Below are 144,179 nucleotides of genomic sequence, written 5' to 3' on the forward strand. Positions count from 1 at the left end.
CTTAACCAGCTCTAGTTCCTGGTCCTCGAGCCTTATATACCTTTCTTTTTTCTGCCATCACTTCTGGGATTAAAGGCATGAGTCACCATGCCTGGCTGTTTCCAGTGTGGCTTTGAACTCAACAGAGATCCAGATGGATCTCTGCCTTTGGAATGCTAGGATTAAAGGTGTGTGTGTGCCACCATTTTCTGACCTCTATGTCTATCTAGTGGCTATTCTGTTCTCTGACCCCAGATAAGTTTATTAGGGTGCACAGTATATTGGGGGACACAATATATCCCTACACCCTGGTCATGAGCTCCTATAGCCTGCTTCAGACACAGGAGATATCTGGTACATGTTTCCTAAATAAAATCTTCACCAGCATAGGTGGAAGAAAGGAACTGACTCCCACAAGCTGTTCTGTGACTTTCATGAATGCACCTCTCTCTCTCTCTCTCTCTCTCTCTCTCTCTCTCTCTCTCTCTCTCTCTACACACACACACACACACACACACACACACACACACACTAAAATAAACAAATAAATGAAAGTTTTAAAGTAAAAAAATTGAAAATGATTCATAATTGATTTTAAGCACAATGCATTCAAGGCTTTAAAAAAACAAAACCCTGTCTAATAGCAACATTAATTGAAAAATATCCTAATAGTCATCCAAATATTCAGCCTACCACTGGGCTAAAATAGATTGCTCTTGTTAGCAGTGCATAATTTTGAAATGTCTGATCTCAATTCTTGACCAAAGGAGGTGATTTTCCAGTTTTAATGTCAGTTTTCAATGTGTTAATTGATTAATATTAAATGGTACAATTGGTTTTTAACAGATCAGAGGGGCTGTGGAGAACATCAAAATGTACTTTCTCTCTATTTGGTCCCCATTCCACTCCCTCAAGGGTCAATAGTGGTGATTGTTTCTAAAGCAAACGTACTCACTGAGTATTAAGTGACTAGAAATCTGGGAATAAGTCAACATTTTCCATGAGAGAGAATGAAGTCCAGATTCCTTTCTTACCAGACAGGTGTTCTATCAACTAAAACTAAGCCATGTACAGACATTGTATTTAAACATTCATGTATAAAAGGCAAGCTCTCTGAAATCTCATGGGGGGTGGGGGTGGAATTTGCTAAACTTGCTGAAGGCTTTGAACAGATGTGGAAAAGACAAAATGTAACCCAAAGTTACAAGAATCTTAAAAAAAAAAATCACATAACTGCTGTTTTATAGGCATCTGCCAACATTCATATTGGATGACTCATTGGAAGTTTATAAAATAAAAACGGGTAAAATATGCATAAATCCTTACACAAGTGTGGTTTGTTTTTCCATGTTCTTACGGCTGTTACAACATTTGTCTTAAAACAGATAAGGTGCCTGAGAGAGTAACCATTTAATTCAAGATGAATGTAAGCTTAGCTGTGCACTTCTTCAGCGAGTGAGTTGGGAGGGGGCTGGCTGAGATTGTTGATGACATAGAAATAAGCACGGGGTGGGGGATCCCAGTACCCAACTCCAGAATAATAGGGAGGTAAGCTCCTTCTGAAAGGAAGAGAGGGCCACTGTAACTGATCAAACGTAATCTGGATCTCTGCCTCTGATTCCATCACTTGCTGGGTGAAGCCGCTCTGATGACAGCTGGGCTGAAAAATGATCTATGAGTATAGCAGAATATCATTAGGAATCATTTCGTTGACTTTTTTCTTTTTTGCTAGTCACGTTAGGCTCTGCCCTAGGTCTCTGAGCTGTCCAGACTCTGGGTCCCAGCCCTCCAGGCAGTGTCAGGGGTGGGCTCCTTCTCATGGTATGGGTCTCAAGCTGGACCAGTCATTGCTTGGCCACCCCATAATTTCTGTACCACCTTTACGCCAGCATATCTTGTAGGCAGGGCAAACTGTAGGTCAGAGGTTTTGTGGCTGGGTTGGGGTCCCAGTCCCTCCACTGGAAGTCTTGCCTGGTTACAGGAGATGGATGGCTCAGGCTCTATATCTCCCATCCCTAGAAGTCTTAGCTAGGGTCACCCTCATAGATTGCTGGGAGTTTCCATTGCACTGGGTTTCTAGCTCATCCCAGAGATGCTCCCTCTTCCAGTTATCTTTCCCAGGACTCTCTCCTTCCATCCTCCCCTCACCTGATCCCCCCTGTTCCCATTGCTGACTCACACCATGCAGACCCCTCCCCCCATCCACCCATGATGTCTGTTCTATTTTCCCCTTCACAGTGAGCCCTTCCTTGTGACGTAGCTTCTTTGGGTCTGTGGATTGTAGCATGATTATCCTTTATTTTATGGCTAATATCCTTCTATAAGTGAGTACATACCATGTTTGCCTTTCTGGGTCTGGGTTACCTCACTCAGACTGACCTTTTCTAGTTCCATCCATTTTCCAGCAGATTTCATGGAAACAGATGCAGAGACCCATAGCTAAACATTAGGCTGCCCTAGGGAAATCCTGTGGAAGAGAGGAAGAAGGATTGTGGAAGCCAGAGGGGCCAAGGACACCATGGGAAAACACACAGAGTCAACTGACCTGGGCTCACGGGGCCTCCCAGAGACTGACCACCAACCAGAGAACTTGCACGGGACTGACCTGGGTCCTCTGCACATGTGTTACAGTCCTATGGATAGGTCTTCTTGTGGGACTCCTAGCAAGAGGAGCAGGGGCTGTCTCTGTTGCCTGCTCTTGGGACCCTTTCTTCCCACTGGATTGCCTTGTCCAGCCTTAATAGTAGGAGAGGAAGTTCCTAGTCTTGCTGCCCCTTGATATTCCACAGCTGGCTGATAAACATAAAGGCTTGCACTCTTCTGAAGGGAAGGGAGAGAGAGGCAATGAGAGGAATGGAGGAATGGTGGGGGGAGACATGGACTTGGGGGCTGAGACTGGGAGGAGAGGAGGGAGGGAAGGGAAACTGATCAGGCTAGGAAAATTTATTTATTTATTTATTTATTTATTTATTTATTTATTTATTTATTAGAAATTAAAAATTAACAAAAAAGTAATTTGGACATATATTTAATCACAAACAGAGAAATCCTTCTGAATTGGGCTGCTAGGAGAGCAGAGGAGGCTTCTATTTACCAGAACTGGGTAGAAACACATCAGGAACATACGGCCTCACACCACCAGCCTTCAAACCTAAACCAACGCTCACCAGAAGATGAGTGAATGAACACCACCAGACACTGTCCACATGCTGCTGGGTTTATATGGCATCATCCACCTGGGAATCTGGTCACTAGAGAGCCAGGTTTTGAACTACAACTGTTGCTTTTAGTGGAAAGGTTTGATATCAAGTTCTAACTCTTATAGGTAACCTAATATTTATAAAGGAATTTATTTTGGCTTTATATTAGGGAAATAAGGCACTCACGACTGTAACCAACAACTAAATACCACCATCACCACTAGTCATTCAAGCTGATGTCACCAACTTTCTAACATTGCATGCTGAGATCACACAGCCCTGTGAGCATCATCCTACCAAAAAACACATGACCTGAATCTAACCACATCATACACTGTGACAAAACATCTATGACCCGAAAATGAAGTGACTAAGTTCTGACCTATCTTGTCCATAGTCTTAAGTTAAAGTTTTCAATGTCCTCTAATGAACTTTTGTTATAACCTCTCCTTATCTCTTATTTTATTAATGTAGGTCTTCCCTCTCTTTCTTTAGTCAGAGTAGCTAGGAGCTCATCAATCTTACTCACCTTTTCAGAGCACCAACATGTTTAATTGACTCTACCCACTGGCCTTTTCATTAATTTCTGTCCTGACAGTATTTCTTGCCACTTGCTGCTTCAGAGGTTTATCTTGGTCTCATGATTCTAAGATCCTGAGGTGCATAATTAGGTTATTTATTTCAGGTCATTCTGATTTTTTTTAAATATAAGCACTCATAGCTTTTTAAAAATATAAGCATTCCCCTTTAAGCTGTGCTTTCATTTTCATATGATACTAAAATTTTTTAATTTTCTCACCAATTTTTTTCAATAATTCACTGTTCATTCAAGAGTGCATTTTTCAATCTCCAAAAGTGACAAAGTCTTAAAAGACATGTAAAAAGTAAATAACATCACAAATTAAAGGAGCTTTAAGGAGAAAGTGGGGGCCACAAGCACTGTGTATTCCCAGCATAGATGTCTGCGGAGAAGGTAATGGCTTCTAAGAAACCTAGATGTGGGTATATGATAAAATGGAACTATAAAAATAAAATGATCAGTTGAGGAGATGGCTCAGTCATGAAGAACTAAGTTCAGATCCCCAGCACCCATGCAAGAAGTCAGGCACATACCTGAAATCCCAGGCCTGGGGAGACAGAGAGGGGTGATCCCTAAAGCTTCTGGCCCATCCTAGTCAAACTGGTGAGCTCCAGACATAAGTGAGAGACCTTGTCTCTGAAAATAAGGTGGGCAGTGGCTAGGTAAAACACCCAACATATGCATGTACACCCACCCACCCACCAAAAATAAAATAGCTCCTAAATTTGATAAATGTACTACAATTATAAGAAAAAAGTGTTCATTTATAGGAGGCTCCTGTTCATGTACACAGAAGTCAGACAACATGATGACTCTGACTATTCTCAAAAGGTCTGGAAGTTGAGCATGTTGGCACACACCTACAATTTTAACACCCAAGAGACAAAGGCAGAAGGATCTTGTATTTGAGGCTAGCCTCAGTTACATAGTCTTTTCCAGGTCAACTTGGGCCAAGACCCTTGTCTCAAAACAGCAAAAACATTTTTAGGTAGATATAAAAATGAATGGTTTGATAATGCATGCATGGCGAAGTGTTATTTAGTGAATCTGAGTGCAAATTTCACAGAAGCTATTTATGCTTCCTTTGCAATTCTATACTAAGTTTAAAGTTGTTTTAAATTTCAAAGTGTTTAAACTTAACTGTCTTAAAATATGAGATTATTAAATCCTGAGATATAAGAAGAATTATCATTAATTCCCAAACACACTATCGTGGATAATAGGGTTGCTGAATTATACAATAAGGGGAAAATACATTTATCTCTTAATAATTATGCAGACAATAATAACAATTCATTAAATAGTTTTAAGTGTTCATATGCATGTTTGAAATGGATATTTTTCAGAGTTCTCTTCTTCTACAGTAGTGAACTGGAAACAGCTGAAGAGCAAGGGTGTTTTGAGTGAACACCATCAAGCCCCTCGGGGGCAGAGAGCTAAACTCTGAATATCACGACTCTAAATATCCATCACTATTCCCAAGCTGCTGTCAGACTCTGCATCACCATCCTACACAAAGCTTCAGAGAAGCTACCAGTTCCCAGGTAGGCATCCCAGTCCACACCTCTCTCCTGAGCTGCAGATCCACAAGGTCACAGCCAACTATGAGGCCCTGTTTGTGTGCCTGACAGACATCTGCTCCTGCACCTGCCATGCTGAACTCCTGACATCTCCCCTCCAAAAGTCAGACTTTCTCTGTTTTGACAATAACTAACCCCTCCCAGGAGATCCCAGCAGGAACATGGTGATCACCTCTGTATCCTACATTGTTCCACCCACCCCCATTCTATGAGTGGTCAAGTCCACTGACTCATACTCTAAAACAATGGTTCTCGCCCTGGGGGTCGCATATCAGATATCCTGCATATCAGACACTCACATTACAATTCCTAACAGTAGCAAAATTAGTTATGAAGTAGCAATGAAATAGTTTTATGGTTGGGGATCACCACAACGTGAGAAACTATATTACAGGGTCACAGCATTAGGATGGTTGAGAACCACTGCTGTAAAACCATACAATCTGCTCACATCTCCTTCCTCCATCCAAGAGGAAGGCAAGAAATCAGTGCTTAAAGTGCATAAATGCTCTATCATATTGCTTGGGGTAAAAATCCAAACTCTGCCCTCATAGCTCTGTGACCTTAAACAAGTTATCTTGCGTCCATGGGCCTCACTGACTTCACCTATAAAGCTGGGACCAATCATGACATCCATTTTCAAGATCCGTGTGTGAGTCCTCAGTCATGTTACAAGTTACTGCTGGTTTTGCCCCTGCTTCAGCCCCGGCCATCATCTGTCCACAAGAAAAGCCTTTCCCTGGTCTCCTCAGTCCTACCTCTGTGCCTCCCAAACCAACGACTAGCCCATCTGAGCACCAGTCAGTCTTACAGAAGACTACTAGAAGCATGGAATTCCCCTGTTCAGTGTTTATCCGTGCTTTCTCATAACTCAACTAAAATGCAATTGTTTTCAAATTCTACATTCCTCAGCATGACTGAGTCTACTATTTCTCCAACTTCTGATAACTGGAGATCACGTGACAGGCATTCACTTACCACGGTGCTACCATTTTAGGAAAAAAAAAAAAAAACTCTTTGAAAATAAAAGTGATAATAGGTATTGATGAGTGAAAAGTGGGATATTCACCAAGGCATTCAGCTCCAGGTAAACTGCTAACATCCAAATGCACGTGGTTTATTTTCTTATATTTTATCCTAAATAATCTATAAAATCTCAAATCACAATGACAGGCAGACCATGAGGGACAACAATCTGGAGTGAATCTGCCAGAGAGATCATAATTTAATAGACTGGAGGACCCCGAAATGCTAGTGTAACTTTCACTAAAGGTCATTGTCAAAACTCTCTCAGGTTCTCAGTTGAAGAGCACACCACACATCTGAGCTTCAAGATGAACATGATTTACACCCATGTACAGTCTGGGAGGCCTTTTTTTGGAAATATTGTAGCATTTATATGCTATCAATATAATTTCTATTTTATCAATGTCATTTCTATGTCATCAATATCATTTCTATGTCATCAATATCATTTCTATGTCATCAATATCATTTATATGTCATTAATATTATTTATATGTCATCAATATCATTTGTTATCAATATCATTTATATGTCATCAATATCAATACCATTTATATGTCATCAATATCATTTATGTCATCAATATCATTTATGTTATCAATATCATTTATTTATATGTTATCAATAATAATCATTTTGTCTGAGATGTGAGAAGAACATCATCATGTGCTCATGGGAGGAAAAAAAAACACATCAAACTGAGCAATGGAGCCCTTTCCCATGTTGGTCCATCTTTGTGACGCCTTCTTTCTTTTTACCCTCCTCATTGAAAGCCAGGCTGTGGTAGCTTTCAACACTAGACTAGACTGTTCGAGATTCCAGCATTACAAAGATGCAGCTCTTGAGGGCTGGAGAGATGGCTCAGAGGTTAAGAGCACTAACTGCTCTTCCACAGGTCCTGAGTTTAATTCCCAGCAACCACATGGTGGCTCACAACCATCTATAATGAGGTCTGGTGCCGTCTTCTGGCCTGAAGGCATACATGCAAACAGAATACTGTATATATAATAAATAAATAAATAAATCTTAAAAAAAAATATGCAGCTCTTAAGCAAACCACTTGAAAACACAGTTTAGTGACACACTGCAGTTATGTCCAGATCTTTGTGAAAATGTACTCCATCTCTTTCCTCACTAAAATAATTTGCCAGCCCCTCCACCTCCACATCTTTATTTTTCCTTTTCATTAGACCATCCCAATAACATTAAAAACATGCTATTATTCTTTCCATTAAACAAGACTCTCCACACTCTCTGATAACTCCCTAATTCTTTCCAAGCAAGTCCATGCCATGATTTAGTCAATTCTATGAAAACCACTGTTGTCAAAGCACCAGGGTTACAAAACCCAGGCATACTCTGAAACATCAGCAGTGCTGCTTTTAATTAACACGTTAAAATTATACACATTTATACAGGGTATTATCTGAGATTTTATTGTTTGTTTTTTATTTTGTTTTTCCCCCTCCGGAGCTGAGGACCAAACCCAGGGCCTTATGCTTGCTAGGCAAGCGCTCTACCACTGATATCTTATAACATAGACACATTGTGTTCAAATTGGAGTGAGTGTGGCTAGCGCTTCCAATACACATCAGTCATTTGTGGTGAAAGCATTCAAAATTCTTCTAGTTTTTTGTAATACTATTGGTAAAGAATAGGGGTTTAAGCCCAGCCTAATGATGCATGTTTTAAATTCCCAATACTTAGGAAGCAGAAGCAGGAGGATGGCCATAAATTCTGAGCCAATCTGGTCTACATAGAAAGTTCTAGGCAAGCTGGGGCTGCATAGAAAGGCACAATCTCAAAAAAAAAAAAAAAAAAAAATGAGGATTGTTTATTTGGCTAATGGTTTTTAAGGTCAGTGTGAACATCTGTTCAGCATCTGGTAGAGGCCATTTTGCTGTTTCACAACACGGTGGAGGGCATCATATGCAGACCAAGCAAGGATTAGCCCCAGTTCCTCTTTTGATTCTGAAACCATTCAAGCACCACGGCCCACACCCTCATGACACTATGTAACCTTGACTACCTCCCAAAGACCTGTCTCCAAACAACATAGCATGAGATTTGGGGGTAAGTTTCAGACACATGAGCTTTGCAAGGAAGTACTGATACACAGCACCACTTGGCCTGCAGGACACCCCTCTCTTGGGTTCCTCCCTGCTCCCCTTCGGTCTGTGTTATTCCTCTCATTTGACAAGGTTTCTCCGTTCTCTGGGGATGTAGTGACCTCCTGTGTCCACCTCCACTCACTGGTCTAACAGAAAACACCCCCATATACCGAACTTGATCCTGCCTGTCAATCTCCATTCACAACCTCACCTCATGGAGATACCATCTTTCCAGTGGCTCAGGGCAAAATCTCACAAGTTCCTCCTTCGTTCCTCTTATTTTCTCAAAACGTGTACCTGATTCTCCCATCTGCCACGCCACTAACATCCATAAGACCTCTCTCTAGCCACTTCCTCTGTTCCCTGTCTAATCCTAACTACCACTGAATCTCACCTGGATTACTGTGACTGTTTCCCTCACATTCATTCTAGAGTAACACAATCAGCCATATCCCTCCTGTGCTCCAGCCCTTTGGGAGCTTCTGATCAGCTCAGCTCAATTACTTCACTCCGTCTACCACACTATCCCTTGCCCAGAGTGTCCTGCTACAAGGGTGCTCAAACTTTCTAGAGATGCCTTCATATGAGGGCCTGGGCGCTGGAGAACCCCTGCCTATAGCATCTTCCCGAGGTGTGATGATCGTTAGACTTTTAGACTTAAAGGCCCCTCTTCTCTCTCTGCCAGTTATCACCATCTAGCTTGGTTTCCTTATTTGTCTATAGCTCTCATCACCCAAAATTTGTATGTGTTTGCTATGTCTGTTACCTGGCTCCCTCCTTCTTCCCTCTAGAGTTTAAGCTCCACAAGTTCAGTGATAAGTCCCATCTGATTCGTTCACAGCAATATCCCCAACAACATAGTGGGTGTTCAATGAATGTCTGTTGTCGAAATCAATAAATCCGTCATAAACCATTCCTAGGCACTTTCTCAACTGTGGTGCTTTAAATAAGAATGGTCCCCATAGGTTCATGTGTTTGAGTACTTGGTCCCCAGCTGGTGGAACTGTTTTGGAGGGATTAGGAGATGTGGCACTAGGGAGAAGCTTTGAGGTTTCAAATGCCCATATTATTATTGGTGAAATTATTAAGGCCACTCCATGTAGTTAAAAGGGAGATTTATTTTGTGGGGTAACTTACAAATGAAGGGATAGGTTGTAGGGTCTGGCAAAGGTATGGTGCAGTCTGGCGGTGTTCTCTGGAGAACTCTGCTCAGTCTACCTCCTGTGTCCAGCGTCCCAGCAACAAGCGAGAGAGCCCTCCTCTCTATCTTGGGTCTTCTGCTTCCTCCTCCACCCCGCCTTGTGGGCATGACCATTACCGAAGCCTCAATGGGGGTTGGAACTTCCAGGCCAATGCTGGGATGGCATATCGTTTCCAGATCTCTCTCTCTCTCTCTCTCTCTCTCTCTCTCTTTCTCTCTCTCTCTCTTTCTCTCTCTCTTTCTCTGCCTTGTGCTTGTGCTTGTGGATCAAAATGTAAGCTCTCAGCTACTGCTCCAGCACCATGCCTGCCTGCCTGCTGCCATGTTCCCTGCCATGATGATCATGGACTCTAACTTTCTGAAATTTTAAGCCCCAAATAAACACTTCCTTTTATGCATTGCCTTGGTTGTCTTACTGCAGCAATAGGAAAGTCTCTAAGATACCAACCCAATTCTACAAGTTTGAAATCTTCTAAACAATTGATTATCAATAATGAGTTTTACAAGGTGTAAAGAGCAAGCACATAAGGTCTAAAAAAAGACTCAGACTTGAATCTCAGCCTCGTAGCTAAAATTCCAGCTATGTGACTTTGGTCCTGAGCATTCATTTCCATTTAAGAACAAGAAAAATCATGATGTGTGTCTTTCTGTTGTTGAAAAGATTTACCATTTGTGATGACTATTCTTGGCTATCAACTTGACTACATCTGGAATTAACTAACACCCAAGCAGCTGAGCTCACCTGTGAGAGATTATTCTCAATTGGATCTTTGGAGGAGGGAAGACTCATGCTAAACCCAGCCCACACCTTCTGGTGGCAGCCTATATAAAGGACATGGGGAAGGGAAGCATTTGCTTTTTACCTGTTTTTTGCCCTCTCTCTTGCTGGCAAATTCATTTCTTTCACTGATATTAAATCCGAATTCTTCAGGATTCTGATACATACTGAAGACCAGCTGAAACATCCAACCTCATGGACCAAAAAGTTATTGGATTCTTGGATTTTTTCTGTTGGGAGCCAGCCAGACATTATTGAACTAGTCAGACCATAGCCTGTAAGCCACTCTAATGAATCGTGTGTGTGTGTGTGTGTGTGTGTGTGTGTGTGTGTGTGTGTGTGTGTTGTGTCTGTCTGTCTGTCTGTGTCTGTCTGTGTACAGCCTATAAACCACTCTAATAAATCCTGTGTGTGTGTGTGTGTGTGTGTGTGTGTGTGTGTGTTCTTTCAGTTCTGTTTCTTTAAAGAACTCTAATACACTGTTGCTCCTTACAGGCTGTGAGTGAGCTCTACTTCCTTCTGCCTTCCTTCTTGATCACAGGGAACTAAGTACTCCCTCTATCTGATAAAGACTGAGCAAGAATGGTGGAGGATTTTACTAGGTCAAGTGGGATTTATCAGCCAGGTTTCAAAAACCAGAACAATACCACCTATAAATCTCATAGAGGAAGGAGGTGGCAGCTGAGCAGAACCTACCATGCTATATGTAAATGTTCGCCCACTTCCTCATAAAGCATCCTTCTAGTTCTTCAATTTCCTAGCCTTTCTTATCATGACTGAGTGGAGCTGTGTCATGCTTCGATGCCAATCAAGGGATTACTTGAGGTTATGAAAGGCTTAAGAAAAGTCATCGGAAAAATCTATATTTCTACAAGAGTTTATCAGACCAATTGAACTGTTACTTCATTTTATGGAGTCTGCCTGTTTCAGTCTATCCAGACCGCAGAAGGTTAGCTAGTCGGGCTCCACAAATCCCATGCCCTCAATAGGATTTTGAAAGGCCACATTTACTACAAGGAAGCTTTTTCCAATGACATAAATGACATACTGAGGACTCAAACACTTTTTTTTAAAGCTCTCCAGGCCAGATTCTAAGCTTAAGCATTATAGTGATCCTAGAAGCGTGAGATTGATGTTGACCTTGTAAGTGGATGTAACTATTCCCCTAGGATTCCACACCTTCATCAAGATAGCCCAGCAACCATATCTCTTATGTTTTCATGGTATAAAGAATATGATATTTTAATTATTTTAAGTACATATCATGTCCAAAATATATTTTGGAGGAAGGAAGAGAGTGGACAAAATGGTATTTAGTTCTCCCACTCTACTCACCAAAGGTAACAAAGACACTCAACTTAGCTTTATATATAAGTATAAACCTTTATATCCAAAATAAAAGGAAACAAATGTTTCTATTGTATGCTAGATTTAGCTATTAGGAAAGAGAAAACACAAGGTCACCTGATCCACACTCTACAAGTCAAATATCCGTAGCTGAAGATGCAGCTGTTCCATTCAAACCATGAAATTTCACCCCTACATCTCAGTCCTGTTCAGAGTGTGTGGAAGGTCAGGGAAATGAGGAAGAAGCATATTTAGCTGCCACCCTTGGTTAAAGAACAGTGGCATCAGCTGCAGAAATCCACACAGCCAAGTGAATGGTACAAATGCTGCAGCCACCAGACTCCTGGGTTCTACAGCTTTCAGCTACATGAGCTCACTCTCTGTGTGTTAGTCCACCTGCCTGGAAAATGACGGCTGTGGATGCATCTCTCACAGGGCTTTGGCAAAGACTAGATATATTAATGTTTGCAATCCGTGGTGGCACAGTAAATAATAGACCATTAGCCGTTGCTGGGGCAATGATAACACCATCCCAGCATGACTATTGACACTATTGGGATTTTTAGTAGTCATGCTCCTCCTACATCAAAAATCAAGGATTTCCTTTCTCTCTTCTGTCACCTATTTTTATCCCAGGGGTCAGTGGACAGCAGAGGTAGAGCTTTGTTGCCTTAAAAAAACACAGCACATTCTCTTACCCAGGGTAGAAAGTATACACCTTCCTGCTGCAGGCTGAGGATGCAAAGCTTAGCTCCTGCAGGTGGCTTGACATGGCAGGTGACATGGCAGGTGAGAGCCTGTGGACTGAGCCAACCCAGAATCAGGAAAATTGGTCTTTGTAGCCTGGATCATCCAAATTCAAAGCCACTTTCCCTAGACTGTACATCCCCACCATTACAAGAATATTTATATACCTACATTAACAAACACAGAGAGAGAGAGAGAGAGAGAGAGAGAGAGAGAGAGAGAGAGAGAGAGAGTCCTGTTGAAATTCAATCACCATGGCTGTAGTTTTAAAAAGTGAGGATCCTTTGGGATGTGATTATGTTAAAAGTAGATCCCCTGTGAATGGGATTAGTGCCTTTACAAAGAAGCCTGAGAGAGATGGTTTGTCTGTTCTGCCATGAGATGACAAACAGAGGTTCCATCCATGAGTATCAAACACTTAATCTTCCAACACCCCAAACTTTAAAATCCCAGCCTTTAGAACCATTAGCAATGAATTGCTGTTGCTTAAAAATTACCAAGTCTAGGGTATTATGTTACAGCTGCCTGAATCAAAGAAGACAATGTCTTTAACTCAACTTAGTTTGGGTCCAATTTTACTCCTTTGATTTCTTGATGTATTCATGAAAATGTTCTATCATTAATGTTTTTATTTGAGGGGGGAGAAAGTTTATCAAGAATCTTTCAGAATTCCACACCAGTGGTGGTATGAATGACGGAGACCTAGGCCTTAACCATATAATAGCAGAAAGTGGGTTTGAGGGGAAAATTAGCACCACTGCCTAACCACGGGTGCCCAGGATGGCCCTCAAGTTCACAGAGTGGTTTAACAAGCACAGGCTTGCTCAGTAAGTCATCACTCAACAGAGTCTCAACATGCAAAACTGTTCGTGTCAGCACATGCATTGTCCTTGGGGGTGGGCATGGTGGGGGGGTCACTCTCACGTGTAAGTAATGGAAAGCCATCCCAAGTCAATTGAAATCAAAAGGGAGTGTGTTGACTCTTCATGAAGGGAACAGGAGAGTATGTTAGGAATAACCAAATCCAGGGCTCTGCTGGTGTGAAGTTTTCTGATCTCAGCTGTGTTTCTTCAGTGTGGCGATAACAAGTCACAAGCTACAAAGACCGGACACTGCCTCTTAGACTATTTCCACTAGCCTCATTAACTTGACTTCACCACATGTTCCCAATCATAAAAATGAAAAAAATATATATCATTTTTACCTCCTAGGTTTGGAGAAGGACTAAATGCGCTTAAATATGAACTGTTGAAATGATCGTCATTGCCAGCATCAGGTAAGCTCTTTCCTTTAGTCCTTTAGTCCCAGCACTCGAGAGGCAGAAGCAGGCAGATCTCTGTGAGTTCAAGGCCAGCCTGGTCTACAGAGTGAGTTCCAGGACAGCCAGAGATACATACAGAGAAACTCTATCTCAAAAAACCAAACAAACAAACAAACAAAAAAAGATGCCCCAACACACTTATGTGATCTTTAGTGAGAGGATCCCATGGGAAAAGAGCACCTCTCCTGGGAACTTCAGAAACAAGCACAGACACGATTCTCACTAATTGAAGCAAGAACACATGCCTAAGCCTGGAGTGGAGGCTAGGATCCACCCAAACTGAATGCTTAAACCAAAGGAAGAAAGCATCTTGATGGCAAGTCGGGATTACCAACACCTGTAGCAAAAGCAAGGCGTTGCCATGCACCTGGAAGTCCACGGCTGCAGAACATGGAGATGGGGGAGTCACTGGGGCTTCCTGGCTTGCAACCTGGCTCCAGGCTCACATGCAACCAACCCTGTGTCAAGGGAATAAGGCAGAGAGCAGGACAGCTGACATCTTGCCTCCGTTTATGCTTGGGAACACATGCACAGGTGCACGCATGTATGCATGCACCATACACAAACACAAACATACTCACACACAAAAGTATAGTAAATCATTGTTGCTGCTATTTTGCACAATAAATAATAGTATTCATAAAAAAAGACACTGCCTATGAGGCACTTTTTAAAATTCATTTATTGCTTGAGGCGTTGGATTTGACAAGTATAAAAGTCCCTTTCAATGAGAGTAAATTTTAAAAATATTTGGGGGACATAGTAAAAAATTTAAATGTAATAGAAATAAGTGTTCAGTTATCTATAGGGGGGGGGCATATATTACCACAAAGATTCCACCATCGAAATAACAAATGAGTTTCCTATTGGAGATTGCTGTGTCTAGAATCAGCCATGGATACCTTATAGATGGAGGCAGTTTTGAAGAGACATCTTCCATGTGACATAGAAACACAAATTGGGGGTGAAGAGAAGAGTATATGGGAGATGTATTTAAAAAAAATTAGTGTGTTGTTTATTTTCCCATTATAAAATGAGTTTTTAAAAACCTGGATGCTGGGCATCTGAACTCTGGTCCACATGCAGCAAGCGCTTTGCCCCCAACCCCATCTCCCCAGCCTGTGTTGTTAAGTTTTGGTTAGAGGGCCCATTGGTTTGGTTGGTTGGTTTGGGGTTTCTGTTGTTGTGCATTTGGCAGAGTGGTTTTGTGCTTTGGTTGTTTTCATTCTTGTTTTGAGGCAGCGTCTCATTACATAGCACAAGCTGGCCTCTGATTTGTGATCGCCCTGCCTCAGCCTCCCAACTGCTAGGACCTGACTTTCTGGAGAGAGGAAACTTGAATGATCCCAACCTCTTGGTTAAACAGACTTCATCTTTTTTTAAACAGACAGTAGTCCCATCCACTCCTCATTTACCTAATTTCTCTTACAATGAAGAGATTACAGGACAAAAGAAAAGCCCTCCAGATGGAAGAAGAAATCCATTTCTGGAATTATTAAAAAAAAAAAAAGTCATATGCAAGGAAATGTGGCTGATAAGATATGCCATGGCATGGTACATGACATCAGCAATAACTCGATGCCGAGTGCAGGCACTCAAAAGATGAAGAACACAGACACATGAGCATCCCAGATGGAGATGACTCATCCCCCTGGGGAAAAGCAGTTCCAATCCAGGCTAGTGCTAGAACACTCTGTTCAGTGTTAGCGTCCTAGCCAATCTTGAGGCTATTTGGGTCAGAACCTTTAGAACTATGTAGTGTTGTCTTTCCCAATCCACAGCATCCCCATCACTGCTAGATGCTGTGATGCCCAGAAGCCACTAGTCACTGGCATTCCAGAAGAAGTTCTCTCGGAGGCTTCTGGGCATCCTTGAACCATCTGAATCATAGCACACTGCACATTCCCAAGCCTGGAATCAAAACACTCACCCACAGGAAGACTATCCCAGAGTAAGAATATCAAGGGAAAACAAGGGAGAGAAGTCAAGGTTCTTTCTTCTACTAAAGTCACAATAAAACTGGACTTACTCAGATGAGTCAGAATTTGTCCAAGATATATATGCGTGTGAGTGTGTGTGTGTGTGTGTGAGTGTGTGTGTGTGTGTGTGAGTGTGTGTGTGAGTGTGTGTGTGTGTGAGTGTGTGTGTGTGTGAGTGTGTGTGTGTGTGTGGTGTGTGTGTGTGTGAGTGTGTGTGTGTGTGTGAGTGTGTGTGTGTGTGAGTGTGTGTGTGTGTGTGTGTGTGTGTGTGTGTGTGTGTGTGTGTGTGTGTGTGTGTGTGTGTGTGTGTGTGTGTGTGTGTGTGTGTGTGTGTGTGTGTGTGTGTGTGTGTGTGTGTGTGTGTGTGTGTGTGTGTGTGTGTGTGTGTGTGTGTGTTAAGCTGACATTTACATAAAGTCTTGTGAAACCAAAGCAACAGAGGACAGAAATGAGCTGAGGAATTAAGGTCTCTTGGGAAAAAAAAAAATCACCCAACAAGATTTCACTTATGTGCCATTAAGTTTATATAAACTTGGTGGTGGGGTAAACCAAATAATTAATGGCTATGTAACCACCAGTCAATCATCTGCATGGCTCAAGCCCCAAGAGCACAGATGTCTGCCTGAGAGCATGTTAGAAATGGTTTCCAGCAGTCTCCATACCACTTCCAAACACACACAGACAACTGTTTAGGATGGGATGCCATTCTTGGGCATTCAACCCAAGCCAACCGTACATGCTCCATAGTTTCCTGGACATGAAAGAACAATGTTGAATTAAGAGTCAGGTTCCTATTAGGTTTGTTGTTGTTGTTGTTGTTGTTGTTGTTGTTTGGGGGTTTGGTTTTGTTTGAGACAAGGTCTGACTATAGAGCCCTGTCTGGCTTGGAGCCAGCTATATAGACCAGCTTGACTTGAACTCACAGAGATCCACCTTCTGAGTACTGGACTTAAAGGAATGCCCCACCTGACCCAGCTGTCATGCCAGTCTTGATGTTTAAAGTTTTTAATATTAAAAAATATTTATTTTCACAGACAATGTGATCCACTTGATCATAAGGCTGAAATGTTAAAATGTTAACTTTTTGCTATTTTTAATAGAGTGCTCAAACTTCTTTCTATAATTATTAAATTTAGGGGATAATAAGTAGTGATAAAAAAAAAAACACTTTATTGTGAGAAATACAACCAACATTCTCTAGAGAGCAATAAGCCGTGTGCTCATGCCCTCCAACCTGGCAGAAGTACCGACCCACACACTAAAGCACACACAACTAGCTTCTTGAAGTGTCTTAAAGGTCTCACTACAGAATCCACTTGATGATGAGAATGGACTTCACCATCTGTGTCCGGTGGTGCAAGATTTAGGTTACACACAGAAATAGCAAATTCTCACCGGAAGCCTTTACGGGGGGCCTAATATTTATAGTGTGCAGATGCAGCTCCTAGCTGACCAGGCTGGGAACCATGCTTCAGATCTCTATACACAGAATGTCATGCTGCCTTCACCACCAGATCTCAGCCTAAAGGTCAAGGACAACCCGTCACAGTTCTGCCAACCACCTGCCACCACGTTGTGCTCCAGTGAGGCTCTTCCTCTCCAGGCAGGTTTGTTGATGTGGTGGTGGTGATGGTGGTGGTGGTGGTTTTTGTTGGTTTGGTTGCTGCTGTTTTGTTTTGTTCTGTTTGCTCTGCAATCACTCGGTCACCTGCACAGTTTGTTTGATGACCTCCTTCACCCTCGAAGCCTTTTATGCAGAAGTATAACATAGGTCTCTAAATCCCAATTTTATTCCACTCACCGCGGGTTCCTCAGAGAGACTAAATGAAAATAAAACCCCATCAACTGCAGGCAGCCACGGTGGTCTTCAAATGCTTCACAGTGTGGCATTCACGTTCCAAGTACAGCATTCTACCCAGTAAGTTATCTTTGTCATTCAGGCTGTTCATCAGCACGTGGTGCCTCCCTCCCAGACCAGGATAGGAGGATGCTTCTGAGCCCTCTGTGGAGTCAGTGTGAGAACGCCACTTGTTCTGGCCAATGAATGTGAGCAGAGGTGTCACTTTCTAAAGAAAGCTCAGAGTCAAAGCCTCTTCTCGGTGTCCATTTCCTCTCGTGCCACGGTGATCAATGTGTGTGTGACTGTTCAATCAGCCTCAACTCTGGATAAAGTGCACAATGCTGCAGGGAAGAGATACAAGGTAAGTAAATAACAAACAAACAAAAACAACCCCCCCCCAAAAAGTGTTATTTCATATCACTGTTTGTTGTGGCAACAAAACATCCCTGGCACTCTAGGCCTGATTGAAATGTTATTCTTTCATAGAAAAGAAATGTTGGGGCACTGAGCATCTTGGCAAATGTTACTCTAATCCAAAACAGAAGGAAGTTGGAGTCTCTTACACAATAGCATAGCATGCATATGATTTGTAGATACACAGGTTACCGACAGTCACTTACTAAAGCTGATTTTCCTCCAATCCGGCCCTAGTAAAACTGCTCAAAGCCATTAGATCATCTGCAATCTTCAAAATCTCATAGAAAAACAAAGTTCTTTGACTTTAACCCATTTGTCAAAATCATTTGCAGGGTCACATTTCCAAGACCAAGTCCATTAATCAAACAGGGCTTCATTCTGAGGTACTAAACAAATTAACCAGCTGTTATGTCATTGAGGAGGGCCAGGCTGACCCAGCAAGAGATGATTCAAACAAAAAAGGGGAGCATCCAAGCATAAACAGAATTAGAGAGCCCTCACTAAGCTGTAGCCTCTCACTTCTGAGAGAGTGAAGCCCCGGCCCAGTTTTTGCATATGCAGAAGTAAGAAAAAGTTCAAATACCCCGTATCTGGTTGATTTCCTTTATGTAAAAACCTTAGGAGGTGTTTTGGGGATCTGGAGTGCATATTTGTGCATTGTGTTTAAATGGGGACTCATAAACATGATCACACGTAGTATACCTATAACCTGCACAGTTTCCCTCCTTTGGAACAGTGTAACTCTGGAAGATTCTCCTCCTCTCTGCAGGAAAAGAAGTACTTGGGTTTCTTGTTTAAGTAAAGAAAAAAAACTGTCGTTTTCCATTTGCTTTGAACTGGTGAGTCAGGGAAGGATGGATGATGTCATGTGTTAGCCTGCAATCCCTGATGTGGTTCCCTCAGCTCCCTCAAGCTCCCAACTCCGTCCTGTCCCGCGGGCTGTGGCAGACAGGACTCTCCGGGTTCCATCCGTTCTCCTTTGGCTTCTTCCCAGCCACAGGCTAGCAGCCTGGCTAGCAGGGGATAAAACAGGAAGTCTGCCGGCTTCAGCGGGCTGCGGGACCCCTAGTGTTTTCCCACTCTGCGTCCTGGCCTGGTTCCCCAGAAGTACAAACACACGCACAGAGCCCCATTGTTGCCGCCTTCCCGGCCCACTGATCCTAATATGGAATGCAGCAGGAAGCCCACGATTTCCTGACGCTCGGCAAGCCAGAGGAAGCGAGGGGGGAAACTCCGTTTAAAAGCCCTGCACTCCTCCATGTTAGCTGTGTGGTGGAAAACCAGGCTAGAGTTATCCAAATCCCACCGTGTCATCAGCCAGGCTGGGGATGGGGAGGGCAGAGTGAGACTCTTACAGGCTGCTGAAATTTCTAGACTGCCAGGAAGTCCCGGGAAGTCTGTGCAAATGAGAGCGTCTTAACTCCGGCCACTGGGAGAAAGGGACAGACCTTTGTCATCCCTCCTGCCAAGAGTGTGCTACCTTTCTCTTCCAGCATGCTGAGCGGCCGGGCTTGTGTGTGTCTGGGCCGTGCCTGGGCTAGCCAGCCCAGCCACCGTCAGGCCGCCTGAGCTCCAGCCTGGGGCTGGTCCCACCGCTCCATGCGCTGCAGAAGCTCCAGCAGCAGCAGCAGCAGCAGCAGCTGGAGCCGCCAACATGAGCTGCAGAGAGGGGACTGACAGCAGCTGCAGCTGCGGTGGGCGAGAGGAGAACAGGATCCTCAAGTGCGTGGTGGTCGGGGACGGCGCGGTGGGGAAGACCTGCCTGCTGATGAGCTACGCCAACGACGCCTTCCCGGAGGAGTATGTGCCCACTGTGTTTGACCACTATGCAGGTAGGAAAAAGTGGGGATCAACTTGATCTAAATGAGCGGTGGGGATGGGGGCACCCGTTCAGAGGGGCCTGCCTGGCTTACCCAGAAAGTCAGAGCCAGATGTGGGCCTGGCAGGTACCAGGTTAACTCAGCCAAGAAGGGTGCTAGGATCCTGGGGAGAACCTGTGCATGAATTTACATGGCACCGCCTTCGCCGCTTGAAGCAAATGTGTAATCCTGGAAAATATCCTCCAGATCTCGGGGCCAGAAATTGTTCTCAACATTTTTGCCCTATACTTTCCTAAACTTTTTACGATGGCTTTTTTTTTTTTTAAGTGTAGTGTAATTGCATAAATTTCCATTTTAAAAAAAAAAATCACGACTGGACACGTGGTAAGTAAGAATGCTCTACTTTCTATGCGGTATCTACTCCTTCATGCTAGTCATAAATGAAAATACTAAGAAAATCAGCCAATGAAACATTCTCTTTTTTTCTGGATTACTTGGGGCTTAAATGTTGTACTTTCTCTCTTCTGGGGTGGTAGGTGAGAGGAAAGGTTTCCCAAGCTTTTAAATATTGAGTGGGAAATTAAGTAAAAGATTGCTAGGTTTTTAAGAGTAAAAAATTCAAATGCAAATAAAATCATTTTCAAGTGTGTCCTGAAAAGACAAATTTGAGTATGAACTATTTTAAACCATGTTCCCATGCTGTGGTCACCACTTAATTCTTTCAGGGGACTTTTAGCTTTTGAGTGTTTGAAAGCTTATGGAAGTTAGGTCAGCAGTCTATACCGTGTTTCCCATCTTGGCTGTGACCCGTAAGCTTCCGTATGGGAACTGATGTGTTTCTGTCTGCTCACTGTGGCCTCGGTTTTACAACATTTTCTGAACATCACAATCACCAGTGAGTTTTCAGGGATCTGGGGTCTGGTGGGAGGAAAATTCCTCTCTCTTCACCTTAGCTTGAGATCAGGATGGGTTTGAAGGAAGCGGCCCACAGGAAGTCAGCCTGAGTCTGCTCTGTGACCATTTGAAATCCTCCCTCCAGAGGAAGTAGCGGCTTCTCCAGAGCACCATGGTCACCTCCATCATCCCTTCCTTTTTAAGTGTGTGTATACAGGGTTCAAGGGAGAGATTCACTGCTGGGGGAGGGGGGTCCATTTCCTAACAGGATTTTTATATTTGTAGAAATTCCCTGCAAATTCTAACACCAAATCTTCTTAACTTTTCTGAAAATGTCCTGGGTATGGCTAGGGAAGAACTTTTTAATGAGAATGGGACAAAGATAAAAACAGACTTTTATCTGGGAAATGTAAAATATAGGGCTCGGTACCTTGAGGGAGGGACTCTAATTCTGCTCCCAAAAACATTGTAGCAGAAGTTATTTTCTCCTGTGTCTTCTCAATGCTAGAAAGGAACATGGACAGTCCTTTATTTCTGGAGCTTTCTGATCAAAGATGGAACTGAAAATCTACTACAGGAAAGGATTCTAATGCCTGGGAAATTATGTCTCCAGACACCCATCCCTTGGGTGAGCCAATTATATACAGTCTTTCTTGTTGGCAAGAAAGACAAAACCATCTTTGGAAATGAAGTTAGCCTATTAAGGAAAAAAAAAAAAAAAAAAAAACACTAGAAGTCAAACCAGCTAGACTTTGTTAGCGTTGAGTTATTTTATATTTCAATTATGTGCACAATTACTAAGTGTTTGAGCACCAAAACCTCTCAAAGAAGTTTTAATATTTGGGTTTTCATGAACTAAATTGGATTATTTTAGTTCCCAAGGAATCACGGCCCCTAGACACAAAGCAGTTCTTTACAAATGGTAGATATTCCTGAACATAGTCACCTCGGTGTATGCTATGTACCTCTTTCATATGTGACCATCTCATGTTCTGGCCATGTGGCTAAAGGGGAAAGAAAAGGCAGGAGCCACACTCACACCAGAGACTCACAAAGTGCTGATCTCCATCCCAAAGGCTCCACCCTGCCCATTCTTGCTCCGGCTGTGCATCAGCCTGTAGGTGGCCACCAAGGAGCAAATCAACTCTAAAATATAAGCAAAGGCCCCCTTCCCCATCTGGATCCAGTTTTCAGTCCCCTGAGTCCTACTGACCCACTCTGATATGGCAACAGGAAACACAGATGCTGTGTCTTTAGAAAAGTGACCTTGAAGTCAAGGACAGCTTGTGTGGCTCACTAAGGACGGTCCATCTGGGAGAGTATGTATGTAGTGGTAAGGACAGTGTGCAGCCATACCACATGATCCAGTTCTAATACCGTGTTCTTCATTACTCTGTGACCTTGAGAAAGCTACTTACCCTCTCTGTGCATCTGTTTATAATGGTAATCATGGGGACAATAAAGGTATTTGAATCATCTTTGAAAGCAAAATGAATTCATGTGTGTAAAATTCTTAGTGCCCAACACACTATGTGGGGTCAGGTATGATATCAAAGTCTGTGCACACCATGATGAAATCGAATGAAAATGTTATTAAAAGATAAGAACTACAACAGGGGGGAATGTGATTCCAAGAGTATTCTGTCATAAGAGGAGAGGGCGGGATAGAGTGTATTATTATCCTCATAAAATAGCTACCGTGGAGCTCAGAACTGACAGCCCTGCCTGGCTATGGTGGGAAATGGGATGTTAATTTAAGAGGTGAAACATCAGATTTACATAAGTAATGTCAGAAGACAGAAAAAGCTGGGGGGGGGGGGGGGAGTTGAAGTTTTATTACTCCTAATTTATTTGCCTGTCCTTCCAAACTACCAGACTCCAAAAGCACACCAACTCTGTGTGGCTTTCCTGAACTTCCTGAGGAGGGTTCCTTGATGTGTGTCCAGTCCACCGCTCGAAATGTGTTTACCTTTCTAGGGCACAGCCTGCACCATCCTGTCATGATTTATGAGTTTCCTTACGGCCACCCCCACCCGTCTCTGTGCTGTGACTCTCCTTAAAGGAAGATCATCCCTCTCCACATCCCTCCGGTGTCTCGCTCTGTAGAGGCTCTGATGGTTCCAGACTCCCCTTAAAACACATTCTTAGCTTGGTTTCTGGAATATCTCCTCCTATTTCTGTTCTATACCCCAGCCACTCTCTCCACCTCCTCTGGGCCTTCCCTATCACCCAGGGACTGAGCGGCACAGTAGTTCAGTGGTCAGTCCCTTGGCTCCCTTCTCTAGTTAGCCTTAGGACCCAAGTGTTGGAATTTGGTTTCACAGCTCATGCCGTCATTGATAGACTACCAATTTCATATTTATATCCGTTCCCGCCAAGCCCCAGAGCACTCATCCATGCAACTGCCCCACTCTGTTTATATATCTAACGGGCATCTCCAGCCAATGTTTTCTTTCTGATTTTCCCATCTGCTCTTCCACTTCCCTTCTACTCCACAGAAGATCACCACTGGTTTCTTCTGCCCAGTGGCTGAGAACAAACACCAGTGTAATCTGTGACTCCATTCTTCGTTGAAACCACCCTCCTCCCTCTCCATTCAACCAGCTGTTACTATCCCTTGTCCCTACAAATGAGCTCAGCATTCACAAGGCACCAAGAACCAAACCTGGCCACCTGCCACCACCCGGGTGCCTTTTCTCCTGTCCACACCTCCATCATCTGTCATCCACACTACATAGTGGCCTCCCAACTCCCTGCTTCAAAACCTGCCCCCTATGTGTCTCCACCCAGCTGGCGGGGGACCATCCACAATCTCAGCCCCTCTGTCCCTTCCTTCCATGCAAGTACAAAGGTAGTGTACAAGGTGCTGTATGACTTTGTCCCTCTTGTCTTCTAATGCTGTGGGATGTTCTGTATGCCCTGAATATGTTGCTCTGATTGGTTAATAAGTAAAGTGCTGATTGGTCAGTGGCCAGGTGGGAAGTATAGGCAGGACGAAGAGAGAAGAGAAGGCTGGGAACAGGAGGGCTGATGGGGAGACGCCACGGAACACGTGGTGACACATAGATGAATAGAAATGGGTTAATTTAAGATATAAGAACTGGATAACAAGGAGCCTGCCATGGCCATACAGTTCATTAGTAATATAAGCGTCTGGGTGATTATTTTATAAGTGGGCTTCGGGACTGTGTGGGCTTGGCGGGACCCGGAGAGAAACTCTCCAGCTACATTCTAACACTGTTCTCAGTGTTTCTGCTATGGCCACAGTAGCCTTCTTGCAGTTTCTTATGGAAGACTCCTTGAATACCCGGCATTCTCTCTTACCCTGCCCTAACACCACACCCCTCATCTGACCTAGGATTGATTGGCCACAAAATTTAATCCATGTGTCTGTGCCTGTGTGCTCACAAAAACCACACTTGCACATGCACATGTGCAAACACACATATACACACGTGACTCTGACTTCTTATTCTGTGATAACGTCCTTTGTCATATTTAACACCACACAACGTTGTATGTTTGCTGACTATTGTCTTAGTTAGGGTTTCTATTGCTGTGAAGAGACACCATGATCATGGCAACTCTTATAAAGGGAAAACATTTCATTGGGGTAGTTTGCATTTTCAGAAGTTTAGTCCATTATCCTCATGGCAGGACATGGTGGCCTGCAGGCAGACATGGTGCTGGAGAGGTAGCTGAGAGTTCTACATCTTGTGCAGGCAACAGGAAGTGATCTCAGATACAGTGGACCTCGAAGCCCACTCCAACAGTGACGCACTTCCTCCAACAGGACCACACCTACTAAGGTCACATCTCCTAATAGTCCCTTTGGGGGCCATTTTTTTTTTTCAAACCACCACAGCCATCCTCCGGTTCTCAAAACAAAGCCTGGCATATATTAGACTCTCAGTAGATAATCTTTGAGTGAACTAATTCTAAGCACGCACCATCTTGGTCTCTCCAATATTTGAGTCATCCCTGGTCCACTAAAACTTTGGTAAATAGGGCTAAAGGCACAGTTCTGTGGTAGAAGCCTCCCCTGCCATGCACAAGCCCTAGTTTTGATCCCAAGTACCAGAAAAAAATAAGACTCTCTGACAAATACATAAAGAAATTGCTGGTCCAATATACATTTAAGAATGAGCATACAAAACTATTTTTAGGTATAGTCTATCTTGTGGTGTTTTTTTTTAACGTTTTAGATAATCATTTCCACTTGAATAGCTATTATATAGTAATAATTGTCTTGACCATGGTGGACAGTGTGACAACTACCAAATCATGTAACCCTACAGTGTGTAAATGTCACTTGATTTCCTCCATCTGAATTACACTCAAAAGCTAGCCTAACTTTGGTGTAGCCTACTCAAATAGTTGTACTTCCTATAAATGGAGCATGTTCAAGAATAACCCAAGTTCCCCTGAGGGTTAGGACTGCAGAGCTGGAGCAGCCAGGATAAAGGTAGAAAGGGCCAATACTTTTTGCTATGAGCCTGCCTGATAAAGAACCCCTGGGCCTCCCAAGCCATCCAAGGGAGTCTTAAAATGCCTTCACAGCCTCTGGGCTGTCAAGCTTAACATACAACAAGAACATATCTTTCCACTCTTCAGTTTTGTGACCAACCCCTTACTGATAAAATATTCCCATCCATTAACATTTCACATGGCCTATGGCATCAGAATAAGACTTCCATCTGAGTTGGGTTGGGTTGTGTGCTAAGTTGGGTAGTGTATGTGGTTTGTAGGATGAGGTATCTGGTTGTATAAAATAAGCCAACTCCAGTGAAGCATGTCTCCACACACCTCCATTTGCATCATGCCCTGTCCCAGTCTTCCCACCTAAGGCTGTCTCATCAGAAGCCATTCCATTTGGGAAGTCACTGCTCGCAAACCCAGGCTGCCTGTGCAGGAAGTTAACACAATTCATGGAAAAGAGGAAAATCCAATTATTCTATCAGCCGTGTGAGATACAAAAGGAAGCTGTTTTCACAGGGAGCTGAAAGCCGGTTCTAACTTTTTCCACCAAATTGAATGACAGTTGGCTCAAGGTAGGCTCAGAGGCAGCCATAACAGCTATAACAGTGGATGGAAATGATAAACTGAATACAAACAAAGTGTCAGCCCTACATGTGGTTTCTACAGGGGGCTAGGGATGTAGCTCTATGGTAGAGCACTTGTCTATCAGAAATAAGCTTCTGAGTTTGATCCAGACACCATAAAAATAAAGACTTGTAACATAATTCTGTCTATATGGGAAAATACATTTGGTAGTATCTCTTTTGCCCTTTATGAAAACACTTATAGGCACCCTAAAGAAAGAACAGTTCATTCCTTGGAAATGGCAAGAAAACAAAACTAAAGCAACTTTCAAGAGATTATGAAATAAATCAACAGGTTGTTTTTTGTTTTTGTTTTTGTTTTTTAGATAAGCAGCTGTAATTTATTTTATAAAAGAAAACTATCTTCTGACTTTAGCACAGCCATTTTATCCTGTAGTTAGTTCTTCTGGTGACCATCTCCCTCCTAAAACTCGTTAGGGAACCTGCCAAGTGTCCCCTCTTCAGCATAAACTCAGGTAAGGTTGGAAGAGATCCCTATAGATAACAAAACATGTTCCTGTCACTCTAAAGGATTTAAAAATCTCTACACTGACAAACTGGGCAAAATTCAAATTCATCTTTGACTTCACCCCAGATTACTTATGGATGCCCTTGAACGCCCTTCCTTATTAAGTCATGGACACATGGGGTCTCTCACCAGTTTTCTGATGCCAGAAAACTCCGCTTAGGATAGGGACCAAATGACACCACTAACGTCAACCTCAGTCTGCACCGGGGAGGCCATTAAGTCATTCCACAGAAGGGTACTGACTTCTCAAGCAGCAAGCTGGGCCCTTCATGTACAAGCCCACTTGGACATGGACCCTGCTTTCAGTGGGCTTGGAAGGCCACTAGAAAGGCTGATACAAACAAATTGCTACTTTCTGTTTGCTGGGTTTTTGGCAGACCCTAGTAGGGTCTGAGGACAATAACAAGTCCTTTGCAAAGAAGCACCAGGGAGGAGATTGGAGATCAGCGGTTTGCTGGACTTTTTTTTTCCCTTTCATTTATTTGTTTGTTTGTTTGTTTTTGTGTGCTGGGGGGTTGGAGGCAAGTGCAGATACATTCCAGGCACTTATGCCATTGCACATATGAATCATGGGGGTCTTACCCTCAGACAAAAGTATACATGGTAGTTGTGACAGAGAAGACAAGAGTGGGCTGATCGAATATATTGATCACTTGGTCCCTCCTGACAAATGAATAGCACTCAGATATCTAATGTTATCAATATTCCATCTCCTCTAGCCCATCATCAGGGAGCACAACATGTATGTAATACCTTCTTCCAGACTCTGGGCTGCCTTACCCAAGGTGCAATAACAGAAACCACACATGTGTGTCCTCCCACAGTCCACACTGAGACAGGAGACCAGCTCTCTCAGAAGAGCCTGGAGTGGAAATTGCACTCAGAACACCAAACTCTGCTGCAGAGACAGCAAACTGTGGGAGCAGGCAAGAAAGAAAAGGTTGAATTTGCAGCCAGTATAACGTTAGAAACACCGGCTCCGGGCTTGGAACCTGCATCTGTCATCCATGGTTGTCCTACATACCAGCATTTACCAGCAACACACCAACGGCAGCAGCCAAACCAGGCTTAGGTGGGCAGGCTCCCTCTCAGCGGGCTCCTGGCTCTACACAGCTGGGCTCCCTTTATGGTGCAGGCCAGGAAATGCTTCCCAAATATGATCACATGACTGTCCACTGAAGCTGGGGTAGAGCATTGTTCATCTCTCCTGCTTGAGTGGTCAATAGCAAACAAGTCTGAGGCGGCTCCAGACATCGGCTGTCTCTGTTTCTGACTATGTTGCCTTCTTCTGCAAAGGCAGGGTGACAGTGGGAAGCAAGCATGAAACCCCTCAGGATGCTGGGAACAAAACCACAGGGAACCTGGCTCGTGTGTCGGTCTTGAGCATAAGCTCTAAGTTGTGGAGATCCCAATCGCTCTGCAAAGAGGCAGACTCTCATGTGGCCTTCAGATTTCCTTTCCCACACACACATCCATGACACCTTTTAGTGTAGTTAACAGAGACCAAATAGTTTTCTATAAACAGAGTCAGGGTAGATCCCACCATTAATTCAATGTGCTCCAACTCCAAGTCCCAGAGTATCCTGGCACTGCCAGGAACACAACTTCTTATCTGCACCCAGATCTGACAAAAGAAATGGATGCGGCTCAGGTGTGATCACTTAGTGTACCAGGCTTTTTCTTTTGGGGGGAGGTACCAACCAGCTCCCAAATCATGACACAGAGACTTGTTAGTTATGAATGCTCAGCCTTAGCTTAGGCTCATTTCTGGCTAGCTCTTTTGACTTAAATTAATCTGTTTCTCTTTATTTACATTTTTCCTTGGGGTTTTTTTACCTTTCTTTCTTTCTTTCTTTCTGTATGTCTTACTTTCCTGTTATCTCTATGTCTGGGCAGCTGGCAGCTGCCTGGCTTCTGGCCCCAGGCATGTCTCCCTCTTTCTCCTCGTTCTCTTCTCCTTCTCTTCTCCTCTCTCTCATTCTTTTTCTTCCAAGACAAGATTTCTCCTCCTATTTATTGGCCCCACCTATTCCTCTCCTGCTATTGGCCAGTCAGCTTTTTAGTAGACCAATCAGGTGCCTTAGGCAGGCAAGGTGAAACAAATGCAACACATCCTTACATCATTAAACACTCATCCTTACGTCATTAAAAAAATGCAGCAGAAACAAATGTAACACACCTTTACACAGTTAGGGTAATATTCCACAGCATAAACAAATGTTACCCGTCTTTACATGGATAAATATTCCACAACACTTAGGATTTGTCCACGTTCACAACGCAGCCATGGTATTCATTCCCAATCACATCGCCAGTTTCATTTATGCCTCTCCAAGCAGAATGGTAGCATTAATAATAAAGCTGAAATGACACTGGGATGTGTGACCACAGCAAGAAGAGCCATAGCCTAATAGCATCAGTGCTATGATTCAGGCATATTCAAATATCTTCATACATTAATCCATGCCTCTTCACAGTCATCCATTTTCTCCATTTTGATAATGAAAATTAAGCATTCTTCAAAGATTAAATTGCTTATAAAAAAGTATGGGGAGACAATGGAGTAGTAAGCACTATTGATCAATAGATACGTTAGTGACATTAACCAAAAGCCACTGTTAGTTAGGGTGTGCTATGCTAAGCTGCAACCGCAAATAGACACAATGTTAACGTGTGGCAGAGGATCCTTTGATGCTGTTAGGTTCCTGGTCCAGTGTTCAAGTCAGGAGAGATGCTTTCCTCCACGCAATAACCTAACAACTCATGGCGCTTCCATTCTGTGATCTTGATGCACTCTAGGATCCCTTGGCTATCGACATCGCAATGAGAAAGAGAATGAGGTGGCTTGAGTGGAAATATTTAAATATACATCCTGGAAGTGACAGATGTCATTTCCTGTCATTCTCCATAGAAGATGATGTAGTCACATACCACCCTCAGTGCAGGGTAGGCTTGGGAAAAGCCCACCTCTGTGCCCAGAACAAAGAACATACTTTGGTTGAAATGAGCTGCCTCTTTCCAGCCACCAAATATTTTTACATACTTTTCCTCACACATAAAGCAAACATAACCTTTTCCCCAGATGGTCCACCCAGAGTCCCCTGTGTCATACCACCATGCCAAGGTCCAGCATCAAGAGGTGATTCATAGCCCTCTCTATACGACTCCAACATGGTTCCTTGTGGTCTAATAATAGCCAGTTCTCTAACGTGGTTCTCTAACCATCCCTGCTACCACGGTAGAACAGAAATAGGGTGTCCAAAATATTCAATCCCTTTCCAGAAAGAGGAGAAGGGAGACAAAAACAGAATAATGAAACTCTAGTGAGAATCATAAGAAAGTCCCCCTGCACCCGCTGTAAGGAAGGGCCTTAGGATGACCCTGATAGCGTTGGCTAAGAAAAACTTTGAGAATTATTCTTAACTTCCCTGGCCTGGGCTTCCAGAGGTTCTTCTTCCTTGTCTGTCATCCCTCATGACCCACATCTAAACTGATCCTTGTGGAATATGAGTTTTAGGGAGCTGGGGGTAGTAGAACTATCTCAGCTGACTACTTGACTGTGTCCTCTGGGATGCTCAGTTGCGAGTTTAGAAGCATGAGCATGTTAAATGCCAAGGTTTCCGGTTAGTTGCTGAACCGGTCATCCTGTCAGGACCAAAGCATGTCTTCCCTAGACAGTCTCATGAAGTATGTTGTATTGTGTGCTCCCTTGGTTCTCAGGCCAGCAATGGCTTCTGGGGCCATGTGAGGTAGCTTAGACAGGAGTGTGACACGCACACCCTAGCCAACGTTCAGAGACAATTCTGATTTAGTAGACGCTCCACAAATGTCTGCCGCTCAGATTCTTTCTCTTAATACTTCCTCATGGATCAGGGCACCCATGGCAGGGTGTTCATGTGGAGGTCAGAACACAACTTTCCTAGTCAGTTCTCTCTTTCCACCATGAGGATCCCAGGGACCAAACTCAGGCCATCAGATTTGATGGCATGGGGCTGAGCCATCTTCCAGATCAACATTCTTTTTCAACTGTATCTTCTATCTGTGGGGCCCAGAAATAATGAAACTTGTTAACTCTATGAGGTCTTTAACGTGTTTTCTATAAATCTCTGATTTTTAAAAATAATTTATATTAAAGTTCTGTGTGTGTGTGTGTGTGTGTGTGTGTGTGTGTGTGTGTGTGTGTAGGTCAAAAGTCAAACTCCTCTGTCATCCTCAGGCATCATTCACCTTGTTCATTGAAACAGAGTCTCTCTCTGGGTCCTGGTGCTCACTGCTTAGGCTAGTCTGGCTGGCCATCAAGTTCCAAAGTCCCTCCTGTCTCTCCCTCCACAGCACTGGATTCCAAGAGCATACCACCACACCTGTCTTTTCAGGTGGGTGCTAATGATGGAACTCAGGTCCCTGTGCATGCTCAGCTAGTGCTTACCATCGGGCCACCTCCCCAACCTACTGGTTTTCCTTTTCTTGAAGTGTCTTGCTGTGTAAAGGACACAGGAAAGCACAGGAGCTCAAGGACCAACTAGCCCACACAGGCAACAACGACAAGAGGCCATGCCTCAGAACAAGATGGAAGGTGAGGATGGATACCCAAGGTTATCCCCAGGCCCCTACATATGCCTCCACACACACTACACACCACACATGAACACACACACACACACACACACACACACACACACACACACACGCACACGCACACGCACACGCACGCACGCACACACATGCACAAAGATCCTTGTAAAACACACAAAAGATTCTTGTAAAAATTAAAATATGGGTCCAAGCCAAGACTGCAAAACTAGGAGAAGGAACTGTGAATATGAATTTTCTATAAGCAGTCTAGGCATTAGACAATACCTGTGAAACTCCTGCATTGTACTTCAAAACCATTGGAACATCACATATTCAGAATTGAACTTTATGTTCAACCAATGTCATTTTCAAGTGTGATCATGCACGCATGCATGTGTTTCTCTGTGTATACACTCATATGAGGGAGCAGGCTAAGTTTACAGGCATGCACCACCATACCTGCTTTCAGTATGAATTCTGGGGATCTGAACTCAGGTCCTCATGCTTACACAACAGGCACTTCATCTGCAGCCACTGCCCTAGTCCCTGAAGCTTATCCAATTTATCAAATTCAGTAAACCTTTCTTTATACTAATGGAGATGCCTATAATCAAGCCAGAAGGGGCAATTTCACAGTCAACCATCAATCAATCAATCAAGCAATTTACAAACAGATACACATACAAATTTCTGGCTTGGGAGTTTCTACCAGATCGTGTGAAATAGAAGGGGGCTTTTGGAGTCTCTCGGAAACAGCTAGAAAACTCCTAAATCGTGATCTGGAAAAGGAGAACTATCCCCAAGGCCGAGACAGAGAGAGACCCTCACACAGAAAGGTCACAGATGTGCTGGGAGAGATCTTGTGAAAGGAGGCCTAGAAGGCTCTGAGTCTGGGAGGAGGAGTCAGAACCCAGCCAACCTGGGCATGCTGTGTGCCAGCGGCTGGGAACCCTGGCACTTTGGCACAATCTACAAAGCTGCCCAACCATGGATTCTTTTCCCGGAGGCTGCTGCCTGTAGACCAAATCAGCAGGAGGACTGTGGGGCCTTGGGGGAGGACCGAGGGGAGCTGGGGAACTCCTCCTCCCGTGGGAAGCAGTAAGGGAAAGCATTCAGGTCCTGGGGTGGTTGGGGTGCAGCTCTGTCTGGGAAGGATTATTGTTGCTCCATGTCCATGCAGCCCTGTGATTATGAAATGAACAGTAAACATCTGTTTCTCCATTGCAAACCCTGCTGTTCTGCTTCATGCTTTGACCTAGCATTTGGGGGAAGGAGGGTGGAAATCCTCCTCCAGAACTATTTTTCTGAGTCCAAAAGTCCTCCCAATAAGCTAGCATCTGCCTGGAAGAGAGAGAGCGTGTAAATTGTGGAAGAGGCCGGAATTCTCTTACTGGAACTCCCTGTCCTTATCAGGACAGTCCAGTTGACAGGCAATCCTGCCGAGGCAGCCAAGTCTTCCCCTGCAGCCTCTCGGGCTCTCTTAGTACAAGTTGGTGGATCAGTCCTCAAGTGTGCTCTTTTGCTGCTGTTGTTTTCTTTTCCTTTATGTTTTTTTTCCAGACAGGGCTTCTCTGTGTTGCAACCCTGGCTGTCCTGGACCTCACTCTGTAGACCAGGCTGGCCTCGAACTCACAGAGATCCACCGGCCTCTGCCTCCCCGAGTGCTGGGATTAAAGGCGTGTGCCACCACCGCCACCCGGCTCTCAAAGTGTAATCTTCTGGCTAGAGAACAATGTGTGGCCCAAGCAGAAGACCTCGTGGACAAAAGGGGCAGTTATGGTCACAGTTCATTAATCAAAATAAGTTGGTAACACTGAGCAGTAGAGTCTTCCCTATGTGTCAAGCCCTGCGTCGCCCTTGCTGTCTTGTCTGAATGCCACCTTAGATGGTAGGTGTCCTTTGTCCGAGGGCAAGCGAACAGAAGCTCAAAGGGACATCGGTCGTCCCACATCACGTGGCTAGGAAGTGGCAGAAGTGAGATGCAGCTCTCTCCCATGGTCACCTCCTCAGCAAGGCCACACCCCCTGGATTAGGTTGTGTTAACCTGTTTGTTTACTCCTGGGCTTTTATATTATTTATTCCTGTAATCCTGTTAAGATGCTCCCTTCCTAGAAGATATACCTGCAGAAGGCTAGGTTCTTTCTATGTTGTGTGCTCCTATGTTCCCAGCACCTGTCATGAACCTGCAGCAGCCACCCAGACACCTATCTGGAGTGAGTGAGTGAGTGAGTGAGTGAGTGAGTGAGTGATAGCCAAGAGTTCCAGGGCAGTCCTAACCACTGCACTTCACGGAATGCATCACCCTGTGTGAACTATCAAGACAGGTTTCTACACTGAACTTACCATCCCTACACCCTGAGAGGATAGACCCTAAGTATCATGAGCACACAAAGAATGACCTTGTTTAAAACTTTTTTAAAAATTAGTTTGGGGGGGCAGTATGTTTTATTCTAATCAGGTTTCAAAGCTGTGAGTTCTGAGTGCTTTAACTAGGCATACGGTAGTTTTCCTAGCTGTACTAAGGACTTGTTTTTAGCTGTTTTCTGCTGCTATGTACTAGAAAAAAAAAAAAAAAGAAGAAGGAGGGGAGCAACTCAGTTTGTTAAGGAATGTAGTGTAAAACTTTTCTTTCAAATCACGAGGCTAATTAAGAGGAAAAATAATAAGCAAGTCAGCTCCTGAATGTTCAGCACAGATAAACCTCCTAAGAATTATGAGTGACACTTGGAAAATGCAGCTACTCATTTGCGAAAAGTATAGCAATTTGCAGACGGTGTGCTTGCAAGACGTGCAATGGATCCGTTCATCTGCACTAATCACAGGGCACTTTGCACTTGTCAAAGCAAGAGCTATAAAGAGAAAGAAGGCTGTGCTCTGGCCTCTGGACTCCCTCCCTCTGCTTATCCTGGCTTAGCTCACATTAAGAGCCCTAAATGCGTCTTTGCTGGAGTAAAATGAAATCCATGTGATATTTGCAATAGTTCAAGCTGGCAAATAAGAGCCCTAAGAATTTTCAAGAGTAAACATGTTTTACTTTTCAAAAGAGACCGAGAGTGGGTGCTAGCTTGTTGAGTGTCCATGTCGGGCTTCGCTTCAGAGAAGCTGCTCCATTATTCCACTTGTCTTCCCATCATAAAGCTCACATCAGACTCCTTCTTTTTGATAAGCCACATCTCTCAGGCTATAGATCAGAGTTACTTACTCTCCCTTGAGGTCAGTGGAAATTGAGAAAAACCTCATTATCACCCTCAGAATAATGGCTCTTCGTGCACTCGAAGACCAGGAAAAATCCATCCTTGTTATCTTGAAACACTTCAGCCAGTTTTTTTCTTGTCCAGTTCCCTTCATACCTGATATTCTTTCCCCCTTTTTGATGAGCAGCATCTTATGAATTTACTCAGGTCAATCACAACAATATGCACTTCAGACACACAGCCAGCACAGACGAGTTTCACAATGTTTTTGGCATGAATAAGTGAAGGGACCCCAAGACCAAGTTCTCAGCATGAAAGAGATTTATTTGCCCCAGAGGGACAAAAGGCTGGGATAAGAGACAAAGACAGGAGATAGAGGAGGAGGGAAAAGGGGAGGGGAACAATGGAGAGGGGAAGGGGTGTTTGTCCCAGAGAGGGGGGACAAAGGACCACCTCAGGATAGAGAGGATAGACATGGTGCATAGGAAAATGGCAGTTTATAAAGGTAAAGGGGGAAAACTTGTGTTAGGATGAGGTGTTTAATTTTGATTGGACATGTTAATTAGGTGAGCCAAATGGGGGCTTTTGATTGCTGACCTCAATACTTTGAAAGCTGGACCTTGGCAGTCAGCCGCAGGAGAAGGAAGTGACCAAATAAGAGAATAGACCTTGGAGGCAAGCTCTAGGAATGTAATCTAATGGATTTTAGCAAACAAGAGGGACTAGGGGGAGGGCAAGGCCTGCCAGAGCCTTGTCTGTCATGCTCAGGCCACCTAGAGTCCCTTCAATAAGTATCTTGCAATGTAGTTAGGTATAGCCCTAACAGTATGGATTAGCCTTAACCATCACCATCATCATCATCATCATCATCATCATCATCATCATATGTATAGGTGTTTTGCCTGAATGTATGTCTACGCACCACATGAATAGCTAGTGCACACAGAGGCCAAGAGGACATGCCCTGGAAATGGAGTTACATATACAGTAGTGAGTGCTGGTAATCAGACCCAAGTCCTCTGGAAAAACAGTGCCCCTAACTACTCCGCCATCTCTCCACACCCCCTAAATAATCTGTTAGATCACGCTTGTCCTTTGCTTTTGTCCCTCACCACTCAGATTTATCAGTCAAGTTGACAAATGCAGAGAGTTGAAGTCATCAACATGAAAGCAGTTTCCTTCCCAACATTCTAACAACTATCCATGCAATAATCCTGATTTATCTACATTAGAAGGTCATGTTAAGGCTTTCAAAAGATAAGATTTATTCAGATCTTAAAATTCATGTAATTTTGAGTTCCCCCCACCTTGCAATTCAAGCAGCCGTATAGGGCATGCTGAAGAGAATACTTGATCGCAATGCCCTAGGTTGGTGTTAAAGAAGACATCTTGGTTGCTCTGGTTACCGTGAGTCTCTCAAATCTCATTTTAACAGATTATACGAGGACTCAGTACATAATATATAGAGACTGTGGTGGCTAATATTGATTGTCAATTTGGCAGGATCTGAAAATCATTGAGGAGACAGTCTCTGAACATGCCTGTGAGGGATTATCTAGCTTATGTTCATTGAAGTAGGAAGACCCATGTTAACCGTGATTGCAAGTGAATAAAAAGGGAGAAAGAAAGCTAAGAACTAGCATTTGTGGCTCTTGCTTCCTGAGTGTGGATACATGTGACCAGTTGCATCAGGCTCCTGCCTCAAGGACTTCTCCGCCATGATGGATTGTCCTCTCCAATGATGAGCCAAAGTAAACCCTTTCCCCTTTAAGTTATTTTTGTCAAGACACTTTAGCATAGAGACAGAAAAAGTAACAAGACATAACTAAATAAGTACTATTGGCAGGTCACAAGTCAGCCTCACATTTCATATGCTGCTTATCTAAATCAATACCCTAAAATCTTTAAGGGTAGTCAGTACACATTAGACAAACACCCTACTCAGCAATATCATTTACTCCAAACTGAATTCTAGTTTCACAAAGTACACTCTGTACCTGGGTGTGTTGTGTGAAGACTTTTCCTGGGGAGACACAACACACACATCTACTCACTCCAGATAGGGAGCCTGTGACAGACCAAAGTACAGATACCACCAAAGTCCAACTTGGTGAACCAATGAGTTTTATTGGAGTCACTTACAGGAGCAGAAATGACTCAAGGACAGCCACATCACCAAATCCCGCCCTGGCACTGGAGATGGTTCTCAAAATATGGGGAACTGAAGCGTACTGCATAGCCCACAGGCAGCTCAAGAAATTGGAGAGTGTCCTTTCCAAGTGACTCTGACCATGTCCCAGGCAACTTGGATGGTTTCTGTTTCTTCCAGGAAGCTGGTCTAGTCTGACTCTTCTTTGCAACTTGGCTAGTCTGAGAATGACTCTAAGTACTCTTCTTTTTTTTTTTTTTTTGAGCTGAGGATCGAACCCAGGGCCTTGTGCTTGCTAGGCAAGCACTCTACCACTGAGCTAAATCCCCAACCCTCTAAGTACTCTTCATTGCTTACTGTGGCAGGGAGGAGGCTAGTGAATCTGATCAGTTTCAGGGACTTCCTGAAGCTATTTTGAGTTGTTTACTTACCTGCTTACAGAGCTTCTCTGCAGGATGAACTGTCCAGATCTTGGAGGAAATTTATTCAACACTCCATCCCTTCTTCCTGCTCTTACATTCTTTCCACTGCTTTTTCTGCAATAATCTCTGAGCTTTGGAGGAGGAGATTATAGATGTCCACCTATGGCTAAGAATTAGGCCGCTATGCCACAGCATCACTGTGCCTTAGCAATCATTTATTCTCCAGAGCATAACCAGAGGTTATGAGTTGAGGATGACAACAATGGTGGTCTATAGGTGTAAACATATATTTAAAAGGCAGCTTGAACAGGCACATCATATTCATCTAGTAAAAGCATAGAACTTGCTTCCCACCTTGGGACCTATGACCTCCCCAGCCACAGGTTTTTGTTTTTGCTTTCAGCATGGTATATAAATGCCCCCTTGTGGAGTGGACCTTAAATCCAATCAAAAAGTTGTTGGTCTTATCTGTTGTAGGGAACCTCGAAGTTGGCTCAGAACACCCCAAGACCAAATTCTTCTGCACAAAGGATGTTTATTTGCCCCCAGAGAGACAGAGAGAAGGGAATAAGAGACAAACATAGGAGATAGAGGACAGGGAAAAAAGGAAAGAGAACAAAGGAGAGTAGGCAGGAGTATTTGTCTGGGTGGAACAAAGGACTGCCTCTGGATAGAGAGGAGACAGACATGGCGCACAGGAAAATGGTGATTTATAAAGGTATAATGGGAAACCCCATGTTAGAATAAATGTTTAGTTTTGATTGGGCATGTTAATTAGGTGAGTCAAAGGGGGGTTTTGATTGCTGAACTTCAATACTTTGATAGCTTGGACCTTGGTAGTCAGCCTTAGGAGGAGGAAGTGACCAAATAAGCGAATAGACCTTGGTGGCTAGCTTTAGGAATGTAACCTAATGGTTTTTAGTGAGGCATAGGGAATGGGGGAAAACCTGCCAGAGCTATGCTTGAGTGAGCTTCATCTATGATAGCTGGGCCACTATTGTACAAGCAGACACATCCTGCCTGGCACATATCAGTGTTTTAGGACTCAGGGTCCACAGCCAAGGTGGAGTGTTGGTGACAGTTCACCAGCAGCCTGCATGGTCCCCTTTGGCACTATGAAAGCCAGCCAAGGGAGTGGGAATTACCATACCAGTTCAGTCCCAGTTTAATTTCCCCACATTCTGCAGTCATAGCATGCACATATGGTTGTCTTCAGCAATGGGGTCTCACTGTCTAGTCCTGGCATACAACTAACAGCAGTAGCAATAACCTTTGTGGTTTGCGGCCTCAGGGGCTTCCCTGGCCAACAACTCACAGGAAGGTAGCCCACCCTTGGCACCGAAGTTTTCATTCAATAACCTTATGGCCTCTGGGAGTGTCCATTTCCACCCATGTAGGATACCTTTGGGATTTTTATTTTCCTTTCAGTTAACTTGGCTGTAACACAAATTGCAAAACGGTCTTATTAATAAAAAAAAAAACAGAGCCAGATATTGGGGTGAAAGCTGAAAGATCAGCAAGACAGAACAAGCCATAGCCAATCTCACCTCGCCAACTCCTCAGCTGATCCTATTTCCTCCAACTGAACGCCTCTGAGTCCTCACTGGGAAGGGATCTCAGCTGAACTGCTTAAAAGCCTCTAGCTCCTGGTCCTCAGGCCTTATATACCTTTCTGCTTCCTGCCATCACTTCCTGGGATTAAAGGCCTCTGTCCTTCCGAAGCAAAGACATGATATCTCAAGTGCTGGGATTAAAGGTGTGTGCCGCTATGCCTGGCTCTGTTCCCAGTGTGGACTTGAACTCACAAAGATCTAGACAGATCTCTGCTCCCCGCCCCCCCCCCCCGAGTGATAGGATTAAGGGTGTGTGCCACCACTGTCTGGCCTTTATATCTACTCTAGTGGCTGGCTCTGTCCTCTGATCACCAGATAAGTTTAATTTGTTGGAGCACAAGTAAAATATCATCATACCCAGGCTTGGTAGGGTTGTAAGGTCGGTGGAAGTACCATTGTTCCTGGTTGCCTCTCCAATGCCTTTCCAAATCTGCAAAACTCTCAGAGGTCAGTATTATGTCAACTATGTAACAAAACCTTCTCCAGAGGATGTGCAGGGCAAGGCAACATTTGGAACCACCATCCCGTACAATAGTGGGGTTACAAAGACAACCTTGTTGAAGCACTCTAAAACGCTGCTGTCTCCTGTTCTCAGCAAGTGTCAGGTGACCCCAGAAGTTCACAACTAAGAAGACACTAAAGTCAAACATAAGCAAGGTCTAAGACAGCGTGGAAAGGCTCCATCCATTGGTATCAGTTGCTTCCTCCACGGATCACGGTTAGGTACAGAGCATGGATAGGAGGTGTTAACTTAGTGCTCCATACTCTTCAGTCATTCTCTCTGAGACATTAACTTTCCGTGCCCCAGAGTTCTTCCGTGGAGCCTCCCTATATTTCTCCACATCTAACAAATTCAGGAGGTCTGACTTAGTCCATTCAGACCTACTGAGGACCAAGGGGAAACCTGGCCCTGCTCTCCCTTGATGCACCTGTTGGTTCCCTGGGGGCAGAGTGGCCCTGGATTGACACTGTGCTCAGAGCTTTAGCTGTTACCTCTTCTGGCTGTGGGGACATCCTTGGCTGGCCAAACCATCTCTACCCCTAGCATAACCTTTTCCGAAGAGAAAGGTACCCTCCTTAGTCTCAATGATATAAACAAAACCTGGGGCATCCACAAAAGACCATGAGTCGTTTTGGACCCTACCACACCATCAACTGCCTTTAGGAGACGTGGTGCCCACAGTAAAAGAAACTCATTAGTATTGGACTCATTTCCAGAGGTGAGTCCTTGAATGGTTTCCAAAATGCAAATGGATGTTCAAGTGTTAGCTCTTACACTCACGGACGTGTAGGAGGAGGCTGGAGCACAGATCTGTAAATGCACAGTTCTTGATGCACCTGCACAACTGGAGGAAACCTATTTTATTTGCTTTCCTCATCATGAGGAGCTGACAGGCTGACCAGAATGTTCCTTTTAGGGTGTCATCACTGCCTCAGTTTCCCCAACTCTTACTATCTCATGAGCACTTTAGAAACCTGTTTCCTGAGAAATGAGGAAGAGAATTCTGCTGAACTTGGCTTCAGTTTCAAAGCCCAGATCTGGGTACTCCCACAAGCCCTGCAATAACTCAGGGCCAAGAGGAGCATGAAATAAAGCATTCTGTAGATGGGAAAGATCTGCCCACAGAACGACACTATTTCTCCCCAAAAAGAGCTGGCAAAATAACAACAAAGCTGTTGCCATGTTTCTTTTTCTTTCCAGATAGTCACTTTCAAATAAAGTGTCAGAGTCAAAGAACTTAATGTATATGTTTTTCCTCTTCACGGTTTGCAGTGGGTTAGAGGCCGGCTCTTCTTTTAAAGCTGTGACCAGCAGTCCTCAGTCCTGGGCTTCCAGAGAGCTAGGATCACAAATGTGCACTGGCATGCCTATGCCTGGGTTGTTCTTGAACTAATGATCCTCCTGCCTCAGCACTGTGCCTCTGGAACACTAGGATTAGGATTGTAGGTGTGTACCATCACACTTTGGTTTCCCCACCCACCCCCCCCCCCGTGGTTCCCGAAACCAATAATCTGCCAACCCAAAAAAATCATACTTGTTTGCTCTCATTGAGTCTTTCAGTTTGTCCTTAATTCCATCTTTTCGTTTGCTTGGTTTTGGTTTTTGGTTTGTTTTTCAAGACAGGGTTTCTCTGTGTAGCTTTGCGCCTTTCCTGGAACTCACTTGGTAGCCCAGGCTGGCCTCGAACTCACAGAGATCCGCCTGCCTCTGCCTGCAGAGTGCTGGGACTAAAGGCATGCGCCGCCACCGCCCCGGCCTTACTCCACCTTCAAAAGCAAGCTCTTCCACTCCTTCCCTGAAAGTTCCTGAACTTTTCAGTCTGTGCACGAAGACTGTGCATCCCCCTCTGCTGTGCCTCTTCCTGGTGAGTTCACACAACTGAGATTTCCTCTGCCAAGAGAAAGATATCCAGAGATATATAAACAGGTAGATCCACTTGAAGAGCAGCTCCAGATATGCCGAATCATGCTAGTACCATTTAAATTTTCTCAAGGAAAAGGGGACTCACGTTATATTTTAATGGTCTATGTGAGGATGATGGAAATTCCATTATGGAAATGACACCGTGATGTGAGGGGAATGAGAAACAGATTTCTTTGTATGTGAATTAATCAGTGATTCAGGAGAAATAGCATGACTCTATCCTGGAGCAATGTCCATCAAACGTATAGACAGAGGAAACGAAGCAAAAAAAAAAAAAAAAAAATGTTCTGTGTGACTATTCAAGGACAGAGTTCTGCCAGCCTCATAGCCATGTCACTTTGCCCACTAACTCCTGTAGGTGGCACTCACTCACACCTGAAACTCCAGCACTCAGGAGGCAGAGGTAGGAGGGTCTTCTAGGCCTGCCTGGGCTACAGAGGGAGAAAAAAATCCCATTTAGGAAACAAGATTCTATGTATGTCCTCCGAAGAAAGACACTGGAGTTGTCAGAACCCCAATCTTCCTGCCCACAAAAGTACTTCAGAAGCGGGACCTTCCCGGAGGCCCTGGTCTATTAGACACTGGGAACGGAGGATGAGAGGCTGGTGTTCCCATAAAATACCCAAGGGTTCTTTCTCTGAAACGTAAGAGATGACCCTTTCAACTTCCAGATTCCTCCCTCCTCATACATATTACCCTTCAGTGGCTAAATGCAGTTTCAAAAGCAAGACAAATCCTTACTCCCGAACTATGGTCTGAAAACTTACATTGATGTACTCAGACTCCTGACACGGTAAGATTGCCTCCAGTTTTCTCTGCCCCCTTCTCGGCTGCTGCTCAGCTACATGGCCCTCCCTTCAGTAGTGGCTTTTATCCCCTCTCAAGGCTACCCCTCCAATGCTCTTTCCCCAGCCACACACAAGCTTGTCTTAGGCACCTGGAATCACCTTTGGTGTTCTTCTGTTGGCATCTTTGCGGGGGCAAATAGGGTCATTCTGCACTGATTATATTTCTGACACCAGAAGGGTGACAATAAAGAATATAGCGCCTTTTCTAGCGTTAGGAAAATAGCAGATGTCCTGTTGAATACTGTGTTACACAGATCCCATAGACATGTCCAGGAAGGTCATCTTACTCTCAGAAATGATGGAGCCAAGTGAGACAGCATGCCCCTAACTACAAGCCTGGCTACTCAGGAGGCTGAGGCAGGAGAATGGCTTAATCTCTTAAGTTTTAAATCAGCCTGGCCAATATAGTTCAAAAATAAGTCTTGATATAGAACAACTATAGATTGAAAGAATTAACCGGTACAAAGCAAAAAAAAAAAAAAAAAAAAAAAAAACAGCATTGGTATATAGTTTCTAAAACGGTGGTGGTCTCTCCCTTCAGAGAATCTGACACTGATATGAATGCACTGAGTTCAGATAAAAGCAGCCTGTTCTTACGTTGACTATGAGCCTCAAGATCGTAAAGGCAGAAGAAAGCACAGGGACACTGTGTTCACCTTAGAGTTGTCATCCTCATGTTTCAGGCACAAATCTTCCGCACTCTTCCATTCAGGGAAGCTCTTCCTCCAGAAATGAAGGTCAGCCACCTGGCCCATTGGTTCTGGCAGGATCGACTTCCCGTCATCCTTAAGGGCCCACCCATCCAGTGAACCTCCGTCACTACCAGACAGCCGATCTTCAGTGTTGTGACTAATATTTCCTCTCATCTCCACCCAACCTCTGCATGTGTGTGTGATGTGTTTAGAGACTACCCTACTCTCCCAGAGTCTCAAATGGTCTACAAAGATGCCCCAGGGAAGGGTCATATTTAGTAAGCTGATTATTGCCAGTCTCTCCCCACAAAAAAAAAAATCTAATATCCCCTATCTTTTCTTGTTTTTTGTTTTGTTTTGTTTTTTTCATTTTTCATGACAAGGTTTCTCTGTGTAGCCCTGGCTGTCCTGGAACTCACTCAAAGATCCACCTGCTTCTGCCTCCTGAGTGATGGGACTAAAGGCGTGTGCCACCACCGCCCAGCGCCCTATCTTTTCTTTGCAAGGAGATGACTATGTGCAAAGTTGCATAGAAAAGGTATAAAAGAAATGAAACTGTCTGACAGCTCATGTGTATTCAATATGAATACCCCAACCATGAACTTTTAGGACAGCCAAGTAAATGCAGTTCATTGTTGTTCCTCATTGAGTGTGAGTGTGTGTGTGTGTGTGTGTGTGTGTGTGTGAGAGAGAGAGAGAGAGAGAGAGAGAGAGAGAGAGAGAGAGAGAATGGGGGGAAGGGATGGAGAGAGAGAGAAGGAAGAAGAAATCAGAAACACGGAGAGAGACTGAGACCTGAAGAGATAGTGAGGAAGGGGCTGCAGCTCTCTTGGTGAAACAATGAACTGTATTAGCTATTAGCATGTTCTTCAGTCACTGACAATATCCCTGCAAGCGCTGCCTTTTCAGATCAGGACTCTCCTTAAAAGGAGACTGCAGTGTGTTTTAATTTTTTAAGAAAGGGTGTTGTTCATAAAAGCTCTTTAAAAGTTTGCATAGTCCTTTTCATAGTCCAACCCCAAGAGCCTCTAAAAATATTCTGTTGAGCTTATTTATTATGATAACTCTCTAACACAGCTCTGCATTGAAATTAGGCATCTAGGAAGTTACCTATCTCCCTTGACAACGCAGGGCCACAGGAGTCCCCAGACAACTTATCTGTGTTACCAACTGCCCCCAAGAAATCACAAATTCTACAATGTGCATGAACGTGTTTGGTGTGCTGCAAAGCACCACAGAATGTTATTGTTTCTTATTAGCAATAAATCACTTTAGTTATTAAATGTGCCAGAAGCATGGAATGGTATAATGTGTAATTAACTACAAGCTACAGCCAAATCATGAAACTGAAGGCACCCTCTTCCCTAAAACTATATATCATGTCTAAGACCATAGTTCGTCTTATATGTTCTTTCATAAATGCCTAAGCAATATGGACACAGACCAGAAGGTCACGCCTACAATGCCGCCACTTTTACAACAGTCTTCTTGCTCCTTTTATGGGTAGAAATACCTCGGAGCTGTTGGCATTATCTCAGAAGCAGGGGAGGAGGGACTCTCCAGAGTAAATGTCACCCAGCCTCAGCACCAACAATCGTTTCTAATCAGGCATGTAAATCCATTTTTATGACCTTACAAAGACTCACAATAAGAACATTTGGATATTAAAGCACTCTGTTCTAAAGACATGATTCTAATTGTACTGTTTACTGCTGATATTATCCCGAAAGCATTTTTCTGCCAGTTGGCAGATTTGGGGACTGGGTATGTCGCTCAGCAGCACAGTGGCTGACTAGCATGTGCAAGGACCTGAGTGTGAGCCTCAGCACCTCAGACAAAGAGAGAAAAAAAGAAAAACAAAATGCCAGGCTAACTCTCTTTCAAATCCACAAAGTGTTTGTAGAGCAGTATCCCCCACCCACCCTTTATCTGTGAAGGACATTCTAAGACTCAGTGGGTGCCTAAAAGTACAGATAGTACCAAACCCAAAAAATGTATGCCTCTTTCAATAAATACACACCTATGATAACGTTTAACTTGTTAAACTAGGCACAGTGAGGGAGTAATAATGGAGCAGTAGTAACAATATTTGCAATTGAAGTTATGTACTATGGTCCTTCTTTCTTCTTCTCTTTCTATAAATATCTCATTGTGGAGGACTCATCCTGGATGACATAAGACAAGAAGTACCTTTGTGATAAGATAAGATAAAATGAGTAGCGTGGGCATCATGGCAGTGTTAGGCCACGATTTAAGGGTTACAAAGTACTGAAATACCATGAGAGTCAACCTCACACTGAAATGACTACTGAGAAATTTATGAGAGGGTATTATATACAACATGGACACATGTTCCTTGAAGACTGACCTCAAGTGTACCCAAAAGTGTCATGGGGTTCAGAGGCTGGGGGTCAGTATGAGGATCTCAGAATGAGGGTGTGGGATAATACTGAACACTAACTTCAGAAGTCATAGAGTGAGCCAAGTATTGGTGCCACACACCTGGAGTCCTTGCACTTGGGAAGCAGAGTCAGGAAGATCAAGAGTTTGGAGCCAACCTGACCTACATAGTAAGTCCCAGCCTGCTCTGGGCTATAAAGTGAGGCCCTGTCTCAAAAAAAAATGGATGGATGGATAAATGGATGGATGGATGGATTCTAAGAGTAGATAGATGGATGGATGCATGCATGCATGGATGGATGGATGGATGGATGGGTAGGTGGATGGATGGATGGATGGATGGATGGATGGATGGATGGATGGATGGATTCTAGGAGTAAGGGACACATCTATAAGGGAAAGGAACTGTATTTAACACAAAAGATGTTCAGAAAAGAGATTAATCTTTCAAATAGCTACAGCTTCCATAGACCTGGGGAGAATGATTCAGAGAAAGACATTTGCTGGAATATGTAGTTCTCTATAACAACTGGAGAATAAGCCTTTTTATTATTATTAATGGGACCAGCCTGGATTTCCATACTGACCCCTCCTGGGTGACCCTATTGGTGTATTAGTAGCTGGTACAGAGAACTTCATCTCTGAATGCAATGGCCAATTTTGAAAAGAAACTAGCACACACCCAATCAAAGGTGTCAGAAGTAAATGGGAACTGAGCAGCAAGATGGCTGAGTGGGTGGAGGTGCCTGTCCCCAAGCCTGACGGCCTAAGTTCTGTCCCTAAGTCCCACTTGATGGAAGGAGAGAAGCAGCTCCTGCAAGCCGTCCCTTGCATCCCCGCCCACATACACACAACCGCCAAATTAAATAAACAAATGTAAAATTTTAATTCACAACTGAACAAAGCACAGCTGTTCTTTAAACGCATTACCTGATGAGGCTTCTTCTCAAGAGCAGTAAGACCCCTGGGGAATGAATATTGGGAACAACTAGTTTGCCAGGACTTAGGAAAACTTAATGGAAAAGCCTCTGCCTTGACAAAGGGTCACAAAGCAAAGCAGAAGTCAAAGCAGAAATGACAAGATGACTGGGAAAGATGTGGCGCTGGCAACCAGAGCCAGGGAAGAAGTGGAAAGAAAAAAAAGGCCTCAGGAAAGTGAAGATGCCACATAAGCAAAAACAAAAACAAAAACCTGTAAAAACACAGAAGTGGTATAAGCTGAAGATATTTTTTAAATGTAAGTAAATGTTAACAACATTTTGAGGGAAGTACAGATGAATGCACATATAATATATAAAAGATATAGAGAATAGAAAAAAGGCAACATATAAATAACTGAACTTCCCACAATAACTTGTTTTAACTAATAAAGGAAAAATAATGACATGGAGAAATAAAAAAAAAATACACTATTCAAGAACAAGGGCCCAGAATGAATGAAGAGAGCTTACATTTTTTTAACAGTAATTGATCTGAAACCATTAACGTTGACATGACTCCTAAAGTTTTAAAAAGTGACAGTGTTCAGTAAGCAGACCAAAAGGACCGATCACTTCATGGGAGAGGGGAGAATGTGTGCTAAGATTTCTCCACAGTGCTGGAGGTGATGGAGATAACATCCAAAGATAACCAAGGAGAGGAAGTATGTGCCGACATGTTTCAAGCCAACTCAATCAGCCTTCGAGTGAGGGTGGTAGGCATGCAAGGCACTGTGACAGAATTAAGACCAATCATAACTGTTTCCTTAATAAATATAACGCATTTAAATTGACTATTTAAATTAACCTAGTAAGGAACAAAGAAAATCCCAGTTCCATTGTATCTATATAAGACATACACAAGACAAAGTCATTGGAAACTGTTTTATAGTGACGGTAAAGGCTACATGAGTGCTGTAATATCAAACTCTTGTATGATAATAAAAGCACCAGCCTTAATATTATACTTCCCAGGGACTCGGAGGAGAAACTACGAATGGTGAGAATTATTTTCAGGAAATGAATCTAAGTTCTCCAAGCTCTTTGTCCATCTACTTTATTCCTCTGGAATAAAATCCTATCTACACAGTTTCAGTTCTGTACTCGTGCCTACCTCCTTTCTCGCCTGATTTCTCTCTATATTGATCTACTGTTCCCTCTAAGTTCTATCTTAATTCTCTCGTCTTAATTCTGCCTCATCTAGGTCCTTCTCATCTCATTCTTACCCAGCTTGTATTTCCCCATCTGGCTCTTCCTCATCTTCCATCCTGTCCACGCGTTCTCTCTGGTCAAAATCCTCCTTCTCCCTCTCAGTTCTCCATCCTCAAGTTCTCTGCTCCTCTCTTCCTCTCTGTCTCCTCATACCTCTAAGTTCCATCCTCCCTGTCTGAAAATAAAACTGCCTTTTTATCCCTTTGACCCTTATCTCTCCAAGCTATCTCTGCCCCCGCCATTTCTGGTGAGTGTGCTCCATTGCTAGGCAACTTGGCTAGGCAACTTCCATCACAGCTAGACGTACCTGTAAGTTGGAACTCTTTAGTTCTGAGTTAATTGTTAAGGGTGGATCTAAAACTAGAGATAAGACTTTGGAAAGGAGAAAGTTAAGCTTAATTGGCATATCTGCCAGGGATTCTCAAACAGATAGTCAGGATGCTTAAGTCTATTCTTAGAGAGTACAGAGGTATCTCTGATAAGGTACTTTCCTCGGTCTGGGGATGGACCTGGCTGGATGCTGCCAATGACGATAATTACAGGGAGGCTTGAACTGGGGTTCTGGATTTGCATAGCTGTCAGTGAAGAAGGTTATCTAAATATTCCTAGAAGTGGTTAGGTAAGGAGTTAGAGGTCTATAAAGTTAGTAAGGCTGTAAGAAAAGAAGGGTCTGAGCTAAATTGTGTGAAGCTATTACTTAAGGTCCACCTGACCTAGGCAGTGTCTCAGTTTTGAATTTACTTTTTAATTCAGGAGACTTATTATATGGTGGTTTGGACTGTTATTCCTGTTGGTCCTTGAATGTGGCTAAGGGAGATATATGATTCCAGTACTAAAAGGAGAAGAAACAGATGGGCCTGAGGGAAGAAAGTCTTTCCTGGGTGGGGTTGTTCTCCAAATACCTCCAATATATATGTCCAAATAGTGAGCAGTCCACGTGTTAGCAATTCTTAGGAAAAAAATCAATTGAGAAAGCTATGAAGGCACACACAAAACACTCTGAGTCACCTCAAAATGCTCTGAGGGGAAGAGAAGAATGCTTATAATACCCAAGGGTTCAGGCCACATGAGAAATTAGAGCTCTTAATTCACAACTTAACCCAGTAACAACCATAGAAAGTAAAACCTAGAGGACAGATAGAGATAACTAGACCTGAGCTCAGTAGTCGAAGAACTTCCAGTTCTACTGTTAAGAAGTTTGGTTCACTATTTATGATTGATAAGGGGGGGGGGATGCATTTTAAAAAAAATCTAAACCTAAGGATTTCCAGACAAGAATGAAAAGAATTTGTTAAAAAGCTAACCCTCCAAAAAGAAAAAAATAAAATAAAAATAAAAAGGCCCCAATGGCACTGCAGGAACATTCAATCAAGCCATTCCCATTACATTTAAGGTGTTCTAAAGCATCATAAAAATGCTATATAAGTTTTGGAACAGACCACCCTGGCAAGCATCACTCAGTGGCCATGTGCAAGAAAGGTTTATTCCATGTACTGAATAAGCAGACCAAAAGGACAAATCACTTAGTAAGCAAGGGGCTGCATCCTGAGAGTTCTCCCCAGTGCTGATGATAACAGAGTAACATCCAAAGATAACCAACATGTTTTGAGCCAGCTCAGTGAACCTTTGAAAGCGGGTGACCATCACGCAGAGAAACGAATTTTCTCATACTTCTGACCCCGCGCTTTCCACGTGCTTATAACCCAACTGTCCCTCTTGTGCCATATAGATGGAAATGGGAACTAGGACACTATTGTCAATAATCTCAGCTGAGCAACCAAGCAATAATGCATTCCCACTCTCATACCTTAGAGCAGTAGTTCTCAACCTGTGAGTCGAGACCCCTTTGGGGTCATATATCAGCTATCCGGCACATCATATATTATTTACATTAGGATTCAGCACAGTAGCAAAATGACAGTTATGAAGTAGCAACAAAATAATTTTATGGTTGGGGTCACCACAGCATGAGGAACTGCATTAAAGGGTTGTAGTGTTGGGGAGGTTGAGGACCCCTGCCTTAGAGTGAACTATCATGGATGCGCCAATCCAAGCCTTAGCCCCTGCCCCAGCTTCATGCTGACTCACTGAGAGGCAAAAACAAAAAACAAATTAAAAAAAAAAAAAAAAAGAAAAAACTACCCAGAGAAACCTAGTCAACGTAAAGAAGCAATCATGCTAAGTCATGAGTTTGGGATATGGCTTGTCATACAGCAATAGACAACTTGAAAGTACAGGCATTTTCTTGTTATCTATCTGTCCAAAGTCAAGATCAGGCTCAAAGGAGAAAGGCTAGAAATATCTCCACTGAAGGTAGGATTAATAGTTGCTATCATTATTTAATGTTCTGTGAAAGGTACAAGATGATGGCATTTTTAAATGTTGCTTATTTATCATTGTTTGAGAATTTAATACACTCATGATGCATTTTGATCATGTCTGCTCACCCATTCCCTCCCCTCCGATTCCGCTCCTATTCATTCCCCGACACACTACTTTCCCATCCCAAGGTCATGCATTCTTTTTTTAAAACCACTGAGTCGGCTCAGTGTCGCCTGTATGTACTGGCCAGAAGGACCAGCTTTGGGCATTTTTAAAGAGTTAAAGTTAGACAGCTGTCAAAATAACAAGAAAACTATGACCCCAAGCACGGGCGCGGGGGGGGGACGACTAAGTAGTGGCTGCCATGTATGTAAAAGAGGAGATTAAAACAAAATATAAACACAATAGCAGTAATTCATACTTTAAAAATCTGGAAAACTAAAGAAAGCACTAATGCCGGTCACATGTTGGAAGTTACACACAGGATGAATGAGGACCATAGCAGATTCATCGCATGAATACTAACTCAACATGCTTACATCCTAATTCATGACTTACTATGTAAGTTATGTATCTATTCAAATTACATAATTTTTGAAAGCCTTCATGACATCTTTATCTTCTGCATTTTTCCAAGAATCCCTCCAAAGCATTCACCAAAGGCTGTCTTCGCTTCCTACATGTTCATGTGACTTTATTATCTATCATAAAGCCTACCATACAACCATAATGGCCTACTTGCTGGGCCATCTGTACACTAAAATATTAATAAAAACTCCATAAGAAGAAGAATCATCAACAAACATCTGACCCGGTGCTTACTGATGCACAAAATGTCTGTACAAAAAAGAAAAGCCAGTAGGAAATGACTTGTTCCATTGAAAAGGAAAATGCTAGCTGGGCAATGATGGCACATACCTTTAATCCCAGCACTCGGGAGGTCAGCCTGGTCCACAATGTGAGTTCCAGGACAGACAGGATTGTTACACAGAAAAACCCTGTCTTGAAAGAAAGAAAGAAAGAGAGAGAGGGGGGGAGGGAGGGAAGGAGGGAGGGAGGGAGGGAGGAAAATTTAATAGACAATTAAATCTACAAACTTAATCCAAGTTATTTGAGTCCAAATAATTGCTTTAAACAAAAAAAAAAAAAAAAGAAAAGAAATAGGGGAATGTTCATTTAAATGTAGCGTCATCAGAGGTCCCAGAGCCAAAGTCAAGCTGTGAGCCACCTTGTCTCCTATGTGGAGACTCTGAAGAAGACACCCAAGCTCGCTCATCTTTTCAGTAGACTTCAGTTCCTTGCAGTCAGAGTACTATAGACCATGTTTCCTTGCTAACTCGTAGCCAAGGTCTGGCCTTAGTTTTTCAAGACCACCCACAGTCCACGACACATGGTCCCCTCCATCTTCCAAACCAGCAATGGTTATTTCCTGCTCATTAAATGTTTTTCATGCCTCAAATCTCTTTCTTCCTCTCCTGCTGGCTGCTGCAGGAGATGCTCTGCTTTTAAAGGGGATGGGTGATTGGGTCGGGAGCTCTTACGTGTTCTCTCTATTACCAAAGCAGCTGATTAGAGACCTGACTTATACCTGCAAGTTTCCTCTTGCCAGTAACAGCAGCAGAAGCCTCGGAACCGTGGCTGGGGCTAAAGATCATGAGGCCACCTTACTTCTGCAATCCCATAGTGGCCCTCCTTCCCCAGGAGATAGGTAAACAAATGTAGTCCACATTGCAAAGAGTTTTCTTCATTTTCACTGTATTTCCCATCCTTCCCATCGCCGGACTCTAATGACCTGAGGACAGGAGCTGGTGTTTCTAATGACTGACTCTCCTTTAGAAAAAAGTGTGTGGAATGGAGAAGAGAGCGGGGGCGGCGATGAAGGTGAGGTAGTGCCTGAGAAAGTCTAAAACTGCTCAGAGGAAAGTGAGCAGCAAAGAGCAATTGATGAATACAAGTTACACACACGCGCGTGCACGCGCACACACACACACACACACACACACACACACACACACGCACACACATACACACACTCACATACAGACACACATAGACACACACACACACACATGCACACACGCACATACAGACACACACACACATGTACATACACACACGCATACCCACACAAACATGTACACACACACACGCACACACACACACATACAGATACACATAGACACGCACACAGACACACACACACATACAGACACATGCACGCACATACAGACACACAGACACACACACACATGTACATACACACACGCATACCCACACAAACATGTACACACACACATGCACACACACACATACAGACACACATAGACACGCACACAGACACACACACATACAGACACACACACGCACATACAGACACACTGACACACACACATGCACATACACACACGCATACCCACACAAACATGTACAGACACACACACACACACATGCACGCACGCACGCACACACTGACTGAAACACAGACAGAAATCCTTCTGAGCTCAGTGGAATCCTTCATAAAAGCAGATGTCGTCATCCGTATGAAGCCATGGAGGTTTTACCATCGCTCAACTGACTTCTGGGAGTTCTATGGCATTTCCCCATAACTACTTTTAAATGGTTCCTTTTCTTTCTTATTACCTTCATCTATACCATTATTTTTCATTTCCCATGGCTTGAATACCATGTTTTATTGTTTAAAAACAAAACAAAAAAACAAAAACAAAACAAAACCCTCTCACATTGCTTCACCCTCCCCCAAAAACAGTTTTTGCTAGGAGATGTGGAGATGGCTCAGAGGTTAAAGAATAATTTGCTACACAGAATGAAGACCTGAGTTCAGATCTCCAGTACCCACACACAAAAAGCAGGAGTCCTCACGCAGCCGTAGAAAACAGAGACAGGGCAGATCCCCAGGGCTCACTGGCCAGCCAGGCCAGCCAAAATAGCAAGCGCCAGACCAACCAATAAAAGATTCGTTTTCAAAAATAAGGAAGACATCCAACAGCAGCCTCTGGCCAACACACACACACACACATGTACAGATACACACACAGACACATACACACACATACAGACACATACACATAGACACACACATACACACACATGTACACACACACACACACACACACACACTCCTTCATCATCTGTGTAAACAAGGGCCCAAATCATTGACATTAAAAAAGTGTCTGAAACTTAAACAAATGTTTTTGAGATGTGTGAATGAAAATTTATAGGGATAAAACGCTTTTATTTCCTAGTTAATTTTGTATACTCCACTCCAAAAATTATTTGTCTTCATTCCTACCTTTCCCCTCTGATCATCTGAGTCCTTTATAAGGAATATTAGAGCAAAAATATGAATAAATACAGACAAATTTACCAGCTCCATAAATCACTAATGAACCGCAGCACCTTGCTACGTGGCCTTAACAGCTAAGCAAATAAATCAAAATCACTCTCTTTACTGCACATTATGCTTAAGCCACGGTTTTCCCTGGAGACATGGCAGGGGAAACGTGATGTTTTTACAAAAACTGCTTCTTATAATTATGTTAATTAGCCATGTTAGGAACAGATGCATCCACGGTCAGGAAGATGGGATTGCAAATCAGGTACACTCCGATGCTACACTCAGCCCTGTAATTCAGGATGCTTAGATTCTAGTCCAAGTATTTACTTTCCAAACTCTGGCCTCTCCATTTGTAAAATGCAGATGACCCTTAGACTTTTTCATGAACTTCTGAGGATGGAGCAAGCCAGCCAGCCACCCATGTGGGAGCGCCCAGTAAACAGGCAGCTTCTACGACTGTTGTTGCATCCATGGGCTAGATGCACTCCACCCAACCTCTTTGTCCTTCGGAAATAGCTCCTCTTGTAAACTGTGTTTCCCCAGACTGTGGTCAGCTTTCTACATCCAGGAAGGAATAAATGACACAAAACACCCATAGGCTGAATGACTGTGTGTTGCTGCTATGTTTGACTGTCGGTAAGTCCTCGGATGGGGCCCGGAGTAGTGAAGCCAGAGAGCCCAGTGGTGGCAGTGTTGGGGATATGATGCTAGCATGCACGAGGCACGGAATGATGCAAGATGCCTTCCCCCTTGCATTCTAAACCCGCTTTTATTTCTCTTAGGAAAGCTTATGGGAATCATCAAATCATTTCTGGCTAAGGGGTCATGCCTGCTATTCCCAGCCAAAGCTTTCCGGTCTTAGGCGTTCAGGTGTACCCCCCTTCCAGCCGGATACCTGAAAAGATTAATTTCCACAAGTGCTGGCTGTTGTTTCATTTTGTTTTGTTGATCCAAAATAATCTCAGGATTTAGACAGCCAAGGAGAGAAAGGTCTATTGAGACGCCGGTAACAAAAAGAAACGCAACCAGCCTTGTTTGCTGAGGCAGCTTCCCTACCCGCTGGTGTTCCGGAACACAAGCCCAAACACAGCTGAGCCCTTGAAGAAACACAGTCTATTTCCAAACTCAGTGTGGAGATGGCTCCGACCGTAAAACGCTTGCTCCTCCAGCCTGAGAGCATGGTTTCTAACCCCAGCACTCGCGTGAAAAGATAGGTTTGGGGCACGCTTGTAATTCCAGCACTGGGGAGGCAGAGGCAGTAGGAGCCATGCCCGCACTGGCCAGCCAGCCTAGCCAATCAGTGAGCTTCAAGTACTGTAAGAGATCCTGCTTTAAAATATATAAGTAGTAGGCCAGTGAGGTGGCTCAGTGGGTAAAGTCACTTGCCACTAAACCTGAGTTCCATTCCTCAGACCCATGTGGCAGGGAGTAGGCTGAGATAAAAGTGGCTGAAATGGAATTGCCTCAAATTCAGGGTGGGCTGCATAGTGAGTTCCAGGGTAGCCTCAGCCGGAGAGTAAAACCCTATCTCAAAAAAATAAATAAATAATAATAATAATGATAATGATAATAAAATAAATAAACTATTGCAAAAGAGGATATTTTATGGTATTAAGCAAACTATGTGACTATTCAAATCTAAAGCCATTGAATAGAGCATATACACACATATAAATATACACATATTTAATTGTACATGCTTTTCATATCTGGACATGAAGTCATTTATTTGATTATGGTTATACATAAGGCCATTTTCATGTGAGTACAAAATGAATTTTGAGTGTGTTCTGTCCATACCCCATGCCCTCCTCTGGCCAAGTCTCCATCTTCCTAGTTCCCAGATTCCCTTCTACTTCATGCCATAAGCATATATGATCTTACTTACATATGTGTAGAATCTAGGAGCCACAAATGAGAGGAAATCACTTAGCATGATTCTCTCCAGTTGCAAGCATTTTCTGCAAATGATATACTCTCTTCCACATAGATGAAAAAGCCAATGTGCACATAATACAGGATTTTCTTTATCCGTTCCTCTGCTGGTGGGCTCCTAGTTGGTGGTAAAGAGTGCAATAAGAAACAGTAATGTACAAGTATCTATCTCTGTGATGTGCTAATTCGCCATCCTTCAGGTCAATCCCTACCCATATCCTGGGGTAGATAGATCTATTTAGCTTTGTGAGGAATGTCCGTGCTGATCTCCACAGTGGCTGGACTAGTTTACATTCCCATTGTCAGTGTATAAGGGAGTCCCATTGCCCACACCACCCTGTCCATCATTTGCAGCAGTTGGTTTTGTTGATGACTACCATTCTGGCTGGGCTAAGATGAATCTCAATGTAGTTTTAATTTGTATTTCACTGGTGACTAGTGATGTTGGACATTTTTTCATGTTTGTTGGCCATTTGTATTTCATCATGGACAACTATCTGCTCATTCCATTAATCCATTTGTTGGCTGGGTTGTTTGGATTTTGGATGTTTAATTTTTTGAGCCTTATGTATGCGTTAGTATTTAGTAATCCTCTGTCATACACACACACACACACACACACACACATATACACACACTCACACACACACACACACACATACACACACGCACTCACACACATACACACACACATACACACACACATATACACACACTCACACGCACATACACACACGCACTCACACACATACACACACTCACACACATATACACACATATACATACACACACACACACACACACACACACACACACACACACACACACACACAAAGACTTTCTCCCATTCTTTGTATTGTCTCTTAACTGTTTCTTTTGATAGACAGCAGATAGACCTTCATTTTCATGAGGTCCCATTTATTGGTACTATTTTCTGAGCAACCAGAGTCCTTCTGAGGGAGTGCCTATGATAATAATTTGTGTGTGTGTATGTGTGTGTGTGTGTGTGTGTGTGTGTGTGCGTGCATGCGTACAAAGGTATGTGAGCACATATGTGCCTGTGCATGCAGAGGCCAGAGGTTGACATCAGCTGCCTTGCTCAACTGCTCTCCATCTTATTTTTTGAGTCAGGTTCTCTCACTGAACCTGAAGCTTGTGATTGAGCTGGATTGGCTGGCCAGTCAGCTCTAGAGATCCATCTGCCTCCTCCTTCACATTTAGGGTGGCAGCCATGAGTTGCCACATCTTGGATTTCTTTCAAGAGTACTGGTGATCCAAACTCAGGTCCTCACACCTGCATGGGAGACACTTTACTAACTGAGCCATCTCCCCGACCCCTAGGCTGATATCTTGATGTGTTTTCACTACTTTTTCCTCCATCTATCTTTTGAGTCATGCCTGAGGCATTTTAAACAGACAACATAAAGCCTTAACTGTCAAGGGTCTGTCCCCCCCCCCCCTGAAACGTTTCAGTTATTAATTGTGAAAACTAAACTTGTATATCCAGGATGAAAGGTTGAGTGTCCCACCGTACAGGTCTTCATGTGCATTATGATGCAGATAACCATTTTCTCTTGTTGGAAATCTCTGGGTGAGCACTAAAACAGCATGCTAAGTCATTTATTAACGTGTCCATTGAGGGATGGTGACCTGTTAAAAAGAATCTATTCTCTTTTGCTTGATTTTGGAATATCTAAAATCCAGTAAATGTGGAAACAGTGGAATTCCAAAATACTACTATGCTTTCTGCCAAATGAATTCTGTGTTCATATCCTCTCACACTTTGCTGTTTATTAACACACCAAACTAAATTATGAGCATTCTTCTTTTTTGATTCTACATTATAAAGAACATAATCCCAACTACTGAGAATGAGACACATGCCAAAGAAAAATTGCCTAGACTCTAAAAGCGTCACTGTCAGGAAGGGATAAAGAAGTTGTGAAACCACACTGTGTTAAAATTCGTGTCTCAGTTGGGGATGTAGCTCAGTGGTAGAGCTCTTGCCTAGCCAGCACAAGGCCCTGGGTTTGGTCCTCAACTCCGGGAAAAAAAAAAGGTAAAAATAAGTGTCTCAAGCTGGATACTGGTTTAAAGAGAGAGAGTAGGCTAGGTTTATGACTTCGCTGGTAGTACCTGCCTAGAACTTGGAAAGTCCTGGGTTTAATCCCCAGCATAAACTGGGCATGGTGGTACACACCTGCAAATGTGACACGACACTCTCAGGCAGAGAGGGATCAACAGTTCAAAGCATCCTTGGTTATATATTGAGTTCAATACCAGCCTAGAATGTGCAAACCTAAAACATTAAAAAAATTAAAAGAATAAATTAGCAATGATATTAAGACCATTTGCTGTCGATTAAGGATATTTTAATACACATAATTTTGATTGTTCGCTGAGCCTGGTGACACAGATCCCAGCTATACAGGAGCCTGAGACAGAAAGATCACAAGTCTAGGGGCTGCCTGGGCAACTCAGTGAGACCCAACTTCAAACCATGAGGTCAGAAGAGGACTGTGGAAGGGTTCAGGGGAAGAGCACTGGTCCAGCATGCTCAAGGCACTGAGCTCGATGCCAGATGCCATAACAGTGGCATTTTTCTGGAGCATGACAACACTATTTCGTTACATAAGAGCATGGCCATAATCCTAGGAGCCGCTGCTAAAGCTCTGGGTAAAATGCTGTCTTGTCTACAGTGACTTCTACATGGTTTGAGATGCTCCTCACCATATCCCTGTGTGAAGACAAAAAAGGCCTTTGTGGGAAAATAACACTACCAAACTGGGTGGGGACACGGTTTAGGTTTTCCTATCATTTTTTTTTTCACTTTTTAGTATGTTTCAAATTTTGTAAAACAAAATGGGATGAAGCTTCTGAGGTTCTTAAAATAGTAATATAATACCTGTTGCAGCATATGTTTTCAAACTGAGAAGGTCCCCTGGTATTGGATAGGAGTACATGCTGTAGTGATTAATACAGCAATGTGGGGTTTCTTCCTGGCTGTTGACTCTGGCACCATGTTTAAAACTGAAAATCGAGTTATCTAATCCTACTCTAGCATTTATCAAAAAGACTTGAGGTTAGAATTCTCTCTCCCAGAGGGAAACGATCAAAATGCAAGTTTATGGCTTTTTGTAATAAATGTTCTCTTGCTCGAACGAGTGTTCCCCAGAAAAATTACACACACACACACACACACACACACACACACACACACACACACACACAGAAAAAGTTCTCCTTCATAAATATATGTCTCTATTATTTCAGGGTTCTAAAAGCTAAGCATAGCATTCACAAGCAGCTGGAATCCTGTTTTTCTTCTCACATATGTCCAAACATCCTTTCTGTATCCATTCTTCCTACACTGACCCTATAGCTTTCCAGTGTGATCAGTACTTCCTGAGAGAGCTGTCAGTTCCTGGGAGACAATGCGGGCCTCACAAATCACTTGTCACAGTAAGTGCCTCTTTTGTGACCGAGGCCAGCTCTGGTGGCAGATAACCTCCTAAAACACTCTTTCCAAAGTCAGGTCATGACTCAGACCATGTTGTAGGGGCCAAGAGCCAGTGAGAGTTCCAGGGTTCTCTCTTCTTCAGGAGAGGTTCAAAATAAGCATGCAGGTGCACACACATGTAAACTCACATCCAAACACAGGCATATGAGTAGACATATACATGTGTGTAAACACATACACACTTGTAAGCACATGTGCATGGGTGTAAACATACATGTGTGCTCATGTAAAGGTGTGTGTAAGCACATGTGAGTGTCTGCAAGCATGTGTGTAAACACACACACCAACACATGTAAAGATACACATGTGCACACATGTAAATCCAGGTGCATGCATGTGAAACCACACATATGTCCACATGTACAAACACACATATATATATGCATGTAAAGGTACTTCACTAACATTCTAGGAAACTCTACTCCAAAGGACCATTAGTGAACAAAAGATGTTTCATCAGATATAATTTGCTTATAAGTATAAAAGACAAAACAGGCAAATGGAAGAACAATGACAGCCTATTTTTTAAGAGAGAGCACGGCCTCAGTAGGAAACAAGATGATGTAACCTGGAAAACACGACCCAGCAACACATTCATCAGCTCCAGTTTATTTCATGAGGAAAGACTTTGAAACTTAAAAAGAATTTAATCAAAGACATTATATGCATGTATGAAATTCTCAAACAATAAACAAAGAAAAAATGTACTTTGAAAGAAAAAAAAGAGCCATTTTCCTTTTGTTTTCAAAGTAACTTACAAAATACTTGAAATAATCTGAATGTCTGATCAACTGCAGTCCCTGGGAATTTTTGAACTGTAGGCATTGAAAAATGTCTGATCGTCAGAGTCCTGATCATTTCTGAAATCGTAGTTTCCTTCTTGAGCCAGTGGGGCCGGGGCCATGTGACTCCACTGTCCACTAGTCAGAACTCAGTCCCAGCTGGCTACGCTTCAGTTTAACTGCAAACTATCAAAGCTGCAAGGGTCATTTTTCTTTTAGTGTTCCAAGCAGTATACACACACACACACACACACACACACACACACACACACACACACACACACACACACACACACATACACACACATACACACGCACACACACACACATGCACACACACGCACACACACACGCACACACATGCACACACACACACACACACATGCACACACACACGCACGCACACACACACATGCACACACACACATGCACACACACACACACACACATGCACACACACACCCACACACACACACACAGAGGAGGGGGGGATGGGATTGATTCTTGTGCAGCTATCCTACCTTTCTGTACCTTTGATTTTTATTGTCAGTTGCCCCCTGGCTTCAAAAGGCAGGCTGAATTAGTTGACGGTGTCCTAAGCCCTCTCCATCACACCGTTCTTGTTCTCATATCTCACTGAAATAAGGGAGTCTTCACACGCTTCTTATTCTTTAGCAAGTACAATGAAGTGAAGGGAAGTTTTCTGACCATACTCTTCCAGCTCCGTCCTGCTGGCCCGCAGCTGCCTAGCCTTGGCAAGCTTCAGATCGGATCTGCCACCCTACAGACTCACACTAATGAGTCCACGTCATTTGTTCAACTGCCCTGGTTCCCACCCAAAGCATATTTGTACTTAACACAGTAAATGTTTTATATAGACAAAAACTTTGATCATAGGCGAGAGATGAGAGAAAAAAATTAGAGAGTTTAAGAAATTTGGAAAGCAGAAGTCAAATTTCTTTTGAAAATACTATTAGAGGTGACTGCTGTATTTTGCTTGCTGGCTGGTAAATTTCCTTGTTTTCCTTTGGCATAAAAGAAAAATGTAGGGGCTGGGGAGATGGCTCAGTGGTTAAGAGCACTGACTGCTCTTCCAGAGGTCCTGAGTTCAATTCCCAGCAACCACATGGTGGCTCACAGCCATCTATAATGAGATCTGGTGACTTCTTCTGGCCTGCAGAGACACATGCAGGCAGAACAATGCATATATAATAAATAAAATAAATAAATCTTTAAAAAAAAAAAAGAAAGAAAAAGAAAAATGTAGTGCAGACTAAGCTACTTTAGGAAGCTGTGTAAACTGAGAGATGGATCACAGTCAAAATACAGCTGCCATCAAAGTGCCATGTAAAGTTACCTTTAGGTTATGTCTAGAAGGTGTATATGAAAACGTAAGTGCATGACAGGCTGTGTTTGACTCCTGGCCCCCAAGATAGCTATGTACATGAAAATATTCTAAAATCAGAAAAAGGTATGAAGTTTTAAATATGCTTTGTCCCAAGCACTTACCATAAGAGACACTCAAGCTACCTAATCAGCATGAAATTCATAGAGCCTGCTGTACTTCAGAAACTGTGGAGGCGTTTTTATGTACACTGGTACATATTCCTGGGAATCCTGGGAAGTTAAAGTAAAGCGATTTCTCCCTTTCCAGAAATGAGACAATACAGTTTCGAAGCACACCATGGTAACATCACAGATGAGCAAGAGGCATGGCTGGATTTCCACCCCATACTCATAACCATAACACCAGACAAGCATCTCATCCCCTAGGCTGGGTGAGAGGAAAGTAGAAGCCTAAATTTTACCTATGGCCTTTGAAGGTTTTTATACTTGGCTGATCCATTCAAATGCAGGGAAAAAAAATCCTTCTAAAATGGAAATTGAAACTAGAGTCCTTAAAATCACTGAATCTTCACTAGTAGAGAACCTTGTTTATTTAAAAATATGATGATGATGATGATGATGATGATGATGATGATGATGATAAAGTAAAGAATGACTGAGGAAGATGCCTGAAGATAACACCTCTCACTTCCACATCTGTGCATGTGCACACCACACACACACACACACACAGAGAGAGAGAGAGAAGAGAGAAAGTAAGTCAGGACCATTGACTTCCATTGAGATGTGATATATGCTACATGTCAGGAGTGCAAATGGAGGAGCTGGAGAGATGGCTCAGAGGTTAAGAGCACTGGCTGCTCTTCCAGAGGACCTGGGTTCAATTACCAGCACTTACATGGCAGCTCACAACCATCTGTAACTGGGACCTGACACCCTCACACAGACATTTAAGCAGGCAAAAAACACCAATGCAAATAAAAGTAAATAAATTATTTTGGGGAAGGGAGCTGGCTCAGCCATCACTGACTGATGTTCCAGAGAATCCAGGTACAGTTCCCAGGCCATCTGATGTCTGATCACACCAGGATTTAAAATAATAATAATAATAATAATAATAATAATAAAATAAAAATAGAGTGCAAACACTTTTACTGACACCAAGAGAATTTAACTGTTTCAACTTGTTTCTGAAAATGATCTGGCTCATCATCAGCAGTGGACTTGACTGGTCCATGTGCAGGGCCCCTCTCTGTTTACGGGACTGTAGAAGTCAGGGCTGGGCACCTTGCTGTAGTTATAATTATGGTAGACAACCCTGTCCATTTTCAGAACAGGACACAGGAAAGCAGGCTTCTCACAAGAGGGTTGGAGGAAGAGGAAGAAAAGGCTCTTTACTAATGTATGTGATGTTTTCTGCAGTGAAGGATGGAAGAAAGGGCCATTTAAAGCAAGTTCGTTCTATTCAAGGACTATGGGTGACATTCTGAAGGACAGGCGCAGAAACCCCGCGGTTATGTGAACCTTACCCCTTCAATCCTCAGGAGCTGTGGCTCTGCCTCGAATTCATTTATAAAGCGTCAAAGCATCTTAGGTTTTATTCCACATGACAGGTGCCCTATAAATACGACATAATGATAAAATGAATAATTTACAAACTGAAAATGGAGACTTTGAGAAAACACTAAAGAAATTCCATCTGGCTCAGAGGAAGAACTGAAGGCTGGGAAGTAACTTGTAGCTCAACAAAAATATGGAAAGTTTAATAGTCATGGTATGTGAATGTACTGAATGTGTGCTTGTGTTTTTAAAAAGAAGAGAAAAAATAATTCATCCTTTCCAAAGATACATACTCCATAAGATAAGAATCAAACTTGCTAAGTGCTCTGGGCATGGGATACTCTTCATCGGTGTGCACAAAGCTTGGACTAAGATCTCCTCATTTTCGTCGAATCCCTAAACCCTGCAGTATGTGGTGCAATGGACCAGACACATGTTGACTCTTTGATCTCAAAGAAGAGCAGCCAAAGATGACTGAAGATGTTGGGTGCTCCGGACAGTAGCAGAGAAAGGGTGAATGGAGAGAAACAGGAATATTTCAATACTGGGTGTGAGGGACAAACAGTAAGGAGAGCAGGCAATGAGTGCCCAGCAGAAGCTCACAAAAAGGACTCAGTTAAACCAAGCTATGAACTGCGGGGCTGTTTCTTTTATAATGTCATTAGGTCACATGGAGATTTCCTCCATCAACACCTACTGGCTTTTCAGAACAAGTTTTTAAAAGACAAAATACCAAAACTATCAAGCATATTGTCAAATGACTAGGGGCTGAAGCAGGAGGATTGCGAGCTCAAGGCCAGCCTGGACAACTTGGCAAGATGAAGAGGAGGAGGAGGAGGAAGAGGAGGAGGAGGAGAAACTGAGTTATATCAGAATTGTCTGCCATGAAACTAGGTTTTCGAGGAAAATCATTGAGTTAAATTAATACAAGGCATTTATAATAGGATTCCATTGTATTTGTGTTTTCGTTTTTATAAAACCCCACATGCAAGTGGTGCCTGTATTTACCAAGAATACTTTTGATGGCGGAATAAGTATATAAGGAATTGGATGTCAAATTCAATAACATAAAAAAATTCCTCTCCCAATATTTCACTTGCCCTTGCTCCCTCTTCGGAGAGGTCATGAGAATTAGTGACTAATATAAATAAATGTCAGGTAACAAAGGGCCCATAAAGCCAATTGTGAAATTATCATGAGGGGCTCATGTTGTCTACAGGGGCTCATGAAATGTTTCTCGTGGGAAAGTCAAGTGTGATAAGAGCTCCTGAATACCTGTTCTCAGTCATTCTGTGGCCATCACTCGTTCTGTGGTCACAAGAAGTCTCCATGTTAACATCCATGGATGTTAAGCAGCAGGTTAATAATGTGACACCAGCCCCATATTACTGCTCATCTCTATCCTCATGCTTTCTAGAAAAACCAAGAACCAAAACTCATTGGGATCTTCCAGAGCCTCTGGGAAAAAAAAATGTAAATTCTCAGAGGCAACAGGGAGAGCTGAAGGCTTCTAATCCCATCAAACATGCTGGTCTTATTTTTCTATTTTCGACAAATAATCATTCCCCATCTCTGGGCACACATTCAGAAGAATGACTTGCCAGTCTGGTTTTGCAGCTTTGGGGGCTGGAGGCAGGGGCAGGATTTATGGACACAAAGGAAAGCAAGTATAGAGAAAGGACTGGCACATGAACTCCATGGTCTGCGCTCTCCACGGCTTTGAAGGTGACAGCGACATCAATACTGTTATCTCTGCTGAGCCATCAGTGATGTTGCTAAGAGGGGAAGAGCCAACTGTCACCAGAGCCATTTGGGACATCAGCCAGAGACCTGTAAGGTATCTGAAGGATCCAGTGATGGAGGGGCCAGTAGCTAAATGTCAAGCTATTTTACATTCAGACCAGGAGAGGCCACTGACTAAAGACAGAGGAATAGACGGCGTAAGGGCACCATCTTTAAAGACCACGCCATTCTCGGGTGAATTAAAGTAACACCAGTGAAATAACCAGTGCCTCTCAATAGCTTCCACCAAATGTCACCCTCTGGTGACAAAGAACTGCAAAGCAAATCCTTTAGGGGTGCATCCGAGGGAAGATGAGACCATGTATGTGCTGGGAAGAGGAAGGGCATGCTATTCGAGTGTACCCAAAGTGCAATGCAATACAAAAAGTTCCTTGAAATCCTCAGTTCTATCCTACAGTCCTTAAGGAATCCTTCTTTGTTCTGAGGTGACAGCAAAACACACTGTCTTGGTGTTTTGTGGGGCACTGATGTGGTTCAAAGGAACATCTCTTACCTGTGATTGAGAAGCCCAAGCCAGAGAAATACATTGGCAATCACCAAAAGTCTCTTTACCATAAATCTCCTTATATAAGCCACATTCATAAGTTCTCATGCAAGCTAAAGACCACAGCCAACAGACCAGTACGGTTAGGTTAAAAGAAATAACTCAAGGACGTAGCATGAAGTGGTGACAATGTTTTGCAGTGCGTGGTTTCTGTTTGTTTGATTGGTTGGTTGGTTGGTTGGTTGGTTGGTTGGTTGGTTGGTTGGTTGGTTGGTTTTGGGTTTTTGGGGGGGGGGTTGTTTGTTTTTGTTTTTGTAGGAATACAAAACTCCGACAAATGATTTCACACTCAGGGTGCATTTTCTATTGAGCGTCAAAGTTCAAATCAATACACTCTGGCACCTTCATCACCAAATGAAAGGAAACCCTTGGATTCTAGGGTCCCTGGAAATGGGAAGGTGGTTCACAAGAGCACAACAATCATAGCCTCTTGTAATTTTTTAAATTGAAATGAAAAACTGCCCATGGAAAGGGGGAGATTAATATACCTTCAAACCTGCCTAAACTCAATCTGAACAAGTCCTTCTCAAAGCCAAGGGGAAAAGCTTTCTGCTCTCAGCTAGTTAGTAACTGCCTTCCGACTGGAGCGAAGGGTACACGTACAAGCACCAAAGCCAGGCTCTCCCAATCCCCTGTCCTCTGTCCTCTGGAGTGGCATAAGGACAACAAACAAGACTGCTGATGCTCATGATGGACCCACATCACTTTTTTTTTCTCAATGGCAAAGATACCTTAAAAAGTGGTTCTTTGAAATAACAGCAAGTGAGGAAGGTGTGATCCCTGACCCCTTTCCATTTTAGTGACAATCATGGCTGTCACACTTCTCAGGGTCACTTCTTGTGAAACTGTTAGGAATGTTATCAAATTAAAGGAATTATTGTTTGAAAAGTAATTGTTTGGGAAATGAATAATGTCCCCATTTTTGAACATCTATGAAATATGATTGGGGATATCTATAAGCACAGTCTTTAATCCTTATACAATATCAGAAATGGATTGAGATCCTATTTTCTAGCCAGGTAGGTGCCTTGGCCTGTAAAATGCTCACCTCAAAAGCATGAGTGCCTGAGTCCAGTCTCTAGAACCCACATTTTAAAAGAAAACAGTGACACAGTACACAGTAGAAGCAGCCTGTAATACCAGCACTGGAGAGGTGGGGACAGGGGGCCCTGGGACTCATTGGCAAGCCGCTCTAGACAAATCAGGGAGCTCCAGACTCTGGGAGACACAGGATTCACTGAGACACTGTCTCAGAAACTAGGGTAAAAGGGATAAAAGACAATGCCTCTGGCCTCCACACACATGCACATACGTATACACTCATTCTCTCTCTCTCTCTCTCTCTCTCTCTCTCTCTCTCTCTCTCTCTCTCTCACTCACACACACACACACACACACACACACACACACACACAATCCATACACACAAATCTTACTTTCAAAAATAAGGAAGCTGAAACTCAACTGTATCAAATAGCCTGTCCAAGGTCGTGGGACTATGGAAAAATTTGTTTTTGGCAAATAAAGCAGTTTTCCATTAAGCAATAGAGCTACGAATTCATTTTCCTCATCTCTAGTTAGATACATGAACATATGGTTCCTTGTATGTGTACACATGCTCACACACTCTGAAAGTGGCATCATATATATGCAGAAAACAGTCTGAATTTTGAGTCACACAAATGTGAACTCTAAAGCAGTACCCCGTGAGTGACCTCTGTGTGATTGTGGGAGATGCCGAGTACCAAAGCCCCGCCTTCCAGCCAACTCAGTGATGTCTTGGAAGCACTTAAGCCTTAAGCATTCCCATCTTGCTCTGAAGAGCTGTGTGTGTGTCCTCTTAAGCCGGCTCCATGCTTTTGTTTTAAAGTGTCCCTGTCTTAACTTTGAATCCTCTCAATATAGGCCCCATCACAGACAGAAGTTCAAGACTGGCTTCCTTCACTAAAAAGAGTCTCAGAAATGGCAACTGTCTCCATCAGTCGTCTAGGAAGACAAGGGTTCTTTAACTGGACAGATCTAACCTAAATATAGACCAGTGTATGAATCTGGAACGCTGATCTTTTTATGGATAAACACAAGTGGAAGGCTTTGGAAAATTCATAACCACCCTTGGGACAGACCTTGTAGACGTCACAATAATAGGAGAGATCAAAAGAAGAGGCGACTCAGAGCCCACGATTTAAGTTCAAACGGACTTGAATTCTAATCCCAGTTCTTTGTCCACACCCCGTGTAGCTAATATTATTCTTAGGTGATTTATGGTCTTCTCATAAACCAAAGATGCACCCTCACACAAGGGTCCACCATGTTTCCAAGAGCCATTTGAAAAGATTCAGCTTCCCTTCCCCACCCCTAGCTCTTTCCTGGCAAAGAGCTGAGGATCTGGGCCAGGCTCCAGGGAAGGGCAGAGCCCTGCTCTGTTTCCCATCACCTGCTGAAGTACTCTGTTCCTCCTCCTCTCCACTCATATCCTCACCACACACCCTTTCCCCTGGCTCTTCAAAATATTTTTCTTTTCGTCTCAGGCAATTTTACTTCTCTCCACTTTCACACGTAACTGAGAAGCACAAACCGCAACAATGAAATATTAAAAAGGTAAGACCTGAGCATTTGGGGGAAATTAGGATTAATAAGAAGCAGTAGTGCTGGGAACCTGCACTTGTCCAGAGGTGTCTTCATAATCTCTTTAGAAGCCATAGAGCAGTGAGGCCTGGGCTTTGCAAACAGACATGTTCTTAGAAAAACATCAAAAAGCCTGAGATGCCATCCTCCTTTGCTGTGAAAGTGAGGACCTAGATGAAGTCATTCACATATGGCACTCAGTATCTACAGGACTCACGATTACAAACCCCATCTCCCTCCTCATAGCCTCCTGGACATTGATTGTTTCTTACTGACCACTAGATTCCAAGCTACAATTTGTTTTCCTGTGGTAGAATATGGATCAAGAAAACTCTCTCTGGTGTTTGTGTGTATTTATAGTCAGCCTTAGGGTATGCTGTTGAAATCCACCCTCGGAAGATGAACACTGGGAAGAGGTGGGATGGGTAAAGACGTCCTAATTTCAAACTTTGGCAGATAAACTAGGTCGCAGCCTTTTCACAGGTTTATATGAGAAGGCTTCAGAGTCAGCCCTTTGTCAACATAGGGCCATTTGTTCACTTCTACTGTTCCTGAGTTCCAAGCCAGCTCCATCTTAGAGCTTTAGAAACAAACCTGGGAGGCCATGGAGAGGCAGTCTGGGAATCAGAGAACTGGGACTGTGCTAGAGTCTTCCAGGAGACATTCAAATCCTGGGGGAGGTAAGGAATGGAATGAAAAATGGAGCAACCAGGTCAGAAGCTGAAATCGTGCATAGATTTCCTCAGAGTAGACGCCTGTGTTGAGGTAGGCTCTGGCCATCAAGTGTCCTGCACCGTGTGCTTGAAGGTTTGGGTCTAACACAGCCCCTCCAGTGAAGGATGTCCACCTTCCAATGTGTGTTTTACAGCACAAAATTGGGAGTTCAAGCCTCTATGCTTGCCTTCCCTTTCTCTTTCTTATAGCCCTAGAAACTAGTGTGTTTTGGTGGGTGATTTTGTTTGTTTGTTTAATGAAAGAAATCAAGATACTATCAGCTGAGGGAAGCAATGATGAAATGTTTCATTGTAAATGTCTGGGAAGAAGCTGATACTTTTGTACAAGCAAATGTAATCTATGCTTCTGGCTCAAGGAAGCCAACTGGTCTCATTTTTCTTCTTCAAATGCCCATGACAGCATCACCTCCAGGACTTCTGGTATGACCTCCTTGTTTTGCCTTCTTCTTGCCTATTTCTTGTGGGAGAAGTAAGGTAGATTCCACATAAAATGTCTCCTCCTAGTCTCCAATAAAGTATTATTTTAATAAATCGTGATGGCTCTTTGGCTGAGTATGTCAGTGTTGAGCAGTGCATCTCCATGCACACGTGGTTTCTTTCATTATCCTGTGATTATACAAATTCAAATACAGGCCAATTTGGATAATGTAAGTCAAGAGAGATGGGATTAACTAAGATGGAAGATTTACATTGCTGAGGAAACAATACTTGTTTGGGACTCCATTGGCTTACATGCCTTCCCTCTGAGTCAGACTTCCCTGAATATCAGTGTTATGGGAAAAGAATCTGTTCCCTCCCATCCACACCATCACCAGACCTATTATTTCACTTTTCCATTTTAGCTATTTGTCATTCTAAGGTAATCAAAAGGGAATTCCACATTTGTTATTTTGAGATTTCAAAGACGTAAAAGGGATGAGAGTTTGGCTCTTAATATGATGTTTTGTTCTTCACTGATAAACTCAACACCGGTTCCTAGTTCCTAACATAATCCTTTTTCCTCCCTCCCTCTGAGAAGCACATGTTGTCCTACTGGAACCACAGAGGGAAGGAACATGACAGACACAATCCCTGTGTCATGGTAAGCTACAGGCAAAGTCCTACCTTCAGGTGAAACCTGACTTGTGACTCCCATGGCATGGTCTAGACCTGCCTTCTTGAGCTGGCTCCATTCTCAGGTTCCTTGGCAAAGCTCCTCCATGTCTGCCAGCTCCCAAGGCTACCTCCCTCCTCCCTTCTAATCAGAAAAGGACTTATTCCCCATGGCTCAATTAAAAGGCATAGAGTTAATTTTCTCTACTGATATGACTTGGATGATGTACTCTTAACCAATCTGTGTGACCAGGGCCATAGGAGTGTAGCTGGAGTTTTCTCCAGTCCCACTCGGGCCTGCAGCTGCTCAGATCCAACTAAACACAGAGGCTTATATTAATTAAAACTGTATGGCCTGATAGCAGGCTTCTTGCTATCTAGTTCTTATATCTTAAATTAACCCATGTCTATTCATCTATAAATTGCCACGTGGCTTGTGGCTTACCAGTACTTTACATCTTGCTTCTCATGGCTCAGCAGCTGGCAGTGTCTCTTGACTTAGCCTTCCTGTTCCCAGAATTCTCCTCTCTGCTTATCCCACCTACACTATCCCCACCCCACCTCACCCCACCCCCACCTGGCTACTGGCCAATCAGCATTTTATTTATCAACCAAATCAGAGCAACACATGCACAACATACAGAGCGATATCCACAGCTTATCCACAGCATAGGAGAAATAAGTTTAAGCCAATCACAGCTCACCTTTGGAGCCAGTAAGGGCCTACTGAGAGGGGCTGAGAGTTTTCACACTTTCAGGAAGGAAAAAAGAATACTAAATTAGTGCCAAAAGGAACAAGACAGAGCCACAAAGGCCCCTGCTCTTTCCTTTTCGTTCTCTTAATTGATTGTGTGGGTGAGAGGTAGGATGCACACATACCTGTATGTGGAGGCTCGTGTCAGGAAATATCCTCCATTTCTACCTCATTTCTTGAGGTAGGGTCTCTCAACCAAACCTGGCAACAATGGCTAGCAGTCCTGAGAATCCTTTCCCTGACCTCTGAGGCTAGAATTACAGACGGGCCACCTCACCCACCCAGCATGTACCCGTGTTTCTGGGGAGCCGAACTCTAATCTCATGCTTGCTCAAGCGCTTTAACCACAGAGCCAGCAGCCAACCCAAAAGTCCTTGGTTTTACACAGCTCATAGCTTCCCAAAAAAGTGGGCGAGATGATGGGAATTCACCAAACCAACGCATGTTCAATTCATCTCAGTGAGGTGAAACTGACTAGAGTGGACCCCTGTGACTCCTCCCACAGCAACAGGATGGGGGCCATGAGCCCCGTGAAGAGCTACCCCTGAGCAAATGCCACACGGACTCAAAGCTGCTGGTCTCGGGCAGAGACTGAGAGGTGAAATCTTTTGTGTCCAATTAGCCTATGCTTTGATTCATGCCATACCCAAGAACCCATCTTTATTTAAAAAGCTCAGGGTTTCAGATCAATTTGACAAGAACTGCTGAAAGTTAGAGTCTGCAAGGGTGGCCGTTTCCTCGATTAATCACAATTTAATTTTCCCTGTGTAGAACTGGCCAAAGACAATTGCAAATTCTCAGCCCCATTCAGGCTCCATGTACATAGGAATAGACCTCTCCCCGCACCCCGCCACCATGTAAAGCTGGTTAGAAAATATTACAAAGAGCTGCATTCCAACTTCATGTTAATAAAAATACTCTTTCCCATCTTGTTTCCTACATTCAATGCAGGATTTAACTGGAATCTCACATTTAATACCCTCTCACCGAGCTATTGCTCTAATTCTGTGGTTTTTGACCTTGGCCGTACAATGGAATCACTTGGGGAGCTTCAGCAAATAGCAATGCCTTGGTCTAACGCATTTTGTTGTAATGGGTGCAGCCGAGGCCGAGGACTGCTGTTCTCAGTAGATCCTTGTGAGAAATGGAATTGTCTCCTAGCAAATGTGCTCCACTTTGCACGGGCAACTAAGACAATGGAAGTCTCCTTACCCTCATAGCAAATGAGGTGGGGTGTGGAGGAGTACACAACCACAGGCTGTCTATATGTGCTTTTGGCCCTACCATAGACACAACTTCCACCTCTCCACTCAGTCTGTGGTACCTCATTTTCTTTTCAATAAATGAGCAACACACACACAAGCTCAGATCCATCCTCTACACTCCAGCCACTCTGGCCCTTCCTGTCCTCCACATCTTTCCTGTCTCCGGGACTCTATGCAGCTCCCTCTGCCTGGAATGTGTGCCATGTACACTTGACCTCTTCCCACTAATCACACACATGTTCTTTGACTTACAGGCATTCTTTATTGCTCAAGGTTCAGCTTCAACAACACTTCCTCCAAGAGTTTGTCCCTGATGCCTACTGCAAAGATAGCCCCACTACACTCCATCGGCCATCTCTTTTCCTAGTGGGGGGGCTATTTGTGCTGTGTCTGGCCCCTCCCTTCAAGCTAGAAGAACCTTGAAGATAATGATACTGGTTTTGCTTATCTCTACATGACCTAGAACCCATCCTTCCCTGACCCACAGCATATGCTCAATAATTATCTAGTGTACATGAAATAAGCATGTTCTGTATGCTTACTCGGAGGGACATGGCAGGAAATTGAAGGTTGTAGAAACACAAGATGATGTTTAGAACAATGTCTACTACAGGATGTAAGTGTTCTATTTAGGAAACCCTTAGAAAAGAGCTGTTCTGGGTCCTAGGAATGGTTACATTTTTCTTGGCTATCCAGCTGGCATTTTTGCTCCATGCTTCATCAATCATGAGACTTTGATGCCATAATGACTCTATAAATCACTCACCAATTATGATTCCCACTTTCCTCTGGATGATGACGCCCAGAGTCAAGCATGTAGACCTTGCCTCACCCAGCACCAGAGCAGACTCACTCAGATGTCACCTAATCAACCATTCCTTTACTTCCCCTATGCTCCTTATTAGTAATTCTAACATATTTTAAAGATATTTCATTTGCTCTCTGGAACTAAATAAGACCTGGAAAATAATTAAACCACAAGAAGAAACTTAGCTGGGTGGTAGTGGTGCACACCTTTAATCCCAGCACTTGGGAGGCAGAGGCAGGTAGATCTCTGAGTTGGAGGCCAGCCTGGTCTTCAAAGTGAGTTCCAGGACAGACAGCCAGGACTACACAGTGAAGCCCTGTCTTAAAAAAAAAAAAAAAAAGCAACTTATTCGGGCCAGCCAGATGGCTTGACAGTAAAGGTACTTGCTGCCAAATCTGACACCATGGGTTAGATCCACGGGACCCACATGGTGGAAAGAGAGAACTAACTCCCACAAAATGTCCTCTGACATCCACGTTCCAAACATGACATGCACACATTCACATGCACATACACAACGCACACAATTAATTAATTCGGTAGGTAGCTAAAAGCAATAACTTGAATTCAAGGAAAAGGGAAAGAATATCTATGTGGCAGGTATCATATGTCAGAGATTTTATGAAAAACATTTCTTTTTCCTACTTGAGAGAGAATGCAGATTCAAATAGAAAAAGACTGGAGGGAGGCCCTAGCACAGAGCAGTGAGCTTCCAGATCCACCACAGGCAGCACTGGGCAATCCAGGCCCTGAGTGTAATGGGGGGCGGGGGGGGGGGGCAAGAGGGCTGCGATTAGCAGTGAGCTTCAGGAAGCTCTGCAGACAGAGCCCTGAGGGGAAGGAGAGATGCTGAACAGCCCAACTGTGCCAGGCACCACAGCTGCACCCAAGTTACCAGGCAGCCCTTTTTCTCAACTGCCCTGGAGGCAGTTGGGCCAAGAGTCTTAACACTCAGCAATTCCCTTCACAAGGATGCCTAAGTCAAGTGAAAAGATGGCTTCCCCCTGAAACATCACTGACTAAATGACATTTATGTTCCCTAGGAAATGTCAAACACCAACTGGCCGCATCCAGCAAGCATTCAAACACAAACTCACTGTCTATTCTGAGGGTCAGAAGACCAAACTGTGCCTCAATATAGCATTCCAGAGGAGAAGCTCCATCCAGCCTTTCCTAGAGGCCGCCTGCACACCCAGGCTCATGGCTTCCTTCATAGCATCCCAACCTCCACTCCTGATCTGGTATCTCTTTGGACACGAACTCTCCTTCATCCATCCCTCTTTCCCATGTAAGGATGCTTCCGGTTATCTGGAGCTCATGCCATAACCCAGAATAATTGCCTCAACTCAAAGATTTTCATTTAATCACCAAGTCCAGTTAGTAGAATTAGGACATGAAGGTGTTTGGGCACTGTTATCCTAACTTTCAAGTCAGTAATCATCTGCGGATATGCGGGTGTATGGATTTGAGATGTGGTTAAAACCAATACAAAGAACTATCTGGTACTAGCCACTCATTTCATGAAGTCAAATCACTGATGAGTTCAAACAGTGCCTCCTGAAGATGTGGTATAAAATAGCCAATCTGGAGCATTGGCTCGGGCACACTCCGAGTCAGACAATGACGAAGTGTTTGGCTGGTTCCCAGCACTGGCTACAGAGGCAACTCTGGAAAAATAGACCAGGAATATTTCCAAACACTGATTTCAACAGTAAAAAATAAATTTAAAAAGAGTTCATCATCAACTCCTGTTTAGCTGTTTACCAAGGGCTCAGTGGTTAGGGTGGCCATTTTTCTGCTGCTCCTTCTTGCCTGGAATTCCTACCTCTGGGTTTCTCCTCCAGCCCTCCCTTCCCTCCTCCTTCCATCCCTCACCGTCCCCTCGTCTTCTCCAGGAGATGTGAAGACAAGAGCAGAACATGATGTGGATGAGGAAATAAATATGGAACACAGAAGTCAGGAACTTCTCCATAGCTGGCTGAAAACAGATCTGGCTTAGTTTCTGGGCATATTTTTTTTTTTCTAGCCCTGGTACTAGCTCTAGATTTTTCAGTGTATTACCTATTTCTTGTGACTTTTCTTTCATTTTCATATAAAATCTGTCAGGGGCAGGCCTTGATCATTCTCAGTGTGAATGCCCTTCAGAGCCTGAAGCTATGTCTACCAATGGGTCACTCTATAAACACGTGTTCTTTACCAGTCCTGGACTTCACGCTGTGGTCTACACATAGGCACCAATTCATAATCCTCTCATCTGCTGAATATCCCAAGAGCATGCAGGTTTGGGTAGTATGCTAAGCCCTCCCTTCAGCATTTTGTTTTGTGCTTCTTTCTTCTTCCAAGCACCCTCTGTGTCCTTCCAACCCCTTCTATTTTTAGGGGGGTCAGCACCCGACGATCTGTAAGGCTCCTCCCTTCTCCATGCTTGTGAGATCACACTGGGAAAACAGGCAGCTGGAAATACTATACTTCTTGGTGAGCTGGGACATCTGAGCAGACACCACGGAGTCATAGACAAACCTGCTGAGGACGGCTGAAGTGTCCACAAATGTGATAAGTAGCAGTTTGAATTTGTCTCAAGAGATACAGGCAGTGGTCCTTCGCATTCTCTGCTTGGTCTTGATCGTTTAGATCTGGGACACAATGAGCCAGCAGCGTTCACTCCACTCTTTGTTTTTCTCCCTGCCCTTGGACTGGAGTCAGACCTGGGAGCAGAGCCGCTGTAGCTTCAGCGCTGTTCCCCCGCTGGCGCATGGTAGTTGGATTGCAGGTACTTCCAGCCCCTTGCAGACACTGGGGTTATGAGCTTGGGCTGTACCCCAGGCCCTGGGGCTGACAACTTCAACAGCTGCCTTATGTCCTGCAAGGCTGGATCAGAGCCGTCATTCCCAGCACTAGGAGCTAAGCAAACACTCCATCACTGTCTGTCTTGGAGTGTGCCCAGCCCAGTGCTCAATGGCCTTCCTTGTTTTCTAGAATTGATCACTTCCAATTCAACAACTGTGTCTCCTGGCATCCACACCAGAAAGTATCACAGGCACCTTCTGCCACGATTCCCTGCATGCTGGGAAAGCTGCATGATTCAACACATTCCCCTCCCACCCGCCAGACGTTCCTAAGATCCCTAACAGAGCTCCATCCACTGGCTCTGGTTCCCCTTGAAACAGATGCTCTCCTGGAGACTGCAGGGACATTTAATCTATTCATTCATCCAATATATACCCAGTACTTAAAATCACACCACTAGCAAAGCCTTCAGGGTTTGTCTTTGCCTGAAAGGAGTGTACGGTCCAGCCAGCTATTAATCATTGCTATAACACCTGTCGGGGAGGTGGGGATAGGGAAACAGGATAGACTTTGAACAGAGATAAAGAGATGGTACAGTTTACCAGGACCAGAGAGGAGGAAACAGACAGAGGGGAGCTCACCCATAGAAGATCAGCCCTGTGGCTTCAACATTTTCCCCCATAACACCATGTCCACATAGGCCATCACGCAGGGCAAATGGATACATAGCCACAGTAAGGGTTTCCATGGGTCCAGAAGCACTTTTTTTTTTTAAAGTGGGTTACAAAACTTCAAAGATAGGCATATGTCCCCACATAGAATAAACCACACTTGGTGTTTAGGGTCAACCAAGCTGTTGGTCCAATCTACTGAAACACTGAAGTTAACAAGTCAGGAAGCTGTCCTTCCCGTGTCTACCACTGCCTCCCCTCTGTTAGGGCTCTCAGATTCTGAGAGCCCCATCCCAGTGATGGCCCAAGGGACAGAGACATTCCAAGCCCCAAGATGACTTGTTTATAGTTTCATCTTCATCCTTTTTTGGCCAGAGTCCCTTCAAATCCCAAATCACCACTGGGGGGGGGGGGGGGGGCAGGGCATGAAAAAAACCATGGGAAGCTTCCCCAGTCACAGAGCCCTACAACTCTGTACAGGCTTAGTGCTAGGATTTTGTCCCAAACCCCCTAATCCCTAATGTCTGAAGACTGGGGATAAGCATGTATGAATTAGTAGCCAAGACCCAGTCTCCCTTCTGCATTGTCTCCGTGGAATACAGGCAGGGCTCCTTCTCAAATGGATCACCTGTCAATCACCTGAGGCTCTCCAAGGGGCCACACTGAGGAGCATGGGAGAAGGGTAGAACACGTGATCTGCAGAAGGGTACCATCCAGAAGCTTTAAAACTGTTTGGGTTCCAAAAGAGCAACATGGCGTGAGTACAAGGGGAGAGTTTAGAAAGTGACCAGTGACCTGTGGGCCGGGGATGCACGCCTGTTTTATAAATATGTCAGGGATGCAAGAAGGGCTACAAAATTAAGGAGTTTATCACCTTTCCTCTTCCCTCCTGCTGAGGAGAGGAAGTACTATCAGTGCTCAGGGCATCCCTCACTGACTCTGCTCCTCTCCTTCTGTGACTGCCTAGCCGGGTATCCTGTGTTCCTAAGAAACACCCTTGGATCGAGCTGCATGTTTAGCTTCAGATGATTTGGGGGGACAACAATTATCTGGACAAGGACATGAAAGTGGTGTTTACCTCACACAAACCCTAAGAATATACTTAATAATAAAGTTACAAAGGATAATAAGCTCCCATGTATTTGTTACTGAAAACTTTCAGCTCCAATTGTCACATGTATGTCTAGATATATAGATATATGTGCATATACATATATACACACATATAATTATCACATGTATGTCTAGATATATACACACATACATATATACACATATACAATTGTCACAGGTATGTGTAGATATATAGGTATATATGCACATACATATATACACATATACAATTGTCACATGTATGTGTAGATATATAGATATATGCACATATACATATATATACACATAATTATCACATGTATGTCTAGATATATACACACATACATATATACACATATACAATTGTCACATGTATGTCTAGATATATAGGTATATATGCACATATACATATATACACACACATAATTATCACATGTATATCTAGAGATATACACACATATATACACATATACAATTGTCACAGGTATGTCTAGAAATATATATATGCACATACATCCTCCCACTATAATTACTCATCAAATATTAATCAGTAAATACCTATATTTCCTTTCATTTCTTTAGAGTCTCTATACACTCTATTTCATGTAGAGAATACAGTGTGCAGTAACACTGAGGAACACAGCTAGTTAGTATTCATACTACTTGACATATATTAAGAAGTATGCCATAAGGCTCTTTTTTTTTTTAACCTGGAAAGAACTCCTTATTTGTTATCTGAAAAGAAGCCCTATTCAGTTGGGAATATTAAATGAAGATAAATAAAACAAAGAAAAAACCACAAGTGCACAAATCCCCAAATTCTGAATAACGAAGGGGAGGGTGAGTACTCATACTCTAAGGATAGCAGCCATGAAGGAAAGAATGACTTCATGCTCTCCAAATTATCTTGCCACGCTTCAGAGGAGAAAACGAAGAGAAGAAGGAACTGACTTTTCTCTCCCCTGGTCCCCGGACGGTAATGCAGGGCTGGACTCGGTTTCCTAAGAGCGCCCCCTACAGCTCATGCCCTTCTTTCCATCAACACACTTGAGGAGATCCCAGCACTCTCAAACACGCAAAGTTTCCTGGGTACCTTCACAAAGTAAGTGCGGGTAGAGATTTGGGGCTGACCGCCGTCTTCTGAGAGAGATGGCTTGCTCTGCAGCTCAGTGCACACCATAGCAGACCTACCCTCACACTCTCGCCATAAAGATGCAAGCTCCATCTACAACCTAAAATGAATCCATCCGGATGCGCCTGACAGGAAGGCTTCAGAGGGAACCCAGCAGGCACATGGCTCAACCAGAGGTGACAGATGACATGCAAACCAATCTGTAAGCAGCCATTACAACAGCGGGATAGTCCCCGCCATTCCAGAGCACTCGGCTGTTTTAAGAGCTTTTCACATTTCCACAGCATGAAAACGTGAGAGCGTCGCGTGCATATTTTACGGATGCAGGGTGGCATCGTCTGCTTCTCTGAACATGATGGTCCCAGTCTCTCCTCACATTCCTGTTGCTCTTACCAGGCTCCTTTGTGAGGGCTCCCTGTGACTGATGTGGATTGTTGACCATTTTAGCCCCTTCCAGCCATCTGCAGTTATAAACACACTGGTGGTGAATTCTTAGGTAGACATTATTATGCATTTGTACAATTGTTCCTTGAAACACATTCTTGAAAAGAGTGTTGAGTCAGAAGGAAAAATAAAAAATTAGATTTCATGCTCAGGCTCTTTCATCTATCACCAAATGGCTTTCCAGGAAATCTTGAGCAAATTTACATTGTCTTCAGCTGTGTGTGAGCACCCACATAGTTAAGTACTTGTAAGCTCTAGCGCTCTCTCTAGTGAAAGTGTGTGTGTGTGTGTGTGTGTGTGTGTGTGTGTGTGTGTGTGTGTGTGTTTCACTGGGGATGGTACCCAGGGCCTCGACATGCTAGGCCTACAAAAGCACTCTATCACTGAACGGCTTATGCCCAGCCGGCACTGAACTTATGAACCTCCTGGTTCAGTGTCCTGAGTAACTGGAATTACAGACATGTCACAATCAGCCTGACTGTTACCATTTGATTTATCATTGCCAATCAGTGGGCCAAAGATGGTGTCTTTAATTTGAAACTTTTGACTTGAATATTCATCATTCCTTTGTATTTTTGTCAGATTTGTCTACATTCTTATTTCCTTTCCAGGTAATTATGATTGATCAGAAAGTGTGGTTCAGGAGCTAGAAAGAGGACTCAGAAGTTAAGGTCACTCACTGCTGTTGCAGAGGACCTGGGTTCAGTTCCAAGCACCTACAAGATGGCTCACAACTATCCATTTCAGTTCCAGAGGATCCTATGCCCTCTTATGGCATCCATGGGCAATACACACACACACACACACACACACACACACACACACACACACACAGCACAGCACAAACATACATGCAGGTAAAAACAAACATACACATAAAATAAGTATTTTGAAGCATGCTTAGGGCTAGCAATTTCTCCGTGATTAGGAGAGCTTGCTGCTCAGTCATGATGACTAGAGTTCAGATCTCAGCATCCTCACTGGGCAACCCCCAATCACCTGGAACACCAGCTCCAAGAGACCTAATGGCCTCTTCTGGACTCCCAAGTACCCCACACACACATGTGCACATACAAACATACACACATGCAATTAAAATAAGTTTTAAAAAAAGGAAGTGTGCTCATATACACAAAAGGAAGTTATTTTCTTACATTATGAGCATTTTGTAGAGCCTGTACTTTTCATTTTTAAATCAAATATAATAGTTATTTCCTTATGGTTTTCTTCCTTCGCTTTTATAATTCTTAAGACCTTTTTTATTTCCAAATGGTAATCATCTATCTAAACTCAATATTTGAACAGTTCACCTTTTCCTACTGATTTAAAATGTCATTTGTCAAAGACTGAAACTTTACACTTGTAATACTCAGTCTGATATTTATATTCTGTCTTATTAATCCCTTATTAATGATACTTCTTTGGCAGAATTTTGCAATATATACTAACATGCATCTCATAATATATATTTTTCATTATTATTGTTTCTAAGCTCGGTTTTCATACCCAGTATAGTCACATGGTCACTTGTCATACCCACAACTCAAAAATTCTTGAAGTTACTTTAAACAAATTAAATTGGGAAGCTCTGATGTCTTCTCACCCAGAACATAGGCTAGCTTGGAATTTCTCTCCTTTTAGGTATATCAACAAGTATTATGCTATTTTTTCCCCATGAACATCTTCCACACTATCAAATACTTTATAATTGTGTGCCTGTGTGTCTGTCTGTGTGCATGTGTGTATGTGTGTTGTGAAAAGGCTATTTTCCAACATATTTTCTAACTTGTTCTAACCAGCACCTGATAGAATTTTTGAGCCTAGTAATTTTTACAAAGCTCTTAAAAGGAACATACTAGCCCTCTTCTGTCACCACCAAGGTATTTAAATGTCCTGAGTGACTGCTGCTTGACAAAGACAGGAGAGGCCTGTTCCCTCTAGGTCACTGTTTCTGCATTGTGCTGGACACTGTAAACAGAAGTAATGTCTGTGGAGCACCTTATGCATCTTAAGGTTTCCTTGCATGGGATTCAACTAGTATTCTGACAAGCTGCCAAGTGGGAAGGATGCTAGGGTATTCAAGTTATTATGATACTAATCTTAATGATGAGGGAACTGGGATCAGAGTGGAATCACTTTCCAAGAGACCTGGAGAGTGATGCAGACCTACCTCCTCAGAACATTAAGGCAGATAAAATCAAGGCATCTGTGCTTTTCACTACAGTGACTGGAGGAGTGCAAAGATTTAGATCATGGAATCAAAGCCAAGGCTGAACTGGAAAGTGCAGACCTAGAAATCAGCTGTTCACTCCCTTGTCCGTCAATGACAACTTAATTATAATGAATTTCCCGCAATGTGCCGCTCCAATTAAAAGGACAAGTGGGTATTTCTGAAGAGTTTCTCTGTACAGGGGACCGTACAAAAAGCACACTCTGATTTGTGGGCCACGCCCCCATCTGCAGATCTCACCTATAAACTGGGCACTTCTTTCTAAAGTCATAGGTGACAATTCCCCTGTATTTTATGGCTAAAGTCAGACTTAGCTGGCCATATGGGAACCTCAGAGCACATGATCAATGGTCCTGACTTACTGACAGAGATGTATGGTTATGAAATTAGAGGACCACTATGAGCTCAGATGCCACCCAGAAAGGCCAGGTTTCCATGGCATCCTCACAACAGGTGGACCAGCTACAGTGCAGGACATCAGACCAGTGACCCCATCCTGCCATTCAGTATCCAGCAAAGTTCACAGTGACCTTTTGGAAAATACCAAAGATGCCTCAGAGAAAAACTTCAGTTTAGTTGGAGTTCAATATGTTTCAGCCACTCAGCCAGTATGTATGGAGCAACATATCCAAGCTTTGTTCGCATTTGGACATAAGAATAAATAATATCTGGCTATGGCTAAGGAGATGGATCAGCCAATAAAGTGCTTTGCAAGTACAAAGACCTAAGTCAGGTACCTAGAACCTGCATTAGAAATCTGGACATATTGGTGCATGCTTATAAGCCAAAACTGGGGAGGCAGAGATAGGCAGATCCCTAGAGCTCATTAGCCAATCTGCCTAGCCTATGCGGTGATATTCAAGCCAGTGAGAGACACCCTCTCAGAAAAAAAGGCAGATAGACACTTTTTTTTTTTTTTTTTTGGTTTTTCGAGACAGGGTTTCTCTGTGTAGCTTTGCACCTTTCCTGGAACTCACTTGGTAGCCCAGGCTGGCCTTGAACTCACAGAGATCCGCCTGGCTCTGCCTCCAGAGTGCTGGGATTAAAGGCATTCGCCACCACCGCCCGGCTCAGATGGACACTGAAGAAACAGTAGTTGATGTTTCCTCTGGCCTCCATACACATGTGCACACTCCCAAATGCACATAAGTGCACCAGCACAGATATAAAAACACACACAGACAAAAACAAACAGAAACAGATTTAACAATGATAATTCTTTCCTGACCCCAAAAGGAAAGACACTATGGAAAGAGCTTCAGATTCCTGAAGGGTAGGAAGGGCTTAGGAAAGCAGATTTTCCAGACTGAGTGTGGAGCCAGTATTCCAGAACTTCCTTCCCAGCATCCCAAAGAAAGCGCTCCAACAAAGGCATCATGAGTACAACAGATTGCAAAAGCTTCTGGACCCATTCTGGGCCAGAAAAATAAAGTAAAATAAAGGAGAATGAGCAAGGGGAGCCAGGGGCTGGCGACCAAGATTTTGTCCGCTCTTACAAGGTGTTTGGCTTTCCCTTTGCACTTACTCTGGGGACACTGAGGAACACAGAAGTGGAACCAAGTAGGAGATTTTTCCAAGGGACAGGACGTAGCCTGCTTGGGGACAGCTTTAAGGACAGTAAAAGAGACTCGGAGTCTACATATATCTAGAGGGTAGAATGGGGAGAGGTGGACTCCAAAAGAATCCTGAAGAAGGCAGGGTGGGGCTAAGCAAGACTGACATGCCAGGGTGCGGCTGTCTGGCTTTTCTTTGGCTTGGCCTCATCCCCAGACCTCAGTCAGCTCTGAGTCTAGAGTTCTTCCCACTGCCCCTCTCCTCCCATCCACCCCCTTTTCCTTCTTCATCAAATAAATACTGGCAAGGGAATAGTTCTCCTGGGCATCCATCCCACACCCAGAACCAGGGTGACAAATCTTTCCAGGAAGCCCCATTCCTCAAACGCCATTCATTAAGAAGGGGTTTGCTCAGTAACACCACACCACGCTCTCAGAATCTTCAGTGTCCAAAATGTCCACTTTTCTGTTCATCTTTGTTCCCCAACTTGCAGGTAAGAAATGGAGGCTTAGGGCAGTTATGGCTTCCTCACCATCCTAGCGTTTGTTCCCAGTGAGCCCAGAGCTCCAGTTAGCTCTTCACCTTAAAAGCCAGGGGACTTAGAAAATGACTCGATCGTAAGGGTGTTGCTAAGAGGGAAGAGAAGCACAGCCAGAGCCAGACAAGACATAGTGGATGTATCCTGCCCTGTCTGAATGGGACAGACCTTTGAAATAGGGAGGTAGAGCCGGGCAATGGTATTGCACACCTTTAATCCCAGCACTCAGGAGGCAGAGGCAGGCAGATCTCTGTGAGTTCGAGGCCAGCCTGGTCTATAGCAGAAAGTTCCAGGACAGCCAAGGCTGTTCTGCAGAGAATCCCTGTCTCAAAAACAAAAGCAGGGTCAAGGGGTAGGGGGAGTTCATGATAACATGTATCTGTAATTCCAGAGGGTCAGGAAAATCAGGATTTTAGGGCCATCCTCAGCTATAGAGTGAGTTGAAGAGCAGCCTGAACTACAGGGACACTCTTGTCTCAAAGGACATGGGGGAGGGGGGGAGGAGAAAAGTGGAGGGAGAGAAAAGAAATGAATACAAAGCCTTCTACTCAGAATCCCAGGGAATTCTCAGGAAGCCTCTTGGGTTTTTCCCCCTCGTGCTGACACATCGTTCAAAGCAGAGGCTTCTCCAGGGATACAAGACAAGAAAGGAAATGAGCTGCTGAGGCAAGCTGGTCAGATGGGCTGATGCAGGCCTGCAGGAATGGGCCCAAGCAGCACTAAGAGCCAGGGAGGAGCACCTCCCCCATCCCCACTACCGACACACACACACACACACACACACACACACACACACACACACACACACCCCAGAATCTTTCACCACTTATATTTAGGGAGCAGTGTTTGTGTCTATCTTCATACTAACTGCTTTCTAATGGCTGATGCCTCTGAATTTGCCCCTTTCATAAAATGGACACACACTCTTAGGATGCTTGGGATAGGTGTCGAACTTGCTCAAGCGGCCTTTGGAACGGATAGGGCTGTTTTTTGTTTTGTTTTGCTTGTTCTGTTTTTTGAGGCGAGGTCTTGCTGCATAGCACAGACCAGCCTTGAACTCTTGATCCTCCTGCCTCAGCCTGCCCACTGCCTCTCTCCTCAAAAGGGTCTTTGGCTCACTCACTCATCAGTTCATAAATCTTTGACATGAACAGAGAGCCGTATGCTTAACTTTCCTAAACTTCTGTTTCCTGTTGGATCTAAAAGTTAGTGTTTCTTCCTCCAAAAGTAGCACCCCTGTGCTGCTGCCCACACCACACAGTTAGGCTTTATCCAACCACTGAGAGAGTAGACTAGACCTAAGGGACATGGGGAGTCGGAAATACCCTGGGAACTGAAGGGCAAAGGGGCTTCCCCCTGACTGGGCCAACATTTCCACTGTCAGAACCCACATAGCTTACCTTGCTTCATCATTGAACTTCAGAAGACTGCCTTGCACCTCTGAGACAGCTATCACCCAACAAGGAAGAGGTTTTGAACCCACAGCCAGAGGACTTCTGCATTTGCAAATGACACAGCTTGAAGATGTAAAAATGCTGAGGGAAATAGGCCTATGTCCTGTCTGGGCTATTTTCTCTCTGGGTTAAGTTAATGATCCCCAAGAGAACAAACTTGTATCCTGGCTTACACGCCTCAAGAAATTAGCCACTCCAATTCACCCCAGAATCAACACAAGGAAGCAAAGAGTTTAATGGATTTGAGGAAAGTCTTCATTTTTACCTACTTCACAGGTCATGGTCAACTTTCCACACTTTAAGAGAGCCAGCTAAGCTATGAACAAGCCATTTGGCCTCCTTTCTTTAAAACTCCTCAAAGTTCAGAAAACAACTCTAAAAGCTCCCAGAATGGAAGGTGCTCTGGGAAGATAAGCTGGGTATGGCCTTTGTCATCAGTGTTTAGCCAGGGAAGATCTAGCCACAGCCTTGCACAGTCCCAAGGACCCTTGTCTCTGTGACCAGGAGTGGACCTCTGTACAAAGTTTCTACCCTGAGTGTATTCAATGGCAGAATCTGTGCTGGGAATGGGGACTCAGTCCTCAGTGAGAACATAAGAGAGATTTAAACAGCTATCCTTTAGGAAAAGAACTAGTGGCCCACAATTAAGATTCTGATTATGTGACCGCTCATAGGCACTGGATACTCAGTAGAAAGACAGACAGACTGACCCCTCTCCTCAGAACAGACTCAATGTGTACTTGATGGATACATTCATTCAGCACCTACTGTGAACGAGGATGTATGTCAGATATTTTCTCATCACATGTCCTTCTCACAAATCTCCTATGATCCCATTTTTTAGATATTCTTGTTACATTTGTTTATGGCAGGAGAGGGGTATGCCACAGCACACATGTGGAGGTCAGAAGACAACCTATGGTAATCAGTTCTCTCCTTCTACCCATGTGGACCCCCATTTTTAACAGAAAAGGAACACAGGACTTAAGGGTGCTAGATAATGTCCCCAGGGTCACTCCAATGGTGAAAAGCAATGGTAGGATTCAAAGGCAGAGTGGTCTGTGGTGAGCAACCATGCTGTGACCTCATTTCACGGATGATTGGCTCTTGGTGGGGGCACCTTCCTTCCATGGACTTGTGACTAATTCCTTGCCACATTGTAGAGCCTCGTGGGACACAGGTTGGCAAGCAATAAGACATCAAGACATCTACTGCTGGGCTAGGACTCATAAAACCATGTCTTGTAGAACTGATGCTGGAATCTGTCTCTGACAGTCCCTTGATGTCCTCCAGCAGAAATAGGGAAGAGAGACTAAAGTCGCTCTCAAAGATAGAGACACAAGCCCTAAGCCCTGCTTTTAGCATCCCTCCAGCAGGGCACAGAGCAAACCACTACTCACAGCAATGCTGAAAATTCACCCCATTTCCATGCCAATGACGGTATCCTCCCCTATCCTATACCACCATTCTGCCTTAACCCAAGGAAATTCTCTTCATTCTTCTTCTTTCCATCTCCTTAGCCAAAGGACTTTAAGAGCTTGAGAAAGTCTTCAGAATAAAGGCTGAGTAAGGGAGCCTCAACAGTCTGGAAAACTCAGGACCATCCTTGCAGACTCAACTTAGACATCTCCACCAGAAGACATTCTCTGACCAAATGCTAGCAGTGTGCGAAAGCATGCACACTCAGACATGCTCCCAGTCTTCTGTGTCCCCCGGGCATAGTGTATGCTACACTGTGCATGGCTATGCTTTTTACTTGCTCTCTACAAGTGGGTCTGTATCTGGTCTGTCTGCTTCCAGTACTGAGCTCAATCCAGGAATCCCACTGGAGAAGAGGAAGAGAAGCAGAGGGAAGAGGACACTGTACAGACTCGCAGCTCCTGGTTCAACCTATCTTGCTTACACTTGTCTTGGGCCCGGTGAAGCATCCCGAAGTTCCAGCTGCCAAGGAGAAAAGGATGTGGCCCGAAGGAAAAGGGGCTGGAGGGAATATCTTCTCTCTAAGAAAAGGGGGGAATGAAAGCTGGGCCTGCAGGACTCCAGTGACAAAGATCACAGCCACTGAGTATGGCTCAGCTTCTAGTGCTTGCCTCCTGTTGGCCCTGGGCCTGCGGGTCACAGAGCAGTGCACACAATCTCATGAACAGCTGCCCTGACCTCCATGTACCCGGCTCCCTGGAGGCAGGAAATTCCATGTTGTAATCGCTGGATTTCTTCCATTCATTCTTGATCCATGACTAGGTAACCAATCGGTCACTAAAGAAACCATTTAGACTGAATGCAGAACATCAGCCCAGGCTCTCCTCTGCCAAAGAAGGAAATCAAACAGGACAGAGAGCACTGGGCACCTCTATTCCCATTGCTAGCCTGACTTATGGATAGATGTAAAAAGGTTTAAATGCCCCACCCCTTGCCCGTCAGTCAGTGTTGCAGTGAGGATTTCATAGAGCTGGGCTTGACGTTTAAAAACACACATTTAGAAGCACATCTGGCTGTGGTCATGTTACGAAACGGAACACATGTGGATCTGAGTAGATTAGAAAAACAGTCCCCAGTGTCTAGGGAGATTGTGCCTTTTAAATAAGTGCTTTTCAAAGAGCAGAATGAAGAAATGCTTTTATATACATGGTGCCCATCAACCTGAAAATAAAAAGTAAAAATCAATACCAAGTCAGTGACCCTGAGCAGCTGGCTAGGGAATGTGGCTGACACATTAGCCATCGGGTTCTGAAAAGCCACCATCCAGTCACCCTTTGTTTTCTGTGTGGCTGATGGCAAAAGGGATCAAACCCATTTTTACTTTATCATTGCACATTTTCTTTTTTTTTTCTTTTTTCTTTTTCTTTTTTTTTTTTTTTTTTTTTTGGTTTTTCGAGACAGGGTTTCTCTGTGTAGTTTTGCGCCTTTCCTGGAATTCACTTTGGAGACCAGACTGGCCTCGAACTCACAGAGATCTGCCTGGCTCTGCCTCCTGAGTGCTGGGATTAAAGGCGTGCACCACCACCGCCCGGCCATTGCATATTTTCTAATCAACTGGGGGCAGGGAGTGTGTTCTTACATATCTGACTCCCTGTTTCCCAGAAGACATTTGGATGTTTTGGAAATGTAACCTTGCTCTTCCCCCTCACCAAGAGAACCATATCCCTCCTGCATGCAATCTGGTCTCTCTCTCGGTTGAGCAGCAACTTGAGACTGTATGTCATTCCGAGACATGTGCAGAGCGGCTGGCATTCCCACATTACTCCTCGCTTTGAGCACGATTGCTTGGCAAAGGCATCAAGCCTCCTGGGTAAATCTAACTCTGTAGGTATGTGAAGCCACATACCTAAAACCACATGCCCAGACAGCACCTGGATTTTATTAATATCTCAAAGTCAGATAAAAACAGAGAGATTTTGTGTGTGTGTGTGTGTGTGTGTGTGTGTGTGTGTGTGTGTGTGTGTGTAGTGTGGAATATGGTCAGGTGCACTGCATGCACATACATCTGTGTGCAGATACCCATGTGTGGAGCCTAGGTAAGAGGTTGGTTTCCATGTCTTCCTTGGTGACTCTTTCCAGTTTACCTTTGGGACAAGGTCTCTTACTGAAGCTGGTGCTCATCATTTGGCTCCACTGGCTGACCAGTGAGCTCCAGAGATCTGCCCATCTCTCATACACAGATGCTCACATAGGAACATGTGAGGCTAAGTACAGATGCCTGGCCTTTCTGCATGGGTTCTGGGGCTCCTAAGTCAAGTCTCCATGTTTGCACAGTGGGCAGCCAAGTCTCCATGTTTGTACAGTGGGCAGTCAGAACTCCATGTTGGCACAGTGGGCAGTCAGGACTCCATGTTGGCACAGTGGGCAGACAGGACTCCATGTTGGCACAGTGGGCAGTCAGGACTCCATGTTGGCACAGGAGGCCCTTTACCAACTGAGCCTTCTTTTCAGCCCCAAGAGCACAGAGTTCGAATAGCTAATTACCTGATTCTGTATCCTGAAAGGTAACTCAAAGCAAAGACAGTGATAACCTAGCCAGAAAGGAACTTAGCATCCTTGATTTTTTTTTTTCCCTTCAGAAGCTTCGTATTGCGGTGCCTAGTAAAGGTCACCAAACAGCCTGCAGAGTACTTGAGTAACACCAAAAATAGCCATCTCCATTGAGAGATTTGGAGTTGGCTCGGGCCATCTGCTGTCACGGCAGCGCAAGGTTCTCTTTCATTTGGAAACGATGCTGTCACATTGGTTTGGAATATACACCAGTGAGGCATATGCTCATCCCCCCCTGCCCAGAGAGAAGCTGGCACAGGACATTCTACCCATGGAAGCCTCTGTTTATGAATTCTCTTCTCTTCTCCCTAGTTACCGTGACGGTGGGAGGCAAGCAGCACTTGCTTGGACTGTACGACACAGCAGGACAGGTATGATCTCACCGCCTTGATTCATTAAGGGCTGGGGAAGGAGAAAGAATGGTCCATTTGGCTCATCATCCAGGAGCCAACAGCACAGGCATTTCCCATTCTCATCACTTGGGACCCAAATGACAACCAAATGTGCATTCTTAACTTTAAAATATTTATCTTTATAACTACAAAAACCTAAATCACTATCCAAGATACTGATGATACATCCAACACTGTAAAACCATCAATATTCAAAAATAATGAAACATTTCTAGCCAAGAATTTCAGTTGTCTCCGACCCAAACCTGTTCCACAGTCAAGATGTACAGGACTATTTTATAAATTGTAGCTTTACCCTTTTTCCCCATGCTGTTTTCTTTGCCCATCCTTTATTTGATTTACCTAATGAGCTGTAAAGAGGCTCAAAAAAAGATGGGGGGATACAATGGATTAAAGACTAAAAGAAAAACAAGCGTCTAGATATATCCCTAAGATGAAGGGCAACCCCCAACTACTGAAAACTGACTCTGAATTTTCTAAGATTCCCCAAATACCCTTGTTCTGTCATGAGTGTTTCTTGGGGTTTGAGAATGGAAGGGCATGGATTTGAATCCCCAACAGTGAGCCTGCACATGGCTGTCCTTGGCTGAAAATCCTGGGTGACTGCCTTTCCCTGCACCTCATACAGGGCTGTGGAAGACATTCAGTGTTAGAAGTCCGCCCAGTGGAGGATGGGATGCGAATGAGCTATGGACGGCTGTGGCCTAATTTCTTGGATAGAGCGTGTTACCATATGTCTTGAATCATTTATTTAGGTCAAAATCAGCGGGTTGTTCAGTCAGTCCAAATTTATACAGCTTAAGCCCTTTGGAGTGAATATTTGACCGTGGTATTTCCCACTGTGAGTTTCTTGGTAATTGTTAATAGCTATGCATTTGTCGAGGCCTTTTCTCACAATTATCTGGAGATGTGTCATTTTGCTCAACTTGAAAGCTCGCTACTAGAAAATAAATAAATGGAATCCCTCTGAGGTCTTCAGTGTGCGTGTGCAAGGACCACCAACAAGGGTGTGTGGGACATCAAAGCTGCTCTTTTACAGTAAGAGCAGGGAGCCTGGCTATTCCACCGTCAGACCCAGGGCTCCTTTCCAGGACCCTCCAGATTCTACACGTGGCCGAATGACTTGGAAAACACCTCTCCTAACTCAGGAGTAGAGTGACCTCTCCTATCAATATCAAGAAACAGAAACATAACAAAGGGAAAATATGCCCTTAGCTATACAAATAGAAAAATTGATCTGTGTGCTTTAATACAAGAGAATATGGCTCCTACCAGGAAACATCTCAGCCACTGAGGCCCGTGGATTTAGGGGCTGGAACTGCCCACTCTAAGTCAGTCATATCATCCGTGGGGCATCTCTACTCATCACAGCCTCACAGTATATAAAGTCCATACAATCCAGTTTGCAAAGCTCAACATGGAGAAGATTCTTTCATACTTGGAAACTGCTCTGTCGCCCTTGCCTTCTCGGAAAATTCTGGAAGTCCCTGCCCATTCATCTTGCCCCACACTTCTGTAGCAGTCCACAGCCATTGTTCCTTTGCATCCGTTGCCTCAACAACAATATCCCTCCATCTCTGCTTCATTCTGCATCCAATAAAACTGTTTCAAAGCTATTATAGAGTTGAGTTATTATTCCCCATTACTCTACCCTTTAAAAAAAAAATACTGTGTAAGAGTGGAAGTGGTAATATATTGTGAAAATATCTTTAAACATCAAATTGAAGCCAGTAGGGTGACCTGAACCTCTGACACAGGGGTGAGACATGCTGTAAAATATAGTAACAAGTAGATTCAAGCTATTTCTTCAACTTAATTCTCACCTTAATACTTTCCTCCACTTATTTTGAAACCTCTGGATAGACAAGGCTCACATGGGAGCATGGAGCATGGAGAAAAGAAATCAGACCGTATCTGAAGGTTCCTTCTGGGCCTCAGATTCTATGATTAAGAACTTAAAAAGATAATTTCAAGAAATCCTGAAAGAACTGGAGTAATTAATCAAAAAGGTTTGAGTCAAGACCCAAGAGAGACCTCTCAGCAGTGGAAGATTTTAAATACAGTAAAGGATAAGCTGCCGTTTACTTTCTGGAACAGTGGTGATCAAACCTGAGCGTGCGCTGGATCCACCCAGAGCTTGTTAAAAAAAAAAAAAAAGAAAGAAAGAAAAAAGAAAAAGAAACTGCCACACGGCCACACCTCACAGTTTCCAATTCTACAAGTCCAGGATGGGTCCCAAGAATTTGCACTTATGACAGGTTTCCATGACGGTTGCTCTGGACAGCACACTTGGAGGAGGATGACGCCTCTAGGGACTGTCATTAAAGTGCTGTCCGCTGAGCAGCAGGACTGCTTGTACATGGAGCACCTTAGAAATGCAGATTCCACTTGGGAGATGGAGGGAACAGGATCAGAAGTTCAAGGTCATCCTCAGTGACATAGGAAGTTCGAGGCCATCCTGGGCTACATGAGACCTTGTCTCAAAAACCCAACAGAAACAAATGCAGGCCCATATACCCCAGCTCCAAATTAATGAATTTAAGTCTCTAGTGGCTGAAGCTGTTCCCAACAAAATAACTATATCTACAACTTAGCCAAAAATGTTCCACAACAAATGTAATTGAGAAGGTGTATTAGTCTAGGTTTTCAGAGCTGATAGAATGAATATATATATATGGGATTTAGTAGAATGACTTACAGACTGTGGTCCAGCTAGACTAACAATGGTGTCTACCAATGGAAGATCCAAGAATCCAGTAGTTGTTCAGTCTGTGAGGCTGATGTCTCAGCTGGTCATCAGTATGCACCACAGTCCCAAAGAGTCAGGCTCTAAAGCCAGTGAAGGAACGGGCTTGCCAGTAAGCATAAGAGCAAGCAGGTAAAGAGCCAGCTTCCTTCTCCAATGTCTCTATATGGGCAGCCAGTAGAAGGTGCAGCCCAGATTCAAGGTGGATCTTCCCACCTCAAAAGACCTGGAGTAAAGGTGGACCTTCCACCTCAAAGAACCAGATCAGAAGTGGATCTTTGAGAATCTTCCCACTTCCAATGATTCAATTAAGAAAAATTCCTCACAGGTGTGCCCATCCACTTAGGTTTTAGTTAATTCCAGATATAGTCAAGTTGCAACCAAGAACAGCCAGCACAGAAGATGTGTTCCAAAAGTTCCAGTCCCATTCCAAGTAAGATAGTCTCCCCTTCAATGATACTAGCAAATGTTCCTGAAGTTTCAAGGCTGAAAAACACCTTCAACTAATTAAAAAATTACTCATTGAGTCTATTACTAAATAAGGAAAGTGAAATGATCTCAGAGCATATTGGCAATCCCAGAAACCACGAATGCACAAAGGAAATAAATCTTGGTCCTGAGCTAACTGTGGATTTGTGGATTGCAGACAGGGTTGGGGGGGTGGGGGGATGGGGGAGGCCACAGAACAACTCAAGAAGCAAATGCATTCTGAAAGGTCAGGTGAAAGAAACCTGTTATCCCCACCGATGAAGGCAACCCTGAGCAAAACTGTTCAACCAGCTTCCCTCTGCCATTCGGTCTCTGATATGGCTGCTGCAAAGGTAGGCTCAAGACTCTCCTCACCGCTTCACAATTCAGCCAAGCTTTTGCTGAAGATGGTTTTGTTTCATTTTGTTTTGTTGGTTTTGGGAGACAGGGTTTCTTGTTAGTCTTGACTGTCTGAGACCTAACTGTGTAGATCAGGCTGGCCTCGAACTCATAGGTAAAGATGGTTTCTAATGAAGTCATATATATATATGGAGATATATATATCCATAACATGGAAGCTGGCTTCATCCCCAGACCCCAGAGACAAACTATAAGTTGGGCTTTGAGTGGAGCCCTTTGAAGAGAAAAATCTCCAGAATTCAGTTGGATAGAATTTCACATACTAGAGCCAGGCAGTAGTGATGCACGCCTTTAATGCCAGCACTAAGCAGAGGCAGGCAGATCTCTGAGGTCGAGGCCAGCCTGGTCTACAAAGTGAATCCCTGGCCAGCCTGGGCTACACAGAGAAACCCTGTCTTGAATTAAAAAAAAATCACCAGAAAAAACAAATCAAACATTAGGTTAGTAAAGGATTTACTGTTCAGATCACTAGACAAGTAATAAGGCCAGTCCTCCAGCCTGGTCTCTTCAGGTCAGGCCAACTCATCTGTGTGACACATACTCCTTGTCCAATATTGTTCACAGTTTCTCTGGAAGTGGCTCCTGTGCTCAGATTTCTGGCTCAGCTACAGAAAGAGACTCTAAGATGTATACCATGCCCAGCTGGCTTGTTTGATGTGTGCCATGAGAGATAAAAGAGCAAAGCATGATGCCAGAGTGGTGAGGCATGAGCTAAGCCTGAGCTGAGCACTCATAGCCTAGGGAACAGCAGAGGGAACAGGGCTTTTCCCAGGCCAATGCTCAGAGCCTGGTGCCCTCTGAGTCTACAGTGGATCAGCCGTGGTGGTGAGGCATCTTACCCTCTTCTCAGGGGTAACATGAGCAAAGCCAGCTCTCAGACCACACTCTGGGTGGATGTATCTCAAAGACAACAAGCACTAGCAGAAACGGCAGCAGCATCAACTGCCAGAAGCAATGAGTGACTCCTGGGGTCAGGAGCCAGGAACCACCTTCTCTGCTATTTGTCTAAGCAAACACCAGTTTCTCATCAGAGCGTGAGCCTGAGTTCCCCGTACATGAGCCCCTCAAGACTTAAGACGGCCTGCATACCATGTGAGTATAGGATGGTATGTCTTACTGCCAAACCACAGCCCACAGCACCTCACTGCCACCAAACGACTGTAGGAGCAGCAAGACCACACAGGCCCGGAGCTGCAGCCACACAGCTTCACCAGGACCTGACATCTGAAGCTCCTGTTGGCCCCCTCCCCAAGGGCTTCTTCTTCAGAAGCATGTGAGCAGGCAGAAGGTAAGTGCAGCTGGAGCTTATTAGTGGCAAGCCCAGGTCCACTTGGAAGCACATGGGACTTCTTCTTTGCTATTGGCTGAGCCAGCAGAGCCATCTGGAGCACAGGGTCTGGCACCAACACTCCATGGAAAGTTTGCCTAAAACCTCAGAATAAATGTTTTCCTCTCAATAAGCAACTCGAACTTTCTGATCCCATGCATGCATCTCCGTATGGTTTCTAGGAGCATGCTGTCTGGAGAATGCTGCCCACATGATGGGTTATGGGTAAAGGTAATTTCAGGACCCATTTTTACCTTTCTCCCTAATCAGGAAAAATGGAGAGGAAAGACATTGACTAAACGATGCAATCATGGTCCACAACCATTTGGATCTCATTACCGCTTAGTTGAGAAAAGTGAGTTTCAGGGTCATCTCGGGTATCCAATGAGGGTAGGGGCTGGGTTTCCAGGAACTGGAGCTGCCGTTGGCTTTAGGTGAGGGGTGGACCCCTTTCACTCCATTGTTCATGTGCTCACTGCATCCAAAGCATCATCCCAAGGAGTCATACCCATTGCAACGTCCGAGTCTCGCAGCCATATGAGCATTTGACACTACAGAGAAAGAAACCGGGGCAAAGAAAACACCCCAAAACTACACCAAAGTAGTAGTGACAAGTGAGCCGGGGATTTGAATCCCCTGAATTCATCTCCACCCGTCATGCTCTTGGGCAACATCCTGAGCTCCCATCCCGTCCTGCTTTCTGAGTCAAGCTTGACTAACAAGGAGACTATGAAAACAAAGGCTGATGCTGAGGAAATTCACAAAGCAAAGAACGCGCAGTTCTATTCTCAGCCTCTTGTGAGTCTGAGGCAGGCAGCGGAACTCAATGCCGTTCCCCTTACTACACGGAGAGCAGCCCCTGGGCACGTACCAGACATGCGCATTATAGCTTCCCGCCAGACCTGGCGCTGAGCACAGCTCCACTGTGCAGTGAGTTCCCAGGGATCCAAAGGCAAGAAGAACTAATGGCTTCATGCTTCTGCCACTGTCCCTTCGTGATACAGCTGCTCATGAACATATTTGGGGCCGCGTGATTAGCCAGTCGGTGATGAGCATTCCCCAGAACTTTTGAAATAAGTGCCCATACTTGACAGCACCAGATCCACCTCTGTACTACTGACCCCTTGCTTGTCTTTGATGGGCAATGGGTAACAAGTACTCAAAAATCTACACAGTCCCAAATCCCTACCCTACTCCAAAGCCCCTTGTGTCCAGCTTAGCCCTCCAAAGCACTATCTAGTGGCTTTTATAGATTAACACATTGTCTCCCCAAGAAGGACATGAGTACCCGTTGTCCAGAGTCATTCCAGCATTAGAAGGGACCTCAATGCCATAAGTAGCATTTAGCCCTTCCTCACAGCTGATCGACGTCATCTTCATATGTGACCACAACCTACAGACCAAATGTGCTTCATCACAAAACACAGTCAAGCCATCAGCCGGTATGAATTCAAACATCCGACCTCCCATCACCAAGCCCAGAATTCTTTTTTATTAATTCTGGACTTCCCCCATAGTTCCTAGCCACAGCCACCACTGAGGGTGGTAGGCTCCTGTCAGCTAAGTATAAACCTTCTTTGAAAGACATTTTTCTCTGTAGTCCTGTTGAAATCTATTGGATGTCCCAGTCTGAGGGCTGTACGGCTGGTGGCAGGGAGGAGAATGGTCACCCAAGCCCCAGAAAACTTGAGCTGCATCAGAACTGTGTCAGGCTGACAAGAGCCTCATGAGGCTCGGCTCCCCAGGAGTTTAAGCTTTGGACACCTGGGAGTGTGCAGTCTGAAGGAGCTCTCATTAGACACCTGTACTGCTGGCCTGAGGACCATCCTTGGGAAATTACTATACTGACTTCCGGACTTGACGCTGGAATTTTCCAGTTCAGGCAGATAAATACTCTACCACCCCAGAATAACCAAAAGAGGCAGAGAAACTTCTGTCTCCACTCACATACAGGGCATTGTTTTGTGCATTTTTATTCTCTTTCCCCAACTTGATTCCCAATGCTTAATCGCCTCATACAGTCCATGCAGCATCCTTAACAGTGCCACACGTCCAGTGAGTAATCAGTCCTTTTAAGCGGAATTACACAGGAGGACTAAAGTTCCTACCGCAAAGAAACCTGGAATAGGAAGAAACGCTGTGAAGCGCAGAAGCTCAAGCCACCAGAAATCCATGAGCTGGAGGGCGGGGCTACTTTGCCGGGAGAGCAAATGAACACACCTCTCACCTCCCCCATCTCCCCATCATCTAAGCAGCGTTTTTATTCAATGGCTAGCAAGTCAAGGATTAAATAAACTCCATCCTTTCAGACCACCAGTTATCGGCTCCTCCCTTGCCTGGTTCAGACGCTAATCTCATTGATTTGGTTCGGTTGTTGGCGGGCAGGCGGAACAGAAGAGTTAAGGTTTTAAATGTACAGTGTCTGCTGCCATCTTGTGGCCACTTGGAGCCAATGCCCACTATCAAACAATGCACCCTTGCAGTAACACGTTACCCTATACATATATACTCCTAGATAACCAAATCAAAAAAAAAAAAAAATCTTAATGTGTCATCTAAAATAACAAGATATGGCAAAAGCAGTTCAAATCAAAAGCTAGGACTGGAGGCACACAAAATGCCTCCTTTTGGTACTGAATGACTTCGACACACTGGTCCTTGACCTCCTCTTCTGTGAAATTGAATGTTGATGGCACCATCTTTCTAGTGCTTCCAGGAGAACTCCAAGAGATCATTCATGTACTTCTTGCAGTAGTGCCTTGTCCTTGGTAAGGCTCCCAAGACTCATGCTCTGATGGTGAAGATGTGGTGCTATATAAAAATCAGCTTGCTCCACTCCAGGACCACAGCTGACCGAGCCGTACAGGACTCTTCCATACCCAGCCCAATGCTCCAGAGATTCTGATTTGCTCAGAAGAGGGAGGAGCTGGGGCAGTTGCTCACTCGGAGGTCACTGTAAACCCCCACTCTTAAAATTATTTTAATTTTATTTTATTATTTTACGTGTATAAGTGTTGACCTATATGTGTGTCTGTGCACCACTTATGTGCCTGTGCCCGTGGAGACTAGAAGAGGGCACTGTATCCCCTAGAACTGGAGTTGCTGTTGTGAGCTATTGTGTGGGTTCTGGGTATTGAACCCAGCTCCTTTGGAAGAGCCTAAACACTGAGCCATCATTCCAGCCCCTAAGCCCTGCTTTTTTACAATGACTCAACCTTCTTCATAAAATGATTTGCTGTGGGCAGAGCATAGGTAGAGGATGAGAAAATCAGATCAGCCTGGTCCCTGACCTATTTATGACTATCTGAGTGGAAGGACCAAGTGGCAGAGGACACAGAAGTTGTGAAGAGTGACAGATGATGACCCGAGGTCTCTTCACCTGTAGATCTTAACATGTGTCAGGAGTTTTTCAAAGCTCCCCATGTGCCCATATTGAAAGTCACTGCAGAAAAGCTTCAGGCTCATCAACAGGGCTGATCTTGTGAGGACTTCCCTGGAATCACCGCTGGGCTGGTGAGATGGGAATGGCCAAGCTGTACTCAAAGGACAGTGCTCCACAACATCTGCATATGTGCATAGACTACATGCATGTACGTAATACCACTATACTGACATGTGACTGTGATATATAGATATAGATATATGATAGTACATGGCTTCATATATAGGTAAGAAGTATTTGAGCACAGATTACTATTGGCTAAGGGTTACTAAATTCTAATAAAATATACAATTACTTTTTATTGAGTGACCTAAAACTCCTTGGCAACTAAACAACTGGGGGGGGGAGGGGGACACTTGACCACACCGCGGCATTAGGGCAAACTTACGAACAAATCCCAAACGGATTTCTTTAACAGATGTATCTCATTTGGCAATGATGCTTTGCTTTGTATTTTAGCTTACTCCGTTAAAATTGAAAACAAGTTTTAATTGTTTAAGAGAAGATGAGTGGGTCAGTGACCTCATCACTTAAATGCATGTTCCAGGAGATGCAATTCCAATGTCCCAGGAGAAGGGCACTTGTCCTTGTTAATTGTACTGTTTAAATGGGTGAGTTTCTGAAGACGTAGAAACAGAGTGGACTGCTACCCAGGGCAAGAAGGGGCAGGAGGTGGGGAGATATCTATTAAAGCACCAGGGTACCATTAAGGAGGATGAATAATTCACAGCCCAAGAACTACAGCCAGCGGTAGTGAGTGATGTGCTAGAAATGGGCTGGGGAGGTAGATTTTAGGTGCTTTTATTGTTTTAAAAAAAAAAAAAAAAAAAAAAACGGGGTTGGGGATTTAGCTCAGTGGTAGAGCACTTGCCTAGCAAGCGCAAGGCCCTGGGTTCGATCCTCAGCTCAAAAAACAAAAAACAAAAAACAAAAAAAAAAAAAAAAAAAAACAGTAACTTCGTGAAGAGATGAATATGTGCTAACTCCCTTAACTGAAAGTATTTTATTAAACTAATACACAGTTTGAAGGAGAAATAAGTGGGTGGATGTTATGATATGTACATTGTACCTCAATAAAGCTGATTACATTTTTTTAAGTTGATCTGAAATAGGAAATATGTGACCTCGGTGCATAATGAAGGGCGCGGCGGCTCACCAGCGGCTACTGTGGACCCTTCGCTGCATGGGTCCCAAGAACCGCACAGCCTCTGCACTCAGCCGCTACCAATTCTCCTCTGTTCTTCCCACAGGAGGATTACAACCAGCTGCGGCCACTCTCCTACCCCAACACCGACGTGTTTCTCATCTGCTTCTCTGTCGTCAACCCTGCCTCTTACCACAATGTCCAGGAGGAGTGGGTCCCAGAACTGAAGGACTGCATGCCTCACGTGCCTTACGTCCTCATCGGGACCCAGGTTAAAATGATGGAGGGGTGGGATGGACTGTGCAAAAGGTGAACCCTGTATTCTACCAAACGCCCTGACACTGTCCCAGAGATACTGCATCCCTCAACGGAAGTCCTGCAGGTGCATGATTATTTAGTTGAAAATATTATGTAGCTATTTAATATGAAGCAGAAAGTTTTGATCTGGCATTTAAAATTAACCTCACAGCTTGTTTTTTAAATAACAAAATAATTTTTTAACAGACACGCTTCTCCAGCCCTGAATGAAGTCATGAAGCAAGGGCTTCCATTGTACATACTGATATTTTTAAAACTAGACATCATGATTGTTTTAATACAGCAAAATAGGTGTGCAGGTCAAAATGACCCTACATTCAGATACAGCGTATCATGACCTGTCTCCTTGATGGCCCTCCAGGAGAAGGAAGATAAATTCTCTGCTCTGCATTTCCCTTAACTCCTTTGGCCACCCAGATCTTGAAAAAGTTTAAACACACATATGAAGAATGGCATATATGAATTGTCAAGGCCTTGGAAGGGTTTGGAAACTGATAAAATCCCACGGCCTGAATTTCCGTCAGGACACCTCTTGTCAATTGGGGACGGTCTGAACTGTTTGTAGTGTGAATAGGTTTTAGTTTGTTGCTGGTTTCAGATCTGCATTCGTGTCCCAAGGTCAGGACTAGATCACGGCTGCAAGGCTTTGTATTTGCTTCTACTCCTGCTGCTTCTGATTTCTCATTTAGAATCCTATTTGACAAAGAGAAAATTTTGAAAGCCAGAAATAAAAAAGTGCTTTCTAAAAACAACACGGGCAGATGGGGGAATATATGTTTTCTCTCAAATACAGACAACATAGAAGTCATTTATCCACACTGCTGAGTGCAATTCACATTTCTGCTCAGAAAGATAACTGTTTGTTTGTTTAGATGAAGTCTTTCACCTTCAATTTCAAATATTAGTGTTTGTCCGTGGTGAGAAGCCTTGATCCTGCTGCCGACATACATAACTAGACATTCTAACCCCTCGGTGTGACTTGAGTCTGTCTGGATCAGTCAGGCACTGAGTCAAATAATTGAGGAAAATAGAAAAACAAATGGAAACATAAAACCAGGACTTTGCATAAGCATCATCCTAATCGATGAAGTCCTAGCACGACCTTGCTGACTTCCTTTAAAAAGCAAACCCTGTGTGCCCATATACATGGTGACATTTGAAAGCAACCACAATGCTTGGTGACTTGTTCAGTCTCTTACCTGCTGCCTTCAAAGCAGTTCCCACTTGAGAGAGATTCTGCTGTTTGACTGTGTGAGCCGTTTGCTCTCTCATCTCCAGGACTGCCTGCAAGGGCTCCCTGTCCATTTGTTATCTATTGAAAAGGTCTCCCAAGTAGCAAATCTCCATCCCTTTGAAGGTCAAGATTTGATTCAGAAAAGAAAAAAAAAAAATGGATCCAAAGCCACAAAAAAAAAAAAAAAATTATATAATGAGTGATATAAGTTGCCAAGTTGCAATCAAATAATTAACCACTATAAGGTACCCAGACAATCTGGTTAGCCTCTGCGCACTCTCTGTGAAGTCAAGAAAGAAAGAAAAAATTCAAAATCTCAGAGAGCACAATATCTTTGGAGGATGTTCTCAGCAGTGAGGGTAAATTCCTTGAAGAGGAAATATAAGAACACCCTGCTATATCCATGTCCAAAAAAAAAAAAAAAAAAAAAACCACTTCACACTCTCAGATATAGCATTGGGGTATATATTGGTTTCTCTGAGAACATTCAGCAACATCAAAGATGTTTAAGTGTGGGGAGGAGGGGGTTACTATCTTATGTCTGCACTTAACCTGTAGGGCCTGAAAGTAGTGAATGTATCTTTGTCCCAGATTGATCTCCGGGATGACCCCAAAACCTTGGCACGTCTCCTGTACATGAAGGAGAAGCCCCTCACCTACGAGCATGGCGTGAAGCTGGCCAAAGCGGTATGGTCATATTTGAATTGAGGGTTCGGGGACGGGTGAGCTGCTCGGGATTTTGCCTTAAAACTGCGGTGTGTTTCGAATTGTTCATGTTTCATTCCTTCCTCTGGTCTCAAAGACCTAGAAGGGGCTGTTCTGGTGAGTGTTCCTGTCAGCAGGCACCTTCTGCTTCTCATTAAGAAACTTCGTCAGTTTCAACAGCTAAGCACTTACTGTAATGCTGTTCCGGCCATGTCTAGAACACGGACCTGCCACATTTAGCAGGAATTAAGGGGACTCATTAGATGCACATCTGTAAACTTCCTTGTTTATCATCAATATAACTCATCTAAATGACCTCCCATGAGGCATTTTGTGATTTTTTTTTTCCCCCAGGGAAAAACTTGGATTAAAATCCGACAGTATTATCTTTGTCCAATATGTCTCTTCCAATAATGAATAGCCACTTAGTCTGGACAGTGTTACAAATAGCATATGGAAAAAATGACACACAGCTAAGAGTGGGGGGGGGGGGATCGAAGTGTCTGCATGACAGATGAAACCAGCTAGTTCAGAGCTGGAATTACCTCCACTGACCATCCTTCACTTCTGAAGTTAGCCATAAACAGCGATCCTGTAGAAGTGCTTCAAAATGTATTTGCCAGACACCAAATCTTTGCCTCCCTGCCACCACCACGACATGTGCAAAGCAGCCACTAAAACGGATATGTGTGCATGGGAATTCTTTCTGCAGAAGGGGACGTAGGGTCCACATTTCCCTGATTTGAATCCACTTCCTCCTGGATTTAGTTACCAATCCACCAATCCAAGCAGGAGACTTTAAATTTTTAATGTTTTACTTTCTAAGTAACTAACCCTGCAAAATGCATGCCCCCAGGCAGCCAGTCACCTTCTCAAGACCAGTCAAAGATAGCATTAACAGCAAATTACTCCTTAGCAAAAGGAAAAAAGCATTTCTCTTATTAAAACTCTGTTAGAGATACCAAATATAATATGACACCTTCACTGGAAGTGGATTAACTCTGATCTTTTATAGGCACAATACATAAAGACATCACACATACACTTAGACTCTCTCTACTTCCACCACAGTCCCGTCAATATAACAAGTACAAGCCACTGAGGAGATGTTGGGACTCTAAGCCTCTTATGGAGGGTGGGGGGATAACCCTGGGGAGACATTTGAATCCAGCTGTGTGCATCACCACTGGACACCTGACCATCAATCATGCCTATTGTCTCTTCTCCAGTTGTGTGTGTGTGTGTGTGTGTGTGTGTGTGTGTCCTGGGAAAATGAGTGGGTCTGAGGTTCTACTCCCATACTCAGCCTCAGATGCTGTCATTAACACACATACTAATGTATGTAACTGTAGGTGGCTTGTCCCACTGTCTCTGCAGTAGCTTGCTCTCTGTTCCTTGTCTCTGGGACTGTCCTTGTCTTCATCCTGCTGGCTTTCTAGCCTCACTCCCCATGTGGGAAGTTGGTTTGGGGTTTTCCCTCTCCAAAGCCTCCCATTTCATTTACTTTAAGAACCGTGGCTGAGTTCAAGGCTTAGTTGCCCTTTTGCCAACCTCTCCTAGCACCTGCTCTCAGAGTCACAGTCATGGTGAGCCTAGGAAATTCCAATCTAAAAGAAAGCCAAGTGAGATTTTAGCCGGCTTCATGGCAATTCCTGTAATTAGAGAAATGGTTTTAGTTTCTCCCATCTTGGATTCCTCTGTCAAGTACTTTGTTATAATAGCTAGCATTCACACAGTGTTGATCATGGGCATGTCGCAGGCTTCCTCTTAGATAATCCTCGAAGCACCTCCTGGGGTGTGTGTATTATTGTCAACATTTTTCTAAAGGAAACTGAGGCTATATGACACAGCCAATGCTCCAGCCACAGCGCTCTTTGGCTCCCTTCTAGGGTCTGCAAACAAATTCTTCAATTTGGGGCTCCTTTTTCATAGACTGCTAGGGACAGCAAAGCAGAGTAGTTCAGTCCCTGGTTTGGGAGTTGGGCAAATCCTCATCTCTGCTACTTCAGCCAGTTTTCTGGTCTGTAAATGAACTGTCAAGAGTCTTGCCTCCTTTGGTTCCTGGGTGCTACCATGAGTTGATGGACCATAAGTTGACTCAACAAACTGTCCCCATTGGCCACCTGACCCTTGAGACTTACCTGCAGCTGGGAAGACATTTGCCTCTGTTCCACTGCTAGTTTCTGTTTTGAGAAGGCTCTCGTAGCCCAGGCTGGCCCTGAACTCAGTATATCCATGACCTTGATCCTCTACCTTTCTGTCTTGGCTGGTGTCACATCTGATTTTATGCAGAGCTGGGAACGAAAATCCAGGCTTTGTACATCCTGGGCAAGAATGCTGCCAGCTAGGCTCCATCCCTCACCCTTCTAGTTGTTTCTATGCCTCCTCAGCCTGTTCCACTCCCGTCGGAGGAAGGAAAAAGAAGAAGTGTCTGCTCACCATTTCACTTGATGGGTCATGTTACTAGTTGGGTTGTTTCCATTTCTTCCCATGGCTCGTGTGTGTCCTGTGCCTTTGTGACACGTTTCCCAGCCCTGCAAACAATGGGTCTTAAGTGTTGTAAAAAGGTATCAGAAGTGTTCTGTCCACAGCCTCAAGCTCACCTTTGTTTTGTTGCCTTGAAATGTGTCTGTTTAGTAAAGCTTGCTTCAGATCGCTTACATGTTATCAAAACCAGGAGTCCCCGAGCTTCTGCAGATGGATCCTAAATACTTGGCTGAGTGCGTCATTTTGCTCCAAGAACCAGGACAGGGTGCCAGTGTGAACAAGAAGGCCTGTGTTTCCTTGACACAATTTTCCATTTCAATCTTCGATGACCCTAAAGAATGTTTAAGCATTCTTTCTAACATGTCTGTGCCCTTTCCCTGAACCAGGACAAATGCTTCTCTCTGACTTTCTCTGAGCACGTAGAACATGGCAACAGATAATCATCTCACAACTGGGCTCTGTTTCTCACACGTACATCCCAGGTCACACCCCAAATCCGTTGGCTACTTTTCCTGGAACTATCAGCACACCAGCATGTTATGTTAACCTCCTCACACAGCAATGCCTTTATGGACCATCTTGTTGTCTTTCCCCCATGTCAGAACTGGGAGAGACAAGTTTGGGCTCCTCCTCTGTCATTCAGAGGCACAGGCCGACAGGTTAATAATATACACGTACACTGTCACCTGGCAGCACTGTGAGGAGGAAGAGAGCAAACCCCACCCATCTCTCGGGGTCTCAGAAGGAATCAACAGAGTCAGCCAACACCCGGGAATTTTCAGAATCAGTCTTGGGCTTTGGAATCATTAGTGGGAAGGTCGTCCAATTATAATAGCCTCCAGCCCTTTCTAGGGTTTTGTTTTGTTGTTGTTGCTGTTGTTGTTCCCTCTGTATAACCGACAAGAGTCATCACCTTACCAGCAAGCAGCCATTCTGTTAACCATCGACTCCCTGTGCTTTTTACATGTGTGCCTGTTAAGCATGGATACAACCCCCAAAGGCAACACATGACATTTCACGCAATTGTGAGAAAAGGATTTTCTCTACCCCCTTTCCCCTCTGTCTCATATCCTGTTTTTAATAAATTTTTTAAGTGGTTTCCAAATCTAAAGGCCAAACCATTGCCAAAACAAAATCCATAAAGTAGGCTTTCAACAAGAACTGATGGTTTCAGTTCCCTGCCTTTGGCATTTCCCACTGGCTTATAAAATAGCCAGTCTTGTCAGAAAAGAATACATACAGAAAAAAAAAAATGCTGTCTGTAGGAAGAGTTTTGAAATAAGTTTCTGGACCTAACCAAAGCAATTTTATTTCATCCTGAGTCTTCAAACAGTCCCATTCCAGTGATCGTCAGCTTGGCCAACTTGTGGCTGGGCTGGATAATAGGGGCAATAGAAGCTCATAGAATAAAAAAACAACACACTTCAAGGGCTGAAAAGATGGCTTATCGTGTAAGAGCACTTGCTTATACAAACATATGAGCTATACATGAGTTTAAATCCCTAGCACCCAGAGAGAAGCCAGGCTTGGCCACTTGGGCCAGTAACCCTAGCACTAGGGCAGGGACAGGCAGATCCCAGGAGGTCACTGGCCAGCCAGATCCAGGTTGAGTAAGAGATCTTGTCTCCAGGGAACACCTGATATCCTCCTCAGGCTTACATACACACAAACACACACACACACACACACACACACACACACACACACACACACACACAAACACACACACCTCAAGACACAGAGATTTTAAATGTAGTTCTCTCTCTGGAATGTTCATTTTGCCTTGCTTGGACTGTATCCATTCTTATCTAAGATAAACCACAGGATTTTCTTCACTCCACATTATTCGAACTTCCTGATGGCCAATGAATAGCGAATGCCCCCAACATCTGTATCCCGAATGACCTACAGAAAATTTCTTTCAATTGTGTATATTAACTAAAACTCTAACTCTCCAACTCTCTAGAAAAATAGGAAAGCAAACAAGCCATGACCAAGAATGACCTTGCAAAAGCTGGGAAGGTCACCCATTTCATACTAGTGGGGACACAAGCCACAGTCCCCTTCTCCTGGTCCCCCAGAAGCCTGATGTACCATCTCTACCAGTTCCCAGCTATAAAACAATGGTGCTTTTGCTGCACGTTTCCCCAGTTCATCTGCCAGAGTTTCCAGCTTCAATATCCAGCAAACCTCTGCTGCATTTGCTCTGCTTTTTTCAAAGTCAGCTTCATAATGGAAAACCACCAAAAAATAATAATAATAAGGTGTTTCTCCAGATGTTCTTAATATTCAGAGGCCCTCTGCACATAGTTGGCTCATGTGAGCTTATGAGATGTAAACACCCAGGCCTCTTCCTTCACCGAAGCCAACAGCCTGGCCAATGATTTTCTTAATGAGAGTCAACAGTTTCTAGTCTAGATTTCTATGTTTCTCATGAGGATTTTATGATTCTCAAATACCCCATATGAAATAACTTTTTTTTAATCTTCAAGGGGCTAAAGGGTTGGCTCAGAAATTAACAGCACTTGGTGATCTTCCAGAGGAACTGGGTTCGATTCCCAGCAACCACAACTGTCTAACTCTTGTTCCAGAGGAACTGATACCATCTTCTGGCCTGCATTGGCACTACGTGTGAGCAGACATACCATGCAGGCAAAATGCCCATACACATATTATTAATATTATTAATTTTTAATGAGTAATGAGTAATTGTTATAATAATTCAAAATAAAACACGAACCCAGTACAAAATACATATCACTTAAACATAAAAAGTATACTGTAAAGAAAGATGTCTCATCAATGAATGTCTTCTATGATTTTTATGTCTTCATGTTTTAGTGTTTTAAAATTTGTTTTTTAAAGTATACTGATAATTGAATAATAATAGCAAACAGGTATTATGTTGCCAAGAAACACATAGCAATGAGGAATAATCTAAGATGGCTGCTGCCCACACCTCTGAGGTGCTCTGTAGGCCCCGTGACCCTGCTTTATTCCACCCAGACGAGCCTCTTCACTTTATTGTCACTGCTACACTCCATACACAAATGGAAGGACACTAGAAACAAGCCGTGTGGGGGGCAAGCTGACCTGAGGAGCTGGTGAGGCAGAGGGCTGACACTCATGACTCTTTCTTTGTGTTTAAGATTGGAGCACAGTGCTACTTGGAATGCTCTGCCCTAACTCAGAAGGGTCTCAAAGCGGTGTTTGATGAAGCTATCCTCACTATTTTCCACCCCAAGAAAAAAAAGAAGGGCTGTTCAGAGTGCCACGGCTGCTGTGCGATTATCTGAAGTTGCCTGAGACCTGTCTCCCGGCCACCCAAGGGTGTGAAGAGCAGCCAGTCTCTGGGACCCACCTCTAGCCAAAAGGGAGGGCATGACCAGAAAGGAATCCCTGCCAGCTTCCCAGCTCAGCATCCTGTCACCACGGCCTCTCCCCAGGCTGGAGCACCCACACTGCACATGGAGAACGCTGAGCCACATTCAGACAGTGCACTGGAGAGCTGTTGGGAGCAAGTCACAATTGTCCTGTATTTCACATCTCCCCGCCCACGGATGTGAGCCAACAGGAAGTCATGCTGGAAAACCAAACACTCTGTCCTGCAGTGGTGGCCTTACTTCCTGCCTTTGCCAAACTTGGGAATACAATGCCGACATTTTTCCTGAGACTGTTGTTTCAGCCAAGTGTCTTAACATTTGTTTCTATTACAGTTTCCTGAGGTCCAGTCATTTGAGCCTCGCAAGTCCATATCAAAATAGTTCAAAGACAAGCTGGATTATGCTCACTCCCATTGACAGTGGGTCTCTGCCAATGTCCTTAGAGCCAACATGTACCTCTGATTGCCTAATTACAAAACAAAAGCAAAAACAAACAAACAAAAAAACTTTACAACTTTTATAAACTGTCAGACCTATAACTTTTTAGCCTTTTTAAATGAAAACATCCTGTGAATTATTACACCTTCTCCAGTTTTGCCAAAGATTCATCCTACAAATGCTTCAGATGACAGGGGGCCTGCTCTTGCAAAATCTACAGTCATTCAACCTGAGAATGGACTGTCTTTGAAGAAAGAAATAGATTCCTGCTTTTCATCTAAATTGGTCAGGACAAGAACATGGCAAAAGCCATCTTCCCGATCCAGCAGAGTGGGCCTTCCCCACCCCTCACAGAAGGCCTGCCTTCCCTCCAGCCACACTTTCTCCTGTGCCCAGGAGAAACTGGGGAACACTGTGTTCCCCAGTCACAGCCTGGCCTTAAAAGAAAAGAGTGGGGAGGGCTCTGGACACCAGACATGAAAACCATGTCCCAGAATCCTTCAGGGTCAAAGTGCCTTGACTCTTCTCTTGGTTCAGCTAAAAGTGCCACTGGGCTTGCCCACATTAAGCTTCAGTTCAGGACAGATTCCAGATGCAGCCGGTGTGAAAAATATTGCCTCTCTCCCTCTTCCCTTAACTCCTTCTCTCAAATGTCCATGGAGGACAAGCTCAAGTGGATCCCATTCCAGGCTGGGGCACTGCACCTAATGGGGAGTTGGACCCTGAGCAGGAAATGCTCCCAGTGAGAAATCCTACACCTTTCAACATGACAATTCCCAAACAGCCAGGGACGCTCTGTGTTTTAATTAGAGGCTGTGATTGGCCCTGATTAGTCTTATTTGCTTACAAATGCCCTGGAATTACCCAGGGAAGCTGATTTCTCCCTTTTTTTTTTTTTTATTGCATCAGTAAATCATATCTTAGCAATATGAAAATATTTCACTTTTTCTGAATTGAAGCTCCATCTGTTGGGAAAAGCATCCCAATCTTTCTAGTCTTTTCTGCTCATAGAGAACCACAGAAGAGAATTGTATGATATGGGTCTTCTTAAGACCTTCCCTGACACCCCTTTAGTCTTTGGGGTTTTGTTTGTTTGTCTGTTGTTTAGAATTTCTGAAATGTATTTTTGCTTCCTCTACATGTCAGTACTGTTTGATTTCTCTCCCATATAATGGCAAAGAGTTTTCTGAAATACACACATACATGCATTCAAGTACATACATGCATATTATACATGCACACTCACATACATGCATGCACATGTGCTACCTAAAAAGGAAATCAGAGTTCTGTCTGCTTTCATACATGGAAATCAAATACGCATGAGCCATAGTACTGTGGAGGCTATTATTTACCTTCAGCTAGGCAATGCGTATGTGATCCTATAATGACATTAGTGCTGTCAGCCAGTTTTGCTACAGTATGGCATAGTTACATCTTGCTAGCAGGCTGTTCCTCACTTCTTATTTTTGTGGAGGAAAGACTGAAAGCAATATATTGTCTCCACCAGAGTTGCCTAATATGTGCAGTCAACAGGCGGATCTCTCCCCCAGCCGTCAGCTCCAGAATGGACCAATGAGATTTCTATAGCAGGACCTGATTTGTTTCACAAAAACGTCTGCTGCCCCAAGGTTGAATAACAACTGTTCTGAGAACTGGAAACAAAAAAGAATTATAGAAATCAAAAGAAAGATTTGCTAATACTCCACTTCATCTTCCAAAAGTCAACAAATGGCAGCTGATATCCATGTGAGGACAGAAAAGGTCTCAGAACCTGTAGCACAGTCCCTCAGTGTGCAGATGAGACACTCGGCTGGGATCAACTGAGAGCAATTGTGCCATGCAGAGCTGAGGCAAATCCCGACATCTGCTTCCCACCCAGCACCCAGCAGTCCCACACTAGTTCATTTGTTGTCACCCATATCAAGTTGGAGTTCTGCAAGCAGATTGGTAGAGTTGCATTTGTTTCTCTTATATCTTTCAGCCATATTTTAACTGCTTAATTCCATGTAGTTAAGCCTCTGTAGACAAAGTAGTAATTCACCACACTGGGAAGGTGTGATAAAGTGATGAGAATTTGATCTTCTCACCAATATGCCTGCAATCCAGAGCAAACGGCCGTGTAATTAAGTAGCTAGTTTGATGAATTTTTTTTTTTCACTTTGATGGTTGATTGTTCAATAGAGTTGATGGACAGCTTAAGCTAAGACACAAACCAAAGCCATGTTCATAGTAAGAAACCTGGGCTGATTTCTTTCAAGGAAAGTTACGTTCTAAGAACCACTATAGAAGTCATTAACAACTACAACCTAAACCAGGAATTACAGAAGAGCAAAGTCAAAACCTAAGCTCTGCACTTCCAATGGGGAGTGGGTTTCAAGATTTTGGGGGGTTTTTTGTGGGTGGTGGTGGTTTATTTTTGGTTTTGATTTTTTTTTTTTTTTTTTTTGAGGATAATAGTTTGGTTACAATACATAAAGAATTCTTGGGAAGACTTCTGGTCTGTAGGAGCACTGTCAGTTGAAGTAGATGTAGCCGTCCAATGTAGCTGTCCACAGTTCTCACTGCACTACCAACAAGGAAATAGAAGGAAAACAGTCATAACAAAACCTACAATGTTTGGAGGAAATAAAAAAACTAAGCCTGTGATCCCTGTACTTAGGAGGCAGAGGCACAAGGATGTCAGTCAGTTTAAGGCCAGCCTGGTCTACAAGGCAAGTTCTCATCCAGCCAACCTACACAGGGAGACCCTGTCTCAAAATAAATAAACAAACAAACAAATAAATAAATAAATAAATAAATAAAAGTACTAAATCCCAAAGTGAATCCAGCAAAATGGTCATTATTCAAGGTTCAACATCTTCAAGGAGAAATCTCTGAATTGAGGCAAACCTCTTAAAATACCATATAATAGAGCTAGGAATGGTGGCATGCAATATAATCCCAGAACTCAGAAAGCTGAGGCTAGAGGATCGTGAAGTTAAGTCCCACCTGGGCTACACAGTGACACTCTGCCTCAAAGAGAGTTCACAGAAGCCACGTGACATTCACTGAGCAAACATTCCTGAGACCAGTGTGATGAAAACTTCAAGTTGTGTTTTTGATTTAAAGACATATTTAATGTCATGCTGGACATTATTATCTAACATGTTCTATGTTGTTTTGAAATCTACCCATGTTCAGATGCCTGAGTATGAAGTGTGCTCACTCTCAAAAGAGCTACAGATGACTGGCTATTCTCTTGGTAGTCTCCAACTTCATTGAAAAGACTTCCCAAGTACTTGTCTTCCCAGAAACAGTATCTTTTCTGGAATAATAGAAACAGAAAGGAAATGGGGTCAGGCAAACTGAGTTGCTTACAAAGGAAGGTGAGCACTCTGAGAAATGAAACGTTTAGAGAACCAAGAGGAAGTTAGAACTAAGTTAGAACCAGAGGCTGAGGGAAGCCAGAGGACTGGGAATGTCAAGACCATGTCATGGGCAGTCAAGGCAAATCCTGTGGTAATATTAGGAATTCTGCTCTGTATGGAGGTCTGTGGGTGCTCTTTGCAGCTTTAACAGCACAGTAGAGGAGAAATCTTCTACATCCTCTGCCTCTGCATAAGAGAAAGTCAAGGGAAACTTACTAAGAAACTGGAGTGAATAAATAAAAAAACCTCAAAAGTCCCATGAGCTAACCTTGATTAAAGCTAACTCTGAAATACTTGTGCTCAGGTATACAGGTGATATTCATTCATGCTCACAAAGATATCCCTAAATACAAAGATTATATTAATAATAACAGATGCTATAAGTCCAGAAAAGTAAGATACAATGATAGCGTTCATGGTGCTTCTGTGGTCAGCAATAAACAGAAAAGTCCCCAGAACACCAAGCTCTCTGCTCAGCCACCAGGGTCTTAGCCTGTCTCTCAGGGGGTCAGAAGAGAGTAAGCCAGGGTCATGCTCATGAGTGAAAGGGTGGGATGTAAGTTCAACACTAGCCATGGGCCTTGAGGCTCCATTCCAAGAAATTAGACTAATCACTCCATAATGAATCTTGGTTACCACCTGTGTTTTCCTTCTAAGGGGCTCTAATGTTCAAGACAAGGGTTGCATGGTGTTAGAAGCATGGCCCAGAACCTTCATAACACTAAGGCCAGAGTAGTGTGTGGTCTTTAGCAACGAACCCCAAGGTTTCAGTATGTGAGATATCTTTGCTGAATGGCACCCAATCGGTGTCACTGATGATGTGAGATCTGCTGCACTGTGAAGACAGGGAACCTTAACTAGCAGATCTGACCTCTCACTGGCCTCCATGAGGCAGTGTTTGGAGTCTGTTAGACCTTTGGAGGGAAAACAGAAACACTTTCTGAGGAGTAAGAGCAATACATCTTTGGCGGTTAATAGATATGCATCTAAAATCATGTTTCCCATCATCTTTGATACATTTGTTAAGCAATCAGATTATTACCTCTTCAAGAAGCCCCAGGCAAGAATGTTAGTGAATTTGCACTCTCATCACTCAGTAGAATTGTCTTTGCTCTGAGTAAGCAGCAAGCACATATGATACATACAGGGACATTACGGAACTGTAACCGCTGTTTCTCACATATAAGGTGCACAGAGTCAAGGAACTTCCAGCCAGCTCGTTCATAGGCTGGTGATCCTACAGTCTCCTACGTAACAGCTATTCTCTGTACCTGTTGCACAATTAATGGAATATTATTTCATGTACTCTAATCTCACTGTTTATCTGTATCACATTTTTGACATGTCATTAAATGGCCTTTTTTTTTTTCCTGTTCTCATTTGTGGGGTCATCAGGGATTTCCATCAGCCACTCATGCAAATTGCCTTCTGAAGGTATCTTTCTACAATGGGAAGTTGTCCAGCTCCTTACTACTCAAATGTGATCCAAGGATTGGCAGCCTCAGCATCACTTGGTAGCCAGTCAGGACTGTAGCATCTTGAGGCCCAGTTGAGACCAACTGAACCATAAATTGCACTTTTACAAGACCCTAAGTGACTCAGATGTATATTAAAAATGAGGACATATAGTCTGTGAGGCATCCAGGTTCCTTATCATTCTGTATATCCAAGCGTAGAGCTGAATGATGAAGAAGGAATCAGTGCAGATGGTCTCTTGGATGCTGCCATGTAGGTACTGCTTAGGTCAATATTTAAATTGTTCATTTACCGGTTGAATAGAGAGTTGTCAATGTCTTGTCTTTTCGTCATATGCCACCCAGCTGCGGTTAAAAAAAAAAAAAAAAAAAAAAAAAAAAAAATTGGAAGCAAGCAGAAAAGCAGCGTCTGGCTTGAAAGATCTGCTAAATCTAAACTATTTCATTCTGAAAGTCATTCTGATATTTATAAGTGTCCTACTTTGCTTCTCTATTGCTTTGATGAAACACTGACCAAAAGCAGTTGCGGGGAAGAAAGGACTTATCTGACTTACAGGTTCCAGCCTGTCATCAAGGGAAGCCAGGGCAGGAGCTCAAACAGAAACTTGGAGCCAGGGCTGTGGAGGTGTGCTGCTTACTGGCTTGCTCGCCATGGCTTGCTCAGCCTGCCTTCTTATACACCCCAGACCCACCTACTCAGAAGTGGCATCACCCACAGTGAGCTAGGCCCTCCCACACCAGTCATTGATCAGGAAAATGCCCCACACAGATGCTTATAGGCCAATCTAATAGACTGGGTGTGCTTCCCAGCACTGGGATTACAGGTGCACAGCGTGCTTGGCTTTTCACATGGGTGCTAAAGATCTGAACTTGGGTCCTTATGCCAGTACCAACTAAGCCATCTCTATAGCTCCTTGTTTGGTGAGTTCTCGTCTCTTTTCTGGGACAGTCAAATAAAATCCCAGTCCGGGGTTGGGGATTTAGCTCAGTGGTAGAGTGCTTGCCTAGCAAGCTCGAGGCCCTGGGTTCGATCCTCAGCTCCAAAAAGAAAAAAAAACAAAAACAAAAACAAAAACAAAAACCCAGTCCAGGCTTTCTGCAAGCCTGTGTTCATTTAAATAGAAATGGTTCTGCAGAAATAACCAAATGCTGAAGAGGAGAAACCCCCTGGTTTCTAAGCCTACTTACTTCTCCTCCCTGTGTTCAAGGCGTACACCAAACTGGCTGAGCACATTCGTGGACCATGACTCCTTTTGACGCTGCTCTCCAGTCCTATAATGCTGAAGTTTGCAGGCTGCTTCCAATGGACTTGGTTTCTCATTTAGAGCAGTTAATGTGTCCGTGGGGAAGAGTTTCATCATGGTTTCTTGAGCTTGCTCAAGCAGGCCCCAAAAGCTGAGCAACAATCTTCCTGAAACATTTCCAGAGTGTTTTTAAATGCCAGCTGTTTTGAGGCCCCCCGCTCCCAAACCACCACCACGTATTTTAAGTGTGAAAAGCATATTCCAAAAGGAAATGGAAGCTACAGACTCAGAACAGCATGGAAGCTTGGGTCACCTAACTTGATGGCTCACCTGTCCACACTGTGGACAGCAGACCCGAAGAGCACACACTTCAGGTGGGAAGAACACATCAATGAACAGTGCTAAACCCTACTTCAAGATGATTACTTTGGAGCATGCCAATATACTTTATTCTGTATACACACAGTTTGTTTTCAGAGACTACATGCTCTCTCAAATGGTTTTCATTTGTATCTGTGACTTTACCTTTATTCCTTGATTGTAACCCTATTCCTTGATTGTAACACCACTAAATGTTCACATTCAGCTCTGCAATATCAATATCCCTGTTAAATCAAGATGGTTTTTGTTGTCTTCCAAGGACTGTCTGTCATTTATCTGAGTGATCTGGGGGTTTCTGGGGAAGGTCTTGCATGACTTTCTTTTTTAAATAATGACTTTATTTATCCTTTGATAATTCTGTGCAATATATTTGACCCCACCTCCCTCCCCATCCAACTCCAAGTTCTTTTTCTTTCTAAAAAAAAAAAAAAAAAAAAAAAAGTCCATTACTGTTGACTAACCAACTAACCCTGAGCACAAGGCTTGCCCTGGACTGTGGTTGATAAACCCAGCGCCATTCCTTTGAAGAAAACTTAAGTTCCCTCTCCCAACAGCTATCAGTTGCAAGTAACTTCTTGGCTTGGTGTGGGACTTCATACCTACTTCTCCTCCAAGCTGAGGGAACTTGGAGTCAAACACAAAGCCAACAAGTTGAGAGGGGAGGGCTTGCTTTATTTCTCATGATGAAGGCTTAGAAAGATGGCTAGACTAATCCTCTAAATCCTTCCCGCTGGGGAAGTGTCTGCCTTACATTGTCGATGTGCACCTGCTAGCTTCTTCTCTCACTCCTTCCCTAGCTCCCTTAGATGTCACCTGCCTGAAGAGCTTTTGTACCCCCTATAGACACTTCAGGGTCACAGCAACCAGACATGAAGCCCTCCTGACTGCCCAACACACCATTCCATCTACAAAACCAAAGGGAATGCCTGAAGAGCCATCATGTAACTAAGGAGCAAACTTGGGCTCCAATAGATGTTCCATTAGGAGAAAAATCTCAGCGGGATCAGGGAGGAGGCTCAGCAGGTAGGGATCCTGCAACAAAACCTGATGGCCTGAGTTCAATCCCTAGGACCCCCAAGGTAGAAGGAGAGGACTAACATCCTTGGGTTGTCCTCTGACCATACACACTCCATGGCACTGGCACACACACACACACACACACACACACACACACATGTATGCAAGCATACCTGTACACACATGTGTAAATAAATAAATGTAATGTAAATCTTTTAGAAAAATCAACATTGAGGAATTCGCTAAAGAATAGATTAAAAAGTTATTTTTAGTAGTTTGTGTAAGATTCTGAAGTTGAAAACCAAGAAAGATTGGAGCATAATATTTTGTTTCTCTGTTTATTTTGGCTTTTTAAAATACAGACTCAGCCAGGAGGTGGTGGTGCACAACTTTAATCCCAGCACTTGGGAAGCAGAGCCAGGTGGATCTCTGTGAGTTTGAGGCCAGCCTGGTCTACAGAGCGAGCTCCAGGACAGGCACCAAAACTACACAGAGAAACCCTGTCTTAAAAAAAAAAAAAAGTCTCACCACATAGCCCAGGCTAGCTTCAAACTCTTGATCCTTCTGCCTCAGTCTGCTGAGTGCTAGATGACAGGTATATGCTAACATTCCTGACACTAGGGATACAGAAATATGTATATATTTAAAATAAATGTATTCTGACTGAAGACAAGTAGTTCTCATGAAAAACTTTATGAAATGCAATTCATTTTATCAGTGTGAATTATTTTTCAATTAGATACATAGTTCGTTGTCTATAAAATGATTTTATTGGTTTAAAATGCAATCAATCTGATGAGCTAATTGGGCCATCACAGAAGAACCTAGTGCTTTCCAAATGTCTTGTGGAAGAGGGGAAACATGAATTACAACTCCCACCAGGAAGTGTAAGGAAGCCAGAAGTGAAATGGTCTGTGAAGGTTTATATTTCCATATGAACACAGCATGATGCACATGCCTGAAATCTGAGTCTTCAGGAAGTGGAAACGGGAGGATCGGGAGTTCAAGATTATTGTTCACTTCACAGGGAGGCCATCCTGGGCTACTTGAGAGCCTATCTCAAGGAGAGAGATCAGGGAAAGGAAAGAAGAGGATTTACATTCTCTAATCAAAACTGCTCTATAGAAAAGAACTCTCTGTATTCCTTACCTTTCAATAACTACAAAATAAACATATTTCTGAATAAGGAACTGCTGAGCGATCATTTATCGGGAGTTTGTCTGGGAGGCCATTGACCACCATCCCCGGGATCCAGTTTTGAATCACCTAGGAAACCACTGCAAAGCCATAACCCTCGCCTCTTGTTTCTTTTAATCTTCTGCTGTAGCATGGTTTCTTTTCTCCCTTAGACATTTCTCTTGTAAGATATGATCTGTACTACAGAAACCACCCCTTTGCTGAGGTGACACAGGAAACTAGGTGAACATCCCAATCTCCACAGGGTGACCCAGCCTCCAAGAAAGACAGAAAATGCAAGTGAGCAGTCTGGTATCCATCAGCTCAGACTGTGCCAAGCAGGAATGACTCAAAAGAAACTTTCCTAAAAGGCATCATGCCTCAGTAGGACATGGTTGACCTGAGTCAGAGAAGCCAGGTGTCTTAGTTAGGATTTTTATTGCTATAAAGAGATACCATGACCCCAGCGATTCTTATAAAGGAAAATATTTCACTGGAGCATGCTTATAGTTTCAGAGATTTAGTCCATTATCATCATGGCGAGTAGTATGGCAGACACGGTGCTGGAGAAGGAGCTGAGAATTCTACATTTTGATCCCCAGTCAGCGAAGGAAATTGTGTGTCACACTGAGCACACAAAGCTTGAGCATAGGAGACCTCAAAGCCCACCCCCACGGTGACACATTTCCTCCAACAAGGCCACACCTACTCCAATAGGGCCATGCTTCCTAATAGTACCATTCCCTATGGTCAAGCATTCAAACACATGAAACTATGGAGACCATAACTATTCAAACCACCACACCGGGCACATGTGGCTTATTAGCTAGGGCAAGTGACGGGGTATGTCGGCTTTTTGGCTTCCTCATCCATAAAACAGCAATGGTAAAATAATACTAATAATACTTAGTAGTGTGGTTGACACAGACTAAAGATGTTATATTGGTGAAATTATTAAGGCCACTCCATGTAGTTAAAAGGGAGGTTTATTTTGTAGGGTAACTTACAAGTGAAGGGGTAGGTTGCAGGGTCTGGCAAAGGTATAGCACAGTCCGGCGGTGTTCTCTGGAGAACTCTGCTCGGTCTACCTCCTGCGTCCAGCGTCCCCGAACCAAGAGAGCGACCTCCTCTTGATCCTAGGTCTTCCGCTCCCTCCTCTGCCCCACCTTGTGGGCGTGATCATTACTGAAGCCTCAATGGGGGTTGGAACTTCCAGGCCAATGCTGGGATGGCTATCCACTACATCTCCCCCTTTTGTCTAAATAAGAAAGTTCTAACCTAATACAAGACTATATACAAAGAGATGGTTATCAAATATTGTCCAGGAGTAATGAGGGATAATGACTTAGATAAGTTGGAATTACAATAAGTGCAAACAATATCAAGCAAAAAACACATATTAAAATCCAGGGAAGTCTAGGGCATGGGTAGGTGGCATGTTACAAGGATCATTCCAAAAGGTGTACTATTCTAAAGAACCTGAGTCTAATACTTAATATATTCTATCTAAGATATTATATATGTATATATACTAAGTTGTAACTATAACTGTTAATCTCCAACCTCATCAAAGACCTGAGAAGGAATATAATAATACCTGAGAAATGGGAGAAGGATGCAAGCAACATTCGGAAGTCTTGCAAGAGTAGACAGAGACAGCTAGCAGCCTGGACAGTCACCTATTGTTTCTCAGTATCGTTGGTGCATTCAAATTGGCTACAGGCCTAGAGTATCTGACAGACCATTTTCAGAAGCAGGAATTCTGAAAGACCATCTTACCCTGTCTTGGCAAATTATGGTGGTCGCTTTCCTTGTGTCCCGCTTGTCCAGAAAGGACAGCATTTGTACTGTCAGCAGTTGAGGCAAGGGCAGTTCTTTGCCCAGTAGGCCATTTTGTGCCAAGAAGACAAACTTCCAAATGGAAATGTCTTAGAAGCCCAACATTCTCTCGGGATCAAATTGGTGCTGCCAGGAGCAATTGTGTCTCACGTCAACAGAATTCTAAATTATTTAAATGCCATATTCTCTAGGTCCATGAAGTGTTTGAAGATTACCTGTCCATCTGGCCTATGTGTTTATAAATCTGGATAACCTAACTAACATAATTATAGAGATAACAAGCATAGGTGACAATAACTCTGTAAGTCTCATCTACCTAAACAACCTAAGGACTAAGGCTTCCTATAAATAAGGCAAACAGTCTGTAAGCAAATGTACAGTAAAAGGACAATGACTTCAAATTGTGACAATACACAAAATATCTTTAACAGAGGTAGGAATGTATAGTGCAATATGCAATATGATAATAATCCTAAATATATATCAGTATACAGAATATCTTAAACAGAAGTAGAACATACATACAGTATGACAGACATAAATTCACATTTGTATCAATATACAAATATTTCAAATAAGAGTAAAAATATTTGTACAATATAACAAACATAGTTCTGCATTTGTATCAATATACAAATTATCTTAAATAGGAATATAAAAAGCTCATATTTGTATCAACATATAAGAATTCATAACAGTGCAAAGGCTGCTATATTACTAAATTTGTTTACTAATGTATATGATAGTCTACCATAATATCTTATATGTATCCACTCCATTTCTTCTTTTCCCTTTTTTTTTTTTTGAGACATATTGTCTTTCCTTAAGGAGAGTACTGAGTTTAACCATTTCTTCCACCCCCAACCCTAGAACCATTATCCATAACCCTGAGAAATATGAAACCTAAGGGATAAGGGGCATCGTGTTCTTAGAATTGCTTCCTGCTGTTTAGGGGGCGATGGTATCTCTGTTGGGTATTGTGAGAAAGCTCAGATAGTTAAATCTCAGTTAGATTAACTGTAGATTCTGCAGCAACTCTTAGAGTAATGGGTAAGATTGTCTGAAATTCTGGCAAGAAGTGTAGTATGATGATGATTTCCATGGCATCATTCTGGATTGGGTAGAGTTGTTGTTGTTGTTGGGGCCCCATCTTCCTTCTGGAGACTTCAGAGATTGCTATTGGAAAAAAACTTATTTTTTATCAGAATGGAAGGTTTGGATTTAAAGATGTCATGTCATGTGAGAAAGGATTCCAAGAAATCAAGAATAAGCATGGAGAGAATTAGAATCTTGAAGATAATGGTCCCTTATAATTGGTTTCCTTCTGTCTCACACCAGTTTTTTTTTTTTTAGTTAAAAGGGAGGTTTATTTTGTAGGGTAACTTACAAATGAAGGGGTAGGTTGCAGGGTCTGGCAAAGGTATAGCACAGTCAGCGGTGTTCTCTGGAGAACTCTGCTCGGTCTACCTCCTGCGTCCAGCGTCCCCAAACCAAGAGAGCGACCTCCTCTTGATCCTAGGTCTTCCGCTCCCTCCTCTGCCCCGCCTTGTGGGCGTGATCATTACTGAAGCCTCAATGGGGGTTGGAACTTCCAGGCCAATGCTGGGATGGCTATCCACTACAATGTAAGACCAGGGAGATGGTTCAGTCAGTAAGGTGTTTGCCATGCCAACATGAAGACCTGAACCTCCAGAACCCACAAACAACAGCGTACAAACTGAGCTTGGTAGCACATGTTTGTAGCCCCAGCCCTGGAGAGATAAAGACAAGAGAATCCCTGGATCTCGCTGGCCAGCAAGCCTAGCATAATGAGCGAGCTGCAGGTGCAGAGAGAGACCTGTCACAAAACAAGGTAGATAGCTCCTGAGAAATGATGTCAGGGGCTGACCTCTGGCCTCCATGTGTGTATGGGGGGGTGGGCGGTGCATGCGAGCGTGTATACACAGACCTGATAAGTCATACATGTGGGAGTTCTATAAATGGTAACAGTATTTGCATCTTTATTTCCAAAACAGTGCTTTGTACAAAATTAGAGTTGATGAATATTTATGGGAAAGAACGCTGTGCAATAGACAGAGGAGAAAGAGGAAAAGTTACAAAGAGAAAGAAGATTTGGGTTTCTCACTGTAATAAACCCTGACAGATGTTTTCCTCTTTTTCCTTAGTAAATTTCTTGATCATCATACATAGTTATTACAATTTTTTAATTCCATGAACTAGTAACTCCACTGTCTATTCGGCAGTATCACACACCCTGCGGGTCATAGGCCCTCTAGTCACTATTATAGCCTTGTTGTCTGCCATGGTAGTAATGTCCTCCTAGTCTCTTCTAGATATATGTCACCATCTGGTCTCTGCAAAGCCCTGTCAGCTCTGCTGATACCTAGAAGCCCACGTCCATGGCAGCATCCCCTGGCCTACAGAGGACAGTCAAGATGGAACTTTTCTGTGGTAGGCATGCCCTTCACTGAGGCAACCCTTGTTTCTTGGATAAAGAGAGTCTCTTCTGAACCTCTCGGGTGAACACAGACAGCTGGTGGGTCCTCTGGTCCTATGGAATACCCCCACCCTATGCTTATCTTTGGCTCCTTGGTATTCTGCCGGTGTAAAGTCTTTCCTCTTCAGTGATAGAAGCCACAATTTCCCCCAAGCTTACAGGAGCCATCCCAACAGCACACCAGGACAAACTCCTAACATTCTTACACTTAGACATCCTGAACCTCCTCCACTGGCTGTATCCTCATCAGTCTCTTCCCTTTCCACACCTTCTACCCAGCCCTCTGGTTTGCATTATCCACTAGCACTTCAACAGAGACCTTCATTCCTCCCTGCAGGAAAGCAAGTCTTCCCCCAATTATCATCTGGAACTGACCGGTTTGTAGGGACTGGGCTTGCAGATCATTGGACAATGTACTTGCCTAGCTGGCACAAGGCCCTGGGTTCAATATCCAGCACCATAAAAAATGGGTGTGACGGCACACACCTAAAACCCCAGCACTTAGGAGGCAGAAGCAGGAGTATTAAGCCATAGGAATCGTGGACACTAGTTGAGAGGACAGTTATAATAAAACAACGCCCACCTTAGGTCCTCCATGTGGCTTTCCAGCTAGAGGAGTCTGCTCTCCTCTGGCAAGGAGGAGCTAGTGGGCCCCTCTGCAGGGGACCAGCAAGTACATCCACCTGCTTGTTCCCATTCTAGGCCTCTGTGTCTCTGTCCTTCCTATTAGGACCATGAGGAAGAACAGAAGAACCATGGTGGCAGAGTCAGCCTTTTAAATGATTGGACTGTTCTCCCGGTTAGATCATGGGTCTGGTTTTCACCTCTTCAAATGCAGCTTCCACACCATGCCCAAAGGCCTTTGATTATACTTAATAGTCAACTAATGCCAGAGCCCTTGTAACTACCCTTATCCTGCCTTTATATCTATCACACATTATACATACAATATTAGTGAACACAAACACAAACCTGTATGTATCCCTCAGCGGTTCCCATTGGGAAATGTGAGCCATCATAATACTACAGCCTACATATTGTCCTGACAACCACCACTACTACCTGCTGCACTGTTTAGTTGAAATGCCCCAAAACAGAGTTGTGGTAGTTGAATGTAACTGATGCCTATAATCTCATAGGGAGCAGCATTATTAGGAGGTGTGGCTTTGTTGGAGTGGGTGTGGCCTTGTTGGAGGAAGCGTGTCCCTGTGGGGGTGGGCTCTGAGGTTTCCTATGCTCAGGATACCACCCAGTGAGTCAGTTGACTTCCTGTTGCCTGTAAGCCAAGATGTATCCAGCACCACATCTGCCTGCATACTACCATGATCCCCCATCATGATGATAATAGACTGAACCTCTAAAACTATAAGCCAGTAACCACAATTAAATGTTTTCTTCATAAGAGTTGCTATGGTCATGGTGTCTCTTCCCAGCAATAAAAAAACCTAACTAAGACAGAAGTCATGTGGCCCATCCCATTACCCTTAGATTCATTTCTTAGCCTCCTTCAATCTGCTTCCTAGAAGACCAGAATTTATAGAGGACCACATCAATGGACTCCCTCAGTCTCTGTCTTCCTGTATGATTCCCATTTGATTCAAGAGTATGGAAAGCGAGTAGGTTGGGACATCCCCCACCCCTCCCCATGCCTCAGTTTGGCAAACAGCTGCAGCATCTGACTAAGGACCACAGCTCCTGCCAGGCACTGGCTCCTCTCCTGTGTTTGCCTTGGTATTTAATAATCGCATCCTTTCCCATCACAGCACCCTAAGGTTGCCCACTACCTCCAAATCCCAAGTGTGTCAGCCCTCCTCACTCGTTTAACTCTGGTCAAATGTCAGTTATTGCCAGAGTTGTTACTAACACTGTGCCCATCTTTTGTGAATCTCCAGCAAGAGGACTGCCCCAGAAAACCCAGAGGAAGGCCCCTAAAAATGGAAGGAGGAAGAATGGAAGGAAGCCCTGAGCTGTCTGTAAGCGGTACCCATTCCCCCGCAGAGACCACAGCTGCTCAATGGGCTTTCTGTATGGTGACTTCCTCCTAGCAGCACATCTGCAGCTACAGGTTGGGGTGGCTTTTGCTCAAGTCCTTTGTCCCCAGACAGTCACCCCAGCATCCCAGGCCTTGCTCACCAGTTTCAACCTTTGCTCTGTAGATTTTTGTGGACTCAGTAATTCCTCCTTCAAGGAGCACTCGGGGATCCCAGCTTGGACCCAACAGGGGCTGCAGATGAGAGGCCCCCAGGACGCATGCTACCACACAAGTCATCTGTGTCCCTTAGCAAACATGAAACCCCAAATGAATGCTTCAATCAAAAGAACCTCAAAGTTCCAAGTGCCTTTATTATTACACCAAGTAAAATAAAAACTAGAAGGACTTTTCTAAAAGTTTGCATGAATTCAGGTGACAGGGAGCATACTTTGTTGACATCTGTATAGACACTCCTGGCATATTCTAAAAATGAACAAAGTTAAACTCAAACCCCCAAATGCCAAAGCTAAAAACATTTGCATAAAATTAGAGTTTAAAAAGAAAGTTGCAGAATCGGCTGCTACAAGATTTTAGGAAAAGGAAGAGCCGAGGACCGCAGCCTCTCTCTGAACCAGCAAGGCAGCCTCGCCTCCACAAACACTCAGGATTCTGGGTCTAAGAAATCGCCATTTAGGTTTAACAGGCAGGGACATTTGTGACTGGTCACTTCCCTGTGGGCATGGGAGAACATTCAAGCCATGAATTTAGTCTCTGGTGTTTTTAAACCTAAATGATAGCTTCTACATCTTGTGAGTTTTATTTTGTTTTATTTTTTTAATTGGCAAGTGGACACTTCAATAAAGATCCTAAGAGAATGGAGGGACTTTTGCTTGGGAGAGAAATACCCACATCTAAACACCTTTTTTTGTAGCAGTCGGGACTGTCTTTGTCTCTTCTCTAGGTAATTGCTCAGTTGAAAGGGAAATAGAGCGTTCTCTCTGAGAACACTCCAAGTTGGGTTTCCTTTTGAGCAAGGAAGAAAGTGCATTGGTTTTGATCATGCTTTGCCCTTTAATCATAAATCCATTCGGAGTTCAATGGCAGAATGTGGGGATTTAAAGGCTTTCTGGAGCTTAATGATATCCTGTAAATAAATGCCACAATGTCAATCAAAACTGAGGGCGGGTTGTAATATACAAATCATGTTCCAAAAGTCAAGCAAAGAAAATCTAATTTATAGACATATGAACCAGAGACATTATCCTGGGGAAGGGTCAATATTGTTTGACATCTTTAGCGAGAGTGTGCTGTACCCATGCCTAAACTGAGCAGTAGAAAAGCCTGAGCCAGGCAGACAATGGGCTGTACTTGACTGCAGGGGATGGAGCAGATACATTCCTGGGGTAAGCAGATCTGTGAGGCTTGGGCCACCAGCTTCCTTATGGGGCCACCAGCTGCATTCTGAAGTCTATGCTGGCTTCAGATGGTCTCACACTCGGTGGTGTCAGTGGAACATGCCCCGCAATCACAGCGGACAGCCACCGGGTAGGTGTAGAAGGGATCCACTCCTGGAGCACAACTAGGCAGCTTGACAGTCACCTGCTTGGTCTCATTATAGGTACAGACTCGGTGATGGGCTTCGATGTAAGGCGGCTCCAGAATGGGTTTCTGTGCCCACAGGTAGGAAACAGGAAACCCATTAGAATGCAGCATCCTGATTCCGGTTCTTGGTGCTGTCCATCACTAGTAGTTTACTTATCCTCCGACTCCTCCCACCATGAATAAACTCCCAAGAGCAGGAAACCAGTTTGCTCACTACCATATCCTGAGCTTCCTGCAAAGTCCATGAAACACAGGAAGCACTTAGTAAATATTTAGCCAGCAAATAACTGGTCTCCACTCTCCCACCATTTTCCCTACAGTCTGTTTACAACACTGAGTGAGCCTTTTATAATGCAAGTCAGCCATGGCCCACATCTGCTCAAAGCCCCAGGAATTTCCCATCTTGCTCAAGTTTAAAACGGCAAAGACATTAGGATTCTTCTCAAGTCCTTGCATTTTCTGCCTTTATTTTACTGTTGATGTGAGCTATAGTCCTGCCTGACCTTGCCCATCCCCTCTCCAGTCTCCAGTCACAACCTGATCTGAATCCTCCTTCAGATCAGCCAGGAACTGAGGATCTTTGCATCTGCTATTCCCTCTGCCCAGAACACACACACACACACACACACACACACACACACACACACACACACACACGCCTCTCTCCTTCACCAATTTAGGATTTTGTTCAAACGTCAACCGATCTGGAGAAGCATTACCTGATCCTATTTTCAATTACTTCAACCCTCTTCCATGGCCTGGAGCTCCCTCCCCACTTCCTGTTTGGTTTAGGGGTTGTTGTGTTGTGTTTGTCCACTCCACACGCCATCTTCTATATCTTACTTTTGTGTGACATTGCTCCTAATCTAGAGAGCAAGCTCCATTAGGTCAGCCACTATGTTCCAGCACCCAAGCAGCCTGGCACCCAGTAGGTTCTCAATAACTACTTGTTACTGAATCAACACAAGACAGCGGCACCAGGCTGTTGAATACTCTGTTCTGATGACTGGAGGGTTTGCTCACATCCTCCCTTTGCCTTCTGTAAACCTTGAATTCACAGATAATTTGGCTAGAGAAAGTACAGGGATCAGTAGTGAGAAACCCTAAGCCTACAGTCAGCCCTGCTGGGCATGCCTGCTTTGCCACAGCTGGAGGCCTAGGAAAAGCTTTTAACTCTTCCAAGCCCTGGTTTCCTCATCTATAAAGCAAAACACCAACCTGAGAGCATTGTCATGGAGCTAGGAGAGATGATGTGTGACGTGCACAAACCCTGGCAAAAGGTCAGAGTTCAATACATGTAATCAGTGGCTCTCACAAGAGCAATTAGCAATGTAATAATGTATAAAATAAATAACAGTCTTTCAGAGGACAGTCCCTTTGTTCTGAGCAAAAAAAAGTGTGGGGGAGGAAGAGAGATTAGATAGATAATGCATGCATCCATACACAGGTGCATACATATATAGATATACATACATACCACAAGTACATAGAAACAGGATAAGTAGGTGATGATGCATACATATATACATGCATAAGTACATACATGCATAGATTATATATGTGCATACATCTATAGATGACAGGTAGGCCAGCTCAAAATGAAGTCCTTGCCTCAATGTTATGAAAACAGCAACCTTTCCTTCTACAAGGACCAGGAAGAGGATCTCAGTTCCTCTCTCTATGCTGTGTCCTTTAACTCTCAGTATTCTGGATTCTAAGAAAATTGGGTACTCAGTTAACTTTGTATTTCAATGTTTTTTAATTTTGTAAATCTATCCTGTACAATATTTGGGGCAGACTTATGCCAATATATAAATATAAGTGTTATTGATCTGAAATTCAAGTTATCCGAGTTCCCTGTTTTTGTTTTTGTTTTTAATTTGACTTCTCTTCAGATTGTGGGGTTTGAGGTGGAAGAGGGGGTTGGTGGGGATCTTGTTTGGTTGGTCGGTTTGCTGGGGGAGCAGCAGTTGGTTTGGCTCTGATTCTGCTAAACCTGGCATCTTGAAGCCCGGGTCACGAGAAGTCATTATTTCAGCAAGAGGTCAGTGCAGCCCATCACTATAAACACACTCCTCAGTTCAGCCAGCTTTGAGATTTGTATACCCATTTTCAGTGAAGGGCCAGACGTAACTGAGTATAAATGGACTGGGTGGATCTGTCACTGAACTGAGGGGAAAGGGCTGTGACAGAACCTGGGACTAAACCTACAGCTTCCGGGATCTTTTGGGTAACTGCCTGACTTCCTCACAGCTGAGAAAATACAGGAAGGAGATGTGGTCACGGGTTTGGACCAATAATTTATTTCTGACTTTGCACTGACTCCCTCTGACTTTGCAGCCACTCCCTCTTGTCTCCTTCCTTGTGATCTTTATAGTGGGTAAACAGTAGCACCTGACCTCCTAGAGATAGTTCCCAAACATGCAGAAGCATGGAAATTACATTACCAACCTCGCTAGCACTATGGAGAGAAGCACCATCATGGTTTTCCAATCATTTGGAAGAACCAATAATAGTGCAGTCGGGGTTTTTAAGTCCAGAGGACAGGGCAGACGTGCCAGCTCCCCCTCAATCATGAAACAGTGAACACTTAAACTCTAAAAGCTGGCCCTGAGGCCACTGCCATCCAAGCCTATTGGACTACTTACCTCCCAGGTCTCACAGCGGCCCCAGCAGGCATCGGTGGTGATGCGAAGTCCTCTGCAGCCTGGCTTCTTGGCCAGGAAAGTGAACTCCCTCACAGCACAGCCCACGAAAGTGTGCAGGTTCCCACTGGAGGTGCTGAGGACAATGTCACAGCCACCCAGAAGAAGGAGGGTCATGGCACCAAGGACAAGGTTTGCCAGCTTCATGCTATTCCCAAGGAGGGAAAGGAAACAAAATGGAACATACCCAACTGCTCACCATGGTGCAGCCCACAATGTGTTGGTCACTCCCAAAGAGACCTTGCTCTTAGCATTACAGGGAAAAAAAAAAAAAAAGTGAGCCAAGGGATTGCCCATTCCAACAGCATCTCTCTAACTAACTCCAGTAGATAGTCAGCAGCTCTCTCTAAACACCCTACCCTTAAAACACAATCTCAGGCTTTTCCTTGGTGAACTCCCAACTTCTGGAACTGACTTGTATGTAAGAGGAATTTATCCCAGTGAAAAGTAAGAGTAACACCAAAGAAATGTAGAGCTTAAAATAATACATGAATATGTACTCCTTCTTTTTTATCCATGTCCAGGGTATGTATGTGTCATGTTAGAAGCTTTGCACTCATTTATATTTTTAGTGCCATGGATGGGGAATAAGTGGGGGAGGTAGATAAGTATTAATAATGGCATATTCTGGCTTCTTGTTACTAACCAAACCTACCATACAGAAAATATTATAAGCCCTGGTGCCTGGCCTGGCAATCTCTTATAAAATGTATTCTACTCATCACAGATCACATCTGTTCCATGCTTCTGCTGTGCAAGGGCCCTAGTGGAACTCAGTTTAAAAGAAAATGATGGAAAGCCAGTCACAGTCTACTATGGAGCTTGTCCTCTCTGGTTCTTGGGCCTTTCTGGTGCTCTAGTAGCACAGAATGGGCCCTTCATGGTTGGCCCACCGAACAGAACACACCTGGGCATCACATTTGTGGAATGCTACCAGGTCAGTGCCACTCAGGAGTGGTTACATTTCCAAAGCTGCTCTCATGGTTCTCGCTGGTTTGTGGTCATACGGCCTCTGTGGGCTTCCCCTGAGGAAGAAGGAAGGAAGAGATGGAGAGGTACTTACCTGAGCTTGCTGGGGTCAACTCTTCCTTCAAAAGTTGCAATGAGTGGGCAAAGTTTGCTCTGGGGAAGTGTCTGTTACCCTTCTGTTATCAGACTGCCTGATTACTCAAATATATAGGGAGGGTCTTGTCAATCAAAGCAAAAGAGAGGCAGATTCTTACAGGAACAACTAAGTACATCAAAGCCAGGGAATATAAAGCCAGTCTCTATTTTCGAAAACTGATTCACTTTAAGGGTGGTGTTTTGTTTCTTGACATCACTGAATGAAACAGAAAGTTGCCTTGGTGGGTGACATAATCCTGAGGAGAGAGTCAGAGGTGGTTCACCTGGTTCTCAGAGAACAAGTGTACTGGGACAAGATGGATTAAAGTTTCCTTCGTGGTAACAATGGCTGGCTCTGGAGACAGTAAGCTGCTAGCAACTTCTGGCAAGTCCTTTCTTTACACTTACAACATTGAAAATCAGCAAGACAATAATTCTTACTTGGAAACAACATGGCATCACGTACTGACAAATGGAAAGAAAATTTCTTTAAATGAATCACACGGGTAAAATACAGAGATGGAAATGACTAGCTTCATACATGGGAATTAAAGACGGCTTTTACTTTTTTCTACATGCTTTCTGGGATTTTTTTTTTTTTAACATGGGCCAGATTTTTGTTTTTAAAAACTCATCTAGTGTTATTATTTTAAAATGAAAATAAAAAGTTATCTATGTGTACTGCCAGAAGGACATTCAATGGTCTTCAGTGAAAATGTCTTAGACTTCTGATCTTACAGCAGCACAGTCTTTCTTATGAGTAGGGAACATGGTTTATATTCCATTCCACAATGGTAGCATGTAGACAGATGATTAAGCTACTTGTTCGTGGCCCTTTCCTGGGTGTTCTAGAAAGTAAATGAAGCAGACATCTGTGCCCTCAGGAGTTTGCATTTCACGACAAATCACGACATACCTAGAGGTGTTCAAGATGCATATTAAACAACCAGCAACACAAAATAAAGAAATTAAAGCCTCCCCATTTTCTGCACAGAAAAATTTTTTGAAACAAATATAGCCTTTGTTAAAGGTTTGCTCTTCCAGAACACATAACAACAATCAGCGAACCCATCAATGAATCACCAATCCCTGGAATCAGGTTATTTTATAGATGGTGCAAGTTGGCTTGGACAGAGAACCTCCTTCATGCTCACAGAAAAGCCAGAAACAGGATGTTGGGGGAACAGACTGCTCACCTAGCCTTGGTCTTCCTAAGTTGCTGGGCCAAGAGCTAGACAGCAAGTAGGAACTGATGTCCTGAGCAGTGTTTCTGTGCGGGGCTGCTTATGCTCTTTAGAATTGGCATAGGCATATTGGCCTGTAATCTCACAAAAGAAAGACAGAGAGCAAAGTAAGGCCAAGAGTCCTCTTCTTCCACAGTCCCTGACTGCCTGGTAATGCAGTGTGCTCTGGCACCACTGCCTTCTACACCCATCAGTGATAGCCCAATGATGGACCTAGACTGCCTGTGTGCTCTGGCATGTCCCTACAGGGTAGCTGGGACTTGCTGGCAGAAGTGGCTGCCTGGGATGCCGTACTAAGGTAACTACAAGCAGTCCAGGTAGAGGAGGCAGGAAAGAGGGATGATGGTTGGTGGTCATCTTTTGCCATCCTGACACTCTACTGTGTCACATGTCTCTGCACGGACTGAGTCAAAGGTCGGGAATGTGACTGCCAAGGCAACGTTGAGTTCTGGGTCTTCTGGAATACCTGTGCATCTACCATCTTCCCTTCCACCTATGCTGAGGTTCCCACCACTGAAGTCACTTGCATGAGGCAGCACACAGAGATGGAGGCCATGTCTGGGAGCACAGGCCCCCAGCAGCTTCCCTAACTTGGCTCCATTTTCATCTTAATGTAGATTCACTGGAGAATGGCTTACAATGTTCAGGATCTTTGGAGGCTATGGAATAGGAGACGAGGGGGCTATGATTTGGATATTTTAAAATGTGTGTCCCCCAAAGGTTCACAGGTTGAAATTTTATCCTCATGATAGAAACTTAATCCAACTATGGTAGTTAGACCTGGGGCCTTTGAAAGCATCCATAACAGTCCTAAGCAAAATGAGAAATACTGAAGATATTACAAAGTTGCTTTCAAAATATTCTACAGAGTCGTAGAGTTGTAGTCTTAAAAAAAAAAAAATCAGCCTAGTGTAGGCATAAAAGCAAACACATGGACCAATGGAATAGAGGTTATAGAAATCGTCAACTAGTTGCCAATCAAGATGCCAAAAACATAATGTGGAGAAAAGACAGCCCACCAACAAACACTGGTGGGCAAGTTTGGTCCCCACACGTGGAACACAGAGACTAGATATCTATCTCACCCTTCACTAAAACCAATTCAAAATGGATTAAAGTGATCTGGCAGGCCAGAAAATTTCAAACTACAAAAACCAGGAGACACATAGGATGGATGATTGTCTAAGAGGACTCACATAGTTTGAGAAAGAAAAGCAAGAACAGTAAAAATTCAAAAGCTTTTTTTTCCACAGCAAAGAAAATGATTGGCAGAATGAATGCATAGCCTACAGAATGAGAGAAAAATCTTAGCCAGCATCTACCTGACAAAGAACTGGCATCCAGAATATGTAAAAGAACTCAAAAAATGACAAAAGAACAAATAATCTAATTAATAAATGGATGAATGAGTTGGACACTTCAGAACAGAAGAAGTACAGATGGCCAATAAATACATGGGAACAGCCCTCAACATCTTTAGCCACTGGGCAAATACAAATCAAAACTACACTGAAAGTCTCTTACCACAGTCAGCTTAGCCATCACCAGGAAAACAAAAACAATAAATGTTAATTAATATTTGGAGGAAAAAAAGGTGTTGAAAATATTGGTTCAGCCACTATGGAGATCAGTATGAAGATTCCTTAAAAAGGTAAGGAACAGAACTACCATATGACCCAACCACACCATTCCTGGGTATATACCCAAAGGAATCCAAGTCGTCATACAACAGAGATACCTGCATTCTCATGCTTATTATGCCTCTGTTTATAATGTCAAGATATAAAAGCAGCCCTATGCCAGTCAAATGATGAATGCATAAAGAAACTGTAGAATATCTCATAGTATCAGAAGGTACAATTCAAACATCAGAGGAAGAAAAATAAGTAGTCCTACCCAGACGTAGAGCCTATGAACCAAAACAATTTTCTTTCAAACCACCACAGGGGAAAATTCATACCTGGGACTGTAAACCTAGCCAACTACCCATGGCTGGGGAGATCATGAACCCTAGAGGAGAACCTGCTAGGGCCGTTTCTTAAACCAACATAATTTCTAACTGTATTCTAAATACGTATCCTTATCCCCACAGAGAAGTGTAGCTCTACTTATCAAAGAAGCTTCTACAGAGATCCACGACTAGTCAAAATGCAGGGAGAAAGTAACTGCAGGATGCCCGATCCCAGCTGGTACAACTACACTATAACCCCTGAACCTAAGGCTCGGGAAAAATTGTGGAGAAAGATTATAAGAGCCAGAGGACCAGAATGCCTGCTGCAGGCTAATGTCTTCTAAACACGACAGGGAAGCCGTATCCATGAAATCTCAACAACGTGGCTGTCTAAACAAGATCTGCATAATGACAACACCTGGTGACATGCCAGCACGAATGGGGGACATTTCACAAAGCCCCACCCCTAGATGAAGAGCTACAGAAAACCAATGGCTGCTGAGAGAGAGAGAAAAAAAATCAGTTTTCTCCAGGAATGAGCTCCCTGATAGGTTATCTAGTCCCAGGTGGTTAGCCCTAAACACATGAGCATCAGCGTAACATTAAATAGATGCATAGGTTATGTACACATATGTGTGTGTGAAGGTGTAACAATAAATAATTAAAGAGGAAGAGACCCTAAGTTTGAGAGAGGGGAACGTGGGAGGACTTGGAGAGGCAAAGAGAGAGGTGAAAATATTGTAATACAGTACTCAAGTATGAAATGCTCCAAAGTTTTTTAATTATTTTTTTAAAGGAAGTGAAGGTGGTCATCTGGTATAGTGGAGTTCTCAGCATACCTTCACATGTGTCGCCCTGTTTTTGAGCAGTATTTTGATGGAATTTTGCAGCATGGTGGTCTCACATAGGCCTCTAATGTGTCACACATCTTGGCTTCTCACAGAGCACTCATGGGTCTCCCCTGCCTTTACGGCAATGGCAGCTGTTCCTGTGAGGTGCAGATCAATGCCTGGTTCTTCCTGTGCAAAACGAAGAGGAAGTCATGGAAAAGAAAAAACGAAGGTTATGGGCAAGCACCTTAGGGAACCCAAACAGCCAGGAGTGTAGCCGAGATGCCTCACCTCCTTAGTAATCAGGGAAATGCCAATCAACCGAACACTGGGAACCTCATGGCTGACTCCTCAAGCAGACTTCGACCACCAGGATGATGGACGCTTCTGTCTTTGTTGGCTATTTCCAGAACCAGATGGTGGTGGCTTCAGATCCATCTCTCTCAAGACCCCAGAACTCCAGGTGCTCCACATGGTTTGGGAGAAAATGCCCGAGAGTGGCTGGAGCATTAAGCCAACACCTTAAAAACATAAAGAGAAGGTTGGGGCGAAGATCCTTCACTAGTCAGTCCAGCTTGTTCTCGCAACCATGTACTCAAGACAGGCACCTGCCTCCGACACAACTGCCTTCTTTGTGTGTATGTTTGCTTGTTTATTTTTTATTTACTTATAACATCTATGAAGGCAAGAACCTCATCAGAGTCATTCACTAAATTCATTGTATTGCCTAGTTCATAGAAGGAACCAGGTATGCAGTGATGGAAAAACAAACCAGCAAGTGGTCTGGAGACTTGGCTCAGTGATTAAGAGCACTTGCTACTCTTGCAGCAGACCTAGATTTGGTTTCCAGACCCACATAGTGGCTCACCACTACCTGTAACTCCAGTTCCAGATGATCCAGTTCCCTCTTCTCAACTCCTTGGGTGCCAAGTATAAGCATGGTACACAAGAATGCATACTGGCAAAACACCCATACACATAAGATAAAAATAAATACAGATTTTTTCAAATGCTCCCAAGCCCTTGAGGGACCTGTGTCATGTCATCTGTGAGATGATGGATTTAGTCTATAATGACTTTCTTGTCTTTATAAATGGTATGATACTGAGAAAAGAACAGGAGGAGGAGGGGCCCTAGGGAAGTGGTTAGATAAGGTCCCCAGGGTGGAGACCTCAAGCTTGAATCCTACTGATTTCATAGGAAGAAGGAAAAACCAGAAGGCATACATACACCTGCATGGGCACCACCTGTCTCCAGCCCTGAGATGCTCTGTCATCTCAGGACTCCTGGCTGAGAAGGCCATCACCAGATGCAGCCCCTTAATTGTGTGTTTCCAGAACTGTAAATCATAATACCCTCTTTCTTTATAAGCTTACCTATCCATGGACCCAACACCCTCTTCTTACTTCTTCTGGCACCAGGCAAACACGTGGTGTATACAGACAGACAGACATACACATAAAAAAAAAAAGTAGAATAAATAAATACTATTTTAAAGATTCAATCGAATTATGTCTCTACATTGCTTCTCACTGTGCTTGCTACTTGGTGTGTAGACAGTGAATGTCACTTCTCTCTCCTTCCGGGGAAATGCATCATGTACCACCAAGAAATTAAAACACTGGGCCATGCCAAGAAATATAAGGTATATCCTGATTCCAAAGACATCAAATGTCACAGGGGTGGGTGCAAAAGAGTATAAGGCTAGAAAAGGCAAATCTTTGGGAGCTGTGAGGTCTCAGCAGCATTCAGAACCAGAATCCTGCAGGGGTAGGGGAGCTCAGCTCACTTCCCCCAGTCAACCTGTGGTGCTTTGATCCAACATCATAATTATTACACTTTTTTGGCCCAAGAAGAAGGTAAAATTGAAGGGTCTGTTTAACCCCTTAAGGTCCAGGTGACCATACCTAAAAAAAAAAAAAAAAAAAAAAAAAATCAGCCTATTATAAGTCTATGTAAATAGTCAAGCTGGCTAGGACAGGCAGCATGTTCTGAGCATTCATCCTGCTCCACAGGGACTAAGCTGCCTCCTCTATCCCTTAAAAAGGCATCTTAGAGGTCAGAAGCATCCACGCTCCAATGTGGCTCCCCTGCTGTCCTCTCAGAATACATATACTCTGCCCAAGGGTCAAATTAATTACTGCTGTGCCTCCTGTTGGTGATTTAAAAGCCACAAATGAAATTACATGGTTTAAGGAACTAATAGAATCAATCACTTTCTTTCAAATAGATATAACCCAGGTCAGCCTTGGCCCTTACAAAGTTGTATATTGCTTTTCCTATCTCTTATTTGTGAGGAAGGAAACTTCTGGGCTCACAAATGAAGAAGAATAGTGAAGACTTTTAGAAGAAATTAATTTTATTGGAAAGTCACTTCTTCTTCTGACAACACTAGATATTTGTGGGACAGCTCTTAGTGTTATTGACTCAAAGAGATAACATTTGTCCTAGATGATGATGTCGTTGCTATGGTAACGTCTTTTAACAAGACTAAAAATAATGAAGCCTGTGTCTGATTTTACTGGGGCAAGTCAAGCCTTTCTCCAGACCCATCTGAAAGAAGTATCTGTCGACGGCCACAGATTGATTCTGAATTAAGGGTCACGTCATTTAAGGGCTGAAGTGAATTGTTTTTATTTCCGCCTGACTCCACCACTTCTGGATGTCGTGGCTCTGCAGGGCACGGCAGGCCCATGTCTACCCAAGAGGAACAGAGAGGAGTTTAATGAGTCACAAAGAGGCATTCTTTATGGCAAGTGCGTCCTGTATTCTCCTTGGCATGAGTCCACAAGGCTTCTGGGTCCCTGAGCCCTTCCTCTGTAATCCCACAAGAAGTCTCACAGACAATGGCAAGACTGTTGTTAGCTACGCTTTGAAGCAATAGAACTCTATTTGGTAGATATTGGCTGTATTCAAAAAAGATTCCTGGTCTTGGCCCCATAGTCTTTGCGAGTGTGCCAGTCTGTCGAGAAGAGAACAGGAGAGCCAGGCACTTTCTCCATTCCTCAACTCACAGGTATGAATCAAGAGCCTACTGTGTGCCAGGCACTTTCCCCACTCCTCAACTCACAGGTATGAATCAAGAGCCTACTGTGTGCCGGGCACTTTCTCCACTCCTCAACTCACAGATATGAATCAAGAGCCTACTGTGTGCCAGGCACTTTCTCCACTCCTCAACTCACAGATATGAATCAAGAGCCTACTGTGTGCCAGGCACTTTCTCTTTCCTTCCATGTTTTATTGAGCATCTCCCTGAGTGTTACAGTTACAATGAGTACATGTGGTGCAGTTATGAATAAATCTGGGAACCTGGTGATGTGCAGCTGTTCCTTGGGATTAAAACATCCCCTGCTGGAGGGAACAGGGAAGCCATCAGGCTCATGAAACTCACCAGAAACTTCACAGACTCAGGAAACCCATGAAGCATCCAAGACTCTCAAGGCACCTTCTCGGCTTAGATAACCATGGGAAATGCAAGAAATGCACAGTACTACGTGGAATGGTTGAATTACAGTTATTACGCAATCTTATAGACAAGAATTTTATTTAAATAAAGTTCTCAAATAAAACACATAAAGCATGAATCATTTACCCTTATAGATTCCCACATTAAAAAAAAATCCAGGAACTGGGATTGCCATGTGGAATTAGAATGCAACTGGATAGACAGTCAAAGCATTATCTTAGTATTGCACCTATCAACACACTTACCCTCATGTGGAAGAGCATTTGTTACTCCAGATGCATCCCATTTATTTATCAGTGGTATTTGAAGTTTTTATGAATGAATTCTAGTATCTTACTAAACTGAAGATCCAATTACATTGCTGTGGAATGTCACTCTGTATGCTGTGAATGTGTGTTGTTCTGATTGGTTGATAAAATACTGATTGGTCAGTAGCCAGGCAGGAAGTATAGGCAGGATAAGCAGACAAGGAGAATTCTGGGAAGAGGAGTCAGGAGTCGCCAGCTAGACATAGAGGAAGCAAAATGTGAAGGCAGAACTGAGAAAGGTAGCAAGCCACGTGCCTAAACATAGATAAGAATTATGGGTTAATTTAAGTGTAAGAGCTAGTCAGTAATAAGCCTGAGCTGAGGAGTTATAATTAATAAAAGCCTCTATGTGCTTCCTTGGGGGATGCGAGTGGGAGAGATCTGTCCCAACCGCCAGCCAACTGGGACACAGTAAAACTTCTGACTACATTATACTTCTCTTTTTCTTTTTCTTTCTCTCTTTCTTTCTTTTTCTTTCTTTTTTTTTGGCATGGCTCACAATCCTTTTCTCACTTTTCAGTTGCAGCTTTGACCTTTTTCATATTAATTTCTTAGGAGATTTTTATATTAGGAATCTAGTCATCTAGATGCCAATATATAATCTGACCCTCTCTGGCCTCTGTGGAGATCCCCACCTGAGTTATATGTGTGTATACACACACATAGTCACATGCAATACATGAGTTATATGTGTGCATACATACACACAGACACGATACACACAAATAAAAATAATAAAGACAAAAACAAGACACTGTGGGAGGTAGCAGGGGAGAGGGAGCTATTCACTCCAGGCCAAGGAAACGCCACGTAAATGAGGGTCTCTTTCCTTTCCCCTGCCATTTCCTCAAGGATTGCAACACTGCCTGGGTGACAATTATTTAAATTAATTACTGAAACCATCTGTTGACGGGATCACTAAAGACAAAACGGCAGAGAACATGGTGAGTTTCAACTGTCTCCCAGCTTAGAATTCCTGAGGATGAGAACAACAGGCAGGGTGTGGTCTGGGTGCTCCTGTAGGGCAAAGTGACTGGAAGGGCTGGAGCAAACTGACCATGGGGAGGAGGCAGCTTCACTTCAGGCTTCAGCTGATAGATGTCATTCAGGATACACCCCATTAAGCTGAGACATGGACAGAGACAGAATTCAAGTGCACAGGCATGATAAGGAGGCTTCTAGCAGCCATACTGTAGAGGTGAAGTGAAATGGAGAAATTAATTTCAATAACTGACCCAGATACTGGAGTGCCAGAAATAAAATTGAATTTATTTAACCCAACACGCTTATGTTTCAAATTTTTTGGGGGGGGGGAGTAGGGGGTGGGATTGGTTTTTGGTTTCTCAAGACAGGATTTCTCTGTATAGCCTTAGCTGTCCTGGAATTCACTTTGTAGACCAGGCTGGACTCGAACTCACAGAGATCCACCTACCTCTGCCTCCTGAGTGTCGGGATTTAAGGTATGCACCACCACCACTCAGCTCAATATGTAATTTTTGACAAGTATTTGTGGGTTGGTTTTTTCATGCTACGTGTCTGGCACCCTATAGGTCACAGAACATCAATCACATTCAAGCTCACCATAGCACAAGGGCTCAGAGCTACCTGAGGGGCAACCATGACGACAGTGTCTGGAATGTTTAATTGTCTAAACCCTCTTCCTGTGACTTATCTACTCATTTTCCAATAGCCTACAAAGTTTTAATAGCAAATTTTACAAGAAAACCAAGGCCCAAAGCTGTTAAGGGAATTAGCCACAGCCTTCCCGCCACACAGGCAGAGAACTGGGATTCAAGTCCTGCCGATTTTGACCATCATGGGTAGCTTTAGACACTTGTCCAGTGAGAAACCACAGCCTGCAGCGAGGGTGATACCGGCTCCACCTTAAAGAAATAACCAAAGCCTGGGGCCTTGGTCAGAGACGCTTCTTATAGCTGGCTGAGGCCAACGCACATGCTCATAACTGACCTAAAGACCAAGAATACGTGATGGTGGATGGGACAGGACACTCGTGCCACCTCCTCCAAGGTGCAGGGAACATCAGAGAAGGGATGTAAGAGCCAGAGCATCAGGCGGTATGCAATCAAAAGATGTCCTCCGACCATGGCACTTATAAACTCACTGTGGCTGTGGTGACCTTCATCAGACTAGACCTGCTGAGATTTCATCATGGATGGGGAGGGCATGAGGGAGCCCCTCTGTGAAAGACCGCAGTTCATGGTTACTAGGGGAGAGGGTACCATTTTCTTTAGGGCTGTAACTGTTGACAAGTTGTCCATGCTCCAGGAAATTACACCCCACTCATGTTTATGTGAGCATCCTTAATTCAGCTCAATGGGTAACACACACACACACACACACACACACACACACGCACGCACGCACGCACACACACACACACACGCACACACGCACGCACGCACGCACGCATGCACACGCACATACATACACAAAATGGTTTAAAAGTAGGAAGGAAGCCAGGTGGTGGTGGCACATGCCTTTAATCCCAGAACTCAAGAGGCAGAGACAGGCGAATCTGTGTGAGTTCAAAGCCAGCCTGGGTCTACAGAGTGAGATCTAGGACAGGCACCAAAGCTATACAGAGAAACCCTGTCTCAAAAAACAAACAAAAAAACAAAAAAATGGAGGAAGGAGGCTTATTGAGTGTCAGCAGGAGGGGGTGGGGGTAGTGGCGGTGAAAACAACTGAAATTCACTGCATACAGGAAACTGTCAAAGAACTTTAATTAAAAAAAAAATTTTTTTAAGGACAAATAGCTGAATCTTTGTCAGCTGAGCCTAGGCCACTGGCACACACGCACTAGATCTCTAAATATAAGGTAGCAAGGAGCCCATGGGAAAGATACTTTTTTTTTAAAGAATTTACCAAAATGCTTATTTATCCAGAACCATGATTTCTGATCTGCTGAGACTAAATGATTTATCTGAGAGGCTCGTGCTCTGAAATGTGCCTTTGTAGCTGGCTGAATCGCAGCTGAAGAGATGCGTCAGACTGAATCAGAGATAGAAATGCCTCTCAAGTCGAGATAGCCCTGACATTCCGTGAACGATGAAGCCAGAATAATAATCAACTCCAGAGAAGAGAAACTAATAAAAATCAAAAACACTGGGGGAGTCTCATCATGAAGCATCCAAGCGAAAAACTCAGCACCCCAGGCCAGACAGGCAGAGGCTGATGGGTAGGAAAACAGTAAAAGGTCATGAAGTCATGACAGCTGGGAGTGATTCACCAGCAGGATATTTAAGACGAAGACCTTCTCTGTCTGTGCCTCTGGCTTCCGGATTCTGGGATCAGTGATACCCATCCCCCCACTGATCCAAGCCCCATAACACCGGCCAGAGACTGGAGGTGTAAACTCAAGAATGGAGCAAAGCAACGGTCTTTAATCCAAGATTATGAGGCAGAAGAGAGAAGAACAGAGGTTCAGCACACACAGCACACACAGAAACAGCCTGAAGAGTGAACACTCACCTGTAAAGTCCAGACAGTGGTCCTTCACTGCCTACCTCTCCGTACATGGGTGTCCAGCACCGTTGCCTACCAAAGACAATTCATTATCTTCCAGACTCCATTCCACTTGCTTCATCCTGCATCACCCATTTCTGTAAAGAATATCACTGAATATTCATTGTAGACACCTACCTGTGGTAGATCCCTATACACACACACATACACACACCTCTCAACTAACTACAGAACCTTCTTCACAATCCTCGACTACTAGTTCAGAACACTTGACCATTCCTAACTAGTCAGAACCCTGTTCAGCACACCCCCAACTAACTAGTTCAGAACACTTGACCATTCACACACCCCTCAGACATATACGTCAGAATTGACCAGACTAACTAGTTCAGACCCCTTGTCCATGCACACACACTCACACCCCAGACTGCCTAATTCAGAACCCTTGATGACCGTCCTCCTGGTGCCTGACTCTCCCTTCTTGGTTCACTGTAGCTAGAAAGATCTTCTCTCCGTCTCACCCTGCCCTGCATGTTCTAGTTTCACTGGTCCTCATAACTTAGTATGAAACATACCCCATGACGGGGTTCTTACCACAGCCCCCACCTCTCCCCATCCTCATCTCTCCCCACTCTGGCCCCTTCCTCTCCTCAGCTACTGCTGCTCCACCCTCTACTCATCCTCTGGGCAGTGGCTTTGTTGATGCTTTCTTTCCTCAGCCCTTCCTGACCCTCCCATGTGTGAGATGGGTGCCCATGGCACCCATGCTTTTTGCTGTTGTTGTTGATTTTTGTTGTTGTTGTTTTGTCTTTTGTTTTTTGAGACAGGGTTTCTCCATGTAGTTTTGCTGCCTGTCCTGGATTTCACTCTGTAGCCCAGGCTGGCCTCAAACTCACAGAGATCCGCCTGGCTCTGCCTCCCGGGAGCTGGGATTAAAGGCGTGTTCCACCACCGCCGGCCTCCACCCATGCTTCTTAAGCCAAGTACCTCCCCTGCAAGGCCAACATCCCACTTGCCTCTAGCTCCTACTGAACTCTAAGCTCTAAGTAGTGATGCTAGATTCCTCTGTTCATGCTTTCATCTCCAGTGTCTGTGGAGAGTAAGCCATGCCAGCTAAGTACACATAGAAATGTCTAATGCTAATGGAGAATTTATGCCCATTTTCTCCCAACTTAAAAATTGTATCAGTCCTCACGGAGTTTGACAAATGTTTCCAGGAAAGTGAATGGTCAGGCAACCAAGATTTGGTTCCATATCTAAATGAGAATTTGGCGGGTCAGTAAGATGTCCTCATGAAATGCCAAGAGTTTGGAGTTGACCATATGTGAGTAGACACACCTAGGTGACCAGAACCCTGGAGGCATTGGCCTGGGCAACAGGGCCAGCCTCATATCTCCTATCTCCCTTCCTATCACAGGACTTGAACCTCAGATCTGAATAGGATTTTCCCATGTGAGTTGGTGGGACACACATCTGCCTCTTGCCTCTGAGTACCTGCCTCCAATTGGTTGGGTTCTATGACTTATCAGTTACCTAAGGAGGAGAAAATGAAGTATTTTCCTCTTCAGAAAATATGAAGAGCATGGAAATGAGATTGGACTGACAGCCCACCATTTGTTGCTATCGCTTTGCTCTCCTCTAGCTCTGTTGGGGAAAGGGAGTTGGGTTTCTCTGACAGCCTGATGGATGGTGACATAATTGCAATAATCCTCTCCCCTTGGGGCAAAGGAAAGAAGGAAACTTCATAATGAAATTACTGTGCCTCAAGATCTAATCACTAGCGTCATCCTCTTGGCATTGCTCAGGTCCAGGACCCTGGAAATAAGAGGCATATTTCAAGCATGCCCAGCGCTGTTGTTAATGCTCTATTTTCTAAATTGTCTTGAAAATCGATGAGGCCTGCAGCAGACTGAGCCAAGTGTGAAGGCTTTAGAAACACTATCAGAATACACACACACACACACACACACACACACACACACACACACAGACAGAGAGAGAGAGAGAGAGAGAGAGAGAGAGAGAGAACACCAACAGAGAGTTCAGCTCCATTTATCACATATAATTATGAATCTCACGCCTCCATTTTTTTTTTTTTCGGTTTTTTCAAGACAAGGTTTCTCTGTGCAACATTCTTGGCTGTCCTGGAACTCACTTTGTTGACCAGGCTGGCTGAAATCTAACTACCTCTGCCTCCCAAGTGCTAAGATTAAAGGTGTGTGCCCCACTGCCCAGCTTTGTGCCTCTATTTTTAAAAATCTTAAGACTTGTACTTTTAGGCTCCAAACCAATCTTTCCCTTTAATGCTATCAGTGGGTGAAAAGAACTTACCTCCATTCACACTTTCCCATAGCTGGTACAAATAAAATGCTTGTCACACACACACACACACACACACACACACACACACACACACACACCACCCCCCTTGGCACTCTACTCCAAGTCTCTCTTACTTTCTGGTAGATTTCTCAGCTAGGGTGGTATCCACGCTAAGTTCCAAGCACAAGCCATAAAAGGGTGTAGAAGCCTCTTAATTTTCAGTAATAAGAAGATCCCACACAGAGAATGCCATTTAACAGTGTCATCTGGAGCCAGGTCCTTCTTTCTCCATTTTCTACTCGGCTGTCTTCTGGGACAAGGCTCTTCCCTCAAGCCACTGTGTTCAAAACAGAAGGGAGGAGAAAGAAGAGAAGAAGGCATCTCAATGCAAGCATCTCTCTTCACTGTTTTTGTTGTTGTTGTTGGTGGTGGTGGTGGTGGTTGTTCGTTTTTTTTAACTTTTATGTATGTTTGCCTGTGTGTGCATGCAGTACCCACTGAGATCAGACATGGGTGTCAGATCCACTGGAACTAGAGTGACTGACAATTGTGAGCCAACATGTGGGGGCTGGGGATAAAACCCTGGTTCTCTGGAAGAGCAGCCAGGGCTCTTAGTCACTAAGCCATCTCTCCAGCCCGGTATCTCTCTTTTTCAAGAGGAAGAGATACAATGGAAGTCCCCACGGACTTCCTCCTTAATCCCATTGGCTGGTACCTGGCATTTTCTGCTTTGAGAGCTATTGATCAGATCTGCTGGCCAGAGGGAAAGGCAAGAAGGGCTGTGGGGAAGACAGTCACTAGACTGTGGAGCATAGGGGTTCAATTCGGGGCAAGTGCTATTTGTTTGATTGCCTATCTAGCTGTACAATCCAATTTAGCTTCTCTTAGTAAGAAAGCCAACATTTTATCTCATCCCATCAGATTCCTGCAACTTCTTTTCCTATTATTTCCATGCTCAGAGCAAGGGATGGAACTTGATTACTTATTGTCCCTGAACACGAGCGACCCTGCCAGAGGGGCACTGTTGACCAGCAGGAAAATCAGACACCGGCCACTTCAAGCCTTGTAGAGTTTATTCGGAAAGCAAGAGGGCTAGGTGGGAATTTCCTGAAGGTTCCTTCCAGCCAGCCCCAAGAGCCCATGCTCCTGTGCCTGTGTTCAAATGCCTCCTGGGGGGATTGAAGCACAGCAGCTAAGACATGTTAGGAGAGGAAAATGGCTGACTCAGATTGACTCCCTTTAGCCTTGGGGGATTAAAAGTGGCAAATTACAATGATCTTTCAAACCACATCAACTTAATAACAACAAGAACTGGTGGGTAGGTTTCTGGCATGTTCTTCAAGGTAGTCCTGTAATGGGTTACAAGAAAATCACCTGTCCCTTGAAAATGAGATGTTTAAGAAAAACTAAACAAAGGTACTTAAATGGATTTTGCTTCTATCTGTGTATTAAAATTAATATTCTAGTGTCTACAGAGCACAGTACAACACACATTTGCAGGGCTTAAAACAAATCCTTTCAACCAAACATCAGCCTATACTAACCCATGCTCAATAACAACAACAACAATAATAACAGCTCAAATTTTTAGTCTTGTTCTGTGTCCAATACAAGCCAATTATTAAGCAGCATTCTCTTTCATTCTTCATAATAATATTGCCATACTATTATTTCTATTTTATATATGAAGAAACTGCCCAAGAGTGAGTTCTTGGACAGTCAGGGATCCACAGAGAAACCCTGTCTCAAAAAAATTTAAATAAAAAAAATTAAAAACAAACAAAATTAAAGTTAAAAATAGAAAGAAGGGGAGGATGGATAAGTGGAAGGAAGGAAGGAAGAAGGAAGGAAGGAAGGGAGACAGAGTTCCTGGCTAAATGTCCCTGTTCCTCCAGCATCCCCTATGTTCACACACCACTGTGCCCTAGCTTACAGTGCTCTCTCCATCTGGAGTCTCCTCTTCCTCTTCCAGGAACATGTGCGGCCATCACATCCATCTTCACATGGGAAACAAATAGTTTACAAGGGAACAAGGGTCAGAATGGAACAGAACTTGCCAGCCATGGCTCATACCTCTAATTCAGGAGACAAAGGCAAGAGGATTATTAGCTTTAGTTTGAGGCCAGCCTGGGCTACAGAGGGATATACTGGCTTGAGACTTACTCATCAACCAGGATCAGCTAACAGCTATCAGTCCTGAAATCTCTGTGACACAACACAATGGAATTACTCACAGTCAGCAGAAACGGTAAACAAGGCTTTGCAATGTGAAAGACAAGGAATCCATCCTCATGTGGTCTTGACCACCTTAGAAAGGAAAGAGGACATTCAGAGAGCTATGGAAGCCTGGTACATGATTCCCATCCACATCCTACTGGCTTTAGCTTATTCTAAAGACTCTGTTTTAACTGGAAACAAGCTGTATTGATTACCTTACATTGCTGTGACCAAATGCCTTGTTAAAAAAATCTTAAAGGAAGGTTGATTTTGGCTCATGGTTTTGGAGATATGTTTTGTTTTGAGTCCATGGTAAAGAAAGCTCATCAAAGTAGTTAGTTGCAGTAGGAACATATCAGACCAGAAAACAGATGAGTCAGACCAGAGAACAGTTATTAGACTTCAAAGACCCACTAACTTTGGCCAAATAGAACCCACCACCTAAAGGTTGCCTAGCCTCCCAAAATAGTACCATCACCTGGGAAATAAGCAATCAAAACATGAGCCTGTGGGAGACTTTTCTAATTCAAACTATAGCACAAGGGCGAGGAGTGAAATTAGCCTCTATATAGGCAAGAAGATGGGATAAATGTAAAGAGTACTTATTCCTACCATTCCTCCTCAAAGTAGTATGGGCCAATCCTTTCACAATTCCAATGAAGATGGCTTTCATCTCCGAGTTTTACACCCAGCCAAGGCCTCAACTGACCACGAGTGTATAATACAGAAATATTCACACATGCAAGCTCTCAAAAAAGTGCATACTTCATCTGTTTCTTCTCGGTCCTCTACCAAACTGGAGCCAGGGTGGAATGGCATTTGATGGAGAATGACAAGGAAATGGAATGGACGGTGGCCTGTCAGACCTCCATGCCCTGGTTTATAATGCTCTCTTGTTTCCCATAACACAAAGTCTATAAGCAACATCTAAAATGTATAAATCAAAAAGAAGTAGTAAAGGTGTACCACTTGGAAATGGAGGAGTAAATTGCAAGAAAAACCATTTAAAAGAGTTGAAAAATATTTGGCCCAGAGTCACAGGACTTGGACATGAGTGAAATAGAGAGAATGCCATGCTGTAAATGGAAGTTTCTGTCCAGCCAGCAACTCCCAAATACCTGGCAGCTGCTTCCCAAATTACCACACAGAGGCTTATTAATTATAAGTGTTTGGCCAATGGCTCAGGCTTATTATTTACTAGCCCTTACACTTAAATTAACCCATTCCTTTTCATCTATTTATTGCCATATGGTCCATGGCTGGTCCTCCAGCATCCGGCTTCTTATATGGCATCTTCCCCAACTCTACCCCTCTTTCTCTGAGTTCTTAGTTTGATTCTTCTGCCCAAATTTATCCTGCCTTGCCATGAGCCAAAACAGCTTTATTATCAACCAGTGAGAGCACCACACATTCACAGTGTACAGAAGGACCATCTCACAGTATCATACTTTGCTAAAGCTTATTCTCTTATGGAAGAGAATAACTGAACGCCAGTTGAGAGGTTAACTCAATATGATCTACCTTAAAAGAGAAAGCATTTCAGAGGTTCAGTGTGGCTTTGCTAACTAGGTTGATGGCTATAGCAGTGGTCAGAAGAGCTGGGAAGATAGAGTTGAGGGCAGGCGAGTTTAGTACACCTTGACTTATAAACAATGCAAACTTAGGAACCAGAGAGGTGGTTCAATGGTTAAGAATACTGACTGTTTTTCCAGAGAACCAGGGTTCAATTCCCAGCACAGACATAGCTCTAGTTCCAAGGGATCCAGTGCCCTCTTCTGCCCACCAAGAGCACTGTGTGCAGGTGATGAGCAATGCCAGTCTTTGGGTAGAAATGTCCACTCACATGTAGACACACAAGTAGCCTTCTGAGAACTCAGAATAATGGAGAAAACAACCGTGCTATCTACACACAAGGTGATGGAAACCCATGAGGATGGACAAGACCTTCTGGAAAGACAAATGGTTTTTAATTAAATCAAGAGTCCATAGCTTAGTGCTCAGCTGATACTGGCCCAAGCTTATTTCCTCAAGACTCTCATAGCTCCTTGACCTAACAATCTCTATTTTAAAGTCTGT

The 144,179-nt window shown here is 43.7% G+C and overlaps 2 protein-coding genes across 2 annotated transcripts; one reads left to right on the forward strand and one right to left on the reverse strand.

Annotated features, from left to right (window-relative positions):
• The first annotated feature begins 19,314 nt into the window (after positions 1-19,314).
• On the forward strand, positions 19,315-108,262 carry Rhoj (ras homolog family member J). Its single transcript, XM_036206080.1, has 5 exons — positions 19,315-19,938; positions 87,645-87,703; positions 97,399-97,563; positions 99,436-99,531; positions 105,186-108,262. Exons 1-5 carry the CDS (start codon positions 19,761-19,763, stop codon positions 105,330-105,332), a joined length of 645 nt encoding a protein of 214 aa, XP_036061973.1. The 5' UTR covers positions 19,315-19,760; the 3' UTR covers positions 105,333-108,262.
• A 14,085-nt stretch (positions 108,263-122,347) lies between these two features.
• Positions 122,348-130,332, reverse strand: Gphb5 (glycoprotein hormone subunit beta 5). The gene is made up of 3 exons (XM_036205508.1): positions 130,314-130,332; positions 125,119-125,323; positions 122,348-122,536 (listed from the first exon to the last, which is right to left on the reverse strand). Exons 2-3 carry the CDS (start codon positions 125,320-125,322, stop codon positions 122,348-122,350), a joined length of 393 nt encoding a protein of 130 aa, XP_036061401.1. The 5' UTR covers position 125,323; positions 130,314-130,332.
• Between the last annotated feature and the right edge of the window lie 13,847 nt (positions 130,333-144,179).

Source organism: Onychomys torridus, chromosome 14, assembly GCF_903995425.1.
Source record: "Onychomys torridus chromosome 14, mOncTor1.1, whole genome shotgun sequence".
NCBI lineage: Eukaryota > Metazoa > Chordata > Mammalia > Rodentia > Cricetidae > Onychomys > Onychomys torridus.

Coding starts and splice junctions, on each gene's coding strand:
- Rhoj (XM_036206080.1), top strand. CDS start 19,761: ATGAGCTGCAGAGAGGGGACTGACAGCAGCTGCAGCTGCGGTGGGCGA. Junction 19,939..87,644: donor TGTGTTTGACCACTATGCAG/GTAGGAAAAAGT, acceptor TCTTCTCCCTAG/TTACCGTGACGGTGGGAGGC. Junction 99,532..105,185: donor GCGTGAAGCTGGCCAAAGCG/GTATGGTCATAT, acceptor TTTGTGTTTAAG/ATTGGAGCACAGTGCTACTT.
- Gphb5 (XM_036205508.1), bottom strand. CDS start 125,322: ATGAAGCTGGCAAACCTTGTCCTTGGTGCCATGACCCTCCTTCTTCTG. Junction 122,537..125,118: donor GCCGCTGTGAGACCTGGGAG/GTAAGTAGTCCA, acceptor CTGTGGGCACAG/AAACCCATTCTGGAGCCGCC.